The sequence below is a fragment of the Pristiophorus japonicus genome, chromosome 1 (assembly GCF_044704955.1).
Source record: "Pristiophorus japonicus isolate sPriJap1 chromosome 1, sPriJap1.hap1, whole genome shotgun sequence".
Classification (NCBI taxonomy): domain Eukaryota; kingdom Metazoa; phylum Chordata; class Chondrichthyes; family Pristiophoridae; genus Pristiophorus; species Pristiophorus japonicus.
The window spans coordinates 427,944,328-428,088,506 of NC_091977.1; the positions used below are offsets into that span (position 1 = coordinate 427,944,328).

General features: G+C 45.7%; 2 protein-coding genes across 2 annotated transcripts; both read right to left on the reverse strand.

Moving 5' to 3' along the window:
• Positions 1–23,655: 23,655 nt before the first annotated feature.
• On the reverse strand, positions 23,656–119,773 carry LOC139267637 (chloride channel protein B-like; the record flags this gene model as incomplete). Its single annotated transcript, XM_070885926.1, has 9 exons — positions 119,699–119,773; positions 117,133–117,201; positions 114,167–114,387; positions 98,929–99,058; positions 70,521–70,601; positions 69,662–69,837; positions 39,362–39,454; positions 34,878–35,121; positions 23,656–23,769 (listed from the first exon to the last, which is right to left on the reverse strand). Coding segments are annotated over exons 1-9 (1,203 nt in total), but the record flags the coding sequence as incomplete, so codon positions are not given.
• Positions 119,774–122,411: 2,638 nt separating this feature from the next.
• On the reverse strand, positions 122,412–136,492 carry ube2v2 (ubiquitin-conjugating enzyme E2 variant 2). The gene is made up of 4 exons (XM_070892512.1): positions 136,385–136,492; positions 128,552–128,691; positions 125,927–126,052; positions 122,412–123,675 (listed from the first exon to the last, which is right to left on the reverse strand). The coding sequence occupies exons 1-4, from the start codon at positions 136,398–136,400 to the stop codon at positions 123,529–123,531; spliced, it is 429 nt and encodes a 142-aa protein (XP_070748613.1). The 5' UTR covers positions 136,401–136,492; the 3' UTR covers positions 122,412–123,528.
• Positions 136,493–144,179: the final 7,687 nt, after the last annotated feature.

The window sequence follows — 144,179 nt, forward strand, 5'->3', positions numbered from 1 at the left end:
CACCACTTTTTTTTGGCCTAAATTTAAAAATCCAAGAATCCCCAAATATTGTGCGCCAGCTCAGTTAGTAACAATTTTTTTTGATTTTTTTTTTGCATCTGCGCCAGTTTTTCACATTTATGCAAGTTTGGCCAACTTACATTTTTTCTGGACCGGTGTATGTGACCACTCCCACAAAACCTTCTGGGCACTTAAGAAAAATCAGCGCACATGAAAAAATCGGCGCTGAAAGACGCCATTGTTTTTCGGCGAAGTTTTGGAGGGAGTCAAAGAAGACATTAAATATGTATCATGAAGTTTAATTTTTTTCAAAGTGCCATGCCACCACCGAATGTCTCCAAACCGGGCTCGAGGATCGGACCGTCAGCCGGCAGAACCTGTCCCTCATCCGGACACGGGCTCGGCTACAAAAGAAGCCCGGAATGGGGGTAGTGATGTGTGGAAGCCGAACTGAAGGGATGAACCCCTACACTATGCAGCAGCATCAAATGAAGCCGTTGTTGGGGGGAGTGGGTGGTTCCCAATCTAATCAAGCCTATTGCGCGTGCTCAGACTTGGGTGTGGTCCATACTAGGATACTAGGGCGTCGACCTTGGGGAGAGAGACAACTAAGAAGCTTGTCCTGCCTGTTGTTTTGAGCTTCTTGCAAAGGTACAATTTAATCATGGGGGCAACACTGACAATGCCATAACTCGTGCAAGCCTTCTGCATGATGGTGCAGAGGAGGAGAAGATTGATTCGACATCATCGCATGACGAACCTCAGAGAATGTAGGATGATGGCCAGGAGGCCTTACCCACATCGGGTATATAGAAACAGGTGTTCATATCTACACTTGAGTGATGCAGACTGCGTCAGAAGACTGCGATTCCGCAAAGAAGTTGTAACCGAGATCAGTGAGTTAGTAAAAGCAGACCAGCAACCTAGAAGCGTCAGGAGGACTGCTTTGTCAGTTGAAGTAAATGTTACAGCTGCACTTTCATTCTATGCATCTGGATCGTTCCGGGCCACAGCTAGGGATATGTGAGCCATTTCTCAACATGCAACACATATCTGCATTCAGCAAGTGACTGCTGCGCTATATGCCCAGAGGTTCCCCATGACCGCCCAGGCAATGCGTGAAAGGGCAGTGGGCTTCTGCAGGATTGCTGGCTTCCCAAAGGCAAAGGGCTGCATTGATTGTACCCACATCGCCTTGTGAGCACCTTTGGAGGATTCCGAGATGTACAGGAACAGAAAATGCTTCCACTCCGTTAATGTGCAGCTCGTCTGTGACGACATGCATTGCACCATGTCAGTTGATGCGAGATACCCTGCGAGCACCCATGATGCATTCATCCTACGTGAGAGCGCTATATCTGCCATGTTTCAACAACAGCCAGAAGGACAGAACTGTCTACTGGGAGACAAAGGGTACGGCCTTGCCACCTGTTTCATGACACTTCTACGGATAACCCGGATGGAAGCTGACCGGGAATACAACATGTCGCACATTGCGATGTACAGCATAATAGAGAGGACCGTTGGCATCTTGAAATAGCGTTTCCGATATATGGACCATTCCGGAGGCTACTTGCAATACTCCCCTGAGATTATCGGTCAGTTCATTGTTGTATGCTGCATAACTTAGCCATCATGAGGCAGCAGAGGCTGGTAGAAGAAGATCCACCTGAGGTGACAGTGGCTGGTGATAAGGAGGAAGATGCAGATGATGAGGAGGAGGAGGAGGAAGATGAGGAAACCATGCAACTACTTGAAGCCGGAACACGACGGCGGAGGAGGGCGGGCTGTCGTGCCCCTTTAACAATTGCTCGAGCCTTGTGCCAGCAGCTCATCCGTGAACGCTTTGCTGTCTGAAGGCTCAGCGGCAACTATTCCAAATGGACCATGTTTACTGTTTGGACCTGCTCCCTAATGTTGTGTTGTGTTAATGGAACAAATAATGGAAATGATTCAGTTATAATTTAAAATACATTTTATTCAAAAGTTTAACACTTGTTTGTACTTAACTTAAATAAAAATATTCTTTTATCTAACTTTAAAATTTTCAGGTCAGATCACTTACAAACTTTTAAACTTGTAAATTTACATAACTTACAAAAAACTTTTAATTTGAGAACAGTTAAAACAGTAATAACAACAGTAAAGAAAGACTGCACCCATCTCTCCTTCACCTTATTCTCAGACCGCCCACTGAGTTTGATCTTGTTGACTCCACCACTGCGCGCAGGCGGTGGCGCAGCGTTTCTAGGGTTGATACCAAACTTATTCTTTCGAACATCTCGGGTAATGCGCACTTCTTGGTGCGGGGGGGCGGCGTGGGGGCTGGGGGCAACCGGTAATGTGGAAGGACCTGCTTGGGCGTCTTCAGAGGCCGGGTCTGGGAATTGGATTGGGAGTAGCAGTTGATTCTGTCAATGGCCGCGGGGTCTGGTCGTGTTCCTTTATTGCAACACCTAACTCTGACATTCCCTCCCTCATGTGCCCCGACAGGGTCTCAACTACCTCCAACATTCCCTCCCTCATGTTCACCGACAGTGTTTCAACTACCTGCAACATTCCCTCCCTCATGTTCACTGACAGCGCATCAGCTACCTGCGACATTCCCTCCCTCATGTTCGCCGACAATGTATTAGCTACCTGCAACATTCCCTCCCTCATGTTCACCGACAGTGTTTCAACTACCTGCAACATTCCCTCCCTCGTGTTCACTGACAACGCATCAGCTACCTCCAACATTCCCTCCCTCATGTTCGCCGACAATGTATTAGCTACCTGCAACATTCCCTCCCTCATGTTCACCGACAGTGTTTCAACTACCTGCAACATTCCCTCCCTCGTGTTCACTGACAGCACATCAGCTACCTGCGACATTCCCTCCCTCATGTGCACCAACATTGTATCAGCTGCCTGAGACATTCCCTCCCTCATATTCCCAGACAGTGTTCTCATTTCTCTTGAGAGTGTTGTTACTTCGCTCGACAGTCCCGATACCTCATCCCACCCACTGATGGTGTCCAGGAGGATCGTGTAAGGTCAATGCTCTCCGCACTCATTGCCATCATTTGAACCACATCTGTTAGATCCTGCACCTCAGGAGAGCACTGTCGAGTTCTCCTTCCCCTCCTCCCCACGTGTGTGGCTCGCTGCCCACTGGGACCCGCAGCCTCAGATAGTGGTGCCCTGGGTGTGCCTTGCTGCACCCCACTGGAATCCCCAGCCTCGGACTGTGGGGATGTCCCAACACTTGTACCACTCAGGAGAGAGGCTGGCACCTCAATGGCCAGCACCTGCACCTCCTTCAGAGTGAGCACAACAGTGGGGGCTTCATCCACCCCCTCCCCCTCCCCCTCACCCCCATGCTCTTTGTCTGGAAGGTGGGATTGGAAGATGTTCTCCTCTTCAGGCTCGTCCGTGTCTGAATCATCTTCTGCATCGGCTTCAGCCTCGTCAGGGTTGGCCTCAAGTTCTGCAAAATATAACAGATCAGACAAATGGTTAGCAGCAGAGGAGGGGGCAGGGTGGGTGACATGAGTCGACTCACATGGTGCAGGCAGCAGGCTGATTTGAAATACCATGATGAATGAGAGCACATTGCATCAATGAAGCGTAGATGACGGATACATCGCCATGAACCGAAGCATGGCTAACCCGCACAGTACTTAACATTTAGCAAAGTCAGACTGTGGAATTTGCAGGACTTACCCTCTCCCTCGAGTGTGGGCCCAGCTTGTGCAGTGGCGATTGCTTTTCTCCAGGCAGGACCCATCAAAGCAGCAACTCTCTCTTCCAAGGGTGTCAGTTGGTACAGATTTGTTGGGGCTCATCCTGTTCGAGTTCTTTTCCTTTTGTTGTGTGCCACATTCCTCTGCAAAGATGAAAATTTAACTTTTTAGAGAGGGTGTCTTTCTGCTGGGTGGGACACATACAGATGGTCACATTTACAATTGCAATTCCAGTGAATAAATTAAAATGTTACTTACACTCACTACTTGACCAAGGTCCTGCCACTTCTTTTTGCACTGGCCTCCAGACCTCGGGGTGGTCAACATTACACAGTAACCTTCTGCAAGTTGGTTCCAACGTTGCTTCATTTCTTTTGGTGAAACTTTTATGTGACCTCTGCTGGTGTCCAACTCCTGCCATCTGGCCTCAATTACAGTAACTAGTGCCTCCACTTCATAATGTAAGAAATTCTTGGTCCTTGAGCCACGTTGCATCTTGTATTGCTACACCGATTTTTTCAATGAGAATTAAATTCTCACACAAACTGGCGCCTTAAAAATGGCCAAATGCAGACCGGGAGCTGTACTGGGCATGCGTGCCCATAGCAATCATGTCAAAAACGACTTTTTTATCCCGAATGTGCAGAAGGTGGGGCATCATTTTTTCGGTGCAGACATTAGGCTCCAACCCCTGAAGCTAAAGGACAGACTATGTGGCGCCAAATTCAGAAAATAGAATGGGGAAACTTGCTAGATTTTTTTTGGAGTAGTCGGGGCCAAAAAAAACGGGCGTAACTCTTGCAGTACGCCAAAAAACAGAATTGGGGGAAACTGAGCCCATAAACTTTAATTTCAATTAATGTTAAATATATGAGGTGTTTTTTTAATTTTTTATGTTGTGTTTGGGTGTTTGGGGGGGGGGGGGGTTTCTCATTGATAATAGTACTCGTACTTACGGAGTTTCCATTATTATCAATGAGAATACTGTACCTTCATTGGTTGTCCAATGCCACGTGACTCCAGCTTCTCCCTGCGTATCTCCAAGACGTGGATGCGCTGCGACGCGCGGGATGAGAAGGCCTCAGGACGGAATCGCTGGGGGGCGCAGGAGCAAAATGTAGGTGCGGATCTTTTTTCTTATTTTGTGGAAGTGCCAGAATCGGGATTTCAGGCCCATTATTTTCATTGTGTAGTCCATACTAGGCCACTTGATTTTTGTGGCTATTTTTTACTATTATATTTCATATAAATCTAGCTCCCAGTATATTTTGCTATGAAGACTATGATGCAAATAGCTGCACTAAGAACCAAATGGTGGTATTGTTGAGCCAAGAATGTCCATTCTCATCATCACAAGATAATTATGGATGAGTAAGGCTTTTTAACTCATCTTAGTTCATTCATCCAAAATGAACCTACAGACTCCCTCCCCTCTTGTAGTATCCAATTGGTTATTAACTGAAAAGGCCAAACATCTCCAACTGATTGTCAACATCAGCACCATCATGAAATTCCACATCATTAACATCCTGGGAGTCATCATTGACGAGAAGCTTAACAGAAGCTGCCATTTCAACAACAAAGCTACAGGAGCAGGGCAGTGACTGAGTACTCTACGACGAGTGTCTCATCTCCTGACCCCTCAAAACCTCTCCGCCACCTACAAGGCTCGTCAGGAGTGTGATGGAATATTCACCACTCACTTGATCAGTGCCCCTGCCACTATACTAGAATATCCAACCCCTCCAAAATTCTGGGAGAGTTTGTTCCAGCATTACCTTGATTGTAAGTGTGATTTGAATGTATTACACCATCGGGGCCGGTCCAAGTTGTTCCCAGTGGACAATTGTAGGAGTAAAAATGCTCTGTCTTACTCAGTACGTGAGTAACTTCTGTTGAGATGTTGTAGTAAAATGATCTAGTTAATCATTCAGAGAAAAATGGCAATTAGCTTTCTCACAAAATATATAAAAAATAATTAGAGAATAAAGGGAGATACAGAAGAGAAATAACAAATTCTTGCTAATTGGTTGTTGAAAGTGGAATTTATCCTAAAAATGAGTGGGGCTGGCAAAGATACAAGTTCCCCTCGTGTGTGCTATGAATTCCAGAAGCAGCATTGAAATGACAACAACTCTTTATAACATTTTAGAATAAATATAGATTTTGCACATTTTTAATGAGAACAATTATGTGCAAAGGACATTGTATGCTTCCCATTCATTTATGTCAATCATCTCTGTCCAAATCAATTTGGCTGCCATCTTGAATAGCCTACAAATGGGGATTGAATTTAGATAAAAGGCCAGGTACTGCCTCCAAAATGCTACTTCTTAATAATTCAACTAGTCAGAGTTAACGTTTCTAGCTCCATATGAAAAATGCACAATAAATTTAGATTATGAAGCACAGGACTACCATACAGCATTGACCTGCCAAATGAAGAATTGAAACTGAAGCAGGGAAAACCAGTAGAACCACAGTGTTTACATTTATTTACAGATTTAGTTCCAATGAATCCTGGTTACCAAGATACAAGGGACCCATTCAAACACTGGAGAAAAGCCACAAGGCTGCTCCATGGTGTCAACGGTCTCAATAATGAGTAAAATACTGGAAAGGCCTGGGCTTTTCAGACTGGAAAAGATGCTTCAGAGAGGTGACATCATCAAGGTACCTGTTTATCATATAGAAAATGGTGTGGAAAAAGCTAATCAAGAATACTACTTTTAGGTGTGGGAGTCAGACAAACTAGTAAAAGATAATTTTAGGCCTCATATCAGTAGGTTCTTCTTTACATGGGGGTTAAGGGTATGTTAGAATAGTGGTTATGTTACTGGACAAGCAACCCAGAGATCAGGAGCTGAAATCCCATAGATGGAAAGTTATGAAATTAATTTCATTAAATCTGGTGATCATCTTCTTCTTCCAATAAAATGACCATGACAGATGCTAGATTTTTGTAAAAACATAACTGGTTCACTAATGTCACTCCAACCTGGTTTGGCCTACATGTGTCGCACCTCGCTTCCGTCCCGTTAACGCTGTGCTACTGCCCCGCGGAGGCGAATTACACCTCCGATACCGCCCCGCAGATTCTTTTGCTTCAAAGACCCCAATTCCGGGACATTTAGCTGCCCATCTTGCCAGGCACTAAATTTTAATTTAATTCGAATTGTGCGCCCTAAACAGGGCACAGGGCAATTTCATCCCCATAGAGTCCAAGCTAATTCATCCAACTTTCTAGCTCTGTAGTACTCTGCATAGTTTTTGTCATAGATCCCTGCACTCACTTCCAACCTTTTGCAATCATAACAGTATAAAGTTTTGAGTAAGCAAGGCTTGAACTCAACTCTCAAATGACACTAAAGGGTTTAATTTCATCTGGTAATGGACTTCACAAATTTGCCTCCACATATTGGTGCACAGGAAACCATTCCAGTAGCTGAGATCATATTGGAGTGTTAAAATATTGAACGAACGTAGTGGACCTATTAAATAATCATTCTTCTCACTTGAGATCAATAACTACAACTTGAACTTAAATTACATCTTTAACATAGCAAAATAAAAGTGGACTAGACCTGGAGCAGGAGTTAGGTGAAGAATGATTGAAGAGGTGCATTTTAAGGAGGTTTTTGAAACTGGGAGTGGTGTAGTAAGGTACAAGGGTGTAGAAAGAGAATTCCAGTGTGCAAGGCGTGATGACTGAAATCTCTTCCACCAATAGTGGAGTAGAAGGATGGAGTGCACAATAAACCAGAGTTATGGAATTAGAGGGTGCAAACTGGAACATTTGGCTGGGGGATCTTGCAGCAGTAATGTGGGAAGAGGCCATGGGGAGATTTGTAAACAAGGAAGATCAATACCCTGGGGACAAAGGGCCAGTGGAGTTCAAAGAGGACAGGGGTAATTAGTGGGACTTAGTGCAGGATAGGGCGCAAATAGCAGACTTCAGATTTGTGTAGGTGGAAATTAGAGGCCACAGAGGAGTGGACTGGAGAAGCTCAGCATGGAGGTGACAAAGCTGCAAATGAAAGTTTCAGCAGCAGTGTGGGTGATTGACTACTCCAATGCTCTTCTGGACAGGCTTCCATCTTCCACCATCAGTAAACTTCAGCTCATCCAGAGCCCTACTGCTCGTATCCTGACTCGCACCGTCCCGTTCACCCATCACCCCGGTGCTCACTGACCTACATTGGCTCCTGGTCCAGCAACGCCTCAAATTAAAGATTCTCAAGGTGTTCAAATTCCTTCATGGCCTGGCCCCTCCCTATCTCTGATCTTCTCCAGCTCTACAACCCTCCAAGAACTCTGCATTCCTCCAATTCTGGCCTCTTGTGCAACCGCAATTTCCTTCGACCCTCCATTGGCAGCCGTGCCTTCAGCTGCCTAGGCCCTAAGCTTTGGAATTTCCTCCTAAAACCTTTCTACCTCTCTCACCTCCTCTAAGATGCTTCTTAAAACCTATCTCTTTGACCAAGCATTTGGTCACATGTCCTGATATCTCTTAATGTCTCGGTGTCAAAATGTGTCTGATAATACTCCTGTGAAGCGAGTTGGGACATAGGAACAGGAGTAGGCCATTCATGCCCTCGAGCCTGTTCCGCCATTCAATTAGATTATGGCTGATCTGTATCTTAACTCCATCTACCCATATTGGTTTCGTAACCCTGAATACTCTTGCCTAACAAAAATCTATGAATCTCAGTTTTGAAAGTTTCAATTGACCTAGCTTCAACAGCTTTTTGACGGCCACAGTTCCAGAATTCCACTACCCTTCATGTGAAGAAGTAGTATTTTCTGACATCACCCCTGAACAGCCTAGCTCTAATTTTAAGGATGTGCCCCCTTGTTCTGAACTCTCCCACCAGAGGAAATATTGTTCTCTATCTACTCTAGCAACTCCTTTGATCATCTTAAACATAATTAATTAGTTTAACCCTTAATCTTCTATATTCAAGGGAATATAAGACTCGTCTATGCAACCTGTCCTCATAATTTAACCCTTTTTGCTCGGTATCACACTGGTGAATCTGCACTGCACCAAGGCAAATATATCATTCCTGAGGTGCGTTACCCAGAACTGAATTCAGTGCTCCAGATGGGGTCTAACCAGAGCTCTGTACAGCTGCAACATAACTTCCACCCCTTTGTATTCCAGCCCTCTTGAGATAAAGACCAACATTCCATTAGACTTTTAAATTATTTGTTGTATCTGTCCACTAACCTTTAGTGATTTCTGTACTTGTACCCCTAAATCTCTCTGCTCTTCCACAGTTCCTAGCTTCTCGCCATTTAGAAAATACTCTGATCGATCTTTCTTAGATCCAAAGTGGATGACCTAAAGTAACTGGAAGCTCAGCTAAGGATCAAACAGGATGTCACTGAATTCAGCCTGAGTGAGAGAGGGGGCTTGGGTAGACATTTTGGTGTTAGATAGACAAAATGGCTTCACTCTTGCCAATGGAAGCTAGATGAAGGAAGTACATTAAAATTGCACCAAGACTCTTAGTTGGTTCAAAGTTAAAAGAACCATCTCTGAACCGTACAGCTCAGATCACAGGATCAATTCCCCATGGGTACTGAGTTAGCTGATAAAGACAACAGTAGGGACACTAAAATCATCTGCAGCAGCCTGGAAGAGGAAAGGGATAATCAACCATGATTCCCACTACTGATCAAGAAGGCTACTTATTTAGAGGTTTCATGGAAAATTGGACAGAATTACAAAATTCCAAATATAATCCCTAATGTACCAATAAGAATCCTGGAATTCCATGTAATTAAACATTGAATTTGATTTCTTCAGCCTCTGTGTGTCAGTGACCCTGCAGATGATTATAAAGTGACCCTTGAAAGAAGTGTGTGTGTGAACAATGGATGAGAACAGGATCAGGCTCAGTTGTGATGACTTGCGCAGGCGAATAGCTAGCAAGCATTCACTGTCAAATCTCACACATGAATAATGACCACTTGGATGAAATAATGGTTCCTTTGAAATAGCACTTAATTGAGGAGCCAAAACTTTCATGAGGGGAGTGGTGGGAAGGTAGAAAATTGGAAAGAAAAAAGCATGTTCTTACCTGTTTTTTGGTTCACTGTGCGCGTGGCTAGAGAGCGGTGAGCATGGGAAGAAGGAAGGCACATAGATAGTGACCGTAATTGTGATTACCTGAAAAACAAAAGTGTTAACAAAAGACCAAACTTTATAAATTATTTATTGTTTCTTCTGATTACAGTTACCTTTGCTGGAAAAGATTAATATAAAAGTTATATGAAAATAATAAATCTTCAATTTGAAGTATTTTCACATGCGAGCTTTAAAAAAAGATGCTAAAATGGCAGTCATTTAATGAAGCTCTGCTGTCCAATAGAAATCCTCAAACTACAAAGAACTAACCAGGACACACACCACCAAGTGCTTTGCAATTTTTATGATTTTGTCATGCCTGTTTTCAGTTTTAAGTCCTTTGTGGTTGCAGAGTTTGGTTCACCCATTTTACTTTTCTCTGTCTCAAGTGGACAAAAAGCAATAATTGCTGCTGCAAGTGACAGACAAATATACTAATATACACACACGCACATGTACAAATACATACACACACCCACCCCTTGTGTAGGACACCTGATATTTCTGTTGATCTATTTCTGCTTACAAATAGTATGAATGAACAGCCCACTAATACAGCAGTAATTGTGTATCGGAGCTTATGATACAGAAATCAGCAACAAACTGGTGTAGCAGTGCACCCGAAGATTGTATGAAACAGTATAAATCAGGAAGGCCTTTATTGCAAGGGGGATAGAGTACAAAAGCAGAGAAGTCCTGCTACAACTGAATAGGGTATTGGTGAGGCCACACCTAGAGTACTGTGTACAGTTTTGGTCTCTGTATTTAAGGAAGAATACTTGCATTGGAGACTGTTCAGAGAAGGTTGATTCCGGAGATGAGGGGTTTGACTTATGAAGATAGGTTGAGTAGGTTGGGACTATACTCATTGGAGTTCAGAAGAATGAGAGGTGATCTTATCGAAACATATAAGATAATGAGGGGGCTTGACAAGGTAGATGCAGTGAAGATATTTCCACATAGGGGAAACTAAAACTAGGGGACCAAGGGCTAGAACCTTCACTTTTGAGCTTATCATCCAAAAATGGCTGTTATTTCCAGCGTGGGCGGTAAAAAAGGGTTTTCAGATCGCCGGCTTCTCGTCCATTCTCAAAACACCTAGTTTACATTTTTGAAAATGGCCGTTACCATGAACAATATCAAATGGGCGGTAGCGTAAAATTTTTTTGACCTTCTATCATAAGGTATGGCCGTCCTTAGCAACAGCATGGCAACGCTCGATTCCCACAATTCAGGAGGCCAAGGGTCACCATGACATGCGCAGAAAAGGAGACAGAGAGAGAGGGAGCTCAGAGGGACTGAAGGTGTGGCTGGGTGTGGTGTGGCTGCTTTGGGAAGAAGGAGGGAGACTTTAGAGCTTCACAGCAAGTAGGCAAACAAAAATTAGCTGTTTCCAGCCACATATTTGACCGAATTTGCCCTATAATGGAGGGAGAGGAGGAGGCATCACAGCATGCTGTGGAGACTGACGCTGGAGAGAGCAGTGGGTGGGAGAGGAGCACATTGGAGGCCGCAAAAGAGCCAGGAGGTTCTCGGATGAGGCAAGTGCCTCCCTCCTGCAGGAGGTCAAGTCACGCAGGGGTGATTTGACACAGGGAGGGTGTGGGAAGCCGACCCCAAAGGCCTATGAGAGAATATGGGCCGAGATAGCAGAGGTGGTCTCGTCGGTGACCAACAAGGTGCGTGAGGGCAACCAATGCCGCAAACGATGGAACGACCTTGTGGGATCCACAAGAGTAAGTATTACATTGATTTACATATGTATTTATATAATTTGATTTGTAACAATCATGAGTGACTATCAGCAGATGTGAGGTCTTGCACTTTTACCGGGAATGTTTTACTCAAAGCCTGCGGTCACAGTGTATGTCTTTAGCTAAAGAGTGATAATAATCATAATAATCATGATTACATCTGTCGGTTATGTGCTGTATCAGTGTCTGTGACAGTACCTAGCAATGATATCACGCAATGATCTCATACCATGTCGTCCTGTCACCTTTTACAGAAGAAGCTATCGACGATGAGATCCATGCAGAGGCGAACGGGTGGGGGGCCACCAGACCCCAGCGATATCACTGAGATGGAGAAGTGAGTGCTAGCACTCGTGGGGAAGCACCCCCGGACAGCCATGGATGCATCTGCAGATCTTGAAGTGATGCCACATGAGTAAAACTTACACCATTGCGTGATGTAAAGTCAATAGATGCCACACCAACTCATCTCCGACCAGTCATATATGATAGATGATTTCTAAAAGTGTCATAGAAATAATGCTGGCCGAATGAAAATCATTGCAATCCACATTGTGTTGATGGTCATGAAATGTGATGTCTGTGATGATTTTGAGAACGGTGGTGTTTTTGTTGTGCATATGCTGTGTGTAGCGCTGGACTCACCTTGTCACCCTAGCACCCCCTTCTCCTCTAATAACCTCATTTGTGTTTTGCAGCTCAGCCAGCAGTGTGGCCCCAGGCAAGGCCACAGAGGCCAGAAGGTGGGGGAGTGGGGCAGGAGTCAGCGGATGATCCTACTACATCTGGTGCTGAGGAGCTCCAATTGTCGCCTGTCAATCCGCTGGGTCTGTTCTCGACGGATGAGAGCGCGGACTTCGAAGAACCTGCATCGCCACGCTCCAGAACCCATTCCACTCCAAGGCCTTCTATTGGTCCTCCAGTTATTCCTGCCTCCACAAGCACCTCTCCACAGGGCACCCCATTTGTCCCCGGAGGCCTCGTGGACGCGGCAGGTCTGTTCCACGAGCGCAACATGACAACGGAGAGATAGTTCCGTTATCCAGGAGGACTATAGGCATTGGTGACCAGCTCATCGAAGCTTTGGGGGGCAGATCCCGACACCTGGCCACCATGTCCGAGTACTTTCCGCGCATGGTGGAGTCCCTGGATGCGATAGCCAGGAACACTGCTGCCACAGCCCTCCCAGAGTGCGGCACTCCACCCCTAGGTTCCGCACCACCACTGCGAACGACAGATGCAAGCAAGGGCCAAGATCCTGCTTCTTCATCAGAGAATGTTGTCCCCTCAGCACCACCCGTTCCCGTACCTGTTCAACCAACGCATCTGCCTTCATCCCCCTCCAATGAGGCACCGCCTGAGGAGCCCCTTGGCCAGGCGCTGTGGGTGAGGAGGGGAAGGGCTAGAGGTGGGGAGAAGTGTTATGTATGCATTTTTGGGATCATTAGCCACTAGATGGCATCACTGTTGAAGGCCATTGGGCTGCACAAGTATAAAAGGCCAGCCATTTTGTATATTAGTCACTTTGGGCCTTAATAAAGCAGAGTCAAGGTCATACCTCCTGGAGTTAAACAGTACTCAGTCTAACAGTTATTGCATACATAACATTAGGCAACGAGGCAACAAGAACCTTTGCATGCAAAAATGAGCACAATTGGATTGTTGGAGCGATTAGTGGAAGGAGAAGATTGGGCCGACTTTGTGAGCCATTTGAGCCAGTTCTTCGTGGCCAACAAAATGGAGGAGGTCGGCAACGCAGATCGGCGCCGGGCGGTGTTCCTCACAATTTGCAGTCCAAACATTTATGGGCTAATAAAGAATACTCCTGCCCATGAGTCCAACAGGGAAGACATAAAAAGAATTATGTACACTGGTACAGGACCACCTTAAGCCAGACAAAGGCATCAACATCTCGAGATACAGATTTTACATGCATGTTCGCTCAGAGGGCCAGAATGCAGCGGAATTTGTTGCCAACCTGAGACATCTAGCGGGACCGTGTAAGTTCGGGGCTGTGTTGGCAGACATGCTGCGGGACTTCTTTGTAATCGGCATCAACCACGAGGTGATCCTGCGTAAACTACTGACGGTGGAGACGTTGGACTTGAACAGGGCCATCGTGATCGCTCAGTCATGCATGACGATGGATAGAAGTCTGAAGCAGATAGCAGTGAAAAATCAAAACTCGGCAAATACTGTAACTATGATTGATTCGGCATTCAGCAGAGTGGCACATGGCAGGGCCTACCCGACTGCGTACGTGAAACCTGTGGCTGCACAAAGTCCGCCAGCAGGAATGCATCCGATTTCTCCGTGTTGGCATTGTGGGGGAAATCACCGGCACCAACAGTGCCGATTTAAGCAATATAGTTGCAAAGGCTGTCTGAGAGTGGGGCATCACCAGCGCGTGTCCGCAGATGAGCAAGCGTGCTGCGACACACCACGTGGAGGATGATGGTCAGACTAGCGCGGATCCGGATACGTAATCCGAGATACCAGAGGAGGAAGTGTATGGACTGTACTCGTTCCTAACTAAGAGCAAACTGATAATGATCAACGTGAAATTTAATGGGATGCCGGTATCGATGGAACTGGACACGGGGGCAAGTCAATCGATAATGAGCCAGAGGGCATTCGACAAGCTGTGATATACTAAGGCTGTGAGGCCCAGGCTGAGTCCAGTCAATGCCAAGTTGCGCATGTACACCAAAGAACTCATAACGGTGGTTGGCAGTGTCACAATTAAAGTGTCATATGATGGTGCGGTTCACGAGTTACTCCTTTGGATTGTCCCAGGCAATAGACCAATGCTGTTCAGCAGGAACTGGCTTGAAAAAATCAGATGCGATTGGAATGACATCAAGGTATTGTCATCGGAGAAAGATATATGTGACCAAGTACTGAGCAAGTTCCCCTCACTGTTCGAACCAGGCATCGGCAACTTCACGGGAGCCAAGGTGCAGATCCACGTAGACTCGGATGCAAGACCTGTCCATCATAAACATAGAAACATAGAAAATAGGTGCAGGAGCAGGCCATTCGGCCCTTCAAGCCTGCACCACCATTCAATATGATTATGCCTCATCGTGCAACTTCAGTACCCCACTCCTGCCTTCCCATAACCCCTGATTCCTTTTGCCGTAAGGGCCACATTTAACTCCCTTTTGAATATATCCAATTAACTGGACTCAACAACTTTCTGTGGTAGAGAATTCCACAGGTTCACAATTCTCTGGGTGAAAAAGTTTCTCCTCATCTCAGTCCTAGATGGCTTATCCCTTATCCTTAGACTGTGACCCCTGTTTCAGGACTTCCCCAACATCGGTAACGTTCTTCTGCATCTAACCTGTCCAATCCCGTCAGAATTTTAAATGCTTCTTGAGATCCTCTCTCATTCTTTTAAATTCCAGTAAATATAAGCCTAGTCGATCCAGTCTTTCTACATATGTCAGTGCTGCCATCCTGGGAATCAGTCCAGTAAACCTTCGCTGCACTCCCTCAATAGTAAGAATGTCCTTCTTCAGATTAGGAGAACAAAACTGCACAAAATACTCAAGGTGTGGTCTCACCAAGGTCCTGTACAACTGCACAAAGACCTCCCTGCTCCTATATTCAAATCCTCTATTTATGAAGGCCAACATGCCATTTGCTTTCTTTACTGCCTGCTGTACCTGCATGCCAACTTTCAATGACTGATGTACCATGACACCCATATCTCGGTGCACATCCCCTTTTACTAATCTGTTACCATTCAGATAATAATCTGCCTTCCTGTTTTTGCCACCAAAGTGGATAACCTCACATTTATCCACATTATACTGCATCTGCCATGCATTTTCCCACTCACCTAACCTGCCCAAGTCACCCTGCAGCCTCTTAGCATCCTCCTCACAGCTCACGCTGCCATCCAGCTCATCTGCAAATTTGGAGATATTACATTCAATTCCTTCGTCTAACTCATTAATATGTATTGTAAATAGCTGGGGTCCCAGCACTGAACCTTGCGGTAACCCACTAGTCACTGCCTGCCATTCTGAAAAGGACCCATTTATTCCCACTCTTTGCTTCCTGTCTACCAACCAGTTCTCTATCCACGTGCCCCCAATCCCATGTGCTTTAATTTTGCACACTAATCTTTTGTGTGGGACCTTGTCAAAAGCCTTTTGAAAGTCCAAATACACCACATCCACTGGTTTTCCCTTGTCCACTCTACTAGTTACATCCTCAAAAAATTCTGGAAGATTTGTCAAGCATGATTTCCCTTTCAAAAATCCATGCTGACTTGGAACGATCCTGTCACTGCTTTCCAAAAGCGCTGATATTACATCTTTAATAATTGATTCCAGCATTTTCCCCACTACCGATATCAGGCTGATCGGTCTATAATTCCTTGCTTTCTCTCTCCCTCCTTTTTTAAAAGTGGGGTTACATTAGCTACCTTCCAATCCATAGGAACTGATCCAGAGTCGATAGACTGTTGGAAAATGATCACCAATGCATCTATTATTTCTAGAGCCACTTCCTTAAGTGCTCTGGGATGCAGACTATCAGGCCCTGGGGATTTATTGGCCTTCAATCCCATCAATTTCCCTAACACCATTCCTGATTAATAAGGATTTCCTTCTGTTCTTCCTTCTCGCTAGACCCTCGGTCCCCTAGTATTTTCGGGAGATTATTCGTGTCTTCCTTCGTGAAGACAGAACCAAAGTATTTTGTCAATTGGTCTGCCATTTCCTTGTTCCCCATTATGAATTCACCTGATTCTGACTGCAAGGGACCTACATTAATCTTCACTAATCTTTTTCTTTTCACATATCTGTAGAAGCTTTTGCAGTCAGTTTTTATGTTCCCTGCAAGCTTACTCTCATACTCTATTTTCCCCCTCCTAATTAAACCCTTAGTCCTCCTCTGCTGAATTCTAAATTTCTCCCAGTTCTCAGGTTTGCTGCTTTTTCTGGCCAATTTATATGCCTCTTCCTTGGATTTAACACTATCCCTAATTTCCCTTGTTAGCCACGATTGAGCCACCTTCCCCATTTTATTTTTATGCCAGACAGGGATGTACAATTGTTGTAGTTCATCCATGTGATCTTAAAGAAGGCTAACTTTGAAGGTATGAGGCGTGAATTGGCTGGGATGGATTGGCGAATGATACTTAAGGGGTTGACTGTGGATGGGCAATGGCAGACATTTAGAGACCGCATGGATGAACTACAACAATTGTACATTCCTGTCTGGCATAGAAATAAAAAAGGGAAGGTGGCTCAACCGTGGCTATCAAGGGAAATCAGGGATAGTATTAAAGCCAAGGAAGTGGCATACAAATTGGCCAGAAATAGCAGCGAACCTGGGGACTGGGAGAAATTTAGAACTCAGCAGAGGAGGACAAAGGGTTTGATTAGGGCAGGGAAAATGGAGTATGAGAAGAAGCTTGCAGGGAACATTAAGACGGATTGCAAAAGTTTCTATAGATATGTAAAGAGAAAAAGGTTAGTAAAGACAAACGTAGGTCCCCTGCAGTCAGAATCAGGGGAAGTCATAACGGGGAACAAAGAAATGGCGGACCAATTGAACAAGTACTTTGGTTCGGTATTCACGAAGGAGGACACGAACAACCTTCCGGTTATAAAAGGGGTCGGGGGGTCTAGTAAGGAGGAGGAACTGAGGGAAATCCTTATTAGCCGGGAAATTGTGTTGGGGAAATTGATGGGATTGAAGGCCGATAAATCCCCAGGGCCTGATGGACTGCATCCCAGAGTACTTAAGGAGGTGGCCTTGGAAATAGCGGATGCGTTGACAGTCATTTTCCAACATTCCATTGACTCTGGATCAGTTCCTATGGAGTGGAGGGTAGCCAATGTAACCCCACTTTTTAAAAAAGGAGGGAGAGAGAAAACAGGGAATTATAGACCGGTCAGCCTGACATCGGTAGTGGGTAAAATGATGGAATCAATTATTAAGGATGTCATAGCAGTGCATTTGGAAAGAGGTGACATGATAGGTCCAAATCAGCATGGATTTGTGAAAGGGAAATCATGCTTGACAAATCTTCTGGAATTTTTTGAGGATGTTTCCAGTAGAGTGGATAAGGGAGAACCAGTTGATGTGGTATATTTGGACTTTCAGAAGGCGTTCGACAAGGTCCCACACAAGAGATTGATGTGCAAAGTTAGAGCACATGGGATTGGGGGTAGTGTACTGACATGGATTGAGAACTGGTTGTCAGACAGGAAGCAAAGAGTAGGAGTAAATGGGTACTTTTCAGAATGGCAAGCAGTGACTAGTGGGGTACCGCAAGGTTCTGTGCTGGGGCCCCAGCTGTTTACACTGTACATTAATGATTTAGATGAGGGGATTAAATGTAGTATCTCCAAATTTGCGGATGACACTAAGTTGGGTGGCAGTGTGAGCTGCGAGGAGGATGCTGTGAGGCTGCAGAGCGACTTGGATAGGTTAGGTGAGTGGGCAAATGCATGGCAGATGAAGTATAATGTGGATAAATGTGAGGTTATCCACTTTGGTGGTAAAAACAGAGAGACAGACTATTATCTGAATGGTGACAGATTAGGAAAAGGGGAGGTGCAAAGAGACCTGGGTGTCATGGTACATCAGTCATTGAAGGTTGGCATGCAGGTGCAGCAGGCGGTTAAGAAAGCAAATGGCATGTTGGCCTTCATAGCAAGGGGATTTGAGTACAGGGGCAGGGAGGTGTTGCTACAGTTGTACAGGGCATTGGTGAGGCCACAACTGGAGTATTGTGTACAGTTTTGGTCTCCTAACCTGAGGAAGGACATTCTTGCTATTGAGGGAGTGCAGCGAAGGTTCACCAGACTGATTCCCGGGATGGCGGGACTGACCTATCAAGAAAGACTGGATCAACTGGGCTTGTATTCACTGGAGTTCAGAAGAATGAGAGGGGACCTCATAGAAACATTTAAAATTCTGACGGGGTTAGACAGGTTAGATGCAGGAAGAATGTTCCCAATGTTGGGGAAGTCCAGAACCAGAGGTCACAGTCTAAGGATAAGGGGTAAGCCATTTAGGACCGAGATGCGGAGGAACTTCTTCACCCAGAGAGTGGTGAATCTGTGGAATTCTCTACCACAGAAAGTTGTTGAGGCCAATTCACTAAATATATTCAAAAAGGAGTTCGATGAGGTCCTTACTACTAGGGGGATCAAGGGGTATGGCGAGAAAGCAGGAATGGGGTACTGAAGTTGAATGTTCAGCCATGAACTCATTGAATGGCGGTGCAGGCTAGAAGGGCCGAATGGCCTACTCCTGCACCTATTTTCTATGTTTCTATGTTTCTAAACGTCTGCCATTGCCTATCTACCGTCAACCCTTTAAGTATCATTCGCCAGTCTATCCTAGCCAAATCACGTCTCATACCATCGAAGTTACCTCTCTTTAAGTTCAGGACCCTAGTCTCTGAATTAATTGTGTCACTCTCTATCTTAATGAAGAATTCTACCTTATTATGGTCATTCTTCCCCAAGGGGCCTCGCACGACAAGATTGCTAATTAATCCTCTCTCATTACACATGACCCAGTCTAGGATGGCCTGCTCTCCAGTTGGTTTCTCGACCTATTGGTCAAGAAAACCATCCCTTATACACTCCAGGAAATCCTCCTCCACAGTATTGCAACCAGTTTGGTTAGCCCAATCTATATATATATAAAGCTCAGGCAGTTCTGTATATGATGAGGGAGAAGATCAAAATCGAACTGGACAGACTCCAGCATGAAGGGATCATACACTGGTTGGATTTAATGAATGGGCCAGCCCCATTGTTCCTGTGCTGAAAGGTTTTGGCACAGTCACAATCTGTGGAGACTACAAGGCTACGATCAACAGGGTTTTGAAACAGGATCAATACCCGTTATAGAAGGCTGATGACTTGTTTGCAACTCTAGCCGGGGGGAAGTCGTTCACCAAACTGGACTTGACATCGACCTACATGACACAGGAGCTGGTCGAGACTTCGAAGAGACTTATGTGCGTAAACACGCATAAAAGATTGTTTATTTATCACAGGTGCCCTTTTGGAATTCGCTCGGCTGCATCAATATTTCAGAGGAACATGGAGAGTCTACTGAAGTCCGTTCACAGAACCGTCGGTGTTCCAAGATGACATCCTAATCCCAGGTTGTGACTCCGAGGAACATCTGAACAACCTGAAAGAGGTTCTACATCATCTGGACAAAGTAGGACTCAGACTGAAACGTTCGAAGTGCATCTTCATGGCACCAGAGGTCGAATTCCTGGGGAGGAAAATTGCTGCTGACGGCATCAGGCCCAAGGACGAGAAAACCAAGGCCATCAAGAATGCACCCAAACCGCAGAATGTGACGGAGCTGCCTTCATTCCTGGGTCTACTCAACTACTTCGGTAACTTCCTACCTAAATTGAGCACCTTATTAGAACCACTGCACATGCTGCTAAGAAAAGGCAGCAACTGGGTGTGGGGTGTGTCTCAAGATAGAGCTTTTGAGAAAGTCACTAATCTGCTTTGCTCTAACAAGCTGCTGGTACATTATGACTCATGTAAACGTTTAGTATTGGCCTGTGATGCTTCATCATATGGAATTGGTTGCATACTCCAACAAGCTAATGAGTCGGGTAAACTTCAACTAGTCGCGTATGCTTCAAAAAGTTTTCCTAAAGCAGGAAGAGCCTACAGCACGGTAGAAAAAGAAGCACTAGCCTGTGTGTATGGAGTTAAGAAGATGCATCAGTACCTCTTTGGTCTTCGGTTTGAACTGGAGACAGATCACAAGCCGCTCATTTCACTGTTCTCTGAAAACAAAGGTATCAATACCAATGCTTCATCCCGCATCCAGAGGTAGGCGCTGACATTATCCACTTATGATTATGTCATTTGCCATAGACCTGGAACCGAGAATTGCGCCGATGCTTTGAGCCATCTGCTGTTGCCCACACCGGAGGTGGAAACGCCACAACCGGCGGACCTATTGTTAGTTATGGATGCTTTTGAGAGTGAAGGAACCCTTGTCACGGCTCAACAAGTTAAGACCTGGATGAGCCAGGACATATTTTATTGGTGGCGAAGAGTTGCATCCTCAAAGGTGATTGGTCTGCCATACCCAAGCAAATGTGCAAGGAGATCAAACCTTACATTCGTCGCAAAGACGAACTGTCTATTCAGTCGGATTGTATACTGTGGGGTAATCGTGTTGTTATGCTCAAGAAAGGGAGAGAGAAATTTGTACGTGAGCTACATAGCACACATCCCGTATTGTAATGATGAAAGCCAACGCCAGGTCTCATGTGTGGTGACCGGGAATTGACTCTGAGCTGGAATCATGTGTGCATCAGTGCAACACTTGCATGCAGCTCAGCAAAGCACTAGCGGAATCACGCTGAGTCTGTGGTCGTGGCCGTCCAAACCATGGTCCAGGATCCACATAGACTTTGCAAGTCCCTTTCTGGGGAAGATGTTTTTAGTTGTGCTGGATGCATATTCGAAGTGGATAGAGTGTATAATCATTTCCTCCAGCACATCCACAGTTACCATTGAGAATCCCAGTGTCATGTTCGCGACAGATGGTCTGCTTGACATTGTTGTTAGCGACAACAGATCGTGCTTCACCAGTCAGGAGTTTCAAAAGTTCATGAAACTCAATGGTATCAAACATGTAAGGTCAGCACCGTTCAAACCTGCTGTCCAAATCATAAAGCAGAATATGAAGCGAGTAACCCAAGGGTCACTGCAGACTTGCCTGTCATGCATACTGCTGAGTTACAGGACAAGACCACACAGGCTTACTGGGGTCTCGCCTGCTGAACTAATGATGGAGAGGTCTTAAGACCAAGCTATCTCTTGTACACCCTGACTTGAATAATCATGTTGAATATAGAAGACAAAGTCAGCAAGGGTATCATGATCGCGCGGTCGTGACACGCGATATTTCTGTAAATGATCCTGTATATGTTCTGTATTATGGTCAGGGTCCCAAGTGGATTGCTGGTACTCTCATGGCCAAGGAGGGCAACAGAGTATTTATTTTCAAGCTCAAAAATGGGCAAACATGCAGGAAACATATGGATCAGACAAAGCTGCGGCACACAGACGAACCAGAATAGTTGGAGGAAGAGACAATCTACGACCAACCAACCTACCCCCAGTCATCAGAGGACTCAGTGGTCATCAGTGAATTGGGACTTTCAATCACTGACATGTTCAATGAAAATGGACTTTCAATCCCTGACATGGCCATTGCCACCAGGCCAGCCACCCAGCCACCAGTCACAACAGACTCTGAACACTCACCCAAGGCTGGAGTTAAACTGAGACGGTCAACCCGGGAGCGTAAAACACCGGACCTTCTCAATTTGTAAAAGACTGTGTTAATATCTTAGAGGGGGGTATTGTCATTTATATACTTTTGGGATCACTAGCCACTAGATGCATCACTGTTGGAGGCCATTGGGTTACACGCACGTGAGTGCAGCCCAAGTATAAAAGGCCAGCCATTTTGTATATTAGTCACTTTGGGCCTTAATAAAGCAGAGCCAAGGTCATACCTCTTGGAGTTAAACAGTACTCTGTCTAACAGTTATTGCATACACAACAAGAAGAAAGAGAGGGGGGGAAGGAAAGTGAGGTGCATGTGTGCAGATGATGGCTGTGTTATATCTCCATCGGGGTGTATGCAATTTGTTGCAATGTATGGGGGCTGGGGACCACGCTCCTGCTTTGCCTTTGTATTCTGTGTTGCTGGACAAGTTGACCATGTAATTTATCTCAATGGTAGAAAAGGTGGGATGTGGGCGGGGATTGGGTGTTATTGGCTGTGTTACTTATGATTTCAGATCAATGTTGGTATTAAACTTTTGTTATTGAACATAACCTTGTTGCGCATGTCTCAGACAGCTGGACCATTACACGCTGATGATTTCTTACCACGAAAGGGTTAAATACAACTTAATATCAATAAACGTGAACTTTAACTGGCACCAAGTTGATGGGCACCATTGATGTCTGAGCTGCACACACACAGCAATGTGTCAGCATTGTCACTCACATCAGCGCTCTTTCAGGCAAATCTTTCCGATATCAGCTCCTCACGTAAGAGCGAGATTTAACAAGTGCCAGCCACACCGCTGGAGTCCGTCCAGGCTAGTTCCACTTTTTGTGGGCGGTTTTTTGAGTGGGCGATATTCTGGGCAATATGTGTGCGAGGTGGTGAAATTGACAGTGGGCAATCTCCATGGCCGCTAGTTTGGATAAAAATGCTCTTTACGACCAAAAACAGTCACCAGGCGTTATTATTGCATCTTGGCATTAAGTCCGTGAGGAAAGTAACGCTGGGCGATAAAATGGGCGTTAAAATCGCTCATTCTGCTGATTCCGCCCAAAAAAAGTGGGTGGGCGGTTTTTTCTCAACGTTAAGCAGATGGGGAAAATAATGCTCGGCGGTAAGTCTCCGAAAAAAGCCCGTAAGTTTCCATTTTGTGCCAAAATGGGTGATATCTGGGCGTTATACGTCATTTCAACGGTTAAATGGGCGTTAAGTGGGCATTATGAAGGCAAAAAAAGTGGAGGTTCTAGCCCATAGTCTCAGAATAAGGGGCCGCCCATTTAAAACTGAGATGAGGAGGAATTTCTTCTCTCAGAGAGTTGTAAATCTGTGGAATTCGCTGCCTCAGAGAGCTGTGGAGGCTGGGTTATTGAATATATTTAAGGCGGAGAGAGACAGATTTTTGAACGATAAGGGAATAAAGGGTTATGCGAAGTGGGCAGGGAAGTGGAGCTGAGTCCATAATCAGATCAGCCATGATCTTATTAAATGGCGGAGCAGACTCGATGGGCCAAATGGCCTACTCCTGCTCCTATTTCTTATGTTGTTATGTAATAGGAAGACACAAGTGAAAATGCCAGTGAAGGAAAACAAATCAAGTAATCTGCATTCAGCAGTAAAGTCACAAGAAACTCACCAGAATCAGGACTGCCTCCATGAGCTTGCATATTTTTCGCACTAAGGCATGTTTAATTAAGTTAAAGAATTCTGTCCGAAATTTGTTGACTCTCATGTTCATGGAGACAAACAATGCTCCCAACAGCCCTCCTATTATTCCCAGGATTATGGTCGGAATGAAGACCAAAATATTCATGTCAAGCAAATATTTAACCTAGATGAACACAAGTCAAAAAAGAGAGTCGCACATTAGTATCAATAGCATTTCAAAATTGAGAATCTTTAGCCCTTTCAGGATCGCAGGTGCACTTCAGTACAAAAATAGAGGATATCCAAGAGGATGATGCCATTGGTAAAATAAATGTGCAACTCAGCTATAGGGAGAAGGAGATCTTAGTTTGGATCCTGGTCTGTGCCGAGTTAGCAGATCAGATCTCAGCCATGGTGGCATTTCAGATGCTGTAATTAGCCTCAGCACCCCTCAACTCGGCTGAGCAAAATAAACCAGGTTCTCTAACTCCTATTGAAAAGTGCATGTGTGTGGAACTTGGCTGAGATCAATGGACCCGCTGAGAATGTCTGGGATCGCATTAGTACTTGGATGAGATCTCACAGGGTCATCATCATCATAGGCAGTCTCTCGACATTGAGTTCTTAGGTGACTGAACAGTCCAATACGGGAATTACAGTCTCTGTCACAGGTGGGACAGACAGTCGTTGAAGGAAAGGGTGGGTGGGAAGTCTGGTTTGCCACACGCTCCTTCCACTGCTTCCGCTTGCTTTCTGCATGCTCTCGCCCTCCCGGATGCACTTCCTCCACTTGGGGCGGTCTTTGGCCAGGGACTCCCAGGTGTCGGTGGGGATGTTGCACTTAATCAAGGAAGCTTTGAGGGTGTCCTTGAAAAGCTTTCTCTGCCCACCTGGAGCTCATTTGCTGTGTAGGAGTTCAGAGTAGAGCGCTTGCTTTGGGAGTCTTGTGTGAAGCATGCGAACAATGTGGCCCGCCCAACGGAGCTGGTCGAGTGTGGTCATTGCTTAAATGCTGGGGATGTTGGCCTGATTGAGGACGCCAACGTTGGTGCATCTGTCCTCCCAGGAGATTTTCAGGATCTTGTGGAGATGTCGTTGGTGGTATTTCTCCAGCGATTTGAAGTGTCTACTGTATATGGTCCACGTCTCTGAGCCATACAGGAGGGCGAATATCACTACAGCCCTGTAGACCATGAGCTTGGTGGAAGATTTGAGGGCCTGATCTTCAAACACTCTCTTCCTCAGTCGGCCGAAGGCTGCACTGGTGCACTGGAGGTGGTGTTGGATCTCGTCGTCGATGCCTGCTCTTGTTGATAGGAGGCTCCCGAGGTATGGAAAGTGGTTCACGTTGTCCAGGGCCACGCCGTGGATTTTGACAAGTGTCTGTGGAATCAGGAAAGAATCAATATCTTGCTGATGGAGGAATAAAAAATCAAGACCACATGTTGTCAGGAATTTCTTCAGGGATTCTCCCAATCAGCTGCCACAACATCATCAAAAACCCCGCTATCTAGGGTGCCCACCAATCTCCTGCAAAGGTTACAGCAGCCAATCAGAACAAATGCTGTACAAGTTAATCTTCACAATCAATAACTTTAAAGAAGATAGCTTTCTGGTCTCCATTCTAGAATGCATTTCAAACATAAGTTCAAACCTCTAACAGTTCAAGATGATTTTCTTCAAGATGCCTATAGACACAAGAAAACTACTATGATTCAGACGGTGTTGTGATTTGAGGCACCAGCATATGATGATATGGAGAGGAGAGACACTGGTTAGTTTCTAACTCACTATAAATTTCTGATCTCAGATTTTTTTATTCTTCCATCAGCAAGATATTGATTCTTTCCTGGTTCCACAGACACTTGTCAAAATCCACGGCGTGGCACTTGACAACGTGAACCACTTTCCATACCTCGGGAGCCTCCTATCAACAAGAGCAGGCATCGACGACGAGATCCAACACCGCCTCCAGTGCACCAGTGCAGCCTTCGGCCGCCTGAGGAAAAGAGTGTTCGAAGATCAGGCCCTCAAATCTGCCACCAAGCTCATGGTCTACAGGGCTGTAGTGATATCCGCCCTCCTGAGTTGCACAGAAAGAAAATGATCAGATGAGAAGTATTGCCCAGTGGGGGTAGGGAAGATTTGATGGCTCTGTCCAACAGTCACTCAAACATTCTTCCTGGTACACTGAAGAGCAGATCAATTACCTCCTCTCCTGCAGTATGTGTACAACTTGAGGAACACGAAGGCTGCAATGTATTGATATGTAAATCTGGGTAGACGTGTTTGCCCTCTGGTGGCCAGAATGAAATAGCAGTTTGTAACCTGGGTGGTAGCGTGCTTCGATTTGAATATATCAGACAGCGTAACAATGTTTGCACAATAATAAAAAGCTTAGTGTTGTTGGTGTTTAGAACTCTTGCCTTGTGTGTTGGATTTGAAGTAACCAACCCAATTATCACAGAGGTATTATAAAAGGGAGGGAATAAAAAAGAATGGTCACATATCCTCATTAGAAGTCTTAAAATATTCTCTTGCAATATTCCTGGTTGTAGAAAACAGATAAGAGCAGCGGCTGCGGTCTCTGATCCTGCCCTTATGTATTATTAAAAATAAAATCTAAATTGTATGAAATTGTGTGTAACTTATATTGGCAGTAGATCAATATCAGATTAAACAAAGGGCTGGATTTTCGGCATGCCCTTGATCATGTCGCAGACTCGGGTACATCACAGGCACAAGTTTTGTTTTAGCTTGGGCAAGTGATGCAGTCCATGTCTGCTTCCATACTCTCTGCGTTCCCCACTGTCCCATGGGGAAGTGACGGTGCCAAAGCAGGCCAGCAAGGTGTGGGACCCAGCCTTGTCAGAGAGTCAGTGGCTCCACGGAAATGGGAGCTGGTGTCATTCCTCAGGATGACAACATTCCGGATCCCACCTTTCATTTGCCAACCATGCACCCTACACAGTTGGCACCCCAGCCACCTGTAACTGGTAATGCCGAGGAAAAGGCGCCCCAGTTGAAAGCCAGGCCTTCCAAGCCAGGAACTGGTTCAGTGCTTCCTCAGGCGCCGTCTGCATTGTCTGGCCCCCCAACACAGGAGCCCTCTAGCAGCCTTACTCTACACCCTGAGGCCTCACTGAGGAGCAGCAGCAGGCATGGGAGGGGGTGGAAGGGAAGGGGGCGGTCCTCGCGAAGACCCATTAAGGACTGGCAACACTTCATTGCCAGGAATGTCTGCACCATTGTCCACATTGAACATAGTTGTGTGATACCAATGCACTCCTGTTCAATGGTGTCACTGCATGAAGCAGTCTTGTGTTCTTTCACATTTTGTTCACTATATAAAGTATTTTTGTGTTAATTTACATTTTGTTCACTGCATGAAGCAGTTTTGTGTTACTTTGGATGTCGTTGAGCGCAGGGAGCAGATTTATGTTAATTTACATGTTGTTGACTGCAGGGATCAGTCTGTTCATAAGTCTTTAGCCATTGTATAGTTTTGGGTTTTGGGGGAGGAAATTGAAACTGTTGCATGTTGATAAGAATTTGTTGTTTGACCTTTGACATTGCTGTCTTGTTTCTCATTCGCAGAATCAGGTGTAGAATAGCCAGCATGGTGGCATAGAGTAGTGAGGCAACGCTCCAACCTCCCCTTCCCTATTCAAGTAAACCTGGTCAATGATGAGCTGTCAATGTAAGGATCTTGCTGCGGTCACATCTCCACGCTGCCTCCCCTGTGGTGGACGTGGTATGGGTTCTTCGGCAGGCTCGTCTTCCTCGTCCTCCTCCTCCTGAGGTGGTCCTGCAATCCCCACTGGCAATGCCTGTCCCCCTCATAATGGCTAAGTTGTGTCGCATCTAGCACACCACAATGAACTCAGAGACCTGCTGAGGAGAGTATAAAAGGCTGCCTCCAGAGCGGTCCAGGCATCGGAAGCACTGCTTCAGCATGTCAAGTGTCTGTTCAATGATGTTGCGGGTGTCTCGGGTGTCTGCATGGCTGTCATTATAGCGCTGCTTGGCTTCTGTGGCAGGGTTCCGGAGGGAAGTCATGAGCCAGGCGGCCAGGTAATATCCTTTGTCCCCGATCAGCCAGCTCTGTCCTTTCTTTGTCGCTGAAACATTCATGAGACAGTGCTCTCACGCAAGATGAAAGCATCATCTGTGTTTCATCGATAGCGGGCATTCACTGTGAGGATGCGCTGAGTGTGGTCGCAGACCAGCTGAATGTTTAGGGAGTGGTATCCCTTTCAGTTTTGGAAGACCTCTGCATTCTGTGATGGTGCTCGCAGGGCGACATGTGTACAGTCAATGGCACCCTGAACCTTGGGGAAGCCTGCAAATCGTCCAAACCCTGGAGCCTTCTCATTCTGGCTATCCCTGCTCATTGGGAACTTTATGAAGGTTATTCTGCATGCATACAGTGCCCTTTTCACCTGGCGAATGCAGCAATGTGCAGCAAGATGCTGCATAGGTCCCTGCTGCTGTCTGGAAGGAGCCGAAGGCATAGAAGGCCATCGCCACTGTAACTTTCACCTCGACGGGCAGCGTAGTCCTGTTGGTGCTGGTAGGCTGTAGGAGCTGGCATATCTCTGTCAGCACTTATTTTCTGAAGCGCAGCCTTCGAACGCACTGCGCATTGGAAGTGTGGCGGTATGAGTGATGTTCCCTGTAAACCAGTGGAGAGTAAGGCTTCCTCCCCAAACGTCTGCAACCACTTTGATTCCGTGGCTCACTATGGACAAGAACCGTTTTTCCAGCTTGAAGCCGCCTGCCAATAGCAACCAGCAGGATTTGGTGCCTCCATTGAAATCTATTACTGACTGTGAAAACAAAGGGTTAAGTCACATAAAAGTGCCACTGTAAACTGTAGACTCACACAGCATTCTGTGCACAACCGTGGCAGTCACTGACAACTGCGATGTAAGATCCTCCAGCCTCCCTTTACAAATGCTGCCAATTGCACCTGCTGCACCCTGGGATCGCCTGTTTTTTCCTGTCGGTTCCTGGGGCAGTCGCTAAATCAGGCGTTGGGGCCAAAAGTTCCACCTGGGGCACTAGCACAGCCTTGCATGACAATTTACATCATCATGACCCATAAGGTTTTGCGGCGCCGCAAAACTATTGGCGAAACTTCCGGCCGGGCGTTAAATCCTGGACGCCCCATAACACCATTTACCGCCCCACCGGGGCATGAAACGAGGCACAAAATAGCGGAAAATCCAGCCCTTTTATTCACTACAATGGAGTGAGCAGGACTGACTCATAGCTCATCTCAATTGAAATGTTCAGTATTCAGCAAAGTCTCAGCATCTGTAACTTCAATTTGTAAATACTTTGCTGATGCTGATTCTAAAAAAAAAAGTAAGTATTGTTAAAAGTTTGTGGAAATTGTTTTTAAAATTGTAATTTTACACTTCAACAAGAGATTTATAAATTTAAAAAATCTGGTGCTCTGCAAATAGAATAATATCCTCTGTGAAATATATAATTCTGTGGACTGCACCTTGATTCCAAAGTGAACTTCAGTTCCTCTGTTAACATTATATGAAAGAAAATATTGATATACTATAACTACTATCTAGCGTGACATGTTTCACTGTCTGGAAGATCCTTCAGCAACCAGCTCACATTAAATTAATGTCTTCTTTTTTCCTTAGCCAAGGATTCCCCTCTACCGTGCTTGACATAGCCCTCAACTGTATCTGTTCCATTTCTCGCATTTCTGCTCTCATCCCTTCCCTCCCAAAACCACGATAGGGTTCCCCTTGTCTTCATCTTTCAACCCACCAGCCTCCACATTGAATGGATCATCCTCCGCCATCTCACCTCCAAACACGTCTTCCCCTCCCCACCCCTTTCAGCATTCGGCTCCCTCCGCAACACCCTGGTCCACTTCGCAATCACTCCCAGCACCCCCTCCTCTTCCCACAGCACCTTCACATGCAAGCACAGGAAATGCAACACCTGCCCTTTTACCTCCTCCCTTCCCACTGTCCAGGGCCTCAAACACTCCTCCCAGGTGAAACAGCAATTTACTTGTACTTCTTGCAATTTAGTATACTGTATTCATTGCTCACAGTGTGGTCTCCTCTACATTGGAGAGACCAAACGTCGATTGGGTGAGCGCTTTGCAGAACATCTCCGTTCAGTCCATAAGCGTGACCCCGAGCTTCCGTTCGCTTGTCATTTTAATTCTCTGCTCCACTCCTACTTGGACCACTCCATCCTCGGCCTCTTACACTGTTCCAACAAAGCTCAGTGTAAGCTGAAGGAACAGCACCTCATCTTTCGATTAGGCACTTTACTGCCTTCTGGACTCAATATCGAGTTCAACAATTTCTGACCATAACCTCTGCCCCTATTTTTTTCCACATGGTAGCTGTTGATGATTCTGCCATTCCCATTTACACCTCATCTTTTGTTTCTTAACTTAAGGAGTCAGTCGAGGAGGCGGGAGCTCGGAGCAGCGCGAGTCCGGGGTCGCCGAGAGGCCTATAAAGGCCAGCGGGAGTCGAGCAATTCGAGCAGTCAGTCGAGGAGGCGGGAGCTCGGAGCAGCGCGAGTCCGGGGTCGGCGAGAGGCCTATAAAGGCCAGCGAGAGTCGAGCAGTTCGAGCAGTCAGTCGAGGAGGCGGGAGCTCGGAGCAGCGCGAGTCCGGGGTCGGCGAGAGGCCTATAAAGGCCAGCGGGAGTCAGGCAGTTCGAGCAGTCAGTCGAGGAGGCGGGAGCTCGGAGCAGCGCGAGTCCAGGGTCGGCGAGAGGCGTACCGGTGCAGCTACAGGGAGAAGGCAAAGAAAGAAACAAAGGTGACGTCACAGCCTAGGGGGTAAGTGATTGGCTGGTGATTGGTGAGTAGTTTTTCTTTTTCTTCTTATATTAGTCAGTAACTTTTAACATTGTTGTTGCCAATTTAAGTGTATCTAAGGGTTAAGTCATGGCAGGAGAGCTCGGTCGGGTGTTATGCTCCTCCTGTACCATGTGGGAACTCAGGGACACTTCCAGTGTCCCTGACGACTACGTGTGCAGGAAGTGTATCCACCTCCAGGTCCTGACTGTCCGCGTTGCGGAGTTGGAGCTGAGGGTGGATTCGCTCTGGAGCATCCACGATGCTGAGAATGACGTGAGTATCACGTGTAGTGAGTTGGTCTTACCGCAGGGAAAGGGTCCACAGCCAGCTAGGGAATGGAAGACCAGCAGGAAGAGTAGTGCAAGGAAGGTAGTGCAGGGGTCCCCTGTGGTCATCCCCCTGCAAAACAGGTACACTGTTTTGAGTACTGTTGAGGGGGATGACTCATCAGGGGAGAGCAGCAGCAGCCAAGTTCATGGCACCGTGGCTGGCTCTGCTGCACAGGAGGGCAAGAAAAAGAGTGGGACAGCATTAGTGATAGGGGATTCAATGGTGAGGGGAATAGATAGGCGTTTCTGCGGCCGCGACCGAGACTCCAGGATGGTATGTTGCCTCCCTGGTGCAAGGGTCAAGGATGTCTCGGAGCGGGTGCAGGACATTCTGAAATGGGAGAGAGAACAGCCAGTTGTCGTGGTGCACATTGGTACCAACGACATAGGTAAAAAAAGGGATGAGGTCCTACGAAACGAATTTAAGGAGCTAGGAGCTAAATTAAAAAGTAGGACCTCAAAGGTAGTAATCTCGGGATTGCTACCAGTGCCACGTGATAGTCAGAGTAGGAATCGCAGGATAGCACAGATGAATACGTGGCTTGAGCAGTGGTGCAGCAGGGAGGGATTCAAATTCCTGGGGCATTGGGACCGGTTCTGGGGGAGGTGGGACCAGTACAAACCGGACGGTCTGCACCTGGGCAGGACCGGAACCAATGTCCTAGGGGGAGTGTTTGCTAGTGCTGTTGGGGAGGATTTAAACTAATATGGCAGGGGGATGGGAACCAATGCAGGGAGACAGAGGGAAACAAAAAGGAGGCAAAAGCAAAAGACAGAAAGGAGATGAGGAAAAGTGGAGGGCGGAGAAACCCAAGGCAAAGAACAAAAAGGGCCACTGTACAGCAAAATTCTAAAAGGACAAAGGGTGTTAAAAAAACAAGCCTGAAGGCTTTGTGTCTTAATGCCAGGAGTATCCGCAATAAGGTGGATGAATTAATTGTGCAAATAGATGTTAATAAATATGATGTGATTGGGATTATGGAGACGTGGCTCCAGGATGATCAGGGCTGGGAACTCAACATTCAGGGGTATTCAACATTCAGGAAGGATAGAATAAAAGGAAAAGGAGGTGGGGTAGCATTGTTGGTTAAAGAGGAGATTAATGCAATAGTTAGGAAAGACATTAGCTTGGATGATGTGGAATCTATATGGGTAGAGCTGCAGAACACCAAAGGGCAAAAAACTTTAGTAGGAGTTGTGTACAGACCTCCAAACAGTAATAGGGATGTTGGGGAGGGCATCAAACAGGAAATTAGGGGTGCATGCAATAAAGGTGTAGCAGTTATAATGGGTGACTTTAATATGCACATAGATTGGGCTAGCCAAACTGGAAGCAATACGGTGGAGGAGGATTTCCTGGAGTGCATAAGGGATGGTTTTCTAGACCAATATGTTGAGGAACCAACTAGGGGGGAGGCCATCTTAGACTGGGTGTTGTGTAATGAGAGAGGATTAATTAGCAATCTCTGTGCGAGGCCCCTTGGGGAAGAGTGACCATAATATGGTGGAATTCTGCATTAGGATGGAGAATGAAACAGTAAATTCAGAGACCATGGTCCAGAACTTAAAGAAGGGTAACTTTGAAGGTATGAGGCATGACTTGGCTAGGATAGATTGGCGAATGATACTTAGGGGGTTGACTGTGGATGGGCAATGGCAGACATTTAGAGACCGCATGGATGAATTACAACAATTGTACATTCCTGTCTGGCGTAAAAATAAAAAAGGGAAGGTGGCTCAACCGTGGCTATCTAGGGAAATCAGGGATAGTATTAAAGCCAAGGAAGTGGCATACAAATTGGTCAGAAATAGCAGCGAACCTGGGGACTGGGAGAAATTTAGAACTCAGCAGAGGAGGACAAAGGGTTTGATTAGGGCAGGGAAAATGGAGTACGAGAAGAAGCTTGCAGGGAACATTAAGGTGGATTGCAAAAGTTTCTATAGGTATGTAAAGAGAAAAAGGTTAGTAAAGACAAACGTAGGTCCCCTGCAGTCAGAATCAGGGGAAGTCATAACGGGGAACAAAGAAATGGCAGACCAATTGAACAAGTACTTTGGTTCGGTATTCACTAAGGAGGATACAAACAACCTTCCGGATATAAAAGGGGTCAGAGGGTCTAGTAAGGAGGGGGAACTGAAGGAAATCTTTATTAGTCGGGAAATTGTGTTGGGGAAATTGATGGGATTGAAGGCCGATAAATCCCCAGGGCCTGATGGACTGCATCCCAGAGTACTTAAGGAGGTGGCCTTGGAAATAGCGGATGCATTGACAGTCATTTTCCAACATTCCATTGACTCTGGATCAGTTCCTATGGAGTGGAGGGTAGCCAATGTAACCCCACTTTTTAAAAAAGGAGGGAGAGAGAAAACAGGGAATTATAGACCGGTCAGCCTGACCTCAGTAGTGGGTAAAATGATGGAATCAATTATTAAGGATGTCATAGCAGTGCATTTGGAAAATGGTGACATGATAGGTCCAAGTCAGCATGGATTTGTGAAAGGGAAATCATGCTTGACAAATCTTCTGGAATTTTTTGAGGATGTTTCCAGTAAAGTGGACAAAGGAGAACCAGTTGATGTGGTATATTTGGACTTTCAGAAGGCGTTCGACAAGGTCCCACACAAGAGATTAATGTGCAAAGTTAAAGCACATGGGATTGGGGGTAGTGTGCTGACGTGGATTGAGAACTGGTTGTCAGACAGGAAGCAAAGAGTAGGAGTAAACGGGTACTTTTCAGAATGGCATGCAGTGACTAGTGGGGTGCCGCAAGGTTATGTGCTGGGGCCCCAGCTGTTTACATTGTACATTAATGATTTAGACGAGGGGATTAAATGCAGTATCTCCAAATTTGCGGATGACACTAAGTTGGGTGGCAGTGTGAGCTGCGAGGAGGATGCTATTAGGCTGCAGAGTGACTTGGATAGGTTAGGTGAGTGGACAAATGCATGGCAGATGAAGTATAATGTGGATAAATGTGAGGTTATCCACTTTGGTGGTAAAAACAGAGAGACAGACTATTATCTGAATGGTGACAGATTAGGAAAAGGGAAGGTGCAACGAGACCTGGGTGTCATGGTACATCAGTCATTGAAGGCTGGCATGCAGGTACAGCAGGCGGTTAAGAAAGCAAATGGCATGTTGGCCTTCATAGCGAGGGGATTTGAATACAGGGGCAGGGAGGTGTTGCTACAGTTGTACAGGGCCTTGGTGAGGCCACACCTGGAGTATTGTGTACAGTTTTGGTCTCCTAACTTGAGGAAGGACATTCTTGCTATTGAGGGAGTGCAGCGAAGATTCACCAGACTGATTCCCGGGATGGCGGGACTGACCTATCAAGAAAGACTGGATCAACTGGGCTTGTATTCACTGGAGTTCAGAAGAATGAGAGGGGACCTCATAGAAATGTTTAAAATTCTGACGGGTTTAGACAGGTTAGATGCAGGAAGAATGTTCCCAATGTTGGGGAAGTCCAGAACCAGGGGTCACAGTCTGAGGATAAGGGGGAAGCCATTTAGGACCGAGATGAGGAGAAACTTCTTCACCCAGAGAGTGGTGAACCTGTGGAATTCTCTACCACAGAAAGTAGTTGAGGCCAATTCACTAAATATATTCAAAAGGGAGTTAGATGAAGTCCTTACTACTCGGGGGATCAAGGGTTATGGCGAGAAAGCAGGAAGGGGATACTGAAGTTTCATGTTCAGCCATGAACTCATTGAATGGCGGTGCAGGCTAGAAGGGCTGAATGGCCTGCTCCTGCACCTATTTTCTATGTTTCTATGTCTATTAACCCATTACCATCTCCTTTTGCCTTGCACCATCATCGCTTTTTTCCTTTAATCTCTCATCAGACATTCCTCTTGTTCTTTCCTCCCCTGCCCCCTTTCCTGCCCCTGCACTTGCTTAAAATTCAGTTATATCTCTAACTTTTTACAGTTCTGACGAAGGGTCGTCGACCTGAAATGTTCACTCTTCTCTCTCCACTGATGCTGCCTGATCTGCGGAGTATTACCAGCATTTTGTTTTTATTTCAGATTTCCAGCATCTACAGTATTTTGCTTTTGTGTTAAATTAATGGAGCTTTGTCAAAGGTCTCTCTGCAGAACATACCCCAAACAAGATGCTTTCTTCTGCTTTGAAGAATCCAAAATGGCCCCGATAAACAAATCCATCGAAGGAAGAGGACAGAAGATCGGTGGTAAATGCAGCCATCAAACAACAAAAAAAGGTCTGCCAGGCTAACTTGATATTCCAGAAAGAGGCCACCTCTTCAAATGTAAACAGCAGTCCACCCACAGGGGCTCGGAACACAGAGGCAATGCCTGCTGCTGCCCCTGCAGTGATGAAGTCTCTCCTGAAACAAATCAACATACCTTCTGAGTACAATGTACTTGAAGCATTTTTGAACAGGAATTTAAAGAAACAAATGCATTACCTTTGTTTGTTTGCAAATAAAGGAATGTTTCGTATTTTAAAACATTGCTTAAATTCTGCTTCAGACAATATTGGAAAATAAATTTACAAATACATTTTTCATAAAAGGCAGAAAAAGTGGGATGGGATTCACTGACAGGAAGCAGAGAGTAGGAATAAACGGGTCGTTTTCGGAGCGGCGGGCAGTGACTAGTGGGGTATTTACTGAGACGTACGAAAGCATGGGCCTTACGCTAAACATCCATAAGACAAAGGTCCTCCACCAGCCTGTCCTTGCCGCACAGCACTGCCCCCCCCAGTCATCAAGATCCACGTCGCGGCCCTGGACACTGTGGACCACTTCCCATATTTCAGGAGCCTCCTATCAACAAGAGCAGGCATCGACGACGAGATCCAACACCACCTCCAGTGCGCCAGTGCAGCCTTCAGCCACCTGAGGAAGAGTGCTTGAAGACCAGGTCCTCAAAACTGCCACCAAGCTCATGGTCTACAGGGCTGTAGTAATACGCACCCTCCTGTATGGCTCAGAGACATGGACCATGTACAGTAGACACCTCAAGTTGCTGGAGAAATATCACCAACGATGTCTCCGCAAGACCCTACAAATCCGCTGGGAGGACAGGCGCACCAATATCAGCGTCCTCGACAGGCGAACATCCCCAGCATTGAAGCATTGACCACACTTGATCAGCTCCACTGGGCAGGCCACATAGTTCACATGCCAGACACGAGACTCCCAAAGCAAGTGCTCTAAGCGGAGCTCCTTCACGGCAAGCGAGCCAAAGGGGGCAGCGGAAACGTTACAAGGACACCCTCAAAGCCTCCCTGATAAAGTGCAACATCCCCACTGACACCTGGGAGTCCCTGGTCAAAGACCGCCCTAAGTGGAGAAAGTGCATCCGGGAGGGCGCTGAGCACCTCAAGTCTAGTGAGAAGGAGGAACTGAAGGAAATCCTTACTGGCGGGAAATTGTGTTAGGGAAATTGATGGGATTGAAGGCCGATAAATCCCCAGGGCCTGATAGTCTGCATCCTAGAGTACTTAAGGATGTGGCCCTAGAAATAGTGGATGCATTGGTGATCATTTTCCAACAATCTATCGACTCTGGATCAGTTCCTATGGACTGGAAGGTAGCTAATGTAACACCACTTTTTAAAACAGGGGGGAGAGAGAAAACAGAGAATTATAGACCAGTTAGCCTGACATCTGTAGTGGGGAAAATGTTGGAATCAATTATTAAAGATGAACTACCAGCACATTTGGAAAGCAGTGACAGGATCGGTTCAAGTAACATGGATTTATGAAAGGGAAATCATGTTTGACAAACTTTCTGGAATTTTTTGAGGATGTAACGAGTAGAGTGGACAAAGGAGAACCAGTGGATGTGGTATATTTGGCCTTTCAAAAGGCTTTTGACAAGGTCCCACACAAGAGATTGGTGTGCAAAATTAAAGCACAGGTATTGGGGGTAATGTATTGACGTGGATAGAGAACTGGTTGGCAGACAGGAAGCAGAGAGTCGGAATAAACGGGTCCTGTTCAGAATGGCAGGTAGTGACTAGTGGAGTGCCACAGGGCTCAGTGCTGGGACCCCAGCTATTTACAATATACATTAATAATTTAGATGAAAGAATTGAGTGTAATATCTCCAAGTTTGCAAATGACACTAAGCTGGGTGGCGGTGTGAGCTGTGAGGAGGATGCTAAGAGGCTGCAGGGTGACTTGGACAGGTTAGGTGAGTGGGCAAATGCATGGCAGATGCAGTATAATGTGCATAACTGTGAGGTTATCCACTCTGGGGGCAAAAACACAAAGGCAAAATATTATCTGAATGGTGGCAGATTAGGAAAAGAGGAGGTGCAACGAGACCTGGGTGTCACGGTACATCAGTCATTGAAAGTTGACATGCAGGTACAGCAGGTGGTGAAGAAGGCAAATAGCATGTTGGCCTTCATAGCTAGGGGATTTGAGTATTGGAGCAGGGAGGTCTGACTGCAGTTGTACAGGGCCTTGGTGAGGCCTCACCTGGAATATTGTGTTCAGTTTTGGTCTCCTGATCTGAGGAAGAATGTTCTTGCTATTGAGGGAGTGCAGAAGGTTCACCAGACTGATTCCCAAGATGGCAGGACTGACATATGAGGAGAGACTGGATCGACTGGGCCTGTATTTAGTGGAGTTTAGAAGGATGAGAGGGGATCTCATAGAAACACATAAAATTCTGACGGGACTGGACAGGTTAGATGCAGGAAGAATGTTCCCGATGTTGGGGAAGTCCAGAACCAGGGGACACAGTCTAAGGATAAGTGGTAAGCCATTTAGGACTGAGATGAGGAGAAACTTCTTCACTCAGAGAGTTGTTAACCTGTGGAATTCCCCAGAGCAGAGAGTTGTTGATGCCAGTTCATTGGATATATTCAAGAGAGGGTTAGATATGGCCCTTACGGCTAAAGGGATCAAGGAGTATGGAGAGAAAGCAGGAAAGGGGTACTGAGGTGAATGATCAGCCATGATCTTATTGAATGGTGGTGCAGGCTCGAATTGCCGAATGGCCTACTCCTGCACCTATTTTCTATGTCTCTATATTTCTATGTTGCAACACCGAGAGCGTGCAGAAATCAAGCGCAGGCAGCGGAAAGAGCGTGCAACAAACCAGTCCCACCCACTCCTTCCCTCAACGACTGCCCCATCTGTGACAAAGTCTATGGCTCTCGTATTGGACTGTTCATCCACCAAAGAACTCACTTCAGGAGTGGAAGCAAGTCTTCCTCGATTCCGAGCAACTGCCTATGATGATGATGATCACAGGGATCAGTGCTTGGGCCCCAGCTATTCACAATATATATAAATGATTTGGATGAGGGAACCAAATGTAATATTTCCAAGTTTACTGACGACACAAAACTAGGTGGGGTTGTGAGTTGTGAGGAGGATGCAAAGACGCTGCAAGGCAATTTAGATAGGTTGAGTGAGTGGGCAAACACATGGCAGGTGCAGTATAACGTGGATAAATGTGAAGTTATCCACTTTGGTAGGAAAAACGTAAGGACAAAGTATTATTTAAATGGTGATGACTTGGGAAGTGTCGATGTACAGAGGGACCTGGGTGTCCTTGTACACCAGTCATTGAAAGCAAACATGCAGGTGCAGCAAGCAGTTAGGAAAGCAAATGGTATGTTGGCCTTCATTGCAAGAGGATTTGAGTACAGGAGCAAGGATGTCTTACTACAGTTATACAGGGCCTTGGTGAGACCACACCTGAAATATTGTGTGCAGTTTTGTTCTCCTTGTCATGTATTCAACTATCATTGTAACCCATGTATAAGCTGACCTAAGTTGTACACCTTGAAAACATTGATCACAAGAGGCGAACTTGTGGGAGACACTCCTAACCTGGACTTTCGGGTATAAAAGGGGAAGCTCCATCCACCTTCATCACTTGAGGTCTTGATAATAAAGGTAACTGGTAACTGGGCCTCGTGTACATTTATACTGTATAGTAAGGGCATATCACTCCTGACCTAAGAAAGGATATACTTGCCATAGAGGGAGTGCAGCAAAGGTTCCTGGATGGCAGGACTGTCGTATGAAGAGAGATTGGGTCGACCAGGCCTGTATTCACTAGAGTTTTGAAGAATGAGAGGGGATCTCATTGAAATGTATAAACTTCTGACAGGGTTGGATAGACTGGATACGGGAGGATGTTTTCCCTGGCTGGGAAGTCTAGAACAAGGGGTCACAGTCTCAGGATACGGGATAAGAAATTTAGGACCGAGATGAGGAGAAATATTTTCACTCAGAGGGTGGTGAACCTGTGGAATTCTCGACCACAGAAAGCTGTGGAGGCCAAGTCACTGAATATATTTAAGAAGGATATAGATAGATTTCTAGACACAAAAGGCATCAATCGGTATAGGGAAAAAGCGGGAATATGGTGGTGAGATAGAGGATCAGCCATGAACATATTGAATGGCGATGCAGACTTGAAGGGCTGAATGGCCTACTACTGCTCCTATTTTCTATGGTTCTATGTTTCTAACCTCACCTAGCAATTCATAATGCTACACAGTGTGTCACACAGATAAATCGGCAGCGACCAATATAAAGTCTCTTTCGTGATTCAGTGAAATCTAGTTCTACATCTTCAAAAATCAATCAATTACCTGTCAGCACAGTTTCGAAATCTTGTGAAGAAAGGAAATTGTACCCCAAATGTTTCCGATTTAAACTGACTCAGACCACTTCCTAGAATTGAGCTAAAAAGAAAGTCACAGCTATTATAAACATAATTATTCATATTTTAACAAATTAAAACAGATTTTGCATCCCCTACTATTCAGAATGTATCTTTTATTGTCCAATATCTAGTTAAGCGATAGCATGACTCCGGCTTTGTAACATAGACCCGCTGCTCGGTATACCAATTGCGGAAATATCGCCCTGCCACCATCTGTTTTTTCCTCTCTTTATAGAAGGCAGCATTCAAACGAGACAAGGCACTACTTCAAACCAAGAAACAGGTTTATTTAACATAAAATACATGAATGAACAGAAATAAAAACAGAAAATGCTGAAGATACTCAGCAGGTCAGGCAGTATCTGTGGAGAGAGAAACAGAGTTATCATTTCAGGTCAATGACCTTTTGTCAGAACTGCTGATTGCTTTTGATAAACAGAACACAGCTTTCATAGTGAGATCAGGCAATTTCCTATGCACCTCAGGTTCTGAAAAATAATAAAAATGCAACCTTCCTGACTCCCTAAGTGTAGGTCCATTTTCAAGCTAAGCTACTGTAAAGCAAGCTGGTCCAAAATTTTTGTAACTGACTGTTATGACACTCTCACCCTAAATTGTTCCTCAGCCCTCATCATCATCATTCCGGTGAGTTGCGGGCACCAATCAGATGCACCGACGCAGTTCACCAGTCGGGGCCTGACCAATTTTGGCCGGTTTAGACATCGGCCAAGGTGAGTCCGAGCGAAAAGAGGCAATCCGAAGTTAAATTTCACCCCTTATCTCTCCAAGTGGAGAGGTTTGAACAATGGAACAAGTGATTCATCGGAGACAGTGAGAGAATGCCAGAAATCCTAAATAAATGCTTTGCATCAGTTTTCACAGAAGAGGTAGATATTGAAATTTAAAACCAGAGGTTATTATTCTAAGAGAAGTAGTACTAAACAAGTTACTCAAACTTAAGGTAAACACATCACCTTGGTTTACATCCAAGGATCCTGAGTCAAGCTAGGAATTAAACAGCAAAGGCACCAACTGTAATTTGCCAAACTTTCGTGGAAAGAGTAACTGTGCCAGAGCCCTGGGAAGTCCTAAAGCACCATAATTCTTCAAAAAAGACAAGGGCAAGCCAAGAAATTAAATGGCAATTACGCATCAGTAGTTGGTAAACTACTGCAATCTATCTTACAGGATGGAATTACTAAACACTTGGAGGAAAATGAGTTAATCAAGGTCAGTCAGCATGAATTTCTACAAAGCTTCAGGTTCTCCAGCAGCCTTGCAGAATTCTTTGAAGAAATAACACGAAATATAATTAAAGGAAATGCAGCGATTGTAGTATATATGGATTTTCAAAAAGTGTTTGATAAAAGAGCACATAAGAGATAATGCCACATGGAATTAAGGGGAATGTGGCCATACAAATTATGAGATGGTTGGTGGGCAAAAGGCAAAGTGTAAGGATGAAAGAGAAATTTCTTGGAAAAGAAAGGGATGTGTTTTACAGAGGGCTGTGTTGGGACCATTTTTATTTAATATAAATAAATTACTTCGAATTCGGAATGATGGGAACAATATCAAAATTTGCTGATACATGTAACACCAAATGGGGCAGTATGGCAATTTGTGATGGATTTCGAAAGACTACAGGAGGACAAAGCTCAGGTAGCAGGAAGAGCAGGGAGGTGGCAGATAAGGTTTAATGTAAAATAAATGTAAAGTAACTATTTTGGAAGAAAGACGGGAGAAGGAAGCATAGTAAAATAGTATAATTTTAATTGGAGTGCAGCTGCAGAGGGACCTTAATGGACAGATATTGGAAAGACTGAGGTTTGTCTTTGGTCCCCGCCACAAACTCCTTCCCCATTGACTCCATCCCTCTCAATGGCAACTGTCTGAGGCTGAACCAGACGGTTCATAGAAACATAGAAACATAGAAAATAGGTGCAGGAGTAGGCCATTCAACCCTTCGAACCTGCACCACCATTCAATAAGATCATGGCTGGTCAGTACCTCAGTACCCCTTCCCTGCTTTCTCTCCATACCCCTTGATCCCTTTAGCCATAAGGGCCATATCTAAGCCCCTCTTGAATATATCCAACGAACTAGCCTCAGCAACTCTCTGCGGCAGAGAATTCCACAGGTTAACAACTCTCTGAGTGAAGAAGTTTCTCCTCATCTCAGTCCTAAATGGCTTACCCCTTATCCTTAGACTGTGTCCTCTGGTTCTGGACTTCCCCAACATCGGGAACATTCTTCCTGCATCTAACCTGGCCAGTTCCGTCAGTATTTTATATGTTTCTATGAGATCCCCTCTCATCTTTCTAAACTCCAGTGAATACAGGCCCAGTTGATCCAGTCTCTCCTCATATGTCAGTCCTGCCATCCTGGGAATCAGTCTGGTGAACCTTCGCTGCACTCCCTCAATAGCAAGAAAGTCCTTCCTCAGATTAGGAAACCAAAACTGAACACATTATTCCAGGTGAGGCCTCACCAAGGCCCTGTACAACTGCAGTAAGACCTCCCTGCTCGTATACACAAATCCCCTAGCTATGAAGGCCAACATGCCATTTGCCTTCATCACCATCTGCTGTACCTGCATGTCAACTTTCAACAACTGATGTACCATGACACCCAGGTCTCGTTCCACCTCCCCTTTTCCTAATCTGCCGCCATTCAGATAATATTCTGCCATGCATTTGCCCATTCACCTAACCTGTCCAAGTCACCCTGCAGCCTCTTAGTGTCCTCCTCACAGCTCACACCACCACCCAGCTTAGTGTCATCTGTAAACTTGAAGATATTACACTCAATTCCTTCATCTAAATCATTGATGTATATTGTAAATAGCTGTGGTCCCAGCACTGAGCCCTGCGGCACCCCACTAGTCATTGCCTGCCATCCCGACTCTCTGCTTCCTGTCTGCCAATAAGTTCTCTATGCACGTCAATACATTACCACCAATCTTTTGTGTGGGACCTTGTTAAAAGCCTTTGAAAGTCCAAATACACCACATCCACTGGTTCTCCCTTGTCCACTCTACTAGATACATCCTCAAAAAATTCTAGAAGATTTGTCAAGCATGATTTCCCTTTCATAAATCCATGCTGACTTGGACAGATCCTGTCACTGCTTTCCAAATGCGCTGTTATATCATCTTTAATTATTGATTCCAACATTTTCCCCACCACTGATGTCAGGCTAACTGATCTATAATTCCCTGTTTTCTCTCTCCCTTCTTTCTTAAAAAGTGGTGTTACATTAGCTACCCTCCAGTCCATAGGAACTGATCCAGAGTCGATAGACTGTTGGAAAATGATCACCAATGCATCCACTATTTCTAGGGCCACTTCCTTAAGTACTCTGGAATGCAGACTATCAGGCCCTGGGGAATTATCGGCCTTCAATCCCATCAATTACCGTAACACAATTTCCTGACTAATAAGGATTTCCTTCAGTTCCTCCTTTTCCCGAGACCCTCTGTCCCCTAGTATTTCCGGAAGGTTATTTGTGTCTTCCTTCGTGAAGACAGAACCAACCTATTTGTTCAATTGGTCTGTCATTTCTTTGTTCCCCATTATAAATTCACCTGATTCTGACTGCAAGGGACCTATGTTTGTCTTCACTAATCTTTTTCTCTTCACATATCTATCGAAGCTTTTGCAGTCAGTTTTTATGTTCCCGGCAAGCTTCCTCTCATACTCTATTTTCCCTCTCCTAATTAAACCCTTTGTCCTCCTCTGCTGAATTCTAAATCTCTCCCAGTCCTCAGGTTTGCTGCTTTTTCTGGCCAATTTATATGCCTCTTCCTTGGATTTAACACTATCCTTAATTTCCCTTGTTAGCCACGGTTGAGCCATCTTCCCCATTTTATTTTTACTCCAGACTGGGATGTTCTATTGTTGAAGTTCATCCATGTGATCCTTAAATGGCCTCTGTCTTTGAGTTTGTGGGTCTGATGCCGTCTGCCACAATCTTTCTCCCCAAACATTCAGCCTCTGCCGCCAGGAAAACACACTTGGAGCATTTCAGCCTGAGTCCCACTCTGTCTAGTCAACTTAGAACCTCTTCCAGGTTGTGCAGGTGTTCGGTGGTGTCACGACCAGTGATCAGGTTGTCGTCTTGAAACACAACGGTGCGTGGAACCGATTTCAGCAGACTCTCCATGTGCCTCTGGAAGATGGCAGCAGCCGAGCGAATCCTAAAAGGGCATCTGTGGTATATAAACAGTCCTTTGTGCGTGTTGATGCACGTCAATCTTTTCGAAGATTCAGCCAGCTCCTATGTCATGTAGGCGGAGGTTAGGTCCAACATGGTGAAGGACTTCCCCGCCGCTAACGTTGCGAACAGGTCATCCACCTTGGGTAGCGGGTGCTGACCGTGCCATCGCTTTTCAACACCGGAACAATCGGACTGGCTCACTCGTTGAACCCGACTGGCGATATGATTCCCTCTCGTTGAAGTCTGTTCCGTTCGATCTCGACTTTCTCCCTCATCATATATGGAACCGCTCAAGCCTTGTGATGAATGGGCCTTTCATCGGGGACTAGATGGATCTGCACCTTGGCGCCTGTGAAGTTGCCGATGCCTGGTTCAAATAGCGACAGAAACTTCCGCACTGCCAATGACTGGTATGAGCTCTTTGGTGTAGGTGCGCAGCTTTGTCTGAATCGGGCTCAGTTTGGGCCTTCATGTCTTGTTGCCCCACAGTTTCTCAAAAGTCTTTTGGCTTATAATTGACGGGCTCGCCCCCGTGTCCAACTCCATTGATACCGGAATACCGTTCAATTTGACTTTCAGCATGATAGGAGGGCTCTTGGTGGTGAAGGTGTGTACCCCTTACACCTCTTCCTTGGGTTGAGTTGCCTCTCTTGTTTGTTCTGAGTGATCCACGCCGGATCGATCATCCTCTGCCGACTCTGCCACGTGGTGAGTCACAGCATTCTTGCACATTCACTGGAGGTGCCCCATTGTGTCACAGCCTTTGCACACATAGTGCTTGAATCGACATTGATGGGCTCGATGATTACCCCCACAGCGCCAACGTGGTGCTAATGGATTTGCATTCACGCCCGATGGCGGACTCTGAGTCATCCTAGGTCTTGCAGCTGCCATATGCTGTCCTAGGTAGGCCCTGCCATATGCAGTTCTGCCTGCTAGCGACGTTATTTTATGCACAGTACTTGCCAGTGAGCTTCGATGCTGGGAAGATATCTGGCTGGTATTGTCGCTCGTGGATATGAATGCCTGGGCTATCATGATGGCCTTGCTCAGGTCTAGGGATTCAGCGGACAGCAGCTTGCAAAGAATGACCTCGTGGCCGATGCCAAGCACAAAAAAGTCCCGCAGCATTTCCCCAAAAATCCAGCAAATTCACAAGTTCCCGCAAGGCATCTCAGGTCGGCGACATAACTCGCCACGTCCTGACCCTCGGAGTGGTGGTGCATGTAGAAGCGATACCTGGCCATTAAGACGCTCTCCTTCAGCTTGAGGTGGTTCCGAACCAACATATGCAACCCTGTATATGTCTTCTCCACTGGTTTCTGCAGTGCTAGCAGATTCTTGATGAGGCTGTATTTGTCGACCCACACACGGTGAGGAGAATTGCCCTGCGCTTGATCGCTTTATCATCCCCATCCAGCGTGTTGGTCACGAAGTACTGCTCGTGACGCTCAAGGAAGGCTTCCTAATCATCAACTTCGACAAATCTCTCGAAAATACCAACAGCAGCCATGACCGCATGAAAGTTCATAATCTGTTACTCATCGCCAATTGTTAAGTATGGGAGAACTCCACAAGACTGAGTACTGTGAGCTAAAACTGATGTGACCTTAGTCTGTTTAATACAACTCCAGGGTGCCTAAGCAGCCTGGCAGACAACCTTTTATACTCCCTTGCACGAGGTGTGCAGGTAACCCTTGGGCCTCCAACAGTTGTGCCCCCTGGTGGCAAGTCTTACATAGTTACAATGTTTACATACATAACAGTAATGGCAGGGCACAAATTTAAGATAATTACAAAAAGAATTAAAAGTAGGTTAGAAAAAATGGCATAAAAATGGGTATGCATTGTACCCATTTTTCTGACATAAAACAGGTACTACACTAACAAATTTAGTAGTGGCAAGGCCCACACCCAGTTTGTGCATGCATTCAGGCCATTGCTAAATTAGTTGGGCTCATTTTTTAGGCATTCCAGACAGCCGCCTAAAACAGGCATTAGGCCCCTTTTATGTGTAAATTAAGGGCCTAATGACTGTTTAAGGACCTTGTTGTGAAATTTGTTTCCGATGAGCAGAGCAGGTACTGAGCCTGCCCCGCTCAGGATTTTCCAACAACCACTGCAGTTGCCAATGAAAGACAAGTTTATTTAAAATAATTATTGTTGAAAAACCTTCCCGTTGAGCCAGGAGGTGCTCCTCTGATTCTATAGTCAGTGCGATTGCGCCCCCCCCCCCCACCACTCCCCACTAACCCTCCTCTAGGGACCTATCTAGTGGCTCGACATTCGTCATCTTCAATGCACAAGCTGCCTGTGGAGGCCCAACAGACATCTGTAGCCTGTGGATAAATGTTAATGAGGTCTGATGTCCAATTTTGGGCCACCCTCTGGCTTCCCAGATGGGTCACGTGTTGCCTGCGTGGCACCAATTCTGGACCCATAAACACCGTTGCACCCTTTACACAGAAGGTGGTTATAATGTGGAATTCTTTGCGAAGAAACATATTGAAGCAGAGTTAATAAATTATTTTATAAGGAACTTAGAAAAAGAATATTCAAGGGTATTGGGACTAAGCAGGAGAGGGATTCGACGAGGTGGTTTATATGGAGAAAAACACTGGCACAGACTTGATGGATCAAGTGTTCTGTTTCTGTGCTATAACATTCTATAATTCTATTATTTTGATTTTGTTTATCTCTTCCAATCCAGCACCAAGAGCAATTATAATTTAGATGAGGGATAGTTGGACATAGAATGTCACCAATCCTTGTAAAAGAAAGGGCCCGAAATGGATGGCCACCCATTTCTTGGCAGTCACCAGGCAGGAGGTATGTTTTTAGCGCCCGCTACTGCCAGGTCCCATCGGAAGCCACTTTGGTCACCGTTGTGTGGGCGCCAGCGGGAACAGCAGTGGGCGTCCGTCGGGAGTGGGACACGGGGGAAAACGTCATGAGAGTGCGTCAGGTGGAGACCTCTCCACTCGGGGTTTTTCGGAGGGCCTCCACTGCGCATATGCGGGATTTCGGCAGTTTTTTTTTGTCGTTTTGGGGATGGGACCAGTAATCCTTTTGTGGCCCTTTGCACGCTAATTGAGGAAGTGCTCATGGCTATAAAAGGAGAGCACTCAATTGCACCTGCGAAGGGAGAGGAGAGACAGGAGACAGAGAAGAAAGGATACCGAGCAGAAAGAGAGCAGAAAGAGAGCGAGAGCGAGAGAGCAAGTGAGAGATGGAGGTTGGAGAGTAGAGGTTGGATTGGAGAGGGGGCAATGTGACAAATTTATACCCAGACTCTTGAGCAGCCATGCCCCTCATCATAGAGGATGCGTGGGCAGAAAGCGTCAATGAAGACTGGCAGAAGCAGGCCCAGAGCTCCGTGGTTCAATGAGCAGAAGTTGGAGGAGCGAGTGACAGAGGTGGAGCGCAGGTACAGCAAACTCACCCGGGAAGGGCGTGGCAAGCCTCCACCAGCCCAATACCAACGTCTTTGGATGGACATAGGTCAGATGGTCAATGCAATGGGCAATGTGAAGCGGGATGGGGACCAAACGTTGGAACGATTTGGTGGCGGCAGTTAAAGTGAGCACAAATTTATTCGCCCCCTCCTGTCCAAGGCCAAAAAGATTGTGCGCACGATGTATGTGTATGAGGGAGTGTATGTGGGGGGCATGAGCAAAGGAGGTTGTTATGTCTTATGAATGACTCCACGAGGTCTAGTATTGTACTTGAGCTGTTGTGACCTTAGTCCCATTTATTGTAACTCCAGAGTGAGGTACAAGCATGATGGGCAGCCTTTTATACTGGGCCCTGCACACCTATGCAGGTGACCCTCAGGTCTCCCACCGCAGTGCCCTCTGGTGGCACACCTTATGTGACTATACAGTTAGTACACATGGTCCACAGAGGTAAAGGCTGCAACATTTCTTTGTGCAGAGAAAACACGCAGCCAAACAGGCAAGCCTGTGTCCGACAGGAGGGAGCCCACAAGATGTGGTTGAATTGACTAGGCTGGGGGAGCGTGCGTTGGCATTGGTGGGACATCACCACATTCCAACCACAAAAGTTTTTGCCGATCTGGTGCTACCACAGGGTAAGGCTACATTCATTTCTGGTGTCAGCGACAGTCATAGCATGAAGTTAAGGCACTCGCAGTTGAACGCACACTTTGTCACCCATTATTGGTGTGGATATGTAGAGATGGAACTCCTTGCTGGCACAATGTGAGATGGAACGGCTCACATCTCACTTAGATTAAAAGCATATTTTAAGTTAAAACTTACAAAACACATACTTCCCACCTTCAAAATAAAACACATTAAAGGAGTTTGCACTGCATCAAATATATACTGCAACCACTTAACCCAGTCAACATTATTATTTGCAGACACTAAGCTGAGGTTTCATAGAAGATTTTTGCCTCCCATTATTAGTAGTTTTCTTATCCTAATTAGGTGCTCCCTCAATGTGTTCTATGAAAGTTTGGACAGCTGACCTACTCCTCCCAAACACAACAATGTTGCTCTTGGAGAAAGCCACTCGATGAAGCATAAGGGACAGCTCTTCTTACACAGGAACAGCATATTAATCTGACTAAGTACCTGCTGCAGGCTCAGCTGATATCTGCTGCAGAATTGGATGGCATGTTCTCCCTACAAATAAACAGCTGCGACATTTCAAAGGGAGTGACTGCCTCTCCGTACGAGGCATCTACAAGATTGGTTGTGGACCAGAAACTGCTCACATACTCAAGGACTGGACTGTGCTGGCCCAGTTTATTATTTTTTTTTAAATGGACAGAAGCCAACATGCACAACACTGGGGAGAAATGCTTTTACCTTCTATAGCAAAAATTACTTTGACTATTTTATACAAATTTAATTTATAAGCGATCCTGCTTTCAAAGTTTATTTCAGTCATAATTTTGTCACTGATTGCAGTTACACTGTAGTGGATGAGAAGCCCAAACAATACGAGACTGCATCCTCGAGGAGGGTCTCATAATACTTTCCAAAATTTAAATCGATTACAAACTTATGACTTCAAACCACAATGCTGAGAATGATGTGAATAGCACGTTTAGTGAGTTGGTCTTATCGCAGGCAAAGGGTACACAAACAGATAGGGAATGGATGATCAACAGGAAGAGCACCCAAGGAAGGTAGTGCAAGGGTCCCCTGTGGTCATCGTCCTGCAAAACACATACACCACTTTGGGTACTGTTGAGGAGGATGACTCATCAGGGGAGGGCAGCAGCAGCCACGTTCATGGCACCGTGGGTGGCTCTGCTGCACAGGAGGGCAGGAAAAAGAGTGGGAGAGTTATAGTGATAGGGGATTCAATTGTAAGGGGAATAGATAGACGTTTCTGCGGCCGCAACCGAGACTCCAGGATGGTATGTTGCCTCCCTGGTGCAAGGGTCAAGGATGCCTCGGAATGGGTGCAGGACATTCTGAAAAGGGAGGGTGAACAGCCAGTTGTCGTGGTGCATAAAGGTACCAACGATATAGGTAAAAAACGGGATGAGGTTCTACAAGACGAATTTAGGGAGCTAGGAGCTAAATTAAAAAGTAGGACCTCAAAAGTAGTAATCTCAGGATTGCTACCAATGCCACGTGCTAGTCAGAGTAGGAATCGCAGGATAGTTAAGATGAATACGAGGCTTGAGGAGTGGTGCAGAAGGGAGGGATTCAAATTCCTGGGACATTGGAACCGGTTCTGGGGGAGATGGGACCAGTACAAACCGGATGGTCTGCACCTGGGCAGGACCGGAACCAATGGCCTAGGGGGAGTGTTTGCTAGTGCTGTTGGGGAGGAGTTAAACTAATATGGCAGAGGGATGGGAACCTATGCAGGGAGACAGAGGGAAGTAGAATGAGGCCAGAAGCAAAAGATAGAAAGAAGAAAAGTAAAAGTGGAGAGCAGAGAAAACCGAGGCAAAAAGCAAAAAGGGCCATATTACAGCAAAATTCTAAAGGGGCAAAGTGTGTTAGAAAGGCAAGCCTGAAGGCTCTGTGCCTCAATGCGAGGAGTATTCAGAATGCGCAGATAGCAGTTAATGGGTATGATGTAATTGGCATCACGGAAACATGACTCCAGGGTGACCAATGCTGGGAACGCAACATCCAGGGGTATTCAATAATTAGGAAGGATAGACAGAAAGGAAAAGGAGGTGGGGTGGTGTTGCTGCTTAAAGAGGAAATTAATGCAATAGTAAGAAAGGACATTAGCTTGGATGATGTGGAATCTGTAAGGGTGGAGCTACGGAATACCAAGGGGCAGAAAACGCTAGTGGGAGTTGTGTATAGACCACCAAACAGTAGTAGTAAGTTTGGGGACAGCATCAAACAAGAAATTAGGGATGCATGCAATAAAGATTCGTCAGTTATCATGGGTGACTTTAATCTACATATTGATTGAGCTAACCAAACTGGTAGCAATGCGGTGGAGGAGGATTTCCTGGAGTGTATTAGGGATGGTTTTCGAGACCAATATGTCGAGGAACCAACTAGAGGGCTGACCATCCTAGTCTGGGTGATGTGTAATGAGAAAGGACGAATTAGCAATCTTGTTGTGCGAGGAAGAGTCATATAAATTGGGGAAGAGTGACCATAACATGGTAGAATTCTTTATTAAGATGGAGATTGACACAGTTAATTCAGAATCTAGGGTCCTGAACTTAAGGAAAGGTAACTTTGATGGTTTGAAGCGTGAATTGGCTAGAATACACTGGCAAATGATACTTAAAGGGTTGACGGTGGATAAGCAATGGCAAACATTTAAAGATCACATGGATGAACTTCAGCAATTGTACATCCCTGTCTGGAGTAAAAGTAAAACGGGGAAGATGGCTCAACCGTGGCTAACAAGTGAAATTAAGGATAGTGTTAAATCCAAGGAAGAGTCATATAAATTGGCCAGAAAAAGCAACAAACCTGAGGTCTGGGAGAAATTTAGAAATCAGCAGAGGAGAACAAAGGGTTGAATTAAGAGGGGGAAAATAGAGTACGAGAAGAAGCTTGCCGGGAACATAAAAACTGACTGCAAAAGCTTGTGAAGAGAAAAAGATTAGTGAAGACAAACATAGCTCCCTTGCAGTCAGATTCAGGTGTATTTATAATGGGGAACATAGAAATGGCAGACCAATTGAACAAATACTTTGGTTCTGTCTTCATGAAGGAAAACACAAATAACCTTCCGGAAGTATTAGGGGACCAAGAGTCTAGTGAGAAGGAGGATCTGAAGGATATCCTTATTAGGCGGGAAATTGTGTTAGGAAAATTGACAGGATTGAAGGCCGATAAATCCATGGGGCCTGATAGTCTGCATCGCAGAGTACTTAAGGAAATGGCCCTAGAAATAGTGGATGCATTGGTGATCATTTTCCAACAGTCTATCAACTCTGGATCAATTCCTATGGACTGGAGGGTAGTTAATGTAACAACACTTTTTAAAAAGGGAGGGAGAGAGAAAGTGGGCAATTATAGACCGATTAGCCTGACATCAGTAGTGGGGAAAATGTTGGAATCATTTATTAAGGATGAAATAGCAGCACATTTGGAAAGCAGTGACAGGATCGGTCCAAGTTAGCATGGATTTATGAAAGGGAAATCATGCTTGACAAATCTCTGGAATTTTGTGAGGATGTAACTAGTAGAGTGGACAAGAGAGAACCAGTGGACGTGGTGTATTTGGCCTTTCAAAAGGTTTTTGACAAGGTCCCACACAAGAGATTGGTGTGCAAAATCAAAGCACATGGTATTGGGGGTAATATACTGACGTGGATAGAGAACTGGTTGGCAGACAGGAAGCAGAGAGTCAGGATAAACGGGTCCTTTTCAGAATGGCAGGCAGTGACTAGTGGAGTGCCGCAGGGCTCAGTGCTGGGACTACAGCTCTTTACAATATACATCAATGATTTGGATGAAGGAATTCAGTATAATATCTCCAAGTTTGCAGATGACACTAAACTGGGTGGCGGTGAGAGCTGTGAGGGGGACGCTAAGAGGCTGCAGGGTGACTTGGACAGGTTGGGTGAGTGGGCAATCGCTTGGCAGATGCAGTATAATGTGGATAAATGTGAGGTTATCCACTTTGGGGGCAAAAGCGCGGACAGAATATTATCTGAATTGTGGCAGATTAGGAAAAGGGGAGATGAAACGAGACCTGGGTGTCATGGTTCATCAGTCATTAAAAGTTGGCATACAGGTACAGCAGGCGGTGAAGGCGGCAAATGGTATGTTGGCCTTCATAGCTAGGGGATTTGAGTATAGGAGCAAGGAGGTCTTACTGCAGTTGTATAGGGCCTTGATGAGGCCTCACCTGGAATATTGTGTTCAGTTTTGGTCTCCTAATCTGAGGAAGGACGTTCTTGCTATTGAGGGAGTGCAGCGAAGGTTCACCAGACTGATTCCCAGGATGGCAGGACTGACATAGGAGGAGAGACTGGATCAACTGGGCTTTATAAATTGGAGTTTAGAAGGATGAGAGGGGATCTCATAGAAACATATAAAATTCTGACGGGACGGGACAGGTTAGATGCAGGTAGAATGTTCCCGATATTGGGGGAAGTCCAGAACCAGGGGACACAGTCTTAGGATAAGGGGTAGGCCATTTAGGACTAAGATGAGGAGAAACTTCTTCACTCAGAGAGTTGTTAACCTGTGGAATTCCCTACCGCAGAGAGTTGTTGATGCCAGTTCATTGGATATATTCAAGAGGGAGTTAGATATGGCCCTTACGGCTAAGGGGATCAAGGGATATGGAGAGAAAGCAGGAAAGGGGTATTGAGGGAATGATCAGCCATGATCTTATTGAATGGTAGTGCAGGCTCAAAGGACCGAATGGCCTACTCCTGCACCTAATTTCTATGCTTCTATGTTTCTACAGTTTTCAAATCGCACATATGCACGGCGCATATTGCATAGACACAATTTGAAAACTGAAGTATAACGGCCTCAGCAGGCAGGAAAGAACATTTATAGAATAGAATGACACACTTACCACTGCTGCAAGTCTCAGGGCCACATCTCACACTGTCAGTTATTCAACCATGTGTTGTGTATGCAATAACTGTTCGACTGAGTACTGTTTAACTCCAAGAGATATGACCTTGGCTTTGCTTTATTAAGGCTCAAAGTGACTAATATACAAAATGGCTGGCCTTTTATACTTGGGCTGCACACACTGGGCTGCGTGCAGCCCAATGGCCTCCAATAGTGACGCTATCTAGTGGCTAGTAATCCCAAAAGTACATAATGACCGTACCCCACTCTGAGATATTAACACAGTCTTTTACAAATTGAGACGGTCCGGTTGACCGTCTCAGTTCAACTCCAGCCTTGGGTGAGTGTTCAGAGTCTGTTGTGACTGGTGGCTGGGTGGCTAACCTGGTGGGAGTGGCAATGGCCATGTCAGGGATTGAAAGTCCATTTTCATTGAACATGTCAGTGATTGAAAATCCCGATTCACTGATGATCACTAGTCCTCTGCTGACTGGGGGTAGGTTGGTTGGTCGTCGATTGTCTCTTCCTCCGACAGTTCCGGTTCATCTGTGTGCCGCAGCTTTGTATGATCCATATGTTTCCTGCATGTTTGCCCATTTTTAAGCTTGACAATAAATATTCTGTTGCCCTCCTTGGCCATGACAGTACCAGCGATCCACTTGGGACCCTGACCATAATTCAGAACATATACAGGATCATTTACAGAAACATCGTGTGACACAGTTGTGCGATCGTGATATCCTTGCTGACTTTATCTTCTATATTCAACATGATTATTCAAGTCAGGGTATACAAGAGATAGCTTGGTCTTAAGACCTCTCTTCATCATTAGTTCAGCAGGCGAGACCCCGGTAAGTGTGTGTAGTCTTGTCCTGTAACTCAGCAGTATGCATGACAGGCGGGTCTGCAGTGATCCTTGGGTTACTCGCTTCATACTCTGCTTTATGATTTGGACAGCATGTTCTGCTTGCCTAATGGATGCAGGTTTGACTGGTGCTGACCTTACATGTTTGATACCATTGAGTTTCGTGAACTCTTGAAACTCCTGACTGGTGAAGCACAATCCGTTGTCGCTAACAATGATGTCAGACAGACCATGTGTCGCGAACATGATACTGAGATTCTCAATGGTAGCTGTGGATGTGCTAGATGACATGATTATACACTCTATCCACTTCGAATAAGCATCCACCACAACTAAAAACATCTTCGCCAGGAAGGAACCTGCAAAGTCTATGTGGATCCTGGATCATGGTTTGTACGACCTGGATCACAGACTCAGCGGCGATTCCGCTGGTGCTTTGCTGAGCTGCATGCAAATGTTGCTCTGATGCACACATGATTCCAGCTCAGAGTCAATTCCCGGTCACCATACATGAGACCTGGCGATGGCTTTCACCATTACAATGCCGGGATGTGTGCTATGTAGCTCACGTACAAATTTCTCTCTCCCTTTCTTGAGCATAACAACACGATTACCCCACAGTATACAATCCAACTGAACAGACAGTTTGTCTTTGCGACGAATGTAAGGTTTGGTCTCCTCGCACATTTGCTTGGGTATGGCAGACCAATCACCTTTGAGGATGCAACTCTTCACCACCGATAAAATCGTGTCCTGGCTGGTCCAGGTCTTAACTTGTTGAGCCGTGACAGGGATTCCTTCACTCTCAAAAGCATCCATAACTAATAGGTATGCCGGTTGTGGCGTTTCCACCTCCGACGTGGGCAACGGCAGTTGGTTCAAAGCATCGGCACAATTCTCGGTGCCAGGTCTATGGCGAATGACATAATCATAAGCGGATAATGTCAGTGTCCACCTCTGGATGCGGGATGAAGCATTGGTATTGATACCTTTTTTTCAGGGAACAGTGAAATGAGCAGCTTGTGATCTGTCTCCAGTTCAAACCGAAGACCAAACAGGTGACAGAGAATATTGACAGAGAATTCAAACAGGCTGCAGACAGGCTGCAAAGTTGAGAAAACACAGAACCCATGTCTACGTGTGGCTGAGCACATTGCATTAAGTCATCAATCAACTTGACATTTCAGGACCTTTGGCAGCGAGCCAATTAGGGGCTAAGAATATATCAATTGAGCCAATAAGGTCAAAGAAGGCGAGTTCATTTCTGTAAATTGAGCCGGGTATAAAAACAGCCATGTTTTGCCATGTGTCTCAGAAGGGCAAAGGACCTGGAAATCAGCCAGAGCTTGTTGCTGCTGCCAGAATAAAATTATTTTAAAGATCTACAACCGGAGTTCGCATTTCATTGAAAATTAAGAGATCTAACAATTTTGGCGTCACGAACAGGATCGCTGAGGGAAGAAACTGAATTTTGGACATCGGACCTACATACTGAGGTAAGGACTCCTCTTTATAAAAGTCCGCGGTCAATTGTCTAAATTTACCTCCCCTTCTACGCGATTCCGAAAGCCTCCAGTTTGCGAACCCTCCAGTTGGTGATCGGCTCGAGATCCCATAGACGTCTAAACTTCGGCGGTGTGTTAGTTAATTCATCACTAACCCACTGATTTGGCTGGAAAGTTTACGACTCGAGACCCCAGTAAAGAAATTAGTAATGTGGCAGTAGAAGATAAGAGCAAAGAATTGCCTACAACTGTTAAAGGTGGGCAGGCAATACCTGAGGTTTCGATAGATGAAATCCTCGAACAGTTGAAAGAATACATAGAGCAACAATTCGACTTATCTAAAACCTACATTAAGATCGAACGAAAATACGATACCTCCAAAGGACAGTGGTCCTTGGACAAGATCAAAAGGGTCTGGGGGAAAACGACCCGTATGAAAAATAAAGAACGAACCAGATGGTCCCTAGCTGTTATGGGACAGATCCAACAGCGGAATGAAATTACAACGCGTTCCCAATATGATAGGGACCTGACCAGTACAAAGGACCAATTTCAAGAATGTCTCAGGTGACAGCAGTTAGATGGACCCGCTGGACAGCAGTTTTGGAAGCTCCTAATCTCCATATCGTCCGGGCCAGCCCAGTTAATCCCGCAACTATGCTCCCGATGTCAGAATCGAGGGAGCAAGAGGGGGGAGAATGTGAAGAGCATGACTGCGTGGTGATTTTAAAAGAAACAGAAGAAGCAGCCTTAGCAGCAGAGGAGCCTCTGCACAACCCAGACCTCATCCTGTTTACAGATGGTTCCTCCTTTGTTGACAATGGTACCAGAAAAGCAGGATGGGCAGTTACAACCTTATATGAGGCAGTGGCAAAAGCATGTTTACCCTCAGGAACGTCAGCACAACAGGCCGAGTTATGGGCCTTGTCAGAAGCATGTCGAATAGCAGAAGGACAGACAGCTAATGTCTACACAGATTCGCGTCATGCTTTTGGAGTCGCTCACGACTTTGGTCTGTTATGGCGGAAAAGAGGATTCCTCACTGCTGCTGGTACACCTATCCGAAATGGAAAAGAAGTCCGAGACTTACTAGAGGCCATACAATTATCTCAAGAAGTGTCCATCCTGAAGTGTAAGGCCCATACCAAGGAAAATACCACGGAAGCACAGGGAAATGCCCTAGCCGACCAGGCAGCTAAAGATGCCGCCTCACAGGGCGCTCCCCCAGAAGAACTAACACAGATTTGCAGATTGAAAGCACTCAGGACTCTGACATGAGACCTTCAAACAATGCAAGGCGAATGCTCCCGAGAGGAAAAATGGACATGGATTGAGGCAGGAATTAAGCTATGCGAAGATGGTGTCTGGAGACAAAGAGTTACCGACAAGCCAGTCGCGCCACAAGCGCTTATGCCTTTTTTAGCCCAACAGATCCACTCATGGGGACACGGCCTCACAACAGATGACGGCACGGTTCCAGAAAAGCTGGTGGGGTCGGGGATTTAAAAAACATGCCCAGCTGGTAGCAGACCGTTGTGTGGTCTGCCAGAAAAATAATTCTGGGCCCATCACGGTAATGCCCCAACTGAGGCCCCCTGCCCCTGTCGGACCATTCCAGCATCTGCAGGTTGATTATATATCTCTTTTTCCATGCCAAGGATACACTAACATTCTTGTCATGGTCGACAGATTCTCTAGATGGGTAGAAGCTGTCCCAACTAAAAGAGCCACAGCCAATCACACTGAAAAGGTCTTGTATAAGGATTACATTCCCCGATGGGGAGTCCCGAGTAGCATTGACTCAGATCAGGGAACACACTTCACAGGTGCTGTCTGCCAAGAAGTCTGTAGCTTACTGAACATTACATGGGATTTACACTGTCCTTATCACCCACAATCATCAGGACAAGTAGAGCGAATGAATCAAACTCTGAAACAACGGCTTGCCAAATATCACCAAGAAGGAATACCATGGCCCCAGGCACTACCAATAGTGCTATGTAGCATTAGGGCAACCCCGAACAGAACTACAGGTCTAAGCCCATTTGAAATTATAACAGGAAGATCCATGTCGCTGCCAGGAACTATCGATTTACAGAAAGCTGATATTCACTGAATGAGTGACACTTTGTTATCATGCTGTCAGGACCTAACCAATGCTATTAGTTCTGTTTCCCGACAGGTATCGGCAGCTTGGGGTAATCCACCCGAAGGAGGACACAACATAATCCCAGGAGTCTGGGTGTATGTGAAAAAGTTGCATAAAGAACCTATAGGTGCCAAGTGGGAGGGACCTTACCAACGGTTATTGACCACCCAGGCAGCTGTTAAAGTCCAAGGAAAGAAAGCCTGGATTCACGCCTCACACATTAAACGAGCACCATAACTGAAGCTGAAATCTGATAAGGACAATTACTTTTTGCCAAAATGTATAAATTTACTGAATTACTGATTGCATTTACCTACTTCTTACTAGCTGACCCTCTGCACCAAAGAGAAATAGTAGAATATCAAGGGAATTACATGTAAATACCTTTTTACATATGTCATACATTTATGTCAAACAAGGTAACATTTCTAGTTGTTGGGTGTGTGCGCATATTCCTATTCACTCAAAGGGAGGGATTCCCTTGAGGCCAGTTCCCTTGAATATCTCGGAAATGGCTGAGTGGATAATTAATCAAAACAAAACAGGCAATATGTTTCAGGATACGGAAGACTTGGCACGTAAATGGAAGTCAGCACGTTACAATCTGACTACCTTTGAAGGGGGGTACCAACCGTGCTAATTCCAAACGATCCCCCATTTTTTGTTATCACTAATACAACGGGAATAGGAAGACCAGGGGAATCGGTCTGTCCGATTAGAAACATCAAAGGAGGCCAAAACATGGGGTATAGTAACTGATATGTCCTTACTACATAGTATAAATGCACACGAGGCCCATGCTTGAGAGAAGGTCAGTCTGTGACCTGTCCTTTATTCCTTAGCACTCAAGTGATGAAGGTGGGTGGAGCTTCCCCTTTTATACCTGAAGGTCCAGGTTAGGAGTGTCTCCCACCTAGTGGTCAGTGTTCTCACGGTGTACAACTTAGGTCAGTTTATACATGGGTTACAATGCTGGTTGAATACATGACATCACCTCCCCCCCCAAAGTCTTATTGGGATCACAGGTTGAGTCTCTCTGGTGGTTTACGCTCCCTTGTAGAGCGCCTGAGTTGGGGCTCCGGTTGTTGGGCGCTGGCCTGAGTGTCTGCTGTTTGCAGTGCCTCAGGCCTGTCCGGACTGCCCACAGTGACTGGGCTCTCCTCCCTTTGGTTCCGGTGTTCGGTCACCTGTGGTGGAGTGAACTCTACATCGTGTTCTTTCTCTGCTTCTTTTATGGGGTTGCTGAACCTCCTTTTTGTTTGATCCACATGTTTGCGGCAGATTTGTCCATTGGTAAGTTTAACTACCAGAATCCTATTTCCCTCTTTGGCAACCACAGTGCCTGCGAGCCATTTGGGCCCTGCAGCGCAGTTGAGGACAAAAACAGGATCATTTACATCAATACATCGCGCCCTCGCATTCCTGTCATGGTAGTGATATTGTGACTGGCGCCTGCTCTCGACAATTTCTTTCATGGTGGGGTGTATAAGGGATAATCGGGTTTTGAGCGTCCTTTTCATTAGTAGCTCTGCGGGTGGAACCCCTGTGAGCGAGTGTGGTCGGGATCTATAGGCCAACAGGAGGCGTGATAAGTGGGTTTGTAGGGAACCCCCTTGGAATCTGAGCATCCCCTGTTTGATTATCTGCACTGCTCATTCTGCCTGGCCATTTGAGGCCGGCTTGAATGGTGCCGTTCTAACATGGTTAATTCCATTGCCTGCCATGAAGTCCTGGAATTCAGTGCTTGTGAAGCACGGGCCATTGTCGCTGACCAAGATGTCCGGTAGACTGTGGGCGGCGAACATTGCCCGTAGACTTTCTACCGTGGCAGAGGATGTGTTTGAATTTAAAATGTCACACTCGATCCATTTGGAGTAGGTGTCTACTACAACCAAAAACATTTTCCCCATGAAAGGACCTGCGTAGTCCACATGGATGCGTGACCAAGGCTTGGCGGGCCATGGCCAGGGGCTAAGGGGGGCTTCCCTGGGCGCATGGCCCAGCTGGGCACACGTGTTGCACCTGCGAACACAAAGTTCCAGATCTGCGTCTATCCCTGGCCACCAAACGTGTGACCTGGCAATTTCCTTCATCGTGACAATGCCCGGGTGCCCATTGTGAAGTTCTCTGATGAACACCTCTCTGCCCATCTGGGGCATGACTACGTGGTTTCCCCACAGTAGGCAATCGGCCTGAATCGAGAGTTCATCCTTGCACCTGTGAAATGGTTTAAATTTCTCAGGGCATGCCCTGCATGTGGCTGCCCAGTCCCCATTCAGGACACATTTCTTGGCTAGAGACAATATCAGGTCTCTATTTGTCCAGACTTTAATCTGACGGGCTGTCACGGGTGAGCCTTCGCTTCCAAAAGCTTCAACAGCCATGACCATCTCAGCACCATGCTCGGTAGTCCCCTCAGTGGTGGCTAGTGGGAGCCTGCTGAGTGCATCGGCGCAGTTTTCGGTGCCCGGTCTGTGCCGAATTGTGTCGTCATACGCAGCTAACGTGAGTGCCCACCTCTGTATGCGGGCCGATGCGTTTGCATTTATGGCCTTGTTGTCGGCCAAAAGGGACGTTAGGGGTTTGTGATCTGTCTCCAGCTCAAATTTCCTGCCAAACAGGTACTGGTGCATTTTCTTTACTGCAAATACACATGTGAGCGCCTCCTTTTCTACCATCCCGTAGCCCCTTTCTGCCTGGGACAGACTCCTGGAGGCATAAGCTACCGGCTGTAACTGACCCTTGGCATTGACATGCTGCAACACACACCCGACACCATAGGACGACGCATCGCACGTTAACACAAGTTTCTTACATGGGTCATATAGCGTTAAGAGATTGTTGGAACATAACAAATTGCGTGCTCTATTAAAAGCCCTTTCCTGGCTGTCCCCCCAGACCCATTCGCGACCTTTGCGTAGGAGCACGTATAGCGGCTCTAGCAGCGTGCTCAATTTGGGAAGGAAGTTACCAAAATAGTTCAGGAGCCCCAGGAATGAACGCAGCTCCGTCGCTTCCGTCTTGGATGCAGTAGGGCTGATCCCGTCTGCTGCTACCCTCATCCCCAGGAATTCTACCTCTGGAGCTAGGAAGACGCACTTCGCCTTTTTCAGTCGCAGACCTACCCAGTCCAATCTGCGTAGCACCTCCTCCAGGTTGTGGAGGTGTTCTTCAGTATCGTAACCCGTAATAAGGATGTCGTCTTGAAAAACCACCGTCCTTGGAATCGACTTGAGGAGGCTTTCCATATTCCGCTGGAAGATCGCGGCGGCCGAGCGAATCCTGAACGGACATCTGTTGTACTCAAACAACCCCTTGTGTGTCATGATGGTGGTCAGCTTCTTCGACTCACTCGCCAGCTCCTGGGTCATGTAAGCATCTTTGTGGGTCACGACTACCATGGCGCTGCCTAGCACCGGAATGATCTGCTTTGTGTAAGTCCGTAGCTGTGCGTCAATCGGCGATAATTTTGGCCTCCTGGCCTTGGATGCCCACAACTTTTCGAACTGTTTGATACCCATCAGGGACTGGCTGGCATCCGTGTCTAGCTCCATTGATACTGGGATGCCATTGAGGAGCATTTTCATCATTATCGGTGGCGTCCTGGTGTATGAACTGCATACGTGCTCCACATGAACTCGTTGAACTACAGCTTCCAGCGATTTCCCCCAGTGTCCATTTCTGCAATTTCTGCAGGTATTTTGCTCATCTCTGCAAACTCCGGCTGAATGTATGCCTCCACGCCTGCAGCATGAATTGCGGTTTGAAACAAAAGGTCCCTTGCCAGTCGATCGTCCCTGACTGCCCCCGTTATTGTCCTTGAGTGCACCATTAACAGGTGTTGATGGCCCCATTACTGGCCGCATTGTCTCTTGCAATGGCGTGAATCGCTGTTCAGCTTGCCATTGTCTCTGTCGAACTCCCCCTCTGGGTTCGACTACATGTTGGGGCATGCCTGACTGCCCTTGTCTGCCTGGAGAACTATGTGCTGCTTTAACAATGTTGAATCTCTGTCCCAACCATTCCTTAACACAGTACCTCTCGTCTGTTCTGCTAGTGGCCATGCTCGCGTGGTTTAAATCCCAGTTTCTTGTCGCCATTGATACGTCCTTACTGCACAGTATAAATGCACACGAGGCCCATGCTTGAGAGAAGGTCAGTCTGTGACCTGTCCTTTATTCCTTAGCACACAAGTGATGAAGGTGGGTGGAGCTTCCCCTTTTATACCTGAAGGTCCAGGTTAGGAGTGTCTCCCACCTAGTGGTCAGTGTTCTCACGGTGTACAACTTAGGTCAGTTTATACATGAGTTACAATGCTGGTTGAATACATGACAGTAACTGCTCCCAGAATTATAATGTAATCAAACCATGGAACCGTCCAAACTGAGCCGATGTGGGAATTCTTAACGTAACAGGGATTCTGAATAAAACAGATGGAAAAGCCTGGACAGAACCGGAGTGTTGCTGATAAAGAAACAGCTAACATTCATTGCCTATAATGGCACCTATTAGGTGTGTGGCCACAAGGCCTACCCTTGGCTGCCCCAGAATTGGACGGGATCCTGCTATTTAGCCTACATTGTGCCATATATGTATCATATAAAGTCACTGTCAGAACATCTACACCATCCTAAGAGAGCTATCACAGAAACAGAGAGGTTCTTTGCCATTCTGATCCCCGGGTATGGGACCGCCAAACTGGCAAGAGAATCCATTAACATGGCATCTGTTGTGGAACGGGCAGCCAATGATACTTCAGAGGCCCTAGTTAAAATCAATGCAGAAATGGTAGCAATCCGCACAGTAGTCCTACAGAATAGACTGGCCCTTGACTACATCCTGGCTGAAAAGGGAGGTACTTGTGCCCTACTCGGAACTGAGTGTTGCATAGCTCCGAAGAAATTACCCACTTAGCGGAGCATATCCAAAAGGAGGTAGAAAAACTTAAGCAACCCCCATCATTCACTTTGTGGAGGGGAGCCACTGAATGGCTTGGTTCAATAGGACCTTCATTGATGGAAGGTTTCATTCTATTCATTGTAATTATTTTACTTTTATATTGTTTGTTTATGTTGATTAAATGTTATTGCAACCAGGCAGCTGTAGCTGCTGCCCTGCAGGCGAGATACCTTGCAGGTCCCAGCAGACCATCTGTACGTGGCACAGGGGTATGTTATGCTTGAGGGAAGGTTGTTTACTGGTTGAATTAAGATATTGATTTGGATTAAATTGGAATGAGGTTAATTAACCTACCAAAACCAGACTTCCATTGTGGCCACGATGGAATTCGGGTTGATGTAAATTTGTGTGGAAGCTACTAGTCCGGATATGTAGTGAAACACATCAACAAATTTTAGAAGGAAACTCTATTAACATGTATGAAATTATTTTGTAGAATGTTTAACCAGTGATGCCTGATGTTTTATGATTCAGTTTGTGAAAGAATCAAAAGGGGGGATTGATAGAGAATATTGATAGAGAATTCAAACAGGCTGCAGACAGGCTGCAAAGTTGAGAAAACACAGACTCCCATGTCTACGTGCGGCTGAGCATATTGCATTAAGTCATCAATCAACTTGACATTTCAGGACCTTTGGCAGCGGGCCAATTAGGGGTTACGAATATATCAATTGAGCCAATAAGGTCAAAGAAGGTGAGTTCATTTCTGTAAATTGAGCCGGGTATAAAAACAGTCATGTTTTGCCATGTGTCTCAGAAGGACAAAGGACCTGGCAATCAGCCAGAGCTTGTTGCTGCTGCCAGAATAAAATTATTTTAAAGATCTACAACCGGAGTTCGCATTTCATTGAAAATTAAGAGATCTAACACAGGTACTGATGCATCTTCTTAACTCCATACACACAGCTAATGCTTCTTTCTCTGCCATGCTGTAGGCTCTTTCCGCTTTAGGCAAACCTTTTGAAGCATCACTGAAGTTTACCCGACTCATTAGCTTGTTGGAGTATGCAACCAATTCCATATGACGAAGCATCACATGCCTATACTAAACGTTTACCTGGGTCATAATGTACCAGCAGCTTGTTCGAGCAAAGCAGATTAATGGCTTTCTCAAAAGCTCTGTCTTGAGACGCACCCCACACCCAGTTGTCGCCTTTTCTTAGCAGCAGTGGTTCTAATAAGGTGCTCAATTTAGGTAGGAAGTTACCGAAGTGGTTGAGTAGACCCAGGAACGAATGCAGCTCCATCACATTCTACGGTTTGGGTGCATTCTTGATGGCCTTAGTTTTTGCGTCCGTGGGCCTGATGCCGTCAGCAGCAATTTTCCTTCCCAGGAATTCGACCTCTGGTGCCATGAAGATGCACTTGGAACGTTGCAGTCTGAGTACCACTTTGTCTAGACAATGTAGAACCTCTTCCAGGTTGTTCAGATGTTCCTCGGAGTCACGACCTGGGATTAGGATGTCATCTTGGAACACGACAGTTCTGGGAACGGACTTCAGTAGACTCTCCATGTTCCTCTGAAATATTGCTGCAGCCGAGCGAATTCCAAAAGGGCATCTGTGATAAGTAAACAGTCCTTTATGTGTATTAATGCACGTAAGTCTCTTCGACGTCTCGATCAGCTCCTGTGTCATGTAGGCCGATGTCAAGTCCAGTTTGGTGAACTTGCTAGTGTTGCAAACAAGTCATCAGCCTTCGGTAACGGATACTGATCCTGTTTTGAAACCCTGTTGATCGTAGCCTTGAAGTCTCCACAGATTCTGACTGTGCCATCACTTTTCAGCACAGGAACAATGGGGCTGGCCCATTCATTAAATTCAACCGGTGATATGATCCCTTCACACTGGAGTCTGTCCAGCTCGATTTCGACCTTTTCCCTCATCATATACGGAACTGCCCGAGCTTTATGATGGACGGGTCTTGCATCCGAGTCCACATGGATCTGCACTTTGGCTCTCATGAAGTTGCCTAGTTCGAACAGCGAGGGGAACTTGCTCAGTACTTGGGCACATGTATCTTTCTCCGACGACAACGCCTTGATGTCGTTCCAATCACATCTAATTTTTTCAAGCCAGTTCCTGCCGAACAGCATTGGGCCATTGCCTTGGACAATCCACAGGGGTAACTCGTGAACCGCATTGTCATACGACACTTTAATTGTGACACTGCCAATCACCGTTATGAGTTCTTTTGTGTACATGCGCAACTTGGCATTGACTGGATTCAGCCTGGGCCTCACTGCCTTAGTATCCCACAGCTTGTCGAATGTCCTCTGGTTCATTATCGATTGACTCGCCCCCGTGTCCAGTTCCATCGATACCAGCACCCCATTAAATTTCACGTTGATCATTATCAGTTTGCTCTTAGTTTGGAACGAGTACAGTCCATACACTTCCTCCTCTGGTATCTCAGATTGTGTATCCGGATCCGCGCTAGTCTGACCATGATCCTCCACGTGGTGTGTCGCAGCACGCTTGCTCATCTGCGGACACTTGCGCTGGAGATGCCCCACTCTCAGACAGCCTTTGCAACTATATTGCTTAAATCAGCACTGCTGGTGCCGGTGATTTCCCGCACAACGCCAACATGGAGAAACCGGATTCATTCCCGCTGGCAGACTTTGGGCAGCTACACGTTTCGCGTATGCTGTCTGGTAGGCCCTGCCATGTGCCGCTCTGCCGAACGCTGAATCAATCATATTTACAGTACTTGCCAAGTTTCAATTTTTCACATATCTGCTTTAGACTTCTATCCATCGTCATGCATGACTGAGCGATCGTGATGGCCCTGTTCAAGTCCAACGTCTCCATCGCTAGTATTTTACACAGGATCACCTCGTGGTTGATGCCAATTACAAAGAAGTCCTGCAGCATGTCTACCAACACAGCCCTGAACTTACACGGTGCCGCTAGACATCTCAGGTGGGCAACAAATTCTGCCGCATTCTGGCCCTTTGAGCGAACGTGCGTGTAAAATCTGTATCTTGAGATGATGATGCCTTCATCTGGCTTAAGGTGGTCCTGTACCAGTGTACACAATTCTTCATACGTCTTCTCTGTTGGACTCACAGGCAGGAGTAGATTCTTTATCAGACCATAAATTTTTGGACCGCAAATCGTGAGGAACACCGCCCGGCGCCGATCTGTGTCGCTGAACTCCTCCATTTTGTTGGCCACGAAGAACTGGCTCAAACGGCTCACAAAGTCTACCCAATCTTCTCCTTCCACGAATCGCTCCAACAATCCATTGTGCTCATTTTTACATGCAAAGGTTCTTGTTGCCTCGTCACCAAATGTTGTGTATGCAATAACTGTTAGACTGAGTACTGTATAACTCCAAGAGGTATAACCTTGACTCTGCTTTATTAAGGCCCAAAGTGACGAATATACAAAATGGCTGGCCTTTTATACTTGGGCTGCACACCCGTGTGTGCAGCCCAATGGCCTCCAACAGTGACACCATCTGGTGGCTAGTGATCCCAAAAGTACATACGTGACACCATGACAGCAACATCACCCAAACATATTACATTACACCACACTCACTGACACACTTCCCTTTCTCTTTCTCCTGCAGGAAACTGTGACGCATAAGCAACACCAGCAGGCCTTAACTGGCTCGCCTGCATCACCTCACCTGTTAATTGTCTTCTTAGGCGGCCCCTCGTATTGAGGATGTCTTGCTTCCACACCAAAAAGGGATGAGTTCACAGGTGTTTTAATGAAGGACCTGAGATTCCAGGTCCAGAACTACATATTGAAGGGTGGAAGATGCCTGTGCGTGGATTTTTTTAGCGTGTGGTGGCGTTTGCACACCAGCCACTACATAGGCTTGACAGAGCTAGGTCTTGTTCCAGTGGCAAGGGTTAACCAAAATGACTGGAGACCAGCTCTACTGCATGGACTTAGTGCGCATACATATCGCAGTGTATGCTGGACCGTGCTGCCCCTGGGCCCTCACCTCTTCTGGGCCCCGATCACATCGCTCTACAATCTCTCGCCGCTCCATCGCCCCGACTTCGCTGTTCCTCTGCTGTTTGCCGCCTCTCCTGCCGACGCTCCAATCAGCAACCTTGATTTTGGTGACGTCCAATCCAGTCGCCCTTCTCCAAGTCATCACCCTCTGCACCAGCTCAAGCTGCTCCCCTAATGGGCCTCCACGCTGCTCCTGGGCCACTGCACCGCCACTCCTTTTATGTCCCCGACCTGCAACTGTGGTTTCTCGCAGTTCGGGGTCTCCACGCTGCCGTGATTAACAGCAGCAATAACAGCAGAATCCAACCGCTGCAGTTAGCTGTGAACTCGCTATCAGAAGAGCTTTACAAGCACAAAGGATCTGTTGATGCACCACGTACTTACACTGTGGAGAGACTGTTCACCTGCTCTGTGTGTGAGAAGGGATTCCCTCAGCCATGCTCTCTGTTCAGACACCAGCGAGTTCACAACTGTTAATTGTACTTAAGTGGTGTATGGCAATTGAATGTTAATTGTACGCAGGTGGTGGGAATGAATTGGGGACTCTCTTGTTCTCATACATATGGGAGTAGGCTGGGGAAGGGCTGCAAGGTTATCTTGGAGATGCACAGTTTGTAATCTGTGAATAAAGGCTTCTAAGGAAGTAGACGGGGCTCTAGTACTCTATCTTTCACCACCTGGCTATCTGACTTTTTACATCACCCCCTTGGAGGAGACTGTGCTGACCATTCTGGGCAGGGACATGGCTGAGCCCGTGGCCAGCGGCGAGGCTGAAAGAATTCAAGATGCTGGTATCCTCATACGTTATCCTCCTTCTCACATCCTACTTCCCCCTCATCCCACAATCTGTTCTGATTTACAATCTGCACGTGGTGTAAGCATTCACGACTTGCTTTCCCCCACTCCCCTCATGACATCCCTACCCTTATGCCCTTCACATTTCAAACACCCAAGGAATACAGCTTGCCCAACCAGTGAATCAGCAAGTGGGTAGTGCAGGGGCCAGCATCCCGGAGGGTGAGGTTACACACGAGTTCTGCTGCACAGGACTCAGATAAAGACTTCGATGGGGCAGCCTACGGATGGGTATGCACAATGAAATGCTTGGTGCATTTGCAGGCCTGCCAGAAAGCCTGAATGCAATGCCAAGGAGCATAGAGGTATCCAGCTCCAGCCTTGCACAGGGCTTTGGGTAGAACTTGGGAGGCCATCCTTTCCAGCATGGAAGGGGTGGGCAGATCCATTAACACATTGTGGACCAACCATCATGCAGTGTCTGATGTCTCAGCTTCCACTGCAGCACAAGCAAACACCACCCAATGTCTGACTGCTGCAATGGAAGCTCAGACTGATGTCATGCAAGCTCAGGTTGCAAGCACAGATTGATGCCATTATGGCTGGGTTTACCAGTGTTGAAAGGGGCTTGCAGGCTGTCACAGCAGTTTGTACTCCAGCAGATTACTAGGATTGCTGAGGCACTGCCCCAGGGGTGGCAATGGATCCATGGAGGACGACCCTGCTATCCTCTCTCAGAATGACAGCATTCGTACACCCACCACTGCCACTCCGCCAGTGCCCTTGCTGTTGCCTGTCAGCCAGCCAGCCCAGACTGCTGCCGCCCATGCCAAGGCAGTGCAGTCTGAAGCCAGGCCTACTAGACACAGAGGTCATCCTGCAAGGCCATTTACAATCTCCCCCACTGACAGTCAGCAGCCTTCCACCAGCCAAGCTGCAGGCACTGGGGTAGCACTGCATAGGAGCAGTAGGATAGGCAAAGACACATGCAAGACAGTCACTAAAGGGAATGCACAAGGGTGATTAGTTGATTTCTTTATGTAATATTGGGCGCATATATGGATAAGGTTGGATTGGAAAGTTTGCTTTGTGCTTTTATTTCAGCATTGTGGCCTTGAGGACACTGATGGTCAGTAACAGAGGGAAGGTAAGGTGTGGGACAAATCCTGAATGGGGAATTTGGGTTGGATTTTGAGTGGTGGAAATCTGTGAAAATGGCATAAATGGCAGCTGTGCAATGTTTCTAGAATTTCCACAACTCCTGTGCCGAATTTACTGCAATCAAAAGGAGGAAATTCATCCCTCCCTCTCGTGTTTCCACATCCAGCACAAAGTCTCCACAGCTGGGAAGGGCTTCATTTGAGCCTTGTCACTGTGGCATTCATAATCACTATGGAGAAACCTCAATACACTTGGCTTGTATTTTAGTTTCCTTGTACAGACTTGCACTTTCGAGCGCAGAATAGCCTGCATCAGCAAATAGTAAAAAGCAGAAGTATCTTTTATTGTTGTTGTTCAAAACACATGGCATGGACTCCTGTGTGCATAGTTTCATTAATTCAAATTATTTGTTTTGAATACAAGGTGATCGATGTCAGTTATGGGAAATAACATTTTTTTCCACTTTTTTTGGCATCCAGCACAGACATCAAAAACTACCAGACTAAGTATAGCATGCGCCACATGCAGAGTAAAGTTCCCTTTACACTGTCCCAATAATATTTTAGCCACAGCCTCGAGTACCTCTTTTGCATAAGTGTGAATTTTTATATTTCCTACACTGACCAGCTTTATGACCTATCCCACACGCAGGTCTTCACCTGTTGCATTGAGTGAAACACTTTATTTGTCATTTGTAAAGCCTAGGTTGTAATCATTCCCAAACCTTTGTAGTTTTATGGATTCCTGTGAAACTTGGAGTAGTGCTTTGCATGCATTCACTAGATCATGTATTGACCTGTACAGTAGTGCTGCAAGTTTCAGAGGAAACGGGACTGTTTAGTTTGCAACCAGGATAAGCAAAGGTTATACATACTTATACACACATTATCTACCAGCTCACGAGGATAACCACCTGTTGTAGATGTAATATGTACATGACTCATTGAGATGGGAAATTTGATGCTAATTTGTAAATACTTCTGTGCTGTGGATTTGTGTCCAATAGCATCCAGTTGAGGCTGCCCAAGTGTAGGCTTATTGTAGACTTTCATCCTATCGGGTTACATTAGGAAAATGTTTTGTTGTTAACTGTGTCTACTAGCAAACAATGATCACCTTTACGTTTGTGTCTGCCTCACCTCTCTCCCCACCTCCTACACTACCCACTCCCTGTATACACACATACATAGAAACAAGGTCAGATTTCAACATAAGGGATTAAACAGTCTCCAGTTATTCTCAATAAAGGTATGTAGAATTCCCAGCCTTCCTAATCATTTCTTGTATCTCTTACTTAGACAAAGTACCATTCTCCCCACTGTCTCCTCTGGTCTCTCTCAGCAGTTGGTTTTATTTCCATTTCTGAGAGTTTATGTTGTAAATTCCAGGAAATTTATTTGCTAATGGAATTAGACTTTTTTGTGCTCTCTCCTTGCTATCGGAAAGAGGAGGCATTCACTGCCTCAATCATTTGGAAAATGATATTGACAATTAATTATAGTGATTAGGTCAATCATTAAATCTGTTGCAATGATACAGCTTTATTGTTTCAATTGAGTCGTATTGCACTTTAATCTCAGCGATGAACCGCTTACCCCATATGAATCATTGGTCCTTCTGGTCCACAAAAGAGCCCGGAGGCAACAGCTAACACACAAGACACCAAGGTCCCAATCAGTGTTTTTATATGAAAGATATAGTGAACTGAGGCACCATTCAGAAATCCAATCACCTCCGGCAGACCACTTGGCGTACCTGACGGACAGAAAAACTGGGAAGACCAAACAAATAATGTTAATCTGTAAGAATTATATAAGAATCCTTCAATGCTGCACAACTGTGATATTAGCCATGTTTTTCATTATGATTATTAAATATTTTGGGAGACAACACAAGTATCAAAATAATTATAAAATAATGTTAGTTAAATTACTATACTAGCTCTTCTGTACTGCAACTTTCCCCAGGATCTATTTAAACCCTTGCAGTGGTCATTTAGCTAAAGGTTTGCAAAAGACTAAAGCCCAACATCATAATCCTTTGATGACAAGAAGATAGACTGACCTCGTCATGGATCAAAAATTATTTTCTAGCCTTGACAAAGGCAAAGTAACTTGATAGGTCAAAGCCTATGAGACAACTCAAATGTTTAAAAGCTTAATTATTTGAGTGCTTACTTCAGTGGTACCCATTACACAGGCCACTTGCAGCTGGCCTTCCCCTCACCTGTGACCCTGCTGAATGTACTGCTCCATGTGCAGTCTTTCCCCATCCTCTTCCTTCTTTTGTGCCGTAACAAGAGATAACTTTAATAGAATTATCAGTCACCAAAGGCACAGCCTTTGACCTATTATCATGTAATATGTAGTTTGTCCATGTTTCATAATTGAATGATTCAAATTGTTAAAGGCCTTGTAGCAGTTTGTGAAAGGATTACATCACAGTGCTTCTTACCAGCACCACTCCAGATGACAGTGTGACCATTGCCACTCCAATTCCAACTACACAGATCCAGGTGAGGAAAAACTGATTATTCTGTAAATAGTAGAAAAAAAACACAAATTTGAAGTTATTCGATTAGATATCAGATATTGGGGCCGAAATTCAGCCTCCCGAAAAGGCCTCTTACTGCCAGAAATCGGCGGCCAAGCGGCGGATTCCAGTGGCCGCCGCTAGCGAAATTCACCTTGGTGGATTTTCCTGCGGTTCCCACTTTCACCCCGCTGCCGCCGACCGATCCTAAGTACATAATCAAAGCGCGCACCGCTGATCTCCCACACCACCATCTAAATTCAGCTTGAAAAATCTTAGATCCACCGCGTGGTGCCCTCGACAGCTCTTTCTGTCAGTGCACCTTGTTTTTTGTGTGTGAGCGAGGGCCAACTGCCACGGCCGCCATTTTTTTTCCCGGCGGACTTCCAGATCGGCCAGCCGAATATGCCCCCGGGTGCGGCCGAGCCGCCAACAGGCAACCTGATCCCCCCTCTTGGGTGCCAGGCTGCTAGTGCAGCCGAAACCTTCCCTGGTGGCCCGTGGACCAAACTTAAAACTTTGCAGAGCTCGCAGCGGCTGTCCCCTTTAAGAGAAGGGGAAAGACATGATGACGCACACACGTCATGACGTCATCATCGCTCTGCTGATGATTGACAGTGCCGGAGACTCACTCCCGCCTCCACTTCCGCCCCTCTTGTTGTCGATCTTCTGCTTACTGCTCCACTTCCGCCCCCATTATGATCGACTTCCGGTCCGCTTAAAAAAAAAATGACAAAGAGCTGAATTTCGTGAAAGAGGCCAACGCATCCGACGCGGCGGAAAAAACACTTCAGAAGCGATAGGTGCGACCCGTTTCGGGCAGACCTGAATTTTTACCCCATTGACGTTTTTATTGATCTTGTGGAAAGGGCTGGCACAGCTCCAAGTTAATGCACCATCAAGAACACAGGTTTGCTGACAACTCTCCACTGGGACTGACCTGTCTTGGCTATTTAATCATGGCACTAAACAGAGGTCGCAGGTGTCTGCCCAGCGAGGTGGAATTAGAGCAAGAGATACACCAGCCATTATATAACTGCTATTAACTGACAGCAGCCCATCAATCTGCCCTCGACCAGGAATGGTGCATGACATGAGAAGAAGGGAAACAATAAATACATTCCTTATATATAAAAACAAAAATGAGGTGGTTTAGGGAGAAATAGTTTATAAACAAGAAAGTTACTTTAACTACAAAATTAAATTCAAAAGACATTGTGCATGTTCCAGTTTTATAGTCACAGGCCGCAAAATTCCCCCTCAGTGCCGGGATTTAAGGCCGATTTTGGCAGAAAAATGGCGGCCGCCTCGCTTCCGGCCAATTCTGGCGTGGGCCGCAGCCATCGCCATTTTGGGCAGGCGGTAGCGTGGCTATTTGCCAGAAGAATGATAATGAGGCAGATCATGACATCAATCAGCGTGGAATGCTAATTTGATGCACGACCTGCTATTTTAGATGTCGCCACTCGACTGCACACCCTCTCTAGAGCACACACAGCTGAACATGTGTCACTGCATGAGGGAACCCCCCACCAGTGGTATTTAAAGGGATCATCAACAACTTGTAGGTGACTTACTTTTTCATTTCTACTGGCTCTGTGTATGTTTGTGCAACAGTTTGGAACTTTCTCAAGTTATTTAATGTTGGTGAGGTGACGGGGAGTGGAGCTGCAAGAGGAGAAGGCCTTGCTTCTGAATTCAAGGGTTCTGCTCAGACCATTTGGTCCCAGTCATGGGGGCTCGACTTGCAGTACCCCTCGTGCTGCAGCTTGAGAGGGAGATAGAGCAAAGGCAGCAAACAGGAGGACAAGCTACTCGCAGAGGGAGGAGGAGAGGCAGGAGGGCTCTCAGCTGGAGACCTTACTCACCTAGGGTCTTCTAGGAGCACTTCTCCTAGCTTCACTTAAGCCAGGAGCAGTGTATTCAGAGGCTCCGCTTCACTAAGGAGGTGGTCACAGAACTCTGCCAACTCCTGCAAGCAGACCTGCAGCCTCAGAACAGGGTTAAAGGAAATGTAAGAACAGAAAAACCTTGAGCTGTTTGTGCACAAATCTTTGAAGGTGACAAAACAGGTTAACAAAGCAGTTAATAAAGCAAATGGGATCCTGGACTTTATAAAGAGAGGCATAGAGTGCAAAACCCAGGAATTTATGATAAACCTATATAAAACACTAGTTAGGCGCCAGCTGGAGTATTGTGTTCAAATCTGGGCACCACACTTTAGTAAAGACTTGGGAGTTGAAATTTCCCTCCACCCCAAACAGGGGCACACATTCCGACTTACTTGATGATTTACCGCCCCAATCAATAGGGTGGTGATTAGGGCAATTTTGCCTTCTCTTTGTGAACGATTCCATCAGAACTGTGTTTCAGGCGGCGGCAGGGTGGAAGTGGGTCAGGAGTGGGCGGAAGGCGGGCGGTGTCATCAGCGTCGCGCTGCGGAGGTGCCACGTCATGCTGATGCGTAGCAACGTCCCCCTCTTTCAGTTAAAGGAGAGGGCTGCCACGAGCTTTGCAGCCACTTTAGTGGCACTCACTGGGCCACCAGGGAGGGCTTTGGCCGGGCCAGCGGTCCAGCCCCCAAGAGGGGGTGCCAGGCTGCCTGTTGGTAGCCCGGCTGAATCCATGGCCACCATTGTCGGGCCGACTTCAGAGTTGGCCAAAAATTAAAATAAAATGGCAGCCACAGCGGAGTGCCCTCCCCTTTAAGGGCAGACCCGCCACCCAGCCACTGACAGCTTCCCGCCAGGAAAAGTTGTCGGGGGCACCGACCGGCGGCTGCTCCGCTCCTGCGGGGCAACTTCCCTCGCGAGGCGGAAAAGGGTCGATGCCGGACGGTAAGGGATTGGCATGTGGCCGACAGGGTGGGAATACAGGCAGAGTGGTCACCTTCTCCGCTTGAACAAGTGACGAGGGCAATGTCCCGATTGTCAGCCACTCCGCCCCGACTGAGCGGTAACTCCTTTCCGCCCCATTACCGCCTCTTTGGCAATTTCGGCCCTTTGAAGTCTATGGAGAGGGTACAGAAGAGACTTACATAAGAGAATGATTCGAGGGGGCCGAAATTTACCTCCGCCCTAAACAGGTCGCACCTTCTACTCCTGAAGTGTTTTTCCGCCACATCGGATGAGGTCGCCGCTTTCGGTAAATTCATCTCTTTATTGTTTTTTTGAAGCGGACCAGAAGTCAGTCATAATGGGGGCGGTAGTGCGGCGGTTAGCACTCTAGAGGAGTGGAAGTGGAGGCGAGACGTCATCTCCGCTCCGCTGCTGACTGACAGTGGCGAAGACTCTGTCCCGCCTCCACTTCTGCCCTTGGACCAGAAGTCGGCGGCTGCTCGACTCCACTGCCTGGCCGCAGCTTTCTGGCGGTAAGAGGCCTTTTTGGGAAGCTGAATTTTGGCCCCGAGGGGTGAGGAATTACAATTAGGTGGATAGACTGGTGAAGCTGGGATTGTTCTCCTTAGAACAGAGAAGGTTGAGAAGAGATTTGACAGAGGTTATAATAAACATGAAGGGTTTAGAAAGAGTAAATAAAGAGAAACGGATTCAAAAGGCTGAAGGATCGGTAACGGGTGCCACAGATTTAAGGTGATTGATACAAGAACCAAAAGCGACACAAGGGAAAACCTTTTACATAACGATTATTTAAATTTGGAATTCACTCCCTGATAGCGTACTGGATACAAAATCAATCGTAGCCTTCAAAAGGGAATTGGATAAATATCAATGATTTAGATGAGCGGACCAAATGCAAATGTTTCCCACTTTACAACAGTGATTACACTTCAAAGGTACTTCATTGACTGTAAAGCACTTTGAGATGTCCAGTGGTCATGAAAGGCGCTATATAAATCCAAGTTTATCTTTAATATATCCAAGTTTACTGATGATACAAAGCTAGGTGGGAATGTAAGTTGTGAGGAGGATACAAAGAGGCTTCAAGGGGATATAGACAGGCAAAGTGAGTGGGCAAGAACATGACAAATGGAATATAATGTGGCGAAATGTGAAATTATCCCAATAGAAAAGCAGAGTAATTGTTAAATGGTGAGAGGTTGGAAAATGCTGATGTTCAGAAGGGCCTGGGTGTCCTTGTACATGAATCACTGAAAGTTAACATGCAGGTACAGCAAGCAATTAGAAAAGCAAATCGTACGTTGGCCTTTATTACATGAGAATTTTAGTATAAGAGTAAAGATGCCCTACTGCAATTATATAGGGCTCTGGTGAGACCACACCCGGAGTATTGTGCATAGTTTTGGTCTCCTTACCTAAGGAAGGATATACTTGCCATAGAGGGAGAGCAACAAAGGTTCACCAGATTGATTCCTGGGAAGAGGGGATTGGTCTATGAGGAGAGATTGAGTAGACTAGGTCTATATTCCCTAGAGTTTAGAAGAATGAGAGGTGATCTCATTGATACATACAAAATTCTTACAGGGCTTGACAGGGTAGATGCAGGAAGGATGTTTCTCTTGGCTGAGGAGTCTAGAACCAGGGGTCACAGTCTCAGAATAAGGGGTCCTGGATCCAGGAGGTCACAGAGGCTCTGTATTCCAGGAGAAAGGACTTCATTGTCTTCTCTCTGAACAGAGATAAACAGAACGAGTGCGCAGGTGGCTTTGCCAAGATAGTGGGCTTCCCCATGGTGCAGGGTGCCATCGATTGCATTCACCTGTTTTTACAGGTGCTGCACATCAATCTTGAGATGTAACACAACCGCAATGGCTCTCACTCACTTAATGTGCAGTGGGTGTGCGACCACGTCCAGTACATCACGATGATGAATGCCCACTATCATGGCAATAGTCATGATGCCTTCATCCTGTGCCAGCAATCTTCCAGCCACCATGTCGAAACCAAGGGTGGCTGCTCAGAGACACCGGCTATCCACTCTGCACCTGGCTGATGATTCCTCTCAGCAACCCCACCACTCGTGGCCCGCAGTCATGTAATGACAGCCATGCTGCCACAAGGAACCTCATCGAGCAGACTATCGGGGCGCTAAAGCAAAGGTTCCGCTGCCTTGACCACTCGGGAGGAGCCTTCCAGTGCATGCTGGAGTGGGTGTCCCATTTCGTAGTGGTCTGCTGCATCCTCCACAACTTGGTCATCATAAAGATGCAGCCCTTGCCACCGCGGGTTCCGCGACCACCTCAGGAGGAGGAAGAGGAGGAGGAGGAAAAGGAGGAGGAAGAGGAGGAGGGAGGCAGGCAGCACATCCCCATTTCGGATGGTTGTCCGTGAGCACCTCATCAGACTCGGGTACCAATGAATGAAACCCCAGATTTCCATTGCTCAACACTTCCCCACCTTACCATCCTTCTATCACGGAATATCACAGCATCCTCCTGGGCACAAAGCTAAAATGAGAGCCACCACAAAACAAACATTCCAAACATAATTATAAATTATTCATCCAATACTACATAACAAAATCAACAAATCACCCTTGTGCATTCCCTTTATGTTTGTTTTTCATGTGCCTTTGCCTATTCTCGTGCATCGACACAGTTTTCAGTGCCTGGGCTATGGCGGATAACATAGTCATACGCGGATAATGTTAGTGCCCATCTTTGGATGCGGGACGAAGCATTGGTGTTTATATCTTTACTCTCTGAAAACAGCAAAATGAGCGGCTTGTGGTCAGTTTCAAGCTCAAATCGAAGTCCAAATAGGTATTGGTGCATTTTCTTAACCCTATATACACATGCTAACACCTCTTTCTCGACCATACTATAGGCTTTCTCAGCCTTAGACAGACTTCTAGACGCGTATGCAACCGGGTGGAGGTTGCCCGATACATTGGCTTGCTGTAACACACAACCGACCCCGTACGATGATGCGTCACAAGCTAGCACTAAACGTTTATGTGGGTCACAGTGTACAAGTAACTTATTTGAACATAGCAGGTTCCTGGCCTTCTCAAAGGCTGTCTCTTGAGATTTGCCCCAAATCCAGTTGTCACCCTTACGTAGCAACATGTGCAAAGGCTCAAACAATGTGCTCAACCTGGGTAGAAAGTTACCAAAATAGTTGAGGAGTCCCAGGAACGAACGCAGCTCCATCACATTCTATGGTCTGGGTTCATCCTTGATGAACTCTGTCTTTGAGTCCGTGGGCCTGATGCCATCTGCTGCAATCTTTCTCCCCCAAAATTCGACTTCTAGCTCATTATTGACTGACTCGCACCCGTGTCCAACTCCATGTATACTGGAACTCTATTTAATTTGACTTTCAGCATTATAGGAGGGCTCTTGGTGGTGAAGGTGTGTGTACCCTATACACTTCTTCCTCGGGTTGAGTTGCCTGTGCTGCGTGATCCACGCCGAATCGCTCATCCGCTGCCACATGGTGTGTCGCAGCATGTTTGCACATTCGCTGGAGGTGCCCCATTGTTGCGCAGCCTTTGCACACGTAGTGCTTGAATCGACATTGATGGGCCCGATGATTACCCCCGCAGCGCCAACACGGTGTTAGTGGATTCACATTCACCTCCGATGACGGACTCTGAGTCATCACAGGTCTTGCAGCCGCAGATGTATAGGCCCTGCCATATGCAGTTCGGCCTGCTAGCGACGTCATTTTATGCACAGTACTTGCCAGTGAGCTTTGATGTTGAGAAGATATCTGTTTGGTGTCATCATCCGTGGCCATGCATGCCTGGGCGATCGCGATGGCCCTGCTCAGGTCTAGGGTTTCGGCAGCCAGCAGCTTTCAAAGAATTACCTCGTGGCTGATGCCAAGCACGAAAAAGTCCTGCAGCATTTCCCCCACCGCAGCTCCAAAATCGCAAGGTCCCGCAAGGCGTCTCAGGTCAGTGACATAATCTGCCACGTCCTGGCCCCCGGAGCAGTGGTGCTTGTAAAATAATACCTGGCCATGAGGATACTCTCCTTCGGCTTGAGGTGGTCCCGAACCAGCGTGCACAACTCTGTGTATTCCTTCTCTGTTGGTTTTGTCAGTGCAAGCAGATTCTTGATGAGGCCGTATATTTTAGGCCCACAGACGGTGAGAAGAACTGCCCTGCGCTTGACCGTGTTAGTGTCTCCTTCCAGCTCGTTGGCCACGAAGTACTGGTCGAGACGCTTGACGAAGGCTTCCCAATCATCAACCTCTACGAATCTCTCTAATATTCCAACAGCAGCCATGGTTGCATGAAGGTTCGTATTCTGTTACTCATCACCAATTGTTATGTATAGAAGAACTCCACAAGGCTGAGTACTGTGAGCTAAACTTAGTGTGACCTTAGTCTTCTTTATTACAACTTCAGAGTGCCTAAACAATCTGGCAGCCAACCTTTTATACTGGCCCTGCACGTGTGTGCAGGTGACCATTAGGACTCCAACAGTCGTGCCCTCTGGTGGCAAGTATTACATGGTTACATACATAACAGTTGGGTCCACAAGTGCTCTAATACAGTTGTCCATCACTTCCATCCTGGAAATCATGGGCTCCAAGCTCCGCGCAAAGCCCGTGCATTGTTGGAGCTGGACTCCTCCGATTGTGCATGCCCATCACCCTTCTTCTGAAGGCCGCCTCATCGAAATCCTCATGCAAGTCCTGTGCAGCAGAACTCATGTACAAACTCCCCCTCTGGGGAGCTGGCATCCAAACTATCCTTTCCCTCTGGCCTAACTGCAGTCCACTCGTGCCCAGTGACTCACCACATACCGATCCCGCCTCTATACTATCCTCTAAAGTTCGCACAGTGCCATTTTCTGAGCTGGTGCCTGGGAGTGTCAAATTGAGTGATGGTGCCTCTTCTCCATCACTCTCCTCCTCTACTTGATCAGGGACAGGCTGGGCTGCTGGCAATTCTTGGGTATCTGGAAGGAGAAAGGCACAAGGGTCAGGTTGTGGTGAGGTGGGGGCAAGGGGAAGCAAGATGTGCATGCTTACATCAGCAGCTACTAAGTGAGAAGAGATTATGCAATGAGGGGTAAGTGGGATGTGAGAAGTAGGATTAGATATGAGCATACAATCATCAGCAATGTTTTCAACCTCACCACTCGCCACGGCCTCAGTGATGAACCCTCCCATTCTCTCCAGCACAGTGTCCTCCAGCGCAGTAAAGTTCTGCAGATGTGTATCACCCCCATTTGTGTGTTGCTGCTCATGGCGGTTGTGAGCCCACTTGGCCTGCAAGAGAAAAGGAAGCGTGTCAGTGAGTGCTGTGCAATGTGTTTGGGTGATGTACCAGTCATGTTGAATATCTGACATTGTGTGCAAGGTGCAAGATGCGGATGTGAGGCTTGCAGCAGTGGTAAGCGTGTGAGGGTGAGGTGAACCTATGATTGTGAATTTTAAGTTGTGATTGCTGGAGCTTGTTAGTAGGTGAGTGAAGGGGATGTGGTGCATTGAGCAGTGAGTGAGGCTCGTGGTGCAGTTGGTGGATATTGCATTTGAAGATGCATTCACTCACCTTGACCACTCATGTGAGGTCATTACATTTCTTGCGGTCCTTGGGGCAACACTAATGGCACTGATGGTTTGCAATGCCTTCTGGCATTCTGCTTGGAAGGCCTCCTGCCCCCTTATGGGTAAAGGACCTGTCTTCTTCTGTGTACTTCCAGGTCAATGCTGCATCTGAGAAATTCAGTCCCCAATGTTCCCTTTAAGCTGTGCTGCGCGGCTGCTGCAAGTCCCACGAAGCTGGCTCACCGACTTACTATCACTGGCTCACCGGCTCACTGTCACCGACCCGCCGTCACCGGCTCACCATCACCGGCTCACCGTCACCAGCTCACTGTCACCGGCTCACTGTCACCAGCTTGCTGTCACTGGCTCACCGTCACCAGCTTACTGTCACCGGCTCACCGGCTTACTATCACTGGCTCGCCGGCTCACTGTCACCGACTTACTGTCACTGGCTCACCGTCACCGACTTACTGTCACTGGCTCACCGTCACCGGCTCACTGTCACTAGCTCACCGGCTCAGTGTCACCGACTTACTGTCACTGGCTCACCATCACCGGCTCACTGTCACTGGCTTACTGTTACCGGCTCACCAGTTCACTGTCACCGGTTTACTGTTACCGGCTCACCGGCTCACTGTCACCGGCTTACTGTTACCGGCTTACCAGTTCACTGTCACCAGCTTACTGTTACCGGCTCACTGTCACCGGCTCACCAGCTCACTGTCACTGGCTTACTGTCACCGGCTCACCGGCTTACTATCACTGGCTCGCCGGCTCACTGTCACCGGCTCGCCGGCTCACTGTCACCGGCTCACCGGCTCACTATCACTGGCTTACTGTCACCGGCTCACCAGTTCACTGTCACCAGCTTACTGTTACCGGCTCACTGTCACCGGCTCACCAGCTCACTGTCACTGGCTTACTGTCACCGGCTCACCGGCTTACTATCACTGGCTCGCCGGCTCACTGTCACCGGCTCGCCGGCTCACTGTCACCGGCTCACCGGCTCACTATCACTGGCTTACTGTCACCGGCTCACCAGTTCACTGTCACCAGCTTACTGTCATTAGCTCACCGGCTCACTGTCACCGGCTCACTGTCACCGACTCACTGTCACTGGCTCACCGGCTCAGTGTCACTGGCTTACTGTCACTGGCTCACCATCACCGGCTCACTGTCACTGGCTTACTGTTACCGGCTCACCAGTTCACTGTCACCGGTTTACTGTTACCGGCTCACCGGCTCACTGTCACCGGCTTACTGTTACCGGCTTACCAGTTCACTGTCACCAGCTTACTGTTACCGGCTCACTGTCACCGGCTCACCAGCTCACTGTCACTGGCTTACTGTCACCGGCTCACCGGCTTACTATCACTGGCTCGCCGGCTCACTGTCACCGGCTCGCCGGCTCACTGTCACCGGCTCACCGGCTCACTATCACTGGCTTACTGTCACCGGCTCACCAGTTCACTGTCACCAGCTTACTGTTACTGGCTCACTGTCACTAGCTCATGGGCTCACTATCACCGGCTTACTGTCACCGGCTCACCAGCTCACTGTCATTAGCTCACCGGCTCACTGTCACCGGCTCACTGTCACCGACTCACTGTCACTGGCTCACCGGCTCAGTGTCACTGGCTTACTGTCACCGGCTCACCGGCTCACTTCACCGGCTCACTGTCACCGGCTCACCGGCTCAGTGTCACTGGCTTACTGTCACCGGTTCACCAGTTCACTGTCACCAGCTTACTGTCACCGGCTCACCAGTTCATTGTCACCAGCTTACTGTTGCCGGCTCACTGTCACCAGCTCACCGGCTCACTGTCACCGACTTACTATCACTGGCTCACCGGCTCACTGTCACCGGCTCACCAGTTCACTTTCACCAGCTTACTGTTACCGGCTCACCAGTTCACTGTCACCAGCTTACTATTACCGGCTCACTGTCACCGACTCACCAGCTTACTGTCACCGGCTCACCGTCACCGACTTACTGTCACCGGCTCACAGTCACCGGCTCACAGTCACCGGCTCACAGTCACCGACTTACTGTCACTGGCTCACCGGCTCACTGTCACCAGCTTACTGTTACCGGCACACCAGTTCACTGTCACCAGTTTACTGTTACCGGCTCACCAGTTCACTGTCACCAGCTTACTGTTACTGGCTCACTGTCACCGGCTCACCAACTCACTGTCACCGGCTCACCATCACCGGCTTACTGTCACCGGCTCACTGTCACAGACTTACTATTACTGGTTCACTGGTCACTGGCTCACTGTTACCGGCTCACGGTCACTGGCTCAGTCACTGGCTCACCAGCTCACCGTCCTTGGCTCACTGTCACTGACTCACTGGCTCACTGTCACCAGCTTACTGTCACCAGCTCACTGGCTCACTGTCACTGACTCACTGGCTTACCATCACCGGCTTACTGTCACTGACTCAGCGGCTTACCGGCTCACTGTCACTGACTCACTGTGATTGGCTCACCGGCTCACTGGCTCACTGTCACTGGCTCACCATCACCGGCTCACCAGCTCACTGTCACCAACTTACTGTCACCGGCTCACCATCACCGGCTTACTGTCACTGACTCACCGGCTTACCGACTCACTGTCACTGGCTCACTGGCTCACTGTCACCGGCTTACTGTCACCGGCTCACCAGCTCACTGTCATTGGCTCACCGGTTCACAGTCACCGGCTTATTGTCACCAGCTTACTGTCACCAGCTCACTGTCACTGACTCACCAGCTCACTGTCACCAGCTCACCGGCTCACCGGCTCACAGTCACCGACTTACTATCACTGGCTCACCGGCTCACTGTCACTGGCTTACTGTCACTGGCTCACTGTCACCGGCTCACTGTCACCGGCTCACCGTCATTGGCTTACTGGTTCACTGTCACCGGCTTACTGTCACTGACTCACCGGCTCACTGTCACTGGCTCACCATCACCGGCTCACCAGCTCACTGTCACCAACTTACTGTCACCGGCTCACCATCACCGGCTTACTGTCACTGACTCACCGGCTTACCGACTCACTGTCACTGGTTCACCGGCTCACAGTCACCGGTTTACTGTCACCAGCTTACTGTCACCAGCTCACTGTCACTGACTCACCAGCTCACTGTCATCGGCTCACCGGCTCACTGTCACCGACTTACTATCACTGGCTCACCGGCTCACTGTCAATGGCTTACTGTCACTGGTTTACTGTCACCGGCTCACTGTCACCAGCTCACCGTCATTGGCTCACTGGTTCACTGTCACCGGCTTACTGTCACTGATTCACCGGCTCACTATCACTGGCTCACTGTCACCAGCTCACTGTCACTGACTCACCGGCTTACTGTCACCGGCTCACTGGCTCACTATCACTGGCTCACCGTCTCACTGTCACTGACTCACCGGCTTACTATCACTGGCCCACCGACTTACTGTCACCGGATCACCAGTTCACTGTCACCAGCTTACTGTTACCGGCTTACTTTACCGGCTCACTGTCACCGGCTCACTGTCACCGGCTCATCGGCTCACTGTCACCGACTTACTATCACTGGCTCACTGTCACTGGCTCACTGTCACCGGTTCACTGTCACCGGCTCACTGTCACCGACTTACTATCACGGGCTCACCGGCTCACTGTCACCGACTTACTATCACTGGCTCACTGTCACTAGCTCATCGGCTCAGTGTCACTAGGTCACTATCACCGGCTCACTGGTTCACTGTCACCGGCTTACTGTCACCGTCTCACTGTCACTGACTCACCGGCTCACTGTCGCTGGCTCACCGGCTCACTGTCTCTGGCTCACCGTTTAGAGTCACCGGCTCACCGACTCACTGTCACTGGCTCAATGTCACCGGCTCAGTGTCACTGACTCACCGGCTTACTATCACTGGCCCACCGGCTCACCGACTTACTGTCACCGGCTCACCAGTTCACGGTCACCAGCTTACTGTTACCGGCTTGCTTTACCGGCTCACTGTCACCGGCTCATCGGCTCACTGTCACCGACTTACTATCACTGGCTCACTGTCACTGGCTCACTGTCACCGGTTCACTGTCACCGGCTTACTATCACGGGCTCACCGGCTCACTGTCACCGACTTACTATCACTGGCTCACTGTCACTAGCTCATCGGCTCAGTGTCACTAGCTCACTGTCACCGGCTCACTGGTTCACTGTCACCGGCTTACTGTCACCGTCTCACTCTCACTGACTCACCGGCTCACTGTCGCTGGCTCACCGGCTCACTGTCACTGGCTCACCGCTCAGAGTCACCGGCTCACCGGCTCACTGTCACCGGCTCACTGTCACTGACTCACCGGCTTACTGTCACCAGCTCACCGGCTCACTGTCACCGGCTTACTGTCACCGGCTTACTATCACTGGCTCACCGTCTCACCGGCTTACTATCACTGGCCCACCGGCTCACTGTCACCGGCTCACTGACTTACTGTCACCGGCTCACCAGTTCACTGTCACCAGTTTACTGTTACCGGCTTACTTTACCGGCTCACTGTCACTGGCTCAGTGTCACTGGCTCATCGGCTCACTGTCACCGACTTACTATCACTAACTCACTGTCACCGTCTCACTGTCACTGACTCACGGGCTTACTGTAACCAGCTCACCGGCTCACTGTCACCGGCTTACTATCACTGGCCCACCGGCTCACTGTCACCGGCTCACCGACTTACTGTCACCGGCTCACCAGTTCACTGTCACCAGCTTACTGTTACCGGCTTACTTTACCGGCTCACTGTCACCGGCTCACTGTCACCGGCTTACTGTTACCGGCTTACTTAACCGGCTCACTGTCACTGGCTCACTGTCACCGGCTCATCGGCTCACTGTCACCAACTTACTATCACTGGCTCACAGTCACCGGCTCACTGTCACTGGCTCACTGTCACCGGTGAACTGTCACCGGCTCACCATCACCGACTTACTATCACGGGCTCACCGGCTCACTGTCACCGACTTACTATCACTAGCTCACTGTCACCGGCTCACTGGTTCACTGTCACCGGCTTACTGTCACCGTCTCACTGACTCACCGGCTCACTGTCGCTGGCTCACTGTCACCGGCTCACCAACTCACTGTCACTGGCTCACTATCACCGGCTCAGTGTCACTGACTCACCGGCTTACTGTCACTGGCTCACCGACTTACTATCACTGGCTCACCGGTTCACTGTCACCGGCTCACTGTCACCGGCTCACCAACTTACTATCACTGGCTCACCGGCTCACTGTCACCGGCTCACCGGCTCACTGTCATTGGCTCACCGGTTCACTGTCACCGGCTTACTGTCACCGGCTCACTGTCACTGGCTCACTGTAAGCGCCTCACTCTCACTGGCTTACTGTCACTGGCTCACCGGCTCAGTGTCACTAGCTCACCGGCTTACTGTAACCAGCTCACCGGCTCACTGTCACCGGCTTACTGTCACCGGCTCACTGGCTTACTATCACTGGCTCACCGGCTCACTGTCACCGGCTCACCGACTTACTGTCATCGGCTCACCAGTTCACTATCACCAGCTTACTGTTACCGGCTTACTTTACCGGCTCACTGTCACCATCTCACTGTCACCGGCTCATCGGCTCACTGTCACCGACTCACTGTCACTGGCTCACTGTCACCGGCTCACCGACTTACTATCACGGGCTCACTGGCTCACTGTCACCGACTTACTATCACTGGCTCATTGTCACTGGCTCACTGTCACTAGCTCATCGGCTCAGTGTCACTAGCTCACTGTCACCGGCTCACTGGTTCACTGTCACCGGCTTACTGTCACCGTCTCACTGTCACTGACTCAACGGCTCACTGTCGATGGCTCACCGGCTCACTGTCGCTGGCTCACCGCTCAGAGTCACCGGCTCACAGGCTCACTGTCACTGGCTCACTGTCACCGGCTCAGTGTCACTGACTCACCAGCTTACTGTCACTGGTTCACCGACTTACTATCACTGGCTCACCGGCTCACTGTCACAAGCTTACTGTTACCGGCTCACAGTTACCGGCTCACTGTCACCGGCTCACCGGCTCACTGTCACCGACTTACTATCACTGGCTCATCGGCTCACTGTCACCGGCTCACTGTAACCGGCTCACTGTCACTGGCTCACTGTCACTGGCTCACCGGCTCAGTGTCACCGACTCACTGTCACCGGCTCACCGTCACCAGCTCATTGTCACTGGCTCACCAGCTCACTGTCACCGGCTCACTGTCACTGGCTCACCAGTTCACTGTCACAAGCTTACTGTTACCGGCTCACTGTCACCGGCTCACTGTCACCGGCTCACTGTCACTGGCTCACTGTCACCGGTTCACCGGGTCACTGTCACCGGCTCACTGTCACGGACTTGCTATCACTGGCTCACCGGCTCACTGTCACCGGCTCACCAGTTCACTGTCACAAGCTTACTGTTACCGGCCCACTGTCACCGACTTACTATCACTGGCTCGCTGTCACCGGCTCACTGTAACCAGCTCACTGTCACCAACTTACTGTCACCGGCTCATCATCACCAGCTTACTGTCACTGACTCACCGGCTTACCGACTCACTGTCACTGACTCACCAACTTACTGTCACCGGCTCACCGGTTCACTGTCTCCGGCTCACTGTCACCGGCTCACCAACTTACTATCACTGGCTCACCGGCTCACTGTCACCGGCTCACTGGTTCACTGTCACCGGCTTACTGTCACCGGCTCACCGGCTTAGTGTCACTAACTCACTGTCACCGGCTCACTGTCATCGACTCACCGGCTCACTGTCACCGACTTACTATCACGGGCTCACCGGCTCACTGTCACCGACTTATTATCACTGTAACTGTCACCGGCTCACTGTAACCGGCTCACTGTCACTGGCTCACTGTCACTTGCTCACCGGCTCAGTGTCACTAGCTCACTCTCACTGGCTCACTGGTTCACTGTCACCAGCTTACTGTCACCGTCTCACTGTCACTGACTCACCGGCTCACTGTCGCTGGCTCACCGATTCACTGTCACTGGCTCACCGCTCACAGTCACCGGCTCACCGACTCACTGTCACTGGCTCACTGTCACCGGCTTACTGTCACCGGTTCACCGGCTTACTATCACTGGCTCACCGGCTCACAGTCACCGACTTACTGTCACTGGCTCACCGGCTCACTGTCACCGGTTCACCAGTTCACTGTCACATGCTTACTGTTACCGGCTCACTGTCACCGACTTACTATCACTGGCTCATCGGCTCACTGTCACCGACTTACTATCACTGGCTCACTGTCACCGGCTCACTGTTACCGGCTCATTGTCACTGGCTCACTGTCACTAGTTCACCGGCTCAGTGTCACCGGCTCACCGGCTCACTGTCACTGGCTCACCAGCTCATTGTCACTGGCTCACCAGCTCACTGTCATGGCTTACTGTCACTAGCTCACCGGCTCATGGTCACCAGCTCACCAGTTCACTGTCACAAGCTTACTGTTACCGGCTCACTGTCACCGGCTCACCAGCTCACTATCACCGATTTACTATCACTAGCTCATCGACTCACTGACACCGGCTCACTATCACTGGCTCACTGTCACCGGCTTACTGTCACCGTCTCACCGCTCACAGTCACTGGCTCACCGACTCACTGTCACTGACTCACCAGCTCACTGTCACTGGCTCACCGACTTACTATCACTGGCTCACCGGCTCACTGTCACCGGCTTACTGTCACCGGCTCACTGCCACCTGCTCACCGGCTCACTATCACTGGTTCACCGTCACCGGCTTACTGTCACCAGCTTACTATCACTGGCTCATCGGCTCACTGTCACCGGCTCACTGTAACTGGCTCACTGTCACTGGCTCACTGAAACTAGTTCACCAGCTCAGCGTCACTGGCTCACTGTCACCGGCTCACCGGCTCACTGTCACCGGCTCACTGTCACTGGCTCAGCAGCTCACTGTCATCGGCTCACCAGTTCACTGTCACAAGCTTACTGTTACCGGCTCACTGTCACCGACTTACTATCACTGGCTCACTGTCACCGGCTCACTGTCACTGGCGCACTGTCACTAGCTCACCGGCTCACTGTCACCAGCTCACCGTCACCGGCTCACCGTCACCGGCTCACCAGCTCACTGTCACTGGCTCACCAGCTCATTGTCACCAGCTCACTGTCACCAGCTTACTGTCACTGGCTCACTGTCACCGACTTACTGTCACCGACTCACTATCACTGGCTCACCGTCACTGGCTCACGGTCACCAGCTCACCAGTTCACTGTCACAAGCTTACTGTTACCAGCTCACTGTCACCGGCTCACTGTCACCAACTTACTATCACTGGCTCATCGGCTCACTATCACCGACTTACTATTTCTGGCTCACTGTCACTGGCTCACTGTCACTAGCTCACCGGCTCGGTGTCACTGGCTCACTGTCACCAGCTCACCGGCTCACTGTCACCGGCTCACTGTCACCGGCTCACCGTCACCGGCTCACTTTCACTGACTCACCGGCTCACTGTCACCGGCTTACTGTCACTAGTTCACCGGCTCACTGTCACTGACTTACTGTCACCGACTCACTGTCACCGACTCACCGGCTTACCGGCTCACTGGCTCACTATCACCAGTTCACTAGCTCACTGTCCAGCTCTCCGTCACCAACTCACTGTCACCGGCTCACCGGCTCATCGGCTTTTAAATTGAAAAGCCACACACCTTCAGAAATGAAAGGCGCTGTGAAACCAAAAAAAAAAGTAAAGGGAACATTGGCCGTGTCCTTTCCCTTCCCTGTTGCAACATGACTGCATCCACATGACAATGAGGAGCTTCTGAAATAAAGCACCTCCTCTTAAGTGCAGAAAGCCTAGGCAAAATTTTATTGGCTAGTAGTCTGCACCCAATATTGGCCTCCTTCTTGAGCGCTAAGCCAAACAGCAGCATGTTTAGCACTGAACTCAGCACTCCAATCATTATAATAAGCAGGCAGCATGCATAATACTGTTGTGAGTCCGTCCATTATTAAAGAAGCAGTAGCAGGACATTTGGAAAAGCAAAATTCGGTCAGGTAGAGTCAGCATGGATTTATGAAGGTGAAGTCATGTTTGACAAATTTGCTGGAATTCTTTGAGGATGTAACGAACAGGGTGGATAAAGGGGAACCAGTGGATGTGGTATATTTGTCAAATGCCTTCTGGAAGTCCAAGGTGCCATACAAAAGGTTACTGCACAAGATAAAAATTTACGGGTTTGGGGGTAATATATTAGCATGGATAGAGGATTGGCTAACTAACAGAAAACAGAGAGTCGGGATAAATGGTTCATTCTCGGATTGGCAATCAGTAACTAGTGGGGTGCCGCAGGGATCAGTGCTGGGACCCCAACTATTTACAATCTATATTAACGACTTGAAAGAAGGGACCGCGTGTAATGTAGCCAGTTTGCTGATGATACAAATTTGGGAGGTAAAGCAATGTGTGAGGAGGACACAAAAAATCTGCAAAAGGACATAGAAAGGCGAAGTGAGTGGGCAAAAATTTGGCAGATGGAGTATAATGTTGGAAGGTGTGAGGTCATGCACTTTGGCAGAAAAAAAAAATCAAAGAGCGTGCTATTATTTAAATGGAGAAAGATTGCAAAGTACTGCAGTACAACGGGACCTGGGGGTATTTGTGCACGAAACACAAAAGGATAGTGTTATGTCTTGGATAAAGAGTCAGACTAGATACTGCAAGCTCAAAGTAAGTGTGACCGTAGTCCTTTATTACAGATCTCAGAGTGCCTCTCCAGCCTGTGAGGCTTCCTTATATACAGGTGCTCCCAAGGGATCGTGGGATCCCTTGGGACGCCAGGGGATAAGCCCTAACCATGTGGTTAAACATGGTAATTACAGGTTTATATACATAACAACACTCCCCCCCAAGTCAATAGTGTAACTATTTACAATGTGAGTCAATCTAGGGCCTTCCTTTCCCTGGTTGATCGTCTCGGTGCAAATGCTGGTGTTGGTGAGTCGTTTGTTGGGCCTCCGCTGGGTTGCTGCGCAGCTGGCCTTGCTGGACTGCTGGGGGTGGTGAGTCTTGCTGGGCTGCTGCGGGTGATCGGTTCTGCTTCATGGTCAAGCGCTGGGTCGGTTGCCACTTGTGTGTGTGTGTTGGAGGGTCGAAAAAGGTAGAGTCTATTGTGGGTTGTTCTGGATAGTCCTTAAATCTGAGTTTGGTTTGGTCCAAGTGTTTTCTGCAGGCGAATCCATTTGCGAGTTTGACCACAAACACCCTACTCCCCTCTTTGGCCAAAACAGTGCCAGCAATCCATTTGGATTGTCCATAATTCAACACAAATACAGGATCATTTACTTCAATTTTGCATGACATATTTGCGCGATCATGACATGTATTCTGTTGAAGCCGCCTGCTCTCTACCTGTTCGTGTAGATCAGGGCGGACTAAAGAGAGCCTTGTCTTAAGTGCCCTTTTCATGAGCAGTTCAGCGGGAGGGACCCCGGTGGGGTCTTGTGCGGTAACTAAGCAGGACTTGGGATAAGCGAGTCTGCATTGAGCCTTCAGTTACACTTCAAGCGTTGCTTGATTGTTTGAACTGCTCGTTCTGCCTGACCGTTGGATGCTAGCTTAAATGGGGCAGACGTGACATGTTTGACTCTGTAAAGTCCTTACACAATACCACAAATCCACACGAGGCACATTCTATGGACAAGGTCACTCCATGACCTGAACTTTTATTCACAGGACCAAGAAGTGATGACCCTGCGTGGGACCTCCCTTTATATACCTGGATGACCAGGTGAGGAGTGTCACCCACAAGTTCACCCCCTGTGGTCAAAGTGTGCATTTCTTACGTATATACAGTATTGCAGTGTTGTTATATAAAGGTTACATACATGACATCACCTCCCCCTCAACGTCTTATTGGGATCATAAGTCAAGTCTCTCGGGTGGTCTGCGCTCTCTCATGGAGCGCCGCAGTTGGGATTCTGGCTGTTGAGCCTTGGTATGCGTGTCTGTCACCTGTGGTGATTCCGGCCTGTCCGGGCTGACCGCAGGGACTGTGCATGCTGCTGAATGTTCTTGTTGCTCGTTCACTGGCGGTGGTGTGAATACCATCTCATGATCTTCCTCAGGTTCCTCAGTGTCCATGCTGAACCTTTTTTTTTTTACTTGGACCAGATGCTTGCGGCATATCTGCCCATTGTTAAGTTTAACCCCAATGACCATACTCTCCTCTTTGTCTATTACAGTACCCTCAAGCATTTGGGCCCCAAAGCGTGATTGAGAATAAATATGGGATCATCAATTTCTATACATCTCTCCCTTGAATTTCGGTCATGTTACTCGTTTTGGGACTGGCGCTTGCCCTCAACAATGTCGGACAGGACTGGATGAATGAGGGACAGCCAAGTTTTGAGTGTTCATTTCATGAGTAGCTCCGCGGGCGGGACCCCCGTAAGCGAGTGCAGTCGGGACCTATAGGCCAGCAGGAGGCGCGATAGGCGGCACTGAAGGGAGGGTCCTTGAGTCCGGAGCATGCCTTGTTTAATGATTTGGACCGCACGTTCCACCTGGCCATTGGAGGCCGGCTTGAACGGTGCTGTCCTGACATGGTTAATGACATTACCCGACATGAACTCCTGGAATTCGTAGCTTGTGAAACATGGGCCATTATTGCTAACAAGGATGTCCGGCAAGCTGTGGGTCACAAAGACCGCGCGCAGCCTCTCCACGGTGGTGGATGTCATGCACGAATTCAAAATGATGCACTCAATCCATTTCGAGTACGCATCAACCACAATGAGAAACATTTTTCCCATGAATGGGCCCATGTAGTCTACGTGAATACGTGACCATGGCCTGGTGGGCCAGGGCCACGGGCTGAGCAGGGCCTCCCTGGGGGCATTACCTAGCTGGGCACACGTCGGGCACCTGTGAACACATTGTTCCAGGTCTGAATCAATTCCCGACCACCACACGTGACCGGGCAATGGCCTTCATCAGCACGATGCCTGGGTGCTCGCTGTGGAGTTCCCTGATGAATGCCTTCCTGCCCCTCTGGGGCATGACTACCCGGCTGCCCCATAATAGGCAGTCGGCTTGGATGGAGAGTTCATCCATCCTTCTGTGAAACGGTCTGACCTCCTCGGGGCATGCTCCGTGTGCGGGCGCCCAATCCCCAGTCAGGACACATTTCTTAATCAGAGATAGGTGGGGATCTCTGTTGGTCCAGATTCTGATCTGGCGGGCTGTGATGGGGGAGCCTGCGCTGTCAAAGGCATCGACAGCCATGACCATCTCAGCGCTTTGCTCCACTGCCCACTCAGTGGTGGCCAGTGGAAGCCTGCTAAGCGCGTCACCGCAGTTTTCGGTGCCGGGCCAGTGCCGGATGGTGTAGTCATACGCAGCGAGCGTGAGAGCCCATCGCTGTATACGAGCTGACGCATTGGCATTGACAGCCTTGCTGTCTGACAGCAGGGATGTTAACAGCTTGTGGTCTGTTTCTAATTTGAACCTCCTGCCAAAAAAGGTACTGATGCATCTTTTTCACCCCATAGACACATGCGAGTGCTTCCTTCTCAACCATCCCATATCCCCGTTCAGCTTCAGAGAGAGCAACCTGGAGGCATAAGCCACAGGTTGTAATTGGCCCTCAGTGTTACCCTGCTGCAAAATGCACCCAACCCTATCGGACGATGCATCACACGTCAGAACTAATTTCTTACGGGGGTGGTACAGGGTCAACAACTTATTTGAACAAAGTAGGTTCCGAGCCCGATTGAAAGCCCGTTCCTGACAGTACCCCAAAACCAATCGCAACCCTTATGCAGGAGCACGTGTAGCGGCTCCAACAATGTGCTTAAGTTCGGCAGAAAGTTCCCGAAATAGTTCAAGAGTCCCAGAAATGAACGCAGCTCCGATGTGTTGCAGGGCCTGGGTGCTCGTAGAATCGTCTCCGTTTTGGATTCGGTGGGCCGAATCCCGTCTGCAGCAACCCTCCTGCCCAGGAACTCAACCTCAGGAGCCTAAAACACACATTTAGACTTCTTGAGTCGCAGGCCTACCCGGTCCAGTCAGCGTAGCACCTCCAAGTTGTGGAGGTGTTCCTCGGTGTCATGACCGGGGATGAGGACGTCGTCCTGAAATAAGATTGTTCCGGGAATGGATTTGAGCAGGCTTTCCATGTTTCTTTGAAAAATCGCGGCCGCGATCGAATGCCAAACGGACACCTGTTGTAAACAAACAGTCGCTTGTGCGTGGTGATGATGGTCAGTAGTTTAGGTTCGTCGGCCAGTTCTTGGGTCATATAGACTGAAGTGAGGTCCAACTTGGTGAACAGCTTGCCGCCTGCCAGCATGGCAAAAAGGGCCTCTGCTCTAGGGAGCGGATATTGGTCTTGTAGGGACACCCGGTTGATAGTGGCCTTGTAGTCGCCACAAATCCTGACTGAGCCATCCGCTTTTAGGATGGGAATAATGGGGCTCGCCCAATCACTGAATTCAACGGGCGAGATGATGCCCTCTCTGAGCAACCAATCCAACTCGCTTTCAATTTTCTCCCGTATCACATACGGCACAACTCTGGCTTTGTGGTGCACTGGTCTGGCGCCCGTGGTGATGCGTATCACTACTTTGGTACCTTTGAACATCCCCACGCCAGGTTGAAATAGTGATTCAAATTGCTGTAGGATCTTTGAGCATGAACTTCGCTCCACAGATGACATGGTGTGCACATCCCCCCATTTCCAGTTCATCTCAGCTAACCAGCTCCTCCCCAACAGTGCGGGACCATTGCCCGGGACAATCCAGAACGGCAGCCAGTTCACCGATCCATTGTGTGTGACCGCCAACATTGCACTGCCTAGCACTGGAATGATTTATTTGGTGTATGTCCGTAATTGCATCTCAATCCGTTCTAGTTTGGGTCTGCTGGCTTTGAGTGGCCACAGCTTTTCGAATTGTTGAACACTCATGAGTGACTGGCTGGCCCCTGTGTCCAGCTCCATGCGTACAGGGATGCCGGTTAATAGGACTTTCATTATCATGGGTGGCGTTTTGGTATATGAGCTGTGAATGTTTGCCACATGAACCCGCTGAACTTCAGCGTCCATTGATTTGCCCCAAGCATCATCCTGCCTCGCAGACCCCTCATCTGGTTCATCCGCATTGTATATTAGCCTGGTTACAGGCTTTCTGCACATTCTGGCTAAGTGGCCACTGAGGTTACAATTTCTGAAGACGAGCTATTGAAACCTGCAAGTCCTGGCAGCATGTCTGCCCCCACACCTCCAGCATGAACTGAGATTCCCATTGTTGTGAACAAAAGAGCTGTATCAAGGCATTTCTTGCTGATTGTCCCTTTGACTGTTCTTGAGCACCCTGTTAGTGGGTGTCAATGGCCCCATCCCGGGCCGCATTGTCCACTAGGGGGTGGGGGGGGGGTGTAAATGTCCATTCAGCCTTCCATTGTCTCTGTTGGAGACTTACTCTTGGGTCTATTGCTGCCTGGGGTGTGTCGAACTGCCCTTGCCTGCCTGCGGGGCTTTGTGTCGCGTTTATGATATTGACTCCCTGATCCATTGGAGGCAGAATTGCACGCTTCTATTATCTTGGTTTCCTCCTCCCCCGCCATAAAAGTCTGAGCCATCAACGCCGCCGCTTCCAAGGTCAAGTCCTTGGTCTCAATTAGCTTTCTGAAAATCCCAGCATGACCGAAGCCTTCAATAAAGAAATCCCTTAGCATCTCCCCCCTGCAGGCGTCTGTGAACTTAGAGGCTGGCCAAGCGCCGGAGGTCCGCAATGAAATCCGGTATGCTCTGTCCTTCCTGACGTCGGTGGGTGTAGAATCTGTGTCGGGCCATGTGTACGCTGCTCGCCGGTTTGAAATGCTCACCGATTAGTTTGCTGAGCTCCTCAAAGGTTTTGACCGCCAGTTTCTTGGGTGCTAGCAGGTCTTTCATGAGCGCGTAAGTCTTAGGTCCACAGCTGATCAGCAGATGAGCTCTTCGCTTGTCGGCCGCTGTGTCTCCCAGCCAGTCCTTCATGACAAAACTCTGCTGGAGCCTCTCAATGAAATCGTCCCAGTCCTCACCAAAACAGTACTGTTCATCTGTGCTGCCGGTGGCCATTCTCGTGGGGCATTGATTCCCATTTCTCGTCGCCAATGTAAAGTCCTTACACAATACCACAAATCCACACAAGGCACATTCTATGGACAAGGTCACTCCATGACCTGAACTTTTATTCACAGGACCAAGAAGTGATGACCCTGCGTGGGACCTCCCTTTATATACCTGGATGACCAGGTGAGGAGTGTCTCCCACAAGTTCACCCCCTGTGGTCAAGGTGTGCATTTCTTACATATATACAGTATTGCAGTGTTGTTACATAAAGGTTACATACATGACAGACACCATTGCGGGTCATGAATTCCTTGAATTCGGCACTGGTAAAGCACGGCCCATTGTCACTTACTTGGACATCAGGCAGGCTGTGCGTGGCAAACATGGCCCGTAGACTTTCAATGGTGGCAGCAGACGTGCTTGCCGACATTATCACACATTCAATCCACTTGGAGTGCGCATCTACAACCACTAAAAACATTTTTCCCAAGAATGGGCCTGCATAGTCGACATGAAACCTAGACCACGGTTTGGAGGGCCAAGACCATAAACTTAGTGGCGCCTCCCTGGGTGCATTGCTTAACTGGGAACATGTATTACATTTGTGCACACAGGACTCTAAGTCTGCATCAATACCGGGCCACCACACTTAGGATCTGGCTATCGCTTTCATCATTACAATGCCTGGGTGGGTACTGTGGAGGTCACTGATAAAAGTGTCCCTGCCCTTTTTTGGCACCACTACTCGATTACCCCATAGGAGGCAGTCTGCCTGTATAGACATTTCATTTTTGCGTCGCTGGTACGGCTTTATTTCTTCCTGCATCTCGAACGGGACATTAGACCACCTCTCGTGGAGCACACATTTTTTTTTACTCAGGACAGTAAGGGGTCCTGGCTCGTCCAGGTTCTAATCTGTCGGGCAGTAACAGGTGATTGCTCACTCTCGAATGCTTCCATTACCATAACTAAATCTGCAGGCAGTGCCATCTCTACCCCGGTGGTGGGCAATGGTAGCCTACTGAGAACATCGGCACAGTTTTTTTGTGCCTGGCCTGTGGCGGATGGCGTAGTTGTATGCGGACAACGTGAGCGCCCATCTCTGGATGCGGGCCAATGCATTCGTATTTATCCCCTTATTTTCAGAAAAGGGGGATATAAGCGGCTTATGGTCGGTTTCCAATTCAAATTTGAGCCCGAACAGATATTGATGCATTTTCTTTACCCCGTAAACACACGCTAATGCTTCTTTTTCAATCATACGGTAGGCCCTCTCGGCCTTAGACAGACTTCTGGATGCATAAGCAACCGGTTGCAATTTCCCAAATTCATTAGCTTGTTGCAATACACACCCGACCCCATACGACGACGCATTACATGCTAGTATCAAACGTTTACATGGATCGTATAACACAAGCAAGTTGTTTGAACATAACAGCTTCCTAGCTTTCTCAAAGCCATTTTCTTGGCTTCTACCCCATACCCATTCATTTCCTTTATGCACTAAAGAGTGCAGGGGTTCGAACAATGTGCTAAGACCTGGTAAGAAGTTACCAAAATAGTTCAGGAGTCCTAGAAACGACCGCAGCTCAGTCACGTTCTGTGGTCTTGGTGCTTTTTTGATTGCCTCAGTCTTCGAATCGGTGGGCCTTATGCCGTCCGCCGTGATTCTTCTCCCCAGGAACTCTACTTCAGGCGCCAGGAAGACGCACTTCGTGCATTTTAGCCTGAGCCCCACACGATTAAGCCAACTAAGAACCTCCTCCAAGTTCTGCAGGTGCTCGACGGTATCCTGACCTGTAACCAAGATGTCATCCTGGAAGACCACGGTGCGCGGGACTGACTTCAGCAAGCTTTCCATGTTCCTCTGGAATATCGCCACAGCTGATCGAATCCCAAACGGGCATCAGTTGTAAACGAAAAGACCTTTGTGGGTGTTGATGCAGGTGAGACATTTCGAAGATTCCTGCATCATGTAGGCCGAGGTCAAGTCCAGCTTTGTGAACGTTTTCCCTCCCGCCAGTGTCGCAAATAGATCGTCTGTCTTTGGTAGTGGGTATTGAAGCTGCAGTGAGAAATGATTGATAGTTACTTTGTAATCACCACAGATTCGGACAGTGCCATCTCCCTTGAGGACTGGAACAATCGGACTGGCCCACTCATTGAATTCAATCGGCGAAATGATGCCTTCTCGTTGCAGCCTGTCCAGCTCGACCTCCACCCTCTCTCTCATCATGTAAGGTACCGCTCTTGCCTTGTGATGGATGGGTCGTGCCCCCAGAATCAAATGGATCTGCACTTTTGCTTCTTGGAACTTCCCGATGCCTGGTTCAAACAGCGAGGGGAACTTGCTTAGGACATGGGCACATGAAGTGTCGTCGATGGATGAAAGCGCTCAGACGTCGTCCCAGTTCCAGCGTATCTTTCCCAGCCAGCTCCTGCCGAACAGCGTGGGGCCATCGCCCGGTACCACCCAGAGTGGTAAATCGTGCACCGCTCCATCATAGGAGACTTTACGGTAGCACTGCCAATTACGGGAATCAGTTCCTTTTTGTACGTTCTAAATTTGCTACGAATGGGAGTCAGGACTGGCCTTGAAACCTTGTTGCACCACAATTTATCAAAAGTCTTTTTACTCATTATGGATTGGCTTGCACCCGTGTCCAGCTCCATGGACACCAGGAGTCTATTTAATTCAACCTTCAGCATTATCGGGGGACACTTTGTGGTAAATGTGGGCACCCCATATACCTCTGCCTCCTCGGTCTGAGGCTCTGATTCATCATGATGCACCGTGGAGCTGTCCTCCTCTGCAACATGGTGGTTTGCAGGATTAGCAGGATTTGCAGCTCGCCTGCACATACGTTGGAGGTGTCCCATTGTTCCACAGCCCTTGCAAATGTATCCTTTGAAGCGGCATGAATGGAATCGATGATCACCCCCGCAGCGCCAACAAGGTGTTAATTGCCTTGTATCCACCACCCTTGATGGCAGACTCTGAGTCATCTGCGGACGTGCAGCTACTGTCGTGCAAGTCCTGCCATGTGCATTTCGATTCAAAAACAACGTTATTTTGTTCACAGTACTTGCAGCAGCACTAGTGTGCTGGGAAATTTGTTTGATATTGTCACTGGTGGAGATAAACGCCTGGGCTATCGCTATGGCTTTACTCAAGGTTGGGGTCTCTACAGTCAAAAGTTTGCGAAGTATGACTTCATGGCCAATGCCAAGTACAAAGAAGTCCCTGAGCATATGCTCCAAGTGTCCTTCAAATTTGCAATGTCCTGCAAGGCGCCTTAGCTCAGTGACGTACCTCGCCACTTCAGACCTCTTGTACGTGTAGAACCGATACCTTGCCATCAGAACGCTTTCCTTCGGGATTACATGCTCCCGGACCAGTGTGCACAACTCATCGTACGACTTGTCTGTGGGTTTTGCTGGAGCGAGCAGGTTTTTCATGAGGCCATATGTTGGTGCCCCGCAAATGGTGAGGAGGATCGCCCTTCATTTGGCAGTGTTGCCTTCTCCTTCCAGCTCATTGGCCATGAAGTATTGGTCAAGTCGCTCCACGAAGGTTTCCCGATCATCTCCCTCTGAAAATTTCTCCAGGATGCCCACAGTTCTCTGCATTGTTGCATTGGGGTTCGTCATCTGTATCTCATCGCCAGTTGTTATGTCTTGGATAAAGAGTCAGACTAGATACTGCAAGCTCAAAATAAGTGTGACCGTAGTCCTTTATTACAGATCTCAGAGTGCCTCTCCAGCCTGTGATGCCTCCTTATATACAAGTGCTCCCAAGTGATTGTGGGATCCCTTGAGACTCCAGGGGATAAGCCCTCTGGTGGTTAGACATGGTAATTACAGGTTTACATACATAACAGATAGTATGCAGGTACAGCAAGTGATTAGGAAGGCCAATGTAATCTTGGCCTTTATTGCAAAGGGGATGGAGTATAAAAGCAGGGAAGTCTTGCTACAGTTATACAGGGTATTGGTGAGGCCACATCTGGAATACTGCGTGCAGTTTTGGTTTCCATATTTACGAAAGGATATACTTGCTTTGGAGGCAGTTCAGAGAAAGTTTACTAGGTTGATTCCGGGGATAAGGGGGTTGACTTATGAGGAAAGGTTGAGTAGGTTGGGCCTCTACTCATTGGAATTCAGAAGAATGAGGTGTGATCTTATCGAAACGTGTAAGATTATGAGGGGGCTTGATAAGGTGGATGCAGAGAGGATGTTTCCACTGATAGTGGAGATTAGAAATAGAGGGCATGATCTTAGAATAAGGGGCCGCCCATTTAAAACAGATGAGGAGAAATTTCTTCTCTCAGAGGGTTGTAAATCTGTGGAATTCGCTGGCTCAGAGAGCTGTGGAAGCTGGAACATTAAATAAATTTAAAACAGAAATAAACAGTTTCTTAAATGATAAGGGAATAAGGGGTGGTTTGGGGAGCGGGCAGGGAAGTGGACCTGAGTCCATGATCGGATCAGCCATGATTGTATTAAATGGCGGAGCAGGCTCGAGGGGCCGTATGGCCTACTCCTATTCCTATTTCTTATGTTCTTATAATACCTGCCGCCTGCACCACTTTGAGCAGGCGTGGGAGGATCACATTTTGCAATCCCCGCATCCATTTTTGGGCCTAATCCAATTTCAGCCCCACATAATTTAAGAAATCGATACCAATTTCAATTAATAGAAAACTGAGAAGAAATTCTAAATCAAGTTCACATACACCAATTATTTTGTTTCTGTTCCTTACCTGTATATAATGCAGAACAAGCTTCCATTTCAATTTGATAAGAGTGTCAATGGCCTGATGTACAAAAAAGCCCAGGATCCCGACTGCTATTCCAATGAATCCCATCATAAACCAGTAGTCCCAGTCTGACCTGGAAGAGAGCAGGCAGCATGAGTGCCACTTCTAATAGCTCAATTAGGAATATGTAACAAGAACAGGTTAGGCCATTCAGCCCCTCAAGGCTGTTTCAACATTCAATTAGATAATTACTGATCTGCACCTCAACTCCATTTACCCACCTTTGCTCCATATCCCTTGATACTCTTGCCTAACAAAAATTTATCAATCTCATGTTTTGAAAGTTTCAATTGACCCAGCATTCACAGCCTTTTGGGGGAGCAAGTTCCAGATTTCAACTACCCTTTGTAAGAAAAAGTGTTTTGAGATTTCACTCCTAAATTGATCAGATCAAATTTTAAGAATATGCCAGCTTGTTCTGGATTTCCCCACCAAAGGAAATAATTATCTTTATGTACCCTATCGAATCTCTATCATTTTACCACCTTGATTAGATCACCCTCAACCTTCTAAACGCAAGGGAATACAAGCGACCTGTCCTCATAATTTAACCCTTTAATCCCTGGTATCATACTGGGTGAATCTGTGCTGTACCCGCTCCAGGGCCAATATAAGCTTTCCTGAGGTTTGGTGCACAAAACTGAACGCAGTTCTCCAGATGGGGTCTGAACAAGTCTCTGTACAACTGAATCGTCTACTCCTCACTTCTGAATTCCAACCCTCTTGATATAAATGACAACATTAGCTTTTTTGATTACTTTTTATACTTGTACACTAGCTTTTAGTGGTTTGTGATCACCAAATCCCTTTGCTCCCCCACTGTTCTAATCTCTCACCATTAATAAAATATTCTAATTTGTCTTTCTCAGATCCAAAATGGATGACCTCATAATGCACCACATTGAACTCCATCTGCCATAGTTTTGCCCATTCAATTCGTCTGTCTATGTTCGTATGTAACCCTTGGTTCCTTTCTGTTCCCATCAACACAACTTACTGTGCCTCCCAACTTAGTGTCATCTACAAACTTGAATATACAACTCTCTATTCCTTCATCTAAGTCATTAATATATATGGGGAAAAGCTGAGGCCCCAGTACAGATCCCGGGAGAATACCTCATCACATCCTGCTAATTGGAGAACATTCTCTTTATCTTGACTTTCTGTCTCCAACCTTCCAATTATAAGAAATATTTAAACCCAAAGAAATTGCAAATTATAAAAGGGATAATAATTCTGCAAAATGTAGGTCTGCCAACTCAGCAGATGAGGGCTGGCTAACATCAGACAAGCACAGAGGGCTCAGATCACCACAAGGACAGGCCTCCCAGCAGACATACCTAAACTGATGAAGAAGACAGCATGGAGCCAGTAGGATAAGCAAAATGTCTTTAGAAATATTGTTATGTATGTTAACTGGGTTTTACCTGCCACCGAAGGGCACAACTGTCGGAGCCCTAATGGTCACTGGCAGACACGTGCAAACCGTGTATATAATGTTGGCAGCCATGTTGAATCCTCACTTTGAGAGTAAATAAACTGGAGTAAGGTCATGCCTGAACTAGCTCACCATACGTAGCCTTGTGGAGTTATTCGATACTTAACAATTGGCAACGAGGATGTGATTCGTGGAAGGGGAAGACTGGGAGGATTTCACTGATCGCCTCGACCAATACATCGTAGCCAATGGATTGGAAGGAACCGATAATGGAATTAAGCGCATGGCGGTTCTCCTCACCGTTTGTGGGTCAAAAATTTATGGCCTTATCAAGAATCTACTCTCACCGACTCAACCAATGGATAAGACTTACAATGAATTGTGTACACTGGTTCGGAACTACTTTAAACCGAACGAAAGCAGCATCATGGTGAGGTATCGTTTCTATACACACAATCGCTCCGAGGGCCTGGACGTGGCGGAATTTATCGCTGACCTGAGACGTCTCGCTGGGCCGTGCAATTTCAGAGCTGCATTGGAGGAAATGCTGCGGGACTTTATCGTGCTTGGCATTGGCCACAAAGTCATCCTTCGAAAGCTGCTGGCTGCTGAATCTCTAGACCTGAGCAGGGCCATCACAATCACCAAGGCATGGACGGACAAAACCTCGAAACAGGTATTGTCCCAGCATCGAAACTCACCGGCATAAAATATCATCGGCAGGCAGAGCTGCACACGGCAGGGCCTACTCGTCCGCGTTCGTACGAACAGTAACTGCTCAAAGTCCGCCATCGGGGGTGAATCAAATCTCACCTTGTTGGCGTTGTGGGGGCTATCATAGGGCCCATCAATGCCGATTCAAGCAATGCATGTGCAAAGGCTGTGCAACAATGGGGCACCTTCAGCGAATGTGTCCGCAAGCGTGCTGCAACACACCACGTGGCTGAGGATGATCGATCCAGCATGGATCAAGCAGCACAGGCAACTCAACCCAAGGTACAGGACAAAGAAGTGTACTGGGTGCATTATTTTACCAAAAGTCCTCTGATAATGCTAGAAGTTAAATTAAATGGGGTTTGAGTATCATGGAATTAGACAAGGGTGCGAGTCAGTCAATAATGACTGAGAGGGCTTTCGAAAAGCTGTGGGACATTAAGGCAAAAAGACCCAAACTGAGCCCAATCAATGCAAAGCCGCGTACTTACACCAAAGAGCTCATACCAGTCATTGACAGCATGGCAGTAAAGGTATCATACGATGGAGCTGTGCATGATTTATCATTGTGGATCGTTTCAGGCAATGGCCCAACGCTGTTCGGCAGGAGTTGGCTTGAGAAAATTAAATGGAACTGGAACGATATTAAAGCCTTATCATCAGTGGATGACGCTTCGTGTGCTCAAGTGCTGAGCAAGTTTCCCTCGTTGTTCGAACCAAGCATCGGCAACTTCACGGGAGCCGAGGTGCAGATCCACCTAGGCCCAGATGCAAGACCCGTCCATCACAAGGCTCGGGTGGTTCCGTACATGATGAGGGAGAAGGTCAAGATCGAACTGGACAGACTTCAACGGGAAGGAATCATATCACCAGTCGAGTTCAGCGAATGGGCCCGTCCAATTGCCTCGGTGTTGAAAAGTGATGGCACAGTCAGGATCTGCAGCGACTACAAGGTAACGATCAACCGAGTCTCGATACAGGATCAGTACCTGTTACCCAAGGCTGATGACCTGTTTGCAACGCTAGCGGGGGGGAAGTCGTTCACCAAATTGGACCTGACCTCCGCTTACATGATACAGGAGCTGGTCAAATCTTCGAAAAAACTGACATGCATCAACACGATTGTTTATATACCACAGATGCCCTTTTGGAATTCGCTCGGCGGCAGCCATATTTCAGAGAAATAGGAGAGTTTGCTGAGGTCCGTCCCAAGAACCGTCGTGTTCCAAGATGACATCCTAATCACCGGTCGCGACACCACCGAACACCTGCAGAACCTAGAAGAGGTTCTACATCGTCTGGACAGAGTGGGGCTCCAAGTGCATTGTCATGGCACCAGAAGTCGAATTCCCCTGGGGAGAAAGATTGCAGCAGACAGCATCAGGCCTACGGATTCGAAGACAGAGGCCATCAAGAATGCACCCAGACCCCAGAGTGTGACGGAGCTGCATTCGTTCCTGGGTCTTTTCAACTATTTCGATAACTTTCTACCTAGTTTGAGCATATTGCTAGAGTCCTTGCACATGTTTCTGAGAAAGGTAACAACTGGGTTTGGGGCAAATCTCAAGACAGAGCCTTTAAGAAGGCCAGGAACCTGCTATGTTCCAATAAATTACTGGTACACTATGACCAATGTAAGCGGTTAGTGCTGGCCTGCGACACCTCATCATATGGGGTCGGTTGTGTTCTCCAGCAAGCCAATGTATCAGGAAAACGCATACGCATCCAGAAGTCTGTCTAAGGCTGAAAGAGCCGATAGTATGGTAGAGAAAGAGGATTTGGCATGCGTATATGGGGTTAGGAAAATGCACCAATACCTGTTTGGATTTCAGTTTGAGCTTGAAACAGACCACAAGCCGCTCATTTCATTGTTTTCTGAGAGCCAAGGTATAAACACCAATGCCTCGTCCCACATCCAAAGATGGGCACTGACATTATAATTATGTCATCCACCGCAGACCAGGCACTGAAAACTGTGCTGATGTGCTTAGCTGGCTACCATTGCCCACAACCGGGATGGAAATGCTGCAGCCCACAGACTTGCTGCTGGTCATGGATGCCTTCGAGAGCGAGGGGTCACTCGTCACGGCTTGCCAAATTAGGACCTGGATCAGCCAGGATCCTGTACTGTCAAGCGTAAAAAAGGCGTGTCCTAAATGGAAATTGGTCTGCCATTCCCAGGGAAATGCATGATGAAATTAAGCCTTATACAATAAAGTTGAATTGTCTATTCAGTCTGATTGTCTGTTATGGGGTAATCGTGTTGTTATGCCAAAAAAGGGCAGGGAAACTTTTGTGTGAGATTTACACAGTACCCATCCAGGCATTGTCATGATGAAGGCCATTGCCAGGTCTCACGTTTGGTGGCCCGGCATTGACTTGGATTTGGAGTCATGCGTGCATCAGTGCAATACTTGCATGCAACTGAGTAACGCACCTGTGGAGGCTCCGCTGAGCCTGTGATCATGGCCATCCAAACCGTGGTCAAGGATCCACATAGACCTTGCCGGCCCCTTTCTCGGCAACATGTTTTTAGTGGTAGTGGACGATTACTCCAAATGGATTGAATGCGTAATCATGTCATCCAGCACATCCACAGCCACCATTGAAAGCCTCCAGGCCATGTTCGCCACCCATGGCCTGCCCGACGTCCTTGTCAGTGACAACGGACTGTGTTTCACCAGTTCGGAGTTCCACGAGTTTATGACCCGTAATGGCATCAAGCATGTCAGGTCTGCCCCTTTCAAACCCGCGTCTAACGGTCAAGCGGAGCGGGCTGTCCAAACCATTAAGCAGAGCCTAAAACGCGTGACTCACGGCTCCCTACAGACCCGCTTGTCCCGCATTCTGCTCAGTTACTGGACGAGACCACACTGGCTCACCAAGGTCCCTCCTGCCAAGCTGTTAATGAAGAGAGGCCTCAAAAACAGGCTCTCCCTTGTACACCCAGATCTCAATGATCATGTCAAAACCAGAAGGCAACGGCAGCAATGGTACCACAATCGCGCAGCCGTATCACGTGACATTGCTGTTCATGACCCTGTGTTTGTCCTGAATTATGGTCATGGCCCAAAGTGGGTTGCTGGCACGGTTTTGGCCAAGGAGGGGAACAGGGTGTTTGTAGTCAAACTGTTAAATGGCCAAAGTGCAAGAGGCACATCGACCAAACCAAACTGTGATTCACAGACAACCCAGAACAAATTGATGATGACATCATCATCGACCAACCAACACACATCCAACCATCAGTTGACCCTTGTGTCATTCACGAAGATGAACCTACCATCCCGACAGTCCTGTCAGACTGACTGCTCTGCAGTGCAGCAATGGTCTTACTAACTCACCCAAGCTTGGGTTCGAACTGTGAAGATCAACCAGGGAGCGGAAGGCCCCGGACCGTCTCAACTTGTAAATACAACCTGTACCAAGGACTTTGGGGGGAATGACGTTATGTATGTTAACTGGGTTTTACCTGCCACTGGAGGGCGTGACTGTCGGAGTCCTAATGGTTACTGGCAGACACGTGCAAGCCGTGTATATAATGTTGGCAGCCATGTTGAATCCTCACTTTGAGAATAAATAAACTGGAGTAAGGTCATGCCTGAACTAGCTCACTGTACTTAGCCTCGTGGAGTTATTCGATACTTAACAAATATAATAATATCTTCTCCCCGGATAAGAAATGGCTGATCTTGGCAACGATGGGATGGAGCTGTCAGAGCGACCCTCTCCCCTGTAATTGGACCATGGGATGGGTAAAAATGATTGACACCAGGTACCCACCAGCCCAATGAAATAAGGTCTAAAAACAGGCGATCAAGAGGGAAAAACAGGCAGTTATGGGCAACAGCTTCCCTGGGGTGGATGCATGCTGGCTAATAGCCTAACACCTTGATCAAGTTTAGCCTCTGAGGTGGATCGATGCTGGCCAATGGCCTAACACCTCCAACAGCTCGAGGGTCGATTTAACAGAAGTAACCGCTGCCACAGGCTGCAGAGATCCACCCAACTCGAGACCACCGTTGTGCCTCGCTGTCTGTCCATCCGGTCATTTCGTTCCACTCCAAGGCCAGAGATCGCTCTCATATGTCACGGGTTGTATGTCTACTATATCTATCTCAATCACATGTAGTATCTGATTGTGCTTAAAACTGTAGCTCTTTAATAAAATGCCTTACAACTCCTAAGACCCTTTGGGTAATCTGTGTGTGACCTGTGATCCAAATCTTACACAACCAATTACCAGCCCATGTCATAAAGTTACCTCCAATTCTATGCACTTCCATTTTTGCTAATAATTTATTGTGTAGAACCCTATCAAATGCTTGTGGAAGTCCATATATGCAACAACCATAGACATTCCCATATTCACTATGCTACTGACTTCTTCAAAAAAGTCAGACATGACCTACACTTCCCAAAACCATGCTCACTCTCTTTGATCAGCTCATAATTGTCCAAGTGCTGCGTAACTCTGTCGCTCATGAGAGTTTAACATTAATTGTGAGGAAGTTACTGGAATTTGACAGGTCTGAAGTTACCTCATTTCTCCCTCCCTTTCTTCTTAAATAATGGAATGGCATTTGCAATTTTCCAATCCAAAGGCACAATTACTGAATTTAAAGATCTTTGAAAAATTATGACTAAGGCATCTTCAATTTCTTCACCTATTTCTTTCAATAGCCTGGGGTGAAAACCATCGGCCGAGAGATTTGACTATCTTAAGTCCCCTTTTATTCTCCATTACCGTTTTTAAACTTATATTAAATTCATTGGGCCAAAAACTGTGGCCTTGCTGGGTGCGTACGAAGTGCGCACGCACCCAGCGAGGCCTCACAAAAGCCGGTTCTCGGCACGCAATGCGCATGTGCCGAGAACCGGCTTTTGCGATCTGTCAAAATTTGACAGGTCGTATGCATCCCCGCAGGAAAGACATCTGCTGGGCAGAGATTTGGCTATTTGCCCAACTCTTGCCCAGCGAATGTCCTTCAAACTCTTATGCCTGGTAAAAGCAGAAATATAGCCTACTTTTACCATCATAAGAATTTTAAAACATAGAAAAATGTAATTTAACACTCATTTTTACATTAAAAACCCTGTCCATTAAGGTAAGTTTATTTTTAACCTTATTAAAAACACTTTTTTTTAAATTCTAAAAAATTGTTTTTTTTCTAAAACATTTAATTACATTCGATTTCAGTTAATTTTAAATATCTGAGGTTTTTGTAATTTATTGTGTTGTGTTTCTTGTTTTCGGGGGTAATTCGCATTGATAATAATGGGAGCCTGCACAAACAGCGCTTCCATTATTATCAATGAGAATACTAGATAGTGATTGGTGATCCAGGCCCATATGATTCCAGGATATGTTTATATACCTTGAGGACATGTTTCCATACACTGCACAGCAAATGGAGGCCTCCAACCGGAATCCTACGTTCCTCTGGGACCACCAGGTATATTAGTAGATTTTTTTCAGGTTGGAGGCGTTCATCCGAAGGAAGCCTCCGACCGCAATTTTCCCCCCATTAAGTTTCTCCGCTTGATGTATTTTAAGGTTCCCTTGTACTGTTGGTATTTTATCCTTTTCCTGCACTGTGAAAACAGATACAAAGTACTCATTTAAGAAGATGGCTATTTCATTATTCATTATAGTCTTATCGTCTTAAATGTGTTCACATCCCCCTGTACTGCTCGCTTTCCCTTATTGGCATGCTACATGGGGTAAATGGTGATCTAGAGGGGTCTGCACGTGGCAAAACATCCAGCACCAATGGACAGAAACAGGTATGGTGCCAGCGACAGCCCAGGCAAAAGCTCGCTCAAGAGTGCAGCCCTCCGAGTTCTATTGAGGACAAAGATGCGGACTTCATAGACACAGACATGAGAAGAAAATTGCTGGCCTCACACAAACAGCTGTTGGAAGTCATGCCAAACAGTTTCACCACTATGACTGAAAGTGTGAAGGAGTCCATTTCTAGCCAGTGTGGTGTCATCACACGTGGCATCACTCTGAAATCTACCTTGGAGAATGTGGCCATCTCCAGGGATGGTACAGCTGGGCTCTCACAACAGGAGTTCATGTTTTCACAGTTTGCAGCTTCGATGGAAGCTCAAATGGTTGCTATGCAGACTCTAGGCTTCACAATTGAGACATTGGTGGATTGAATAGAAACTTTAAGGGGTCAGCCATATTCTGCAGTCTGTTTTCGTGCAGATCACAGGAATGGCGCTGTGGCGGTGGGATTGGGAGGTGTTGGCCTCTGTCAAGTTGTTAGCACATTCGTCCCTCCTCAATTAATACCCACCATAGTGCCAGCAAGTCAGCTGGACCAGACTGTCCTGGCAGCAGCCAAGGTACAGCAGTCTGTAGCTGGGCCCTCACAGACTTGAGCACCCAGAAGTTAATTGTCATGAGCATAGAAACATAGAAAATAGGTGCAGGAATAGGTCATTTGGCCCTTCGAGCCTGCACCACCATTCAATAAGATCATGGTTGATCATCACCTCAGTACCCCTTTCCTGCTTTCTCTCCATACCCCTTGATCCCTTTAGCCGTAAGGGCCATATCTAACTCCCTCTTGAATATATTTAACTAACTGGCCTCAACAACTTTCTGTGGTAGAGAATTCCACAGGTTAACAACTCTCTGAGTGAAGAAGTTTCTCCGCATCTCGGTCCTAAATGGCTTACCACTTATCCTTAGACTGTGACCCCTGGTTCTGGACTTCCCCAGTATCGGGAACATTCTTCCTGCCTCTAATCTGTCCAATCCCGTCAGAATTGTATATGTTTCTATGAGATCCCCTCTCATTCTTCAAAACTTCAGTGAATATAAGCCCAGTCGATCCAGTCTTTCTTCATATGTCAGTCCTGCCATCCCGGGAATCAGTCTGGTGAATCTTCACTGCACTCCCTCAATAGCAAGAACGTCCTTCCTCAGATTAGGAGACAAAAACTGAACACAATATTCCAGATGAGGCCTCACCAAGGCCCTGTACAACTGCAGTAAGATCTCTCTGCTCCTATACTCAAATCCCCTAGCTATGAAGGCCAACATGCCATTTGCCTTCTTCACCACCTGCTGTACCTGCATGCCAACTTTCAATGACTGATGTACCATGACACCCAGGTCTCAATGCACCTCCCCTTTTCCTAATATGTCGCCATTCAGATAATATTCTGCCTTCGTGTTTTTGCCACCAAAGTGGATAACCTCACATTTATCCACATTATACTGCATCTGCCATGCATTTGCCCACTCACGTAACCTGTCCAAGTCACCCTGCAGCGTCTTAGCATCCTCCTCACAGCTCACACTGCCACCCAGCTTAGTGTCATCTGCAAACTTGGAGATATTACACTCAATTTCCTTCATCTAAAATCATTGATGTATATTATAAATAGCTGGGGTCCCATTAGTGGCACCCCACTAGTCACTGCCTACCATTCTGAAAAGGACCAGTTTATCCCGACTCTCTGCTTCCTGTCTGCCAACCAGTTCTCTATCCACGTCAATACATTACCCCCAATACCATGTGCTTTAATTTTGCACACTAATCTCGTGTGGGACCTTGTCAAAAGCCTTTTGAAAGTCCAAATACACCACATCCACTGGTTCTCCCTTGTCCACTCTGCTAGTTACATCCTCAACAAATTCTAGAAGATTTGTCAAGCATGATTTCCCTTTCATAAATCCATGCTGACTTGAGCCGATCCTGTCACTGCTTTCCAAATGCGCTGCTATTTCATCTTTAATAATTGATTCCAACATTTTCCCCACTACCGATGTCAGACTAACCGGTCTAGCATCTCAAGATTCCCCACATGAGCAACAGGAGCCTTCCACCAGCTCTGCTCAGGCCAAGAGGGGAGCACATCATAAGAGTAGTGGAGTTAGGAAATCTTCTTTAAAGAAATATACCATCAGTTGATCACTTGGGTGAGATATGAATAGAAGTCATTTAATGGCCCGTAATTTGCGGTCAGCAGTGAAGCAAAGGTGTTCACCGCTGGCCCCGAATTAAGCTCCCCACAAAGATCTTGCGATCTCAGTAGCGAGAAGCTCGGCTTTTCCAACGTTCAGTTGAACTCAGTGTAATTTAATGGGGAATCCCTAAAGCGAGCTGCTGTGATGCCAACAAGCTGTCTAAGTAGCCAATCACAAGGCAGAATTCTCAAAGGCCGGGAACTAGGAAGTGAGTAAGTTTCTTTTATTCTAACTTTATAAAAATGTTAGCGAGTGAGCAAAACAAAAATTGGGGCTCTCACATGGGAAAAGATAAACTTGAAATAAAGATCAACAAACTTTTTTTTAAAACTAAAAAAATTGTAAAGTTTCTTAAAAATTTAAATTTTTCTTAAAATGGATAAATTTGACACTTCACAAAATTAAAATTCATTTTTCAGAGCCATAATATTTGTTTAGCATTCAGTACAGTGTTAAAACCCCAGTTACGCCTAATTCAAAAGGATCCAACTTTTAATGGGGTATTTAACAGGGTTATTACCGCAGAAAAAACATTTTTTTAATCAGTTTCACTGATTTCCCTTATTATTCTGATTGCCGGCTATGGTGGGGAGGGGGTGGGGGGTTGCCACAGCACAGCCAGTGAATAACTGACCACAACATCAGAATTTCCACGTTAGGATACGCATGCACTAAATATTGAAGTTGCGGGCAGCTACAAAGGGGTAATAACAGTGAACGCTGTTCATTCGCTGTTTTTACCCATCACAAATTCCAGACCATTATGTTTTGCGTTAAATTCGGCACTTTGGTCTGCAGAGTGGTTTTATAGCAATTTCTGAGTCTGCATCATTAGAATGTAATTGATATAGAAGTTGTCTAAATGATGTGTGAAGTCAATGATATCCTGCACACAATAGAAGTCAGCCACTGTTGCAAAGCCCAGAGATCTCTTCTGTTGACTGCTGAGGTCAGTGGGGAAGGTGATGTACTGCTCCTCCCTGACGAAGAGGGCATTGGTCACCTGCAGTTATGAGCTGCAGACTGCAAGTTGCGGCTAAAGTCTGCTGTAGCAGACTGAAAGGATCTAGTGGCAAAGAAATTTAGGGCTGTGGTGACTTTGAAGGCCACTGGCAGGTAAGCGCAGCCTTCTCTTACACTGCTTCTCAGATAGGTCCAAGAAGATGACTCTTAGCATGTACATCTTGTCTTCAGAAAGGCCTAGCTGTTGGTGGTAGTGGTTGTTGTGGCTACTGCTCCTCCTCCAAGTCTTGATCCATCCAGAATAAAGTAACAATAATGGACAAATGAAAAATATAATGATCCAAAATTTGCTGGAGCGGCACTTTTTGAACCATGCACCATGTGTTGGAATCTTTTCCTCACTCTTCAGCTCCAATTATTTTTGTGCTGTAAATTGTTGGAAGTGTGAATTGATAACATGGTCAACCGGGCTGTGGGACCTTGGTGAACGACGGGACCAATAGTTTATCTCCTTAAAACCAATGATATTTAAAGATAGAAAAAGAAACAGAGCAAACGATGCAAAAGGATGAAGTAGAGTCAAATTAGATATAGAAAGAGAGATTGGATTAAGAGAGAGGGAAAAAAAAGAGATAGAAAGGAAAAGTATGAAAATACATTTTAAATTTTAAAAACCTCTAGGAAAAATTTACTACCTGCAGGAATGAGACTCCAGTTTCAATTGTTCCCTTTCTGGACCTCCAAGGTTGAGTGCCATATCAGGACTATAAATCACCCCTTTAACAGGATCCTTCTGGTGTGAAATAGCAGCCCTAACTTTCTGCACCAAGTTTAATTTGTATTTACGGAACAAATCAATCAATCTTGGCACTTATGGGGAGGTTGATGGTAAGCTACAATTTGTATGAGGCTAACAGTGGAACACACAAATTGCCCAGCTATTTGTGGTAATTTGCAGCTTACACCATATCTCTTCCTCACCACAAATTGCTGTTTTTTTTTTTACACACTAAACACATTTTTCCAGCAAGTTCTGGGCCAATGAGGAGAGAAAGCTGACTAAAGGTTGTAAGGGCAAAAGAGTATAGAAGTAGTGACCTGGAAGCTGGAAACACTCCTGACAAACCAGATAACAAAAGATCCTGTGATCCAGTGAGCTGCAGCTGAGAACCCCTTTAAAGTATTTCAGAGGCTCTCAGACACCAGGAGCTGAATTTTAACTCCAAAAAACAGATGGGTTGGGGTCAGGTCAGAGGTTAAAATTCAAAAACTCTGAAACAGGAACCCAATCCACCTTGAACCCACTCACTTTCAGTTTTAATGGAGATGGGACAAGGGAAAGGAGACCAATCGCTTGCAGGAGCCGAATAAATATTTTAATGAGGCTGTGTATCTTCATTTTAACAGTGATTCTATTTTTAACCACAGGCGGCCGAGTTTCCCAGGCATCGGGAAACCTGGCAGGTGAAAGGAGGCGGTAAGAGCTGAATCTGTGAGTTAAATGCCTTTACAACACTGCTTGTGAGCCAGGTGAAGCAGGGGTGTTTCCTCCAGTCCAACAAGTTACCCAGTAAACTCCAGCTCCGGGATCTGCCCCCGACCCTTGTCCACCATTTTCCCCACTCCCGCATTTGTAAACCTTCCAGCAATCGGACCCCCCCCCCCCATCCACATTCGGACAACCCCATGATCTCACCCATCCCCCCACTATACCTACCTGCTCTCAGCCCAGCTCGGCTGTAGGCTTGTGCTGTAGGATTTCCCACCCGCTAGGCCTCCAGCCTAACAATCAGGCTGGCTATGGGCGGGAAACCTACAGAAAAGTATTTAAAGACATCCTGCAGTTTTTCATTTGGGAAACCTGTACTTCCAGGTTGCCCGACCTCAAAACAGCCTCCCCCGCCCACACAGAATGCCCCTCCAAGCTAAAATACAGGTACAGGTTTTAATGGCAGGTCAGAGACTGGGCGGCGCATCTGCAATTTGAAGTTAAAATGCTGAGGGCAGGTATGATGTCATTGGAGCATGACTTTGAGATTTTAAAGAGGTCCCTGCTTGCCTGGAGTGATCACCTTTCCCGACTGCAAAATCTGGTGAGTTAAATTTGTGGGGGGGGGGGGGGGGTGGGGAAAGTGTGAAGAGACCCCAGACACGACTTTAGCCCCCACTCATTCTGTTTCTGCTAGCTGGGCTGGGTTAAAATTGCACCTAGAGAGAGCAAACTGTACCCACAGAATAGATCACATAACTAATTGAGACTTGGGTTACTAAATAGTATTTCTGAGATTAAACAGTAAAGTCTGTTAAACAAAACTGGTTACCGAGAACTGTCTCTGGACCACATACTCACGCTTAAAGTAATTAAATATTATGCAATAAAAACTGTCATTCTATTTATTAACTTACAATCACAGCTGTTTAACTTTGAAAGGGTTCAATTTCTGCAGCCCAGAAACCAAGATGACTATAATGCTGTAGACCACTGCAGCTTTATGAATTCTTTATAGAAAGCTTAGATTGCACATTTAACAAACTTCTTGCTTAAAACATATAAGAATGCAAGATAAATGTCTCCTAATAATAGTGTTGGCATTTGCTTTAATGATTGTCAATAAGATTGTTTTTTGGCCAACAGTAAAATGGACAAATTAAAGCTGCAACCAGTTCTGTTTAAATCCAAAGAGATTTGCAGCAGCTTTTCCCACATGCAAAGGGAATCAGAAACGACTACTGATAGATGGGAAGAAACAATTTAAAAAATTAGAACCAATTACTAATAGAATTAACAATACAACAAATATGGCAATTTGAAAGACATGTGGTTGTTATCATAATGTAAATGTTATACTCTATAATGCAGCTAATATACACACACACACACATACACACAGTATCTATTTAATATTAACTGACTAAAAGCAAAATTATTTTAAAATAAAAATTATTTCCAACCTGTCTGCATGTTGGTAGTTCAATGCTACAGTACAGGATGCTAAACCAGCTATTAAAGACATATCAATTCCATAAGCCCCCTGCCAAACCCTCACCTACCGCCACCTCCCCCCCCCCACACACACACACAGCCTCAAAAGTATCTGAAAGTAAAACCTTTATACTGGTGCTTAACAATATCTGATAAATCTGTTGTGTGAACTCCCTCCAGTAGTTTTGCGAGGCAGCCGAAAAATCATAGGGAAAATCCTTGCTTACGGAGACTGATTGTTGTTTGTAATCAATCACCACACCCCCACATTATTCCTTTGCTAATACTTGCCCCTCTCTATCTCTATAATCTTTTTCAGCCTCACAACCCCACAAGATGTCTGCTCTCCTCAAATTCTAGCCTCTTGAATATCCCTCATTATAACTGTTCAACCATCGGTGGACGTGCCTTCAGCTGCCTGGGCCCTAAGCTCTGTAACTCCCTCCCTAAACCTCTATGCCTTTCTACCCCTCTTTCCTCCTTTAAGACTCTCCTTAAAACCTACCTCTTTAAACAAGCTTTTGATCATCTGCCTTAATTTCTTCTGTGGCTCGGTGTCAAATTTATCTGTTTGTCTAACACTGTTGTGAAGCGCCTTGGGACGTTTTACTACGTTAAAGGCACTATATAAATAAAAGTTATTATATTCTGAATAAAATCAAAACAGCTTTGGAAAGGAAAATTACACTCCCCCCACCCCCCCAACCAATCATTTTCCTTTTCCTTTTCTGAAGGCACTGACTTCTGTTGGGATATAGCCTCATGTACACAGGGCACCCTCCAGAACCTTGTCCAAGTGCCTATTCTTCATGTATGGGACTAGTCAGCAAATGACTATTCCACTGTGAAGGACATCCCATCTGAGTCCAATCCTGTCCTCAGTCAATGTCTATCCAAGACACACATAAACTGTCCTATAGACTCACAGCATTTGTTGCAAGAACACTAGCTGATTTATGTGCTCCTAGTCCAAAACTTTGAGGCCAAAGGTAGCACCATAAAATGAGCCCTTGAATAGATGTACATACTTCACAAATAAATCTGCCAATGTTGAAATGAAAATATTTAAATAGACGGGAATTGTGCTCATTACCTGTAAGGTATTTCTCGCAGCCATTTTTTATAGATGTCGCTGTGAGAAGGCAGATAATCCAGACTCTCATGCGATGCCAGACTCTCTCGATCTTTCTGAGTGTATTTAACACTAATTAAATTATTCCCACTATTTCTTCTTTGAACATTCTGTTTACCTATCAGAGGTCTGCCTTCTTGTAACAAGGGATCTTCCTCAGAGTCCCTCCATTTCTTGGTAGACTGGAACAGAGAAGTCATTTAGCAGTAGCTTTCAGAGCCTCAGCAATCAGCAGCTTCAAAAGTTCAAAAAGGAAAGATCCTAGTTGAAACAGCAAAGAGTACAGAGTACTCACCACAAAAGGTTCTGAAGGAGCAAAACAGCAGATGATTTAGGCACTAGATCATGTGCTTTGGTTTATTTTTGCAATGAATAGAGCTGACTGGTAAGGGCTTCCATTAACTGGTTTTATCCAGGTTTGTTTATGGTCAGGAGATGATGAGTCAACAGAGGTACAGCCCTACTAGTAACTTAGGAGCACAGAAATTGCTAGATTAAAAAAACCATGGTCTACCTCGTTCACCTTCTACCATCCATGTAGTTGCATAACAATAATGGCATTGACTAATCATAGCAATCAATCTCTAGCAATTAGTCTACAACAGACCCAGACACGACATGAGGAAAACTGGTGTTCTAAGTGTGGTCGCACCAATTGTTTATAAAGTGGTAGTATTACCTGAATATTTCGATTCAATATTGGCCTTTGAATACATCCTAACATCTGATTTGCTTTACTCATTGCCACTCAGCATTGTTGCAATAGCTTCAATTTATTGCCAATCAGGATCCCCAGATCTTTTTCATTTTCTGTGCACATTATTTTCTTTCCATTTAATAATTCCCTCATTAACATATTGTTATTGGGTGGAAATGTCTTCCACCTGATTTTCCTGCTTAAAAATTAATCTCGCACCATTTATACACTACTTATACACTGCAGACAGGGAGGAAATATACCCTCTTTATATTCATCAAGATAAGTGCTGGGGAATGGAAATACTTTTTTTTTATTTCAATGGATAGCAGCCACATGCTCATGTCGACAAGGAACCCATTTTACATAGGAGCTATACATCGGTCAGTAGTGGGAGGTTTTTAATCCCATCAGTTTCAGCTGGATACAAACTTAAGTCCTAAAGTTCACAAGAAAATGTGCTAACTACTGTGATATCCAGTCCACACGGTGTTAAAGTCTTTAAAGTGAAAATACCATAGGATTAACTGCTTGTCATAGGCCACCCATTTTGGGCATGTGGCGTGGTTTTGCGCCCACAAATAGGCCAGAACCAGTTTCTACCCCGCTGAGTCCCGACTGGCCTCATTTGCATATGTCAATGTCAGAGTCAGTGGCTAATAGTTCCTGCTAATAGTTTCCTGGTTTAGCATTTCTAAGAACTCTGGGTAAGGCACAGCAACTGCCAAGATTAAATATACAGGCAGAAGTGAGTAATTCCCGACAAAGGAAAATCTGGAGATTCTGAATACATGGTGGCCTATGAATATATGCTATTCCTGGAAAATACATTTTAAAGCTTTTTATTTGCCATTCTGCCTACAGGCACCTGAACTTATTTTTGACTGCATCACACAGGGTGAGACCACCAGCAAATTTGAGAGCCACCCTTTCTTCTCAGAAAGTTTTAGCATTCCCTATGGACATATACTTGCATCCCATTATCATGGAGAAGGAGCTTCACAAGACAGAGCAAAAGATACTCACACAGCATTTAGTGCAAGGGGAATCACAGCACGTCATCACTGAACTCTTCTCTTCTGTGGAAGAGTCTACAGTTGACACAAGAGCCCTACCTCCTTCTCCACCACTTGTTAATAAAAGGACATTCCCTAAATCCACTACCCATCCGCCCTCTTTGCTCTTTATGAGCATGTCAATAATCATCACCTAAGTGAGAGTATCAACACCACATAAATCCATCCATTCCTGTATGACTTGAATGTCTAAAAATAACAAAATACCAAGTAATTGCTCATTCTTATTATATTAGTGAATTCCAAAGCGCTCTTTCAAACCTACACTTTAACACCACACACGTACCTTTCTTTCATCTGTTATAATGCTTTCACTGGTTGCCACCTGAGGGCCAAGATTGGGACCAGAACTAAATGAAAGAGCGCATTACAATGACCAACACTCAGAGGACTTCTCTGTGCTGCTGAGGGCATCAGAGAACATCTCTCTTCTGTGTAGCAGTCTACATTTGACAGGAGAGGCCTACCTTCTTCACCACTTTTAAATAAAGTGGTCCATGACCCATCCTACAACATAATACATCAGCCATCTTTACCCCGATATGAGCATGCCAATGATCATCACCTGACTAAGTCAGCACCACATAAATGCACCTTTCTAACTTCTTAGAAAGAAAATGGGCCGCGATTTTGCCAGCGCTCAGTGGACCCGATTGGTGGCAGGTCAGCTGTGAAATTTAGAATGACTGACAGCGGATCAGGAACCCACTGTCAAAACGTGCACACCTGCATTTCCCGATGTCGGGTCTACCAGCGCTAAGCAGATCCAACAGGCAGCGGCGGGGGACCCAATTTAAATCATTAGTGGCTTGTTTACAGCCACTTAACAATGGTTTTTAACTTTTACGGGTTTCCTTCTGTGCCTAGACCTCGTCTGTAAAGCTGAGGCGGGAGGTCAGTGGCTATTTTATCAGCTGATAAGTTGATAACTTCAATTGTCAACTCAAAGCTCCCAACTGATTCAGATATCTTCCCTTAAAATCTAGCATCTTTAAATTACATTTCCAGTACAGAATAAGGATGCTGCAAGTCTTTACACAAGTCTCCATGGAGCCTCACCTCATTACCTCTCCCACCATTGACAGATTACTTTGGTCATCTCGACTTCACCTGCCATCTACTCCAATAGCATGGTGCACTTTATACTCTCTCACCTTGGTCCTCAGAATCTGACCACGATCAGCCCCAACAACCACGTTAACCTTCTCCGTAATCACCTGATGCTGTACAGAACAAAGGGCATCATTACCTGACCATTTTGCTGTCTGGGACGCCAGGGATGGCATCACCCTGGTCACATTTACTTCACTTGATGCTGCATATCCATAAGATATGAAGGGAGTCATGGGAAAGCCTGGGTGCAGCCCTGTACCCCTGTGCAGTGCTTGTCAGTGTTTGCAACACCTCAATGCTCCAGAACACTGAGCACAAATGTCAAAGTAAATTTGTGCACGGTCCATTTAAGGAAACTGGCTGATGTCATGTCAACAGACCCACTTCCTTCAATTGGTCGGGAAACTCACTGGGCAGGCTTAACAAGCCCAATCAGGGGAAAGTCAAGTCGGAGGCTGAGATCCCGCCACTGACATCACTGCCTCAGTAGGAAAAATCGTGGCCAAAGTACCATGTCAGTGCACATTCTCTTTTAATACAATGAAGTCCAAAGTGAACACAAGTCAATCTACTCTACCAAATACTATTCTTCTCTGGGGCAGGTAGCCTTTCTGACCCTGAATTTAATCAAGTAAAAATGGTGGGAGGGCATGAACGCAATGCAAACCCCACCCCGCCATCTTAAAACTCCTATTCCCACCTGTTTGGGGAGCTTAAAATATCTCCTTTAAAGTGAAGGGATATTAATGATGTGCATACAAGCAATTTCGGTTAGAGAAGTTGGGTAGCCATAGTGCAAGGTGCCCAGTTATAACTTGCTTAATCAGAATGCATTTTGAAGGGTTATTTGTGTAAATGGGTGCACAGTGTACTTATGGCCAGTGTGTTATCTTGCCTCATTGAATTATTTTCTGGAGTGAGGGAGTTGGCACTTAATGCCAGTGCCTCCTTACTCCAGGTGGCACAAGCTTTTACTAGTTGGCATGGTGGCACCCATACATAGGAGTCTATTCCTCCTGCCTTCACTCTCCTCCAGGCCTTAGAGATCTGAATCAATGAAGTTTTGCATTCTTCTTTCCTATGCCACAGCCTGCAGCCTTCTTGTTATTGATTCTGCCATAATTCTTGCAAAGTATGATTTAAAAGATTGCTGAGACATGCAGTGAAGTTATGAGTCAAGTGATTAATGCTTGGCTCAATCCTTTATCTAGATGTCCCCCACTTTGCTGATGTGTGCAGGCTGCTTATCTTTTTAAAGACTGCAATTAAATTTTCATACAGTCCAGCAGACTACACAGGATTTACATGAGCAGTGATGGACACAAATCTTTGGTGCAAATGCAGGTTGCTTCACCAAAACAAATATTTATAAATTATGTATCTCACCAAGGAAAAACCAGACATGTTGGGGATTAAACTTCTTGTCATTAACAGAACAAAATGGAACAATAGTTATATTAATTCAAATGCATTTTCTACTATTTGACACAAAACTGACTTAATGTCACATCCTTTAGATTACTGTACATGCTCCAAGTCACATCCATTAGATTAATTCTTGTAATGTGGGAAATTTACAAGTGATTACACTCCAAAAACTAACTTCATTGGCTATAAAGCACTTTGAGACATCCATTGGGCATGAAAGGCACTATATAAATGCAAGTCTTTCTTTACACCTTGAAGATCTTTCTTGCCTTGTTGCTATACTGCAAGTCACAAACATATTGTACCCATAATATTGACTTATGTATGACCACAAACATTACTGTACAAAGTGAAAACAAACAGCTGAACTTTAACTTTTATATGTAGTTACTGCACTGGACTGTTAGTACTTGAAGAAATGTACAAATAGTGTTTCATGCTGAAATGCAAGACTTGCAACTTAGCTGATGAAATATGTAGTCTGGACTGTGCCACTTAACCCTCTGGGGGGTTTAATTAACTCTTAATGTACTTATTATGCACATAATACTTTAAAAAACATACTGGCAGAAGTGTGCTTTATGTACTTTCTTGGATATTAGGTTACAGTTAACATAACTGAGCAAAAGGCTACAAACAATGGGGCTGAATGTCCATTAACCATTAAAAGCAGTGAACAAGCCCCTATAATACCCAATCAGGCAACAAATTTATTGTATGCACTTAATGCAAAGCGTACTATGCTTTCTTGAGGGCAGTAGTCTGAAAGCATGCTTCTACAAAATACATCAGCCATCTTTACCCCTATGAGCATGCCAATGGTTATCACCTGACTGAGTAAGTCAGCACCACAAATGTACTTTTCTACCTTCCTAGAAAAACACAGGCTACGATTTTGCCAGAGCTCAGTGGACCCGCTTGGTGGCAGGGTGAGCTGTGACATTTTTAATAAGACAGCAGGGGCCCCGTCGTCAAAACGCACACACCTAGATTTCCCATTTGTCACGTCTGCCAGTGCTGAGCAGACCCAAGAGGTAATGGCGCAGGACGCAATTTAAATTAGTGGCTTGGTTGCAGCCACTTAATGCTTTCATCCCCCCAGCTTTTAAACTTTCACAGGTCTCCTGTGCCCAGACCTTGTCAGTAATGCTGAGGCAGGTTAGTGGTCATTTAAATCACCTGATGAGTTGATAGCTTTGAGTTGACAATTGAAGCTCGCAGCTGATTCAGATAGATTCGTTTAAAATCTCGCATCTCGAAACTAAATTTTACAACAGATTAAGGATGATGCAAGTTTTTACACAAGTCGCTAGGATCTGACCTCATTACATCTCCCACCATTGACCGATCACTTCGGTCATCTCTACCAACAGCATGGGTGCACTTTATACTCTCACCTTGGTTCTCAAAATCTGACCACGATCAGCCCCAGCAGTACTAACATTCTCTAATCACCTGATGCTGCACAGGACAAAGGGTATCAGTACCTGACCATTTTGCTGTCTCAGGATGCCAGGGATGGCCTCACCATGGCCACATTTACTTCACTTGACTCTACATACCCACAAGCACGTGGAGGGAGCCAAGAGAGCCTGGGTGTAGCCCTGCACTGCTGTGAAGTGCTCGTCAGTGTTTGCAACATCTCAATGCTGCAGAACAGACAACACAAATGTCAAAGTAACTTTGCGTACTGTCCCTTTAAGGAAACCAGCTGATGTCACATCAACAGACCCACTTCCTTCAATTGGCTGGGAAACTCACTGGGTGGGCTGACAAGCTCAATCAGGGAAAGTCAGACCGATGCCAGGATGGAGCTAGAGGGGACCAAGACCCACCACTGATGTCACCCGGCTCAGACATGCTGTGGTAGGGAAAAATCGTGGCCAAAGTGCCATATCAGTGCACACTGTCTTTTAATACAATGAAGTCCAAAGTGAACACAAGTCAATCTACTCCGCCAAATACTATTCTTCTCTAGGGCAGGCAGCCTTTCTGTCCCTGAATTAAGGCAAGTAAAAATGGTGGGAGGGCATGCACGCATTGCAAACCGCACCCCACCATTTTAAAACTCCTGCTGTGCAATATAAATCCAAGTCCTGGTCTCCCATCACCCCAGTGGTTGCTGACGTACACAAGCTCACACTCCAACAAATGCTCAAATTTACAATTCTCAACTGGTGTTCTGTTCCTTCCAGGGCCTCACACCTCCCTATCCAACCTCCTGCGACCATCCAAGAACTCTGCATTTCTCCAATTTCCTTTGCTCCACCATTAGCAGTTGTACATTCAGCTGTGTCTCAAGCTCTGGAATTCCCATCCAAAAAACACACCTTAAAACCTACCTGATTGACCAAGCTTTTGGACACCTGTCCCAATATCTCCTTGTAGCTTGGTATCAAAGTTCATCTAACTCACATTCCTATAAAGGGCCTTGGAACCATTTGCTACTTTAAAACGCATTAACTCTGCCAGTAACTGCAGCGGTAGAAGTTACAAAAAGGCTACAGATTATTGCCCCTCTTCCTTTCAATAGGTTGCAGTCACAGGCAATTGAATTGAGGGCAATCAAACTTTTAAAAAATAGTAGCAGTGGTAGCGAGTCAAGGGTGTAATATACTAGGTTTAGAAACATTAAACTAAACATAACCAGGTTTGTGTCAATCACTCATATGCTCCCTGGTCCTCCATTGTGCAGTTTCATCCTACTCTACAACCATCCATATCTAGCCCATGCAATGAGCAAATCATACAGCATGGGTCAATATTGCATTAGCAACAAAATATTCACTGCCATGAGTCGCACGAGAGCGGTGATAAGTTCTTCCCATATCTATCCTCTGCACAATATATTTTGGCAGGAAGAATGAAGCGAGTACATACTCCTGGAAAATAAGTGTCTAAATGGGTTAGAGGAGCAGAGGGAAATACACATCACTGAAAGTAGTGACCCAGGTTAATAAGGCCATAAAAAAGCAAAGCACTGGGGTTGATTTCTAGAACCTTGATCACAATACTGTCAACCGGTGTAGTCTCCCTATTATAACAAGGATAGATGTACAGGAGAATGTGCAAAAGGATACCAGAAATACTAGCAAAGACTGAAGTTTTTTTCTCTAGAAAATAGACAGCGAAGGGGTAAACCAATAGAGAAATGATGAATGGTAGATGATTAGAACATGTTGCCACTTGGGGAGGAGAGCAGAACTAGGGATCGTAAATACAAGTCACTAATAAATCCTTCAGGGAATTCCAGAGAAACTTCTTTACCGAGAGTGTGACTAGAATGTGGAATGAGTAGCATTGATATAAGCAGAAGCTAGATTAACACGAGGGAGAAAGGAATAGGATCTGGTGATGGAATTAGGACAGGAGGAGCATCAACTGTACAGACCTGGGTCAAATGGCCAGTTTGTGCTGTAAATACTATGTTGTTCAAGAACTTTGAAATGCATAACTCACGTGCTGTTCGTGGAATTTGTGTTCCAAAATTTCTTGCCAGTTGCCCAAGACTGACTGTGCTTCAAAGCAACTAATTGGTTGTAAAGCACTTTGGATATGCAAAAGTTCTTCACTTACTAGTCAATCCCCTAGATATGCTGGTTGTTCAACAGACAATTCTCAGTTACCATCAGTTCTATCATTGATGAGTACATTGCAGTAAATAGTAGTTAGCTCTGGAAGCCTCCCTTGATGCATCAGTGTGTAAACACATTGTATGATGTAGTACAATACCAGGGCAGTTTCAATCCCTGGTCAGCAATTACCATTCCCCAAGATGAACTAGCCAATGTGGCAAGAGAAGAAAACAGAGTCCCAAAAAACAGTCTTCGAGAAAAATTTAAACTAGTGGCAAAATCACCAAGGTCTGTAAAATAAAAAGTGTAAGATTAAGCATGGTTTTAAACTGTACTGTTTATTAAATGAATACACCCACCTTAAGTTCTCACAAACTTGAATGGGAAACAGTCTTATTAATTACAGCAAATTGGTGAGAAACCCCCACGAGAAAGTAAACTTCAGATAGTTATATTACTATCAGATTTTCTTTTGACAGGATCATTAGCAGCTTTTAGTCTGAGAAATTTGTGTCTTGTCCATTGGATTCAAAAGGGAAAATTGGACAGCCGTACATTTCAGCTAACAGGTCACTTTGCCCTCTAGGACAACAAAATTGTTTTGAAAAGGTGAAGATCAATCTAGAAATCAATAAAAAAAGTTCTCACTGTAACCATCTAAATGATTTTACCACTAACCTTTTTAAAAAAAAAAGTCAAACAATAATTACCCAGAGACTGAAACGAAAAGCATCTCACTGCATCTTCACATCTTCAAGACTAACTTTAATCTTAGAAAGTCCTAACTATACACTGATATCCTTTTCTCGCAAATTCAAATGCGTGTTTTGGTAGAATCAGACTGTAAACAAACGCAATATCATTACTTGATACACAAGAGCTGCTTAACAGAGTCATTTTCATAAATACAAATATTAAAACAATCCTCAACACAGACATTACAATTAATCTGCACCACAATGCAGCAAAATAATGAGCAAAAACTTCCAACAATTCTTATTGAATGAGTTTAGTTTGCATAACATACATGACAACCTAAATTTTTTTTTAATACAGCTCTTTTTCATCGAGAAGTTCCAGAGCATGCCATTATATACATCAACTACTGCCTTTATTAACCAATAATCTTGCGTAACATACATATCTGCTATGATCAGGCAAAAAATGTCTTGGTTTCACACCCTCATCTTTACACCTCCCCCATCCAAGTAAAAGCCAAGATTCCAAATGGTTTTTATATCACCATTGCCTTGAGAAAATAAGTTACTCTGCACCACCATTGAATTTATTTGTGGCTGGGAACATTATTGAGGGCATACATTAAGATTTAGAGATCCAGGTCTTTTTTTTGTGGGTGTTTAATATTGTGGAAAATTGACAAGACATGAATAGGAAGTGAGGTTTTTTTGAGAGAAGGTTTTGGATCTGTTAAAATTAATTGCTATAAGTTTGTCCTTCGGGGGGCTGTGAAATCTTCACATTCTCTTTGCACGTCATCATACGCCGTAGGTCTTGAAGTACAGCCTTAATACTATTGGAATTTTGCCACTTTGATAGAATTGGTATGCTACGTGAATCCACCTGCAAGAAAAATAAAGTGGTGTACAATACACGTAGAGTTTTAAAGGGTTTTTTGCTATTATCCATCAGTCACAAAACCACAGTTTAAAGATATAGTAACCTTCACTCAGCAAATTTAAATTTATCCTTTACAGCTGTCAAAAGAATGAAAGCTTGCCAGACTTCTGTAGCTGGGTCAACCAATGAAAGTGGTGGTTGAAAGGGGAGGAAAGGAGGAGAAGGGAGGAGAGAAAGGGGAGACACATTTTGTATGAATATACAAAATTCTGATTTAGGGTTCTAAAAAGGAACGTGAAACTTTCTGATCAGATAGTCAAGAGTTCTGCCTAAACAAATTTCAGTTTTCATTGAAACTAGTTAGTTGAATAAATCGATTCTGTAATTTTAGTTTTGCTGAACTCTATCAAAAGTCCCCAAAATTAACCTCACTACAAGATTACAGTTCACCACTTTGACTGCTGGGATCTAATCAAATAATCTTTTGATAAATCATTCTAATTCCTTAATGTAGCTGTACAATTTATGAACTTCTTTCACATGAAAAGGATTTCACTTACCTACAACTGTCAAAACCTGATCAGATAGAAAAATACAATTTGGCTTAACCAAAGAGTTGCATTTTAGTCATTCTCTAAAAAAGGTGTAAAATATCTATTGTTTTGGACCAAATTTTAATCCTAACAATTAGGTTCACAATGCAGTCATGTTTCCTCACCAATTCCTCTGTACTATCTGTGGCAGTCATGAGATTTGGGGAGAATGAGGAAATCACAATGATGCAGCAGCACACAAGTTCCAATAGACAACACCATGGGATGGTAGGATACAAGTTGCCCTCAATTCTCAACATGATGCATTACTGATCACAATTACAACAATGAGAAAAGAGGGGAGGAATAAGGAAGGCAAGTCAGCTTCTTTGTATTACTTCCTTTAAGACTGTCACACTGTAACACAGGTGTCCTAAGGAGAGCTCAAGGAGGACAGAAACCTCCCGTGGAGCAGGTGGTCATAGGCAGTCCCTCGAAATCGAGGAAGACTTGCTTCCACTCAGTTCTTAGATGACTGAACAGTCCAATACAGGAATTGCAGTCTGTCAGTTGAGGGAAAGGGTGGGTGGGGAGTCTGGTTTGCCACACGCTCCTGCCACTGCCTGTGCTTGCTTTCCGCATGCTCTCAGCAACAAGATTTAGAGAAAGATTATTTGATTAGATCCAGGCGGCAGAAAGTGGTGGACTGTAATCTTGTTATCTATTAATTATGTACTAGTTCTCCTTGATCATTCCTATTTTCCCTATTAAGAACATATAGGACAACATAGCAGGGAATTAATTATAAATTAGTTATCCAAAAATAAATCACTGATTTATCAGTGGCATTTATGCAACACCTGATCACATCCAAAAAGCTCAAACCACTTCACACACAATCACTTTGGAGGTGCAGTGATTTATGTAGGCGAATGTGCTTGTACAACAGTATCCCACAAGCACCAATAAATTGAATAACCAATTGATCTTTTTTTGGTAGGTTGGTTAAGGAAGGAATGTCAGCCAGGACCGAGACAACACCCTACTTTTCTTTGAATAGTAGAGTTTAATACCTACCTGAATCCTTGGTTTGACATTTCATACAAAGGTTAGCAGTTTCAACATTGCAGCATTTTCTCTGTACTGCAATGGAATGCCAGCCCGATTATGGTCAAATCCAAAATCAGATGAGAATGCTTCCAATTGAGCCAAGCTGATATTTAATTTTGCTGGGGTGGTGGGGGGGGGGGGGGGGGGGGGCGGTGTTGCAGGGAATCAAGAGAAATGCAGGGAATCAAGAGAAATGCAAGGAAAGCAGAGTTATGCAACACTATTGTTTAACATGTAGATTCCAACTGTTCTACTCTATTAAAGTTGCATCTCTGGACACTACCAAATACATAACATGTGCTTTCCCACATTGATAGAGGAAAACATTGGAAGCAAGTCATCCTTGCCTTCCCTGATTTACTCTTAACAGATGGTTTTCAAAACAGCATGGACAAAAATGTACATGATCACCTACCCAGGTGCTTAATTAAGGATGGTGCCAACATATAGCATGATTCAATTAAGGGAGCAAACAACAAAACTCATTTTCAAACAAAGAGTCAGAAGGAAGGAGAAATGAACAAATAGGTCAAAAGGCAAAAATTGATATCTTGTGCTGCCAATATACCATTAAACAAATGTTTAAAGCAATTAGGTAATAGTTTACTCACCATTCCATTGGAATTATTTATTCCATTCATATTTATTTTTGTTACAAATCTAACAGTCGGAGGTGCATCTGGATATTTATTTCCACATTCTATTTTCAGACTGTATATTCTGTTTTCAAAACAAGTCTGAAAGAAAAACATTAGAATTTGCACTATTTTAGAGAGCAAATGCAAACGCCACAGACCAAAAGTTACCAATTATCATGGAAGTCTTTTGCATCAAGTCTAGCCAGACACTGCTACGCAATTGCAATCTGTTGGCATAAAGAACCATCAGGTTTAACCTCTTCATTTGTTTGAAAACTGCTTCAGACGTTGCCGTTTATAACACGTGCCAACATCTCCATTTCCTTTCAGATGAACCCAACACCAAAAGGAGCAGCAGCCACAGGACCAAGAACCCTAATCCTCCCTTCCTCCTATAGTTAGCACCCACTGGACCATTGCTTCCCCTCTACCAAGCATCAGCTCAGTGACCGCCCCCCGCGCCCCCCCCCCCCCCCCCCCATCTGCAATTGAGTGCTGAACGTTAGTGAGGATCACCTATGGGACATTTAGCATGAGTGGCAAGGAGAATGACAAAGTTGTTGATGGGTACTCAACTGTAGCTGTCGAGAGAAGATTCTTGCCATTGACTGAAAAGCCACAGGGCACAATGCAGATCTGCCAATTAAAACAATGCTGGCACAGTATCTAATCCTATGTCAAGGCTGCCAATGAGGCATCAAGGAATAGATGCAGCTAGTGGATTCCTTGGACACCAGGATAGATGCATGTATGGGTCTGCAGTTGAACATGGAGCAGGTGACAGCTGCGTAACGAACTGATGAGAATATAGGAGTAGCACTGGCCAGTTCATTACATTCCCTATGGAAGAGGCAATAAAAATATGGAAGAAGCAATATTAAAAAAAAACAGGAAAGGGCAATCCAGTTTTACAAACTATCTAGTCTGGATTCCAATCTATTAAAGCTAGATTTGTCCAATAGCCAGTCAGAACCCTTACCTGCCATCATTGCTCTAGCAGATGCATACATACACAGGAGCTGATTCAGGACAGTTCAATGTGCAGGCCCTTCAACCAGCCCCCTCAAACATTAGCAAAGGGAGCCAGTGCGAGAAGGGGATGATTTTTCCATGGCTGAGGACACACTGCCTTCAGCAGGTCCTTCGGGGGCCTAGTGACATCAAAATGAGGGCCGCCCAAGGCCCCAAAGACTTATAGAAAGCAGTGGTTCTCAAACTCTGGTCTATCTGCAGAGGAACTCTGGCGGTTCATGAAACATGAACCAATAATTGGTTGAAGATCTCTGAAAAATTGCAAACTGTAAAAATGAACCTTGAGGATCGGGGAGGAGGTGGGAACCAGAAAATACATGTTTGGGTTCCTATCAATGGCCTCATTAGAGAACGTAGGTTGGCTGGCTGGCAATGCGGCAAAGGGAGACTGAAAAATAGAAAAGTTTCGTCCGTAGTCTGTATGTTTTAAACTTCAACCAAGGGAGAGTCACCATCATTCACCGAGAGTCTCCTGCTGGCTTTATGCAATCTGCTGGAAGGTTTTTAATTAATTGAGCAAACTTTTTCCCTGAACCAGTTGCGTGGGATATTCTTAGATCGTTAATGCCGCCAAATTGAAATCACTGTTGGGCCGAATCAAGCCAAAATCCTGTGAATGTGGCACCACTGATTAAATATGCTGGAAAAAGATGAGCAGTGGAGGGAGCAGGGCTGTTAAGGGGGCAGGATCCCATCAGGCCTGTTTTTTTTTGAGGGGGGGGGGGGGGGGGAGAGAAAAGAGAAGAGGGGAGGAGAGCTCGGTTCATATGTCGCTGGCTGGAGACAGCAAGGTGCGGACTGGCTGAGAGCTAGAAATGCAAGGACTTGTTCCTGAAACGCTGGGAACGCCATGGCTGCAAAAAGAACAAGTTTGTTTGATGTGGATGTCGGTGGACGGTGTGAAGCAGACGATCCCAAATCACTCAAGCATCTGTATTTGAGTTTTACTTATCGTCTCGAATTCTTTTTATATTCATTTCTTTGAATTAAAATTAAAGCTGTTGCCAATTTCAATTAAATAAAGGTTTGTAATTCAAATGTGTAGATGCACTGTAGTTTAAGGACAGAACTTAAAATTATTGTAAGTAGGAAAGTGAACAGCAGGCATAGCTTGAAACAGTCAATCACCACATCAAGGATAGATAAACTCTGCAGTGAGAAGCCAGCACACACACCTCACTAATACCCAAGTAAATGCCTGTTTCCTTAAGAGAATTATTAAAACACTTCACGTGCAGCACTTTCATATTACAAGTATTATAATTTAGATGGGGGGGGCCGTGATTACTAAGAGTTGAAAAGGGGTCCTTCAACCAAAAAAGTTTGAGATCCACTGCTATAAAGCACTAACCATCTACCTTCAAACCTTACAGCCACTGGCTTAAGATATCAATACAGCACTAAACAGTATTACACAGCACGACAGGAGTTCACAGCTATTTTTCAGAAAGGTCCCCTTAGCATTGATTTACATAAAAAATGGTGCAAAACACAAGCACAATTTTCCCAAGGTATAACATCTGGAAAATAGTATTTGAACTCTACATTACTTAGTAATTTACTGACCCTTGGTGGCCCAATAATCATTCCTGTCCATCGTGTGAGTGTCATATCTTCATCATCTTCGAGGCCCCAGCTCACAGTTCCATCACCTACACCTTTCTGGCCTTCTTCAAGCTCTTCCAACAAACAAAAATTGCGAGGAACTATGCAACATAAAACAGTTAGTTAGTTAAGCCATAAGCCAACATCAAAATCTGAAATACTTTGTAAACAAAAAAAAAATCAAAAGACCAGAACTACCTTCTATTTCCCATCTTCAAGTTAAACATATCTATATGCCCTTTCAACCACAACACAATATAGAACGTGCAATCCCAAGTTATGTCTGCAAATTTTAAAGTTACACTAAAAAAAAAAGTGTTTATGACTTGCTCACAGAAATTGCGATTTAATGACATTAATATTCTTGCTTTATGCAATAGCATTGTTACATAAAATACAAATATGTATGGCTCTGATATGTAATTAAAATTTGTAACATCTCAACTGGAAAATCCAGCAGTTTCTTAATCACATCTTGTTAATTTATTCCAGCAATAAACTCAGTGTACAAAGTGTAATACATAGTAATTACTTGCCTACAGGGGTCAAAAGTAATTTCAGGATGTATTTTACAAAATCCCAGATAGATTCCTGCAATTGTGTATTTTCACCACTTACTGAAGCTTGGAATTCCCTCCCTAAGCTCCCACTGCTCTTAAGACACTCCTTAAAACCTACTTTGTCCAAGCTTTTAGTTCCAATATCTCCTTACGCAGCTCGGTGTCAAATTTGAGTTTAAGAGGAAAGTTCACTCATCTGCAAACATGCATCAACATTTGTGTTTCTTCAATATCAATTGTAACCTAAACTGCTATGAACTCATTCTAAAAACTAAATAAATTGAATAAAGTTGTTAAAGCTAAATAACAAAATGCTGGAAATACTCAGATCAGGCAACATCTGTGGAGAAAGAGTTAATGTTTCAGGCCGATGATCTTTCATCAGAACCAACCTGAAATGTTCTGTTTCTCTCTCTCTACATGCTGCCTGACAGATTCCCAGCATCTGCAATATTGTGCTTGTGTGTTAAACCTCACCTTCCTTTAATGTCCTCAACCCCCTAACTAAATTTTATTTTAGTACAGGATTATTGTCTCTATAATCCCATCTTCCCAGGAATTCTATGCTGGAGACACTACCTAAAACTTCCTCCATGAACATAGAAAACAATTCATTGTTTGTTTTTCTTGATTACTTGATGTCACCTTTGGGATCTTTCAATGCCACATTTATTTTATCTGCTTACGATTGTAAAAATTGACATCTTTTAAGTATTCATTGCTATTCTACCTTGTTAGCACTTATGGCTGCTTAATCTTTCTTGCATTGTTTTTATTAAATTTCAGTCCACTCAGCATCAAGAAATAATGGAGTGTCACTCCATTCCAAAACCTCTTTACTGAAAGGGTACAGTTCCAAGGACAGTAGCCATTTTGCAAATCTAAAAGCAGATCAACTAGAGGCAAGATTGTTCCTGTTCTTGCAGTGTCCATAGATCAGCAAGGTATGTGTGATCAGCATTGCAACTTGAGATTATTTCTTCTGACCCTAGTCTAGGGAAACGGAGTTTAGTTATGCATCCCACTGCCTCCCAAGCAAAGATCAGCTTAAATCAACACTCAGTACCTTACCTTGGACCTTCCTAGTCTGTATATTTCACAAGTACACTCCCTCATTGCACCAGTCTGAGTTTTCTCCCCCCCCCATTTCCAACATCAATGTAGCCTCTGCTCAAGTTGACAGCTTTACAAGATTTGTGGTTTATAATGTATGTATTCAGAGCCAATGACAGTTCTAATTAAAATATCCAAGCGTTTGTGACTCATGATACAACTCCACAATGAGAAACTAAGCAAACTGCAACTCTTCTAAAGCTGCCAATTTTTTGTCCTTTCACATTTCTCTCTCCCTATTTGGTACCAAAATGACAGATGCAATTTATGGCTGGCTGAAGGATACGTGAAGGGTGTAAAAGCAAATCAGTGCAACAAGGGTACTCTGAAGCTGGAGTTAAGAAGCATTGTTGGGCAGAGTAGAAGCAACTTTTCTTCACTCTGGCTCTATCAAGGGATCATGGTTTCAGACAAAAGCAATGCAATGAAAAATCTCCTCCACAATTCAGTGCAATGTGTAGTTGGCTTTTAACAATGTGTTGATAAACTTAAATCAATTGAAGATCTTCCAGATTCTATTGCACTCTTCACTGACTGGTAAATTGGAATGCTCACCAAACTAGATGTCACTGATGCTCAGGAGGCACCCTTGTGAAAAGCATTAGCGAGCACCATAGCCAGGCCACATAAGATATATTGAGGTATCAATGGCTATTGGGATTACTGTTAAAAGGTTAAACAGAATAATTGTCACAGCAATCAGTGGAAGAGGCTCATTGCAGGTCAGCTTGGCTCAGTCTATAGCACTCATATGGATCAACATGGCCTGTAATTTGCCATCCAGATGACTGCAAACTGGCAAGTGTTTGCCATCATTTTGCCTTTGAAACTGCTCACAACTTGGGGATTTGGCGCATGCACATATCCTGAAGTTGCGGTCGGTCATGCACTACTGACACAGGCCGCGCTGTCACACCCGAAAGAGCTGGCAATGTAATCGCTCAAATCACAAAAAACTTCAGTTCTTCCGCATTAATACCGCTGTTACTCCCCACTAAAAGTTAGACCCAAAGGAATTAGGTGTAACTGGGGTTTTAACAGCATATTGATTGCTGGACAAAAGGTTATGGCCCTGAAAAGCTCATTTTAATTTTGTGGTCTCAAATTTGCCTATTTGAAGAAACTTTTTCAGGTTTGCCTTTTCCCCGTGTGAACACCCCAATCTTTGTTTTGCTTTCACTTTTTTTTTTAAAGTTAAAATTTTAAGAGCTTATTCACTTTGTTTGCTGTCTGAGAATTCTGTGTTTTGATTGGCTGCTTAGACAGCTTGCTATCATCACAGCAGCTCACACTTGGGGATCCCCACTAAACTCCACTGATTTGAATTACTCATTGGAAAACCCAAACTTCAAGACAGATCATGAGCTTTGTGCAAAGCTTACTTCAGGGCAACCAGCAAAATCCTTTGCTTTTGACCGCAAATTCCAGGCCATAGTGCTTTTCAGCTTTGCACCAGGACTTGGGCATCTAATTTAAGATTACAATCTAGTGCATTACTGAGGGAACCAAGACTCAGTCTGCTGGTGATCAAAAATTAGACTATTTGCAGGAAATTCACCCACTGTCCTTCCCTCAACCAATCCCATTTAAATAAAATGTTTGGCAGAAATGTTCAGACTGCTAGATATTCTTACAAGTACATTTCAAATCCCTTATGATACAAGTATTTACCTTCACTGTTCAATATCTAGTCATAAGATAGCATGAGCAACAGTTGTAACAATTAAACTCCCTTTGAACTGGATATTACATTCTCACATGCATGTCCTCAATCTTCCAAAAGGTTTTATAGTGAGAAGAGGTTGAACAGGTTTATTTTCAACTTAAAATATAGAGCAACACTTGTAGTAAATCTCACCTCACCAACTTAATTCATTAAACCTCCTTGTAGTATAGGAAAACAAAACACGCTACCCTGTCAGCAGACTAACTTCACTTTTTCAGTCAGCCTTTTATCTTTATCTGACCAGCCTCATCTGAAGACGAGAAAGCCTTATTTTGCTTGGTTCTGCCAAATGAAACCACATTTGTTTTTTTCCATAGCCAGACAGGAAGTCAACAGCTTCATGCCTGATTCTCCAACAGTCTAAAACCAGCTTCCATCCCCTCCCACACAAGTGAGAGCTAGTTGAAGCTAATTCCTGCTGAGCTCAAGTGGATGGGGAATTTTAATTCCTAATGCACGAATGTTTATTCAGATGTGTTTTTTTTTTAAATCCCAAAATGTGGCACTGGTTATTTATCTCCATTATGTTGGTGGCATTTTGTTGTGCACAAAATGGCTGCCATTCCCTTTCAGTTATTGCATTTAAATAACTGAGATGTGAAGTGGTGCTAGAAAAACTTGCACTTCATTATTCTGACGTGAATCAAGGAAGCTACTGACATAACTCCACTAGATAAACAGTTGAAAAAATGTGAATGGAGAGAAACATTCTGGGAAGGGATGTACAGAGTTATACTGGCAAGGTGGCAAAGCAAAGGACCCAAGAACAGAGTTCACCCTCCCCAATTTTTTCAGTTTAATGGAAGGATATAGTTTAAATCATTCTGAACAAGCGTGGTAACTTTATTTTGGATTCTGGTCGAGACATCAGCTTCTACTGACTTTCTTTCAAAATAAATTACGATGAGTTTATTTTAAATTAATTTATTAGTCTGTCTTTTGCGAGATTGGAAGGATCTGAAGAGAAATGAGTTTTGGCACAAAACTGCCGTAGTTTATCAACGTCAGCTAGGGACCACAAGAATGGGAAGGGATGCCCTAATGCAAACGGAGGCAGATCAACTGGAAGACCACTTTATTTTGACGTGACAAATTTACGGGCCATGCTCATGAAGAATGCCAATGTTAGATTTGCCCAACTAAAAAAAAAGTGAACAATGGTTGAAGGTCAACTCTGTTCATTCTACAATAGGCTCTGTAGGCAGCCATGGAACCAGTTAAACTGCAAGAATATTTCCTCCACAAATGTCACGATGAATTGGAAGCTTCATGGAGTAAAAAAAAAATTAACTGATCGACAGAAAATAAGGGAGGTTGGGAGTTGATCAACCTTTTCTCCAGACCCACAACAGGATCTACTGAAGGTTTCTTCTCTAAATGACTTAGTACGATCTTATATTAGAAAGCTACGTCAAAATATAACTAACAGCACCAATAGGTGGTTTCATTCCTACTCCACCAAAAGCAGAACGGATGCTGCCACATCAAACTACCTTACAGGCTTCAGAAATACCACCTACATGCCACGATTAATGCTTCAACTACCAATACTTCAACAATTTATGAACAATTAACCTGTGCCATTTGATAATTTTCTTTTAAAAGAACTCCAAGTGTTGACAAAAGTACCTACCCAATTTACCAAATAGATCATAGGTTACATGAAAATATTGTGGCAACACAACATAGCACAATGGACATCCACTAGCATAAGTGGAGAGACATCATAAATCATTTTTGTAAACACTAGCATAATCCAGGTAAAGGCTATTAAATATACATGGTACAGTCCATAATTCTTTAACATCCAAATTCACAATACTGAGGTGGCACCATCCATGTAACAAATTTTCAAAATCATTTTATAGATCAGAGTCCCAAGTTGGAGGAAAGTACAAGACTGAAAGAAGATTATTCCTGTTCCTAGAAAAAGGAGGCATTTTTTCAAGGTGATGTTTGAAGTTCAGAAAAGGTGTGGGGAGACAGGGGTTTAGGAGTTTCAGATGCCCTACACCTTTCTAATCCCAATTTCCTGCCCTACCTGCAAATGCTTCGACACACTTTGTACCTATGCTACTTTTAAGAACCTCAATTAATTCATAATCTATCATCTTGTGGACTCAACAGAAGAAACTTAAATTTAACAAGCTAAGTTCAAAACGGTGTGTCCTCTTGATCTGGATTCTCCTACTGGAGAAATAACAGTTCATGTCCCTGTCAGTTGCCTTCATTGACTCAGATCATCCTTTAACCTCATTGTAGGGAACATCAGCAAAGTTTGTCGCGTATCGTATAGTTAATTACGCTGTTTGGGTGACTGCTTTCCACCACCTACTGGTACTCTAATTTATCTTGCTTAACTCATTACCTATCTCCACTACCAATAGTTGTCCTTTCCCTCATCAATTCTGCAATTTTTATTTGCTCTTCCCCATGCTTTACTCGTTTAAAACCTCCCCACTACTCAATTTAGCCTCACTGCAAGATCAGTACTGGTTTGGTTCAGAACTGCCCAGTTTATAAACCAACACAATAAACTATACCTTCCCAGTTCCATGCATTCTTCCTCCAAACAATTCAATGAGGAAACAGTAACATTTTATAAAACTAGCCTGAATATTTTTACTGTCTATTGCTTGGGTTATCAATACTTATGGAAGGACACTAGGCTCCAAAAGGGAAGAAAAAAAATAGATTCTTCAGTATACAGACCTCAATTCTCCACAAACAGCCATTATCCTTCCTGTGCAGCTCAGCCAATTAATTATGCTTTCAACAAGGCAAAACAATAAAAAGCATCTTTGAGCAATGTACTCTGTTTAAAGAATTATGGACTGTTTCAAGTATCAGCCACTTAGGACAAAAGCAACAACCACACAATTTAAAAACTACATCACTGAAAAGGTTAAATATTTGAGTTTTGACTCCAACACTATTTTACTGCAAATCAACAAACATGGCACCTGAATTCTCCATGAATAAAAGATTGCAGATTACAGCCAAATAGCAGCTATTTCAGAGACAGAATCAATCAAGACTTTACACTGCAATATTTTCAATTACTTACTAAAACTAACATTCTGAATCCACCTTGGGGTCAAACTCTACAAAATGAAGTTACAGAAATGTCAATTGTTATTCCCGCCCAAGACTGACATTAGCACTTGCCTGCCACTTATCAAACTGCGACAGAGAAAATTAAACCGTGATGGAGCATACTTTGAGACGACAGAAATAGGAAACTACTTGAATCAGCTGTTACACTGAATGGGTGCTGCAATACCCCATGTAAATTATATCGCAAAGCACATTTCTTAAAACGATGCATCAAAAAAAGTTACAAAACCAAATATAACTTCTCATTTCATGCTACTATTGTAAATTCGTTACTTTCTGACCAATGAGTTAGAACGTTTATTCTACATGAAGTTTCCGCAAGTCCACCATAAATCGCAACACATTCGGTTGCCCACAAAAATACGCAGATTACGATTAAACTATAGCGACAAATAGTTTGTAAGACATGAAACTCATACAAAAATAAATCAAATGCAGCAGTTATGAATTTTGCAAAGTTTTAGCTTTAGTCTGAACACTAAATACAGCTCCAGCTGCATTTGCAAATTATATACGTCACGAGTTTGTAAATATACTTGAGCTCCAAACATTACAGCAAACCCGAAAACTGTACTAGCAGAGTCTGCAGTACTCAATAACCCTGAAATCTAACACGTAAAACAATGTTTCATATTTCTGTGGCTCGAAAGGCGTGTAGGCCAAACACGCAAAGGCCAAAAAAGGTCGGGGCTTTCGACGAGGTAATAAATTAAACACACTGCAGATATAGGCCTGGGTGTGTATTTATTGCAAACATACGACAAGGAAACCCCTCAAATTACACATTTTAAAAAGCTTTGACTGATCAGACAGAGTCACCGCCACACAACATGCAGCTTCCGGTCTGAAAGGCAACAGTCGGGGCGAGTTGGGAGCCAGCGCCCGAGCGGAGGCCGCCGCACAACAGCGCCTCAACCCGTCGTCCTCCCGCTCCCAGACTGCGGCCCACACCCTGCGGGGAGCGCCAGGCCCGGGCCGTGCAGAGTAGCGCCTGAACGGTGAGCGAGAGCCGCGGCTCTTAGGCTACAGACTCTGGTCGACCGTCAGGTCGCCTTTTGCCCCCTCCCACCTCCGGCGGTGACTAAACACCCGAGGCCGGGCCGGGTGCCAAGCAGGAGCAGGGCCAGAGCCAGAGCCCAGCCCAGCCCAGCCCAGCCTGCTCGGAGCCCCAAGCTCACACAATGCAGAATGAAGCCTCCCCCTGACACGTTACACCGGTGCTGAGCTGGCTGCGTGTGTCCCCGGGCCGCGCGTTAAGCCGCGCGTCTCCCTTCGGACCTCGGCAGCCTGTCATCTTTGTCGGAGCCCAAGGAAAAGCCGGCGCCGCCACCGCCGCGCTCACGTGAGGATCGCGAGCGCGCACATATAGCCGCGCGCGTCACTTCCGGGCCGGGGGAGGGCGCGGGCGCATGTGCGCTGGCAGCTGCAGCTTCCAGCCGCTGACCTTCCCCTCCCTGATCCGGATCTGTGCGGCTGTTTCACTCTTGCACACCTGCCAACTTTCCACTCATTTCTTCGGATTTAATCGTGACCTACTTTGATTACTGCTTTAAAAAAAATCGACATAGGACCTTATTTAAATGGATTATGATCAGTCTCACTCTTTTCAAAACTTCCTACCCGCCCCCCTAAACAGCACTGTGGGAGCACCTTCACCACAAGGACTGCAGCGGTTCAAGAAGGAGGCTCGCCACCACTTTCTCAAGGGCAACAAGGAATGGGCAATACATACTGGGCTTGCCAGCAACGCCCACATCTCGAGAATTATTTTCAATTTTGTCTTTCCCTCACCTGTTCCAAACACATTTTCTAATTTTGGGGTATGTGCATGACCTAATGGGGCTAAAACTGAAGATGAATATTAAAGTAGCTAATATACTTGATGATTGCTTCCTACACACATTTACCAGAAAGATACCAGTAGCATGATTAATGCAATGAAATATAAAGAAAGAAATACTTGCCTTTATATAGCATCTTTCACGACCTTAGGACATCATAAAGCACCTTACTGCCATTTAAGTACTTTTGAAGCGCAGTCACTATTGTAATGTGGGAAACATGGCAGAAAATTTGTGCACAGCGAACTCCCATAAACAGCAATGTGATAATGACCTGTTTTTTTTTTGATTGAGGGATAATTATTGGCTAGGACATCGGGATAACTCCCCTGCTTTTTGAAATAGTGCCATGGGATCTTTTATATTCACCTAAGAGAGCAGACAGGGCCTCGCTTTAACATCTCATCGAAAAGACATCACCTCCAATAGAGCAGCACTCAGTACTACATTGACGTATCAGCCTAGCTTTTTGTGCTTAAGTCTCTGGAGTGGGACTTGAACCCGCAACCTTCTGTCGCAGTGTGCTACCAATTGAGCCATGGCTGACACAAATATAATGAAAGTAGGCTTCATATCTTATATGGCAATCAGTTGGATATCCTTTAAGGGCTTGAAACAACTAATCCTAGGAATGGATATATAGTCCAGTGTACTAAGAAAGACTCAGGTTGAAATTTATTAGATATTGTCAGTTATGAACGAGCTGATGCCAGGGAAGTCTGACTAGACTGGAAACGACCCAACATAGTACCCATTTAAAAAAGATGATGACAAAACAAACTATTAGCTTTACATCAATAACAGGTGGCATAAACTTGGGGTTGTCTATAAACAGCAGCCAACACAGCTTCAGAAAAGGAAGATCCTGCCTCACCAACCTCCTTGACTTGATTATTTGACATATCAATTGGACTGTGGAAATCGTTGTGATCTAGCCTTCCAGAAAGCCTTTGACAAAAGTCTACTACAAAAGCTCAAAGAATCTAAAACAAAAGTATTATATTAAAACACTGCAATCTGGAGAAATAAAAACAAAAGCTCCATGCAGTGTCCATGAATCACAAAAGGTTAAAATGAAAAGGACTAAAGATAAAACCTAGAAATGGAAAATAGAACTAACTCTAATTAGGTCACTTGAAGGGGCATTTTGCTTTTCTTCTGGATGTCACACACCGAAACATGATGAAATTCTAAGTACTACACTTTGGGCTTCTTTCTAATTACAAACCCGCACTGCCTATAAACTGAAGCTTAACCTTATGTGCAAAGTATATGGGATAGCGTACTGCAGGATAAATAATTTACCCTTATACTGATGGATTACACATTGAAAATAAACTATCATCATAGGTTATGATGGAGATAAGGCTAAAAAAACAAGTTAATCCGGAATGTCTGATTTTTAAAGTTGAACTCCATTTTTCATTCCCTCCTCCATTCCTTGATAACAAGGGTTTAGTTACTAAGATTTTCGATGAATTTATCATTAATAAAGCAAACAAAGAAAAGCCTATGATCTCACTGTCCCCTGTCCCATTTCTATCATTCTCCCTGTCCAATTCAGGACTTGGCAAAAAAAATGCCACCCCTGGGTTAGGTACTGGGTGGCAGTTGGCATCAGTGAAATAATAAAACATAACACAAAAATGTCTGCACAAGTTAGTCACAAATAATATTCTGTGCAACTGTGACTACAACTTTCTGTATCTCTTCATCCTCCTTGATCTTTATTCCACTTTTAACAATATTGACCACTCCATTCTCCTCCAACTGGACCGAATACCCAGGCTTTGGTTTCAACTGTACAGTTTTAGTATGATATTTTCAACTTGTATTCTACTGATTTGACTATATAGTTTAGTATTCTATTTGCTTTTTTGATTTCTGCTCCATAGTGAATAAACATGTAAAGTGCTCCACATTTCTTTCAACATCATTGTTAGCTAATTGAAAACTATTCGTGGAGTACCTGCCTGATTTTCTTCCAGTATGCAATACTTTACACATTTTAACATTGAATGTTATCTGCCATTGGTCTGCCCACTAACAGAGTTTATCTTCATAAATATATACTGTAGATCCTTGGCTGCCTCTTCTGATTCAGCTGCATCCTCTAGTTTAGTATGAACTGCAGATTTGGCTAGTTGCACTGAATTTCTGAATCCAGGTCACTAATAGATAGTACAAATAATAGAGGTCCTATTCCTAAAGCCTGGGGGAACCCACTCAGTACGTTTCCAACCAGGCATCTCTTTCCTAACAATTACTCACTGACCACTTTTAGATATTTGGTTTTAATTTCTATTAAATGTTGTGGTAGGTGTAATTGGTACCATAGTCCATATTTTAATTGTAATTAACATTTACATGATGATTTTGTTGCCATTTAGAAAGTTGTAAACTTAGAGAGGATAAGACCCCCTCGTCCAGATGGATTACATTGCACATACTACAAGAAACTAGAGAAGAGATAGTAGAGGCACTATTATATAATTATGAAAATTCATTAGAAAACAGTATAGTGCCAGAGGACTAGAGAACAGCTAATATTATTCCTATGTTTAGAAAGGGAGATCGAACAAGTTCAGAGAACTATAAATCTGTTAGCTTAACATCAGTGGTAAGAAAGATAATGGAATCTTTACTCAACGATACAATAAAAAAAACATCTAGAAACTGAAAATATAATAAAGAATAGACAGCACAGATTTCAAAAGGGAAGGTCATGCTTGACCAACCTTATTGAATTCTTTGAAGAAATAACAAATAGACAAGGGTAATGTGGTAGTTGTAATATACTTGAATTTTTAACAGGCCTTTGATAAGTTACTACATAGTAAACTAATTTCCTACATTACAACAATGACTACACTTCAAAAAGTATTTCATTGGCTGTAAAGTGTTTTGGGACATCCGGTGGTTGTAAAAGGTGGTATGGAATTACAAAGCTAGGTGGAAATATAAGTTGTGAGGAGGATGCAAAGAGACTTCAAGGGGATATAGACAGGCTAAGTGAGTGCGCAAGAACATGGCAAAAGGAATATAATGTGGAGAAATGTGAAGTTATCCACTTTGGTAGGAAAAATAGAAAAGCAGAGTATTTTTTAAATGGTGAGAGAATGGGAAATATTGGTGTTCAGAGGGACCTGGGTATCCTTGTACACAAATCACTGAACGTTAACATGCAGGCACAGCAAGCAATTAGGAAAGCAAATGGTATGTTGGTCTTTATTACAAGAGGATTTGAGTATAAGAATAAAGACGACTTACTGCAATTATATAGGGCCCTGGTGAGACTACATCTGGAGTATTGTGTACAATTTTGGTCTCCTTACCAAAGGAAGGATATACTTGCCATAGCGGGAGTGCAACAAAGGTTCACCAGACTGATTCCTGGCATGGGGGGGATTGTCCTATGAGGAGAGATTGAATAGACCAGGTCTATATTCCCTAGAGTTTAGAAGAATGAGAGGTGATCTCATTGAAACATACAAAATCTTACAGGGCTTGACAGGGTAGATGCAGGGAGGATGTTTCTCCTGGCTGGGGAGTCTAGAACCAGGAGTCATAATCTCAGAATAAGGGGTCGGCCATTTAGGACTAAGATGAGGAGAAATTTCTTCACTCAGAGGGTTGTGAATCTTTGGAATTCTCTACCCCTGAGAGCTGTAGAGGCTCAGTCATTGAGAGATCGATAGATTTTTGGATATCGAGGGAATCAAGGGATATGGCGATAGTGCAAGAAAGTGAAGTTGAGGTAGAAGATCAGTCATGATCTTATTGAATAGTGGAGCAGGCTCAAGGGGCTGAATCGTCTACTACTGCTCCTATTTCTTATGTTCTTATGTAAATCTTTCTTTTTCATGACTAATGTCAGAGCTTGTGATGTCAGGGGACAAGTAGCAGAATGGATAGCAAGCTGGCTACAAAACAGAAAACAGAGTTGGGGTTAAAGGTAGTTTGAAGGTGGGAAGTGGTGTTCCACATGGATCGGTGCTGAGACCACTGCTATTTACATAAACGATTTGGATTCAGAAGTACAATTTCAAAATTTGCAGATGACTCCAAATTGGGTATAGTTAATATTTAGGAAGACTTCAACAAAATATAAGATGGCGTTAATAAACTTGCAGAATGGGCGTGTACATGGCAAATTAATGTTAATATAGATAAATGTGAGGGGGTGCATTTTGGTTGGAGGAATAAGAGGGACACATAATCCTTGGAAAATAAGAGTCTTATTCACAAATCATTAAAAGTAACAATGCAAGTTAACAAGATCATAAAAAATGCAAACAAAACCCTGGGGTTCATTTCTAGCGGAATAGAATTGAAAAGCAGGGAAATTACATTAAACTTTTACAGAACCATAGTTAGACTACACTTGGAGTAGTGTGTACAATTCTGGCCTCCATATTAAAAAAAGCATATAGAGGCACTGGAGAAGGTGCAACAAAGATTTACAAGGATACCAGCAGTGAGAGGATCAGGAAAGATTGAATAGTCTGGGGCTCTTTTTTCGAGAAAAGAGAAGGCAGAGAGGTGACCTAATAGAGGGCTTTAAGATTATGAAGTGGTTCGATAGGGTAGACTTGGAGAAGATGTTTCCACTTGTGAGGGAATCCAAAACTAGCGGCCATAATTCTAAGAGAGTCACTAATAAATCCAATAAAGAATTCAGGAGAACATTCTTTACCCAGAGTGGTTAGAATGTGGAACTTGCTATCACATGGAGTAGATGAAATGCCTTTAAGGGGAAGCTAGATAAGTACATTAGGGGGAAAGGCAAAGGATATGCAGAGAGGATTGCATGAAGTAGAGTGTAGAGCATAGACCAATTGGGCCGAATGGCCTGTTTCTGGGCTATAAATTCTATATAATTAAGCCTTAAATGTTAATTACTTTAATGCTAAGTATTTACCTTGAAAAAAGTACCTCAATATCTTTGAAACGTCAGAGTCCAACTGCACCCCGGTGAGATTTCCATTTCTTGCATCAACCATCATTACAGCCTTTCTATTTAAAATGACCAATTTAGTGCATATTGTGAGCAGTTTCTTCTGTGAACATACACCATATTGAGACTATCCAAACACATTATACTTTGGATCCTTCCTACTGGCAGAAAGAGACTTTCATTCCATCAACTGGATTTAAATCCAGATCCTAAGATAAAAGATCAACAGGGTACGGTAGCATAGTGGTTATGTTACTGGACTAGTAATCCAGAGATCTGGACTAATAATCTGGAGACATGAGTTGGCAGCTGGGGAATTTAAATTCAATTAATTAAATCAATCTGGAATGAAAAGCTAGTATCAGTAATGGTGACCACGAAACTACCGGATTGTCGCAAAAGCCCATCTGGTTCACTAATGTCCTTTAGGGAAGGAAATCTGCTACTGTTACCGAGTCTGGCCTACATGCAATTCCAGACCCACAGCAATGTGGTTGACTCTTAACTACCCTCTGGAATTCAGTTATATCAAACCACTACAAAACACAATAGTAATAAAACTGTATGGACGACCTGGCATTGACCAAGGCACCATATTTGGACAAAGGCACACCCAGCTCAGTGGACCCTGCAAAATCCTCCTAACATCTGGAGATTTATGTCAAAATTAGGAGAGCTGTCTCACAGACTAGTCAAGCAACAGCCTGACATAAATTATACTCACAGAATCATACCTTTTACTCCCTCCATCACCGACGTACCGTGGCTGCAGTGTGTACCATCTACAAGATGCACTGCAGTAACTTGCCAAGGCTTCTTCGACATCTACTGCCTAGGACAAGGACGGCAGGTGCATAGGAACACCAGCACCTCCAAGTTCCTCTCCAAGTCACACACCATCCTGACTTGAAAATATCACTGTTCCTTCATCGTTGCTTTATCAAAATCCTGGAACTCCCTACCAAACAGCCCTGTGGGAGTACCCTCACCACATGGATTGCAGCGGTTCAAGAAGGTGGTGAGCCACCACCTTCTCAAGGGCAATTAGGGAATTGGCAATAAATGCTGGCCTTGCCAGCAATACCCACATTCCATAAATGAATATATTTTTAAAAATCGATTGTTCTGCCCATTTTGAGATGCAACAAATTTGTGAAGTTTGTGAATGTAAAACGTAACGGTACATTTCCAGATACGACCTAAGCTGATCGATCAAGAGGTTTACACCTGAAGATTAGGGAAGGGATCATTAGTATTCCAACTCCAGAGAAAGTGGTAGAAACTGAGATGTGGCAATTGTGAAGGGTGGGATTTAAAATGTGCTCTCCTGGTTAAAATGTGCTTGTGCCCAGTCAAAGAACTTTTATGTAGTGTTGCAAGCAAATATAACTATACTGAAATGGGCTGGTTTGAAGAATAGAGAGGAAGATCTTCAATACCGCTTTTCCTATTTTTTTCTAGCTCTACAACTATTTTTGTAGGACCATAAATCAAGTGCCCCCTTATTAATGGGGGTCACGAAAACCGACAATTAAACCATTAACTTTTGACCAGGAACATAAATCAAATCAAAACTTGGTTGCCAGGGATGAAGATGCACTCCAGTCCCTCCGGTGCCCACCTCTCGCGGAAGGCTGTGAGCATACTGGTGGATACCGTTTTTCCTATTTCCATTAAACCAATGGTGCAGGTGTCCCTAGTTTTTAAACACTGAATTGTGGATTTTCTTATGCCACTCATGGATTGTTGTGATGTAAATTGAGCAGCAGTCCTGCCCCACTCACATTATATAACTAACGCATGTTTCTAGTGGGTAGGACCAGTAGCAGAGACCTAATCAACTAGGCAGGCTCTTCATTTAATACTAATTGAGAACATGTCCATCCTGTGCACCATTTCCATCGTTCAGGCATGCAGCATGTCCAATCTAAATCATACCCATTTGAAATGGGTATCCAGGGTTGCTGGGTGGCAGTTGAGACTGGAGCAAATAGAAAGGACACAATAATAAAAAAATCAGTCATAGGAAAGTCTATTTTAGTTATTTGTTAACTCTCTTCATTTTTCCTTTTTAATAACACACCTGTAAAACGTTTTTCTATGTTAAAGGCACTATATAACTGCAAGTTATTGCTGCCAGCTGCTTAGGCTCTCATGATCCTTTATGCCAGTTGGCATGAAAGGCTCAGTTGCGTTAGAGATGCTTTGTACCCATCCACATCTTCAGAGATGTAAACACATTTCACTTTGGTAGATGATCACTGCATACAAAGGA

Coding starts and splice junctions, on each gene's coding strand:
- ube2v2 (XM_070892512.1), bottom strand. Junction 126,053..128,551: donor TGATTATTGGGCCACCAAGG/GTCAGTAAATTA, acceptor TTTTTCTTTCAG/ACTTGTTTTGAAAACAGAAT. Junction 123,676..125,926: donor TAAATAATTCCAATGGAATG/GTGAGTAAACTA, acceptor TTTTTCTTGCAG/GTGGATTCACGTAGCATACC.